Source organism: Mytilus galloprovincialis, chromosome 6 (assembly GCF_965363235.1).
Source record: "Mytilus galloprovincialis chromosome 6, xbMytGall1.hap1.1, whole genome shotgun sequence".
NCBI classification, from domain to species: Eukaryota; Metazoa; Mollusca; class Bivalvia; order Mytilida; family Mytilidae; genus Mytilus; species Mytilus galloprovincialis.
The window spans coordinates 71,500,172-71,644,350 of NC_134843.1; the positions used below are offsets into that span (position 1 = coordinate 71,500,172).

The following is a 144,179-nucleotide window of genomic DNA, read 5'->3' on the forward strand; positions in this document are numbered from 1 at the left end:
GTTCATGCTTTTCGAATTTTATTTTCATTTTTATTTACAAAACAAATATGAAAAAACAAATACGGTATATAGTAAGCAATCAACCGCATCCAACGTGAATTGGACCATGGACATTAAGAATATCGTGATTTTGGAGGCAGTTAAAATGCTAGAGGGAATAGCATACAAATGATACACCCAAGGACACGATAGCTAATTTATTAAGATAAACAAATATTGATAATGATTAAATTAAACCATGTTTGTTCTGCCATTGATGCAGGTCCTTGTCAACCTCTTATTGTATGTTATAATATACTAGACAATATGTGTTCAAATATACACTTAGAAAACGGAGATCTATACACGATTCAAATTTTGAAGACAATCAAACTCGTAATTCTCAAACACGGAGAAAAGAAAGCTGAATCTAGATCTTCTACAGTAGTGACACTCTTAGTGTTTCAAAACGTTTTTTAAGACAGATGACAGGGTTCGAATTTTATCAAAACGCAATAACTTAAGTTCTATCATTTTAAGTTTCATTATTTGATCCTTTGAGTGTATTTATTTTTAATCAATACTTAAAATTTTGCTTAAACAAAGAATACAAAAACTGTTATCATCCCAACAAATGCACAATTAAGAGTCGCCATACGTTATTGATTATGCTTTCGTGTAGAGGATAAATTTGAAAGAAAGGTGTACATGTGAAGATACATGGCGAGTTAGTTATGCACATTTATGATCCAGAAATGCTGAAAAGTCTCCCTAGAGACAAAACTGAACTATTCAGTGTAAAGTATATATCAGTAATAAAACTAAAAGAAGGTATGTATTAGTGCAAAATATGATATATTTAGCTCTATTTTATCTCTATTTTATAATAAATTTCATATAAACGAAACAATTACATATTATATGGTCACTGGAGAAAAGATATAGTAGATGTTAGACATATTTGTTGTTATGAAAATGCAATGAAGTATGAATTGGAAACAAATATCTGTTCTAGGCATGTTCTACTTTGTTACAAATCACAATGATTGAAAATATACAAAATGTCGAAGTAAAAAAAAAAGCTGCTAGTATTGATTGAAGCCGGGTTTTTTTTTCAGATTCCAATTGCTCCTTGATGTTTTATCTGTTTGTTTGGTTTTTTTTTTGCATTATTCACAGATAAAATATTCGTTCTATTTCTCAATAGATATGTCGTCAAATTCTTCTTGAAGATCAGACAAGAACACGTTAGTTGTCGATTGAATTATTATTATTCATTTATGTCGGGGTCTTTTAAAGCTGAATGTTTTTCATTGTTAGAGGCCGTATGTTGATCCATAATCTCTAACTTCCATGTCACTTTAACTCTGGTGTATAGTTGCTTCATTAACAATCATACCACATGTCCTGGTTTATAGATTTAGCGGTTCATTTTGATTTCAATGTAAGTTAACACCCATCCCTATCTCGTACATTTCCGTTTGAGCTTGTTGATTTGTTCAAGGATACAACAAGAAAAATCATATTAAGATCTTTAAAATTTACACTGATTGACTCAGTTGATAAGAGTTTATGATAAAAACAATTATCTTAATATTCCTATTGTCATCTTTTATTTCGTAAATATTAACCCATTCTACCACAGATTGTGCTTACCCTTTCGATGACATACATATATATTTTATCTCCGAGATGTTTTACTTTTAATATTTTTTTTCATTCCAAGACTTATGCAAAAGATAAATGAGCATGCTTTTTTCATTTATGAGTCATTTTACTGTAATCTTTTAATGAGAAGTTTCTCCAGTTTAAAAAAAAAGTATCCGGTTTCAATATGGATTTTTTTAAAACCTTTTCTTTTTTTACAGATTAATCGGCTTCCGTTTCTTCCTTTTGATATTTACCACAATCTACTTTACAATGGTTTTTGACGATAATTCAATATATCAGCACGATTTCAAAGAAAACTTTATTGTTACGTAATCACTTGTTTGCGTTTTGATGTTAATGATCTTGTAGTTGCGCTGCACAAACGAAGAGTTTAATAGTTAAATATTTTTATAGTTTAACTGAATCAGAAATAAGCAGGATCGGATTCTAGACAGGGAAAACTACTGCCATGCATGCATAATCCGCCAGGCGAATTTACATATAGTAAAAATGCACACCTCCAATAGAACACAACCTGCAAAATTATAAATATGACGAGTACTAAGTTCTTCAAAAATTAAACTCTGTGAAAATATTTCGCTATTCAAATGGAACACTATTTAATTTATGTGTCAACCGACTTGTGAAACCGACCGATAAAAATCGTATGTGTCGACTTAAAGAGTTCTTCGTCATAACACTGACTGATTCCATATAGTATGAACATGTACAAGAGTATGAATTTATATATATATATATATATATATATATATATATATATATATATATATATATATATATATATATATATATATATATGATGGTCACATAGATGAGGATACAATTGGTAATTTAAAACCAGAGAATGCCAAGCCTGGTCGATTGTATCTTCTTTCCAAAATACACAAGGTTAACAACCCTGGTAGACCCATTGTATCCGCAAACGGCCATCCGACTGAGAAATCTCGGAATTCGTCGATTTTCATTTAAGATCTCATGTAGAAAATCTTCCTTCCCACATTCAAGACACTACAGATTATCTTCGTAAAATGGAATCCATGAAACCTCATCCTCCTGAAACCCTTCTTGTCACTTTAGATGTCACCTCATTGTATACCAACATACCTCATGATGACGGCATACAATCTTGTAGGGAAATATGGGACTCGCGCAACATTTTAGAACCAGCTACTGAATGTTTAGTCCAGCTGCTTACTCTGGTCCTGAAATGCAACAATTTCACCTTTAATGGTGATCATTACCTTCAAATAAACGGGACAGCGATGGGGACGAAAATGGCACCGTCTTACGCCAATATTTTCATGGGCAAATTAGAAAAACAAATTATTGCAGCATCTTTATCCAAACCTTTGTCTTGGTTCCGTTTCATTGATGATGTTGACATGAAATGGATTGAATCTCAACAAAAACTGGATGATTTCATCAGACATGCAAACAACGCCCACCATTCAATTAAATTTACGTATGAAATTTCCGACTCTAAGATATCTTTCTTAGACACAACCACATCTATAAAGGACGGTGTCATATCAACAGACCTCTACTGTAAACCCACAGATAAACATCAGTACCTTTCTCCCCAAAGCTGTCACCCCAAACGCTGTACAAAAAGTATCCCGTACAGTCAAGCTCTCAGAGTCAAGCGGATTTGCTCTTCTGAGGAGGCTGTCACGAAACGGTTACAGGAACTTCGCGGATTTTTGACAAAACGAGGTTATAAGAAATTGGACATAGATAAGGGGTTTGCGCGCGCTAACAATATCAGCCGCAATGACCTCTTACAGTACAAACGGAAGAGGCGCAGCAAAATAGTCCCGTTTGTTCTTACATACAATCCAGCCTTTACTAACCTTTCACGATTGATCCGTGCCAGTTGGCAAACTATTGCCAAACACCCTAAATTATCCAAGATCTTTCCCAATCCTCCTGTCTTAGCTTTTTGGAGACCAGCAAGTCTGAAAGACTTATTTGTTAGAGCTGACGTCTCCTCAAATAAAAGCTGTTCAATTGCAGGATGGTGCAAGTCATGTGGTAACAGACGTTGTTTGACTTGTCAACAAATACTGAATACTCAAACATTTACTTGCCCCTCGACTGGGTCTGTGTACACTATATATTGCAATGTAACTTGCAAAACCCAGAAAGTTGCATACCTCCTTCAGTGTCGATGTTGCATGCAGTATGTTTGCGAGACAGAGCAGCCATTCAACAAACGCATGAATGGTCATCGAAGTGACTACATTTGCAAGCCCGACCTACCCGTAAGTCGCCATTTGAGATCACCTGGGCACACACAAGCTGATCTCAAAAACCTTACCATCACAATCATAGACCACAACGAGGGTTGGTCGAAGGTCGACAGAGTCGCTCGGGAAAGATTTTGGATAAGAAAGTTACGAACAGTTTCCCCAGAGGGCATAAATGAAAAAACATAGAATGAGTCCCTCATTTTCCTGTCATCACCTGTTTCCAATAACTCCGGCTTTAGTACTGGCTTTACAGTTCGAAATTATTTTTAGAAATAACAGTTTAAATTGCAGGGCTCCATTCATTCGGGATGGATGTATAAGTACGTAGCCACGTTCAATTATTTTACCTCATTAGATAAAACATTATTTTTCTTATCATTATTAGACTGTTATTCATTTGGGAGGCTTAAATATGTAGTTTCTGTTGCAATTGCCCTACCGTTGTCAAATTTGAAATATTATACCAACTTGGATCGGTTAGGACATTTTTGATTTTTTCGTTTGAGGACTGCCCTCAATGCAGTTATAACATCTAAACTGTCACAACCTTTGGAAATTTAGAGTTGTGCCAGTTCACATCGATAATAACTATTTTCATTTGGCATATCTTTGTAATCTTTGCGCCGTGTTTGGAAATTTTAAAATTTTATCAGCGTCTGGTGTTCGCTTAAATTGTATAAATTCAAGATTTTGAAAAAGTTTCTCAGTTTGAATATATTGACATGATTCATTTAACATCGTGCTATTATTGAAGAAGGATATCTGTTATCCGAAATATCTAATATTTGTTCATTTTATAGTTATTTAATGGTGATGTTGTACCCTTTTTGACTTGTTATATATTATATTTTGTAGTGTACAGAATCATATTACATGATCCATCGCCCTGTAAGATTGATCGTTGACTATTTATTCAGTCATTTTATATAATATATAATCGCCATATAATTGGGCGCTCTGCTTGTTACAACGTACTACTCAGAAAGGAAAATTACACAGTTAAACAGTTGAACTTATCATCGTATATTCTATTTTGAAGACATCCATCTGTGCCAATACCAAGAATAGATCGAGATAAGAAGCAGAGAAATGAGAAAAAAGCTGGGTTTGTAATGAAACATTTCAGCCATGTTTCTGTAGTTAGTTGAATGTAGACTTGTGGCCCTTTCTGTTCTTGTCAATCAATTTATTATTAAATTGGTAAACAAGATGTTTAATGTATAACCACTTTCGTGAAGCTCTAGAAATGATTTTTAAGAGACAGAGGAATATGGCGTGAGGCTGAATATTGTCTGAATATTCCTATTTTTAATCGCAATTAACATGATTAATGAACTTAAAGAGCAATAAAGCATTCAATAAATGTCTACATTGTATATTATATACGACACTTTTTGAAAACCGGTTCTTAGTACATGGTTATTCTATATTATCAACTATAACTTTAAAACATTTTTTTTATTTAAGCTGGACTGTTAAGTTGCTGAGACATTGACTATTATTCTATTTAGTTATTCATATTAACACGTGACCTATATCAAAATTATACCGACAAAATACTGCACTTTTGTTCAAAACAACGATAAAGATAAATATGATAGAAAACATGATAAATATATGTTGCTCACTGAGGAAATAAATATCCAAGAATTCCTCTTCAGTGTTGAAATTATTCCAAAATGATTTTTGTAATTGTTTATTTTATTTTCAGTTAATGACCTTAAAATCTATGTTTTTAACGTTTTATTCCCTGGTTACACTTATTATTAGCACAGAAAGAAATAGGGAATTTGATTTATTTTTTCAAAGGATTCTAACTTTTTTAATGTAAAATTAACACTTTATAGAAACAAGAGGTTCAACGAACTTACATAGTTTGTACATGTGAATTGTATATTGTTGCGCCATTCACATACTTAGAAATTGTATGCGTTATAAATCACATCTAGTATGTTAAAATATTTTGAGAAGAGTATTAACTTTGATTTTATACATTCTGTTTCAAAGGTTTTTTTTAGATTATAGCTGTTTTATGCTAGAAAACAGAATATCACCGTAAATAGCTTTCAGAAAAAAATATTTTCCTGGAAATTACAAACGCACTCCATTTTTTTTGTGACTTAGTACATGAATTTTCCGTGGAGGGTTAGACCTGATTTAATAGCTAGATAAACCTCCTACTTGTGCGAGAATTATTCATAGTTGTATACAAATAATTGTTGAGTAATCCAAACAGACATAATAGGTTAAGGTGGCAATAACAGGGATTCGGCAGTCAAAAATGTGTTAACATTCATCCAGGACAAACAACACACCTGGCTTACAAATTCAATCAAACATACAAATTTTAAAATCAACAAAAACGCCAACAAATAAGGTGTATTTTATTGCTAAATTGACAATAACATCAACACAAAAAGGTTTTGTCGTTGAAATTATATACCATATAAAGTTATTATATATCAACACACATATGAAATGAGTGAAGGTGCAAAATCCGCAAATCAAATCTATCAAACACTGGCTTTGTTCACTCCCTCTTGAATGGAAAGCAGCAAATGCTACATAAGTGGAACCCGTAGTGCACCTACAATATTTGCTTGTTTTGTACAGATCGAGTTATTACTATAAATTCAGTTTTTAAATATACTTATTCAATCATCAGCTTTCTTGTATGTAAAACATAATTTTGTTCTATACTTATCATTCTGTTTGGATAAAATAAAGATTACGAAAAAGTGTAATTATACTAATAACAAAAGCACATTTCAGAGTCGCCATACATTATCTATATTAATTTCCTGTATATTATAATTTTGCACGAAAGGGGGACCAATGATGACTAAGTAATGTACATTTACGACCAAGAATAGCTGACTAGAATGATTCAATCTCTCGATAGACAAAAAAAACTATTTATATGTAATATATATTTATCCGTATTAACGCTCAAAAGAAGGTATGTATGAGTGAAAAATAATGTATAATAGATATGACATATTTGGTTGTAATAAAGACGATATAACTGTAATGCCCAATGCCTTTGATGTGTATAAAACAATCATATATTTAAAAATGTTAACTGGAGAAAAGATACATTACATGTTGGATTTATAACTGATGTATTATTGTTCTACTTTGTTTAGGGACAAGACTGATTCAAATTATTATAATACACTAAAGATAGAACGATTAAAAAGCTGCTTATATTGATCGAATATTTCTTTATTTCAGGTCCTAGTAGTATTTCAGTGGGTAGTAATAGGGCGTTTCTGACAGTTGAGCTGTTCATATATACCTTTATGCATCAGAATATAACAATATATACAAAATCTTCCAAAAGACTCTCTCACTAGACGAAAAAATCGTTAGTTTTCTCGAATGAATTGTTATGTATTTGTAAATGTCAGGCCATTTTATATCTGAATACATGGTATGAATATTTTTCAGTGTTGAAGGCCGTATGGTGACCCATGTCCCGAATATCCACGTCATCTGAACTCTTGAAATAGTTGGTTATCTAATAATCTCACCACAAGTACTTATTTTTATTTATAGCTGTTCATTTAATTTCAATGTTAGATAGAGGCATGGATTCCTTTCTTTCAAACAACCATGTGTTTATTTTTAAAGTAGTTCTTGCATCTCGAATATGTCCGTTTAAGCACTGACAAACTTGAATTGAGGATATGACAAGAATAATTCATATCTTTAAAATTAACACTGACGTTCTACTTCTATCTAGGTTTTTAATCCTGGTATCTATGATGAGTCTTATTATGACAAAATGTATGGTTTTAGTGTTCCTATTGTTAAAGAAACTTTCATTTCTAAAATAGTATTCCAATCTTTGATAGACGATAGTTTTCACTTCTATCTATTAATTTGTATTCCCAGGACCCCTGCAATAGATAAAGGTTTTTTTCTTTCAGAAATTAGTACTTTTCAGATAAACTTTCGACTAGATTTTGTTATGTTGAAAAGAGTGTCCAGATAAAAATTGATTTTTACATCTTTTCTCATTCTACAGATCAAACGGTTTCTTTATTTTCTTTTGATATTTACCACAATTATTTTTTTTTTAGATTTCAATACATCAGCACGATTTCAAAGTAAACTTCAACATAATATAATCATTACGTAGCATTTTAATGTTTTATGATCCTTCCTTTAAGCCGCACAAACGAAGAAGTGTAATAACTCGATAGTTTGATATCTTAACTGAACTCTAAAAATTCACATTTGGGGATAAGAAACAAATGGTAAATTTACAGAGTATTCTCGTAAATAAAGATGATACAGCTGTATTCTCCTCTGTGATAAGGGTTTTGTCTCTTTGGCCAATAACTGGATTCAACTCTGTATTTTATCAAAGACTGCAAAACATGTTTCTAGTGAGTTGAAAAACATATATATCATTAAGGTTAGCCCATAAGTGTGAATATGCATGAACCTAGCATTCCAATTGATATATGTTAACGCCATATTATAGAGCAGAACATATGTTATATTTGTTATTCTCATCGGATTTTGTCTAATGCTTAGTTCGTTTCTCTGTGTGTCGTCATTCTCCTCTTATATTTAATGCGTTTCCTCGGTTTTGGTTTGTGACACGGATTTTTTTCTATCGATTTATAAGTTTTGAACATCGGTATACTACTGTTGCCTTTATTTACTGCATAGACATTTCAAAGTTAGAAAATCCTGATGTGTCTGTGCCATGGATTCTAATTTGAAGTCATCCGGCTGAGTCAATACCAGGAAAAGATCAGGATATGAAGGAGAAGAATGAAAATACGCTGGGATTGTAATAAAACACTTGCAGGCGTTGATGATAATGTTATATTATATGACAGACATACAGGTGAGAGGTTTAGCTACCTATAAAACAGGTTTAATCCACCATGTTCCACATAAGAAAATGTCAGGAGTATGACAGTTGTTGTCAATTTGTTTGATGTGTTTGTACTTTTAATTTTGCCATTTGATGTTGAACTTTCCTTAATGAATTATCCTCGGAGTTCAGTATTTTATGATTTTACTTTTTTCTGACATGTTTCTGTAGTATATGGTATGTAAACTGTACAACCTTTTCCGTTCTTGTCAATCAATTTGTGCAGAAGTTTGTAAACAAGATGCTTCATGAATAACCAATTGAGTGAAACTCCAGAAATATATTTACCAAAACGACAGCGAAATCAGTGTTACAAAACTCAAACATACCACCTCGCCACGGGAGTGTGACATAAATAAAAGTTCCTGGCTTATAATTTCCAATTGATTCTTAATTTTATAACTACAAATTATTTTAAACAAAACTACTCCGATTTTATCTTCACCTGTGAGTTTTATCAATTACAATCTAATATGCATTGTTTATTATCAGTTAACTTGAGCAAAAGTTGGTAAACAAGATGCATAATGTGTAACCTCTTTGGTGAAGCTAAACGATTTTGTTGACTAATACCAAAGATAAATTGACTTTGAAGAATTGATACATCCAACCCTCTCAAAAAATCAGATCCTTTAAACAGTGAAAACTGCTTAATAAGCCACTAAACTAATCTGTACAGGTGAAAATACTATACTGTTAAGGAGTTCTCACTATTAATGAGTTCTCACTATTAATGAGTTCTCACTATTAATGAGTTCTCACTATTAATGAGTTCTCACTATTAATGAGTTCTCACTATAACATTTAACAACGGAAATATAAAGAAATTATTTCAAGCTCTCAATATACTGCTACTGTGAGTTTATCTCATATGACGAAAGTGCTGGATAAAAACGGCAGCATGCACCGCTTTGGCTTTCTAAAGGTTATTCTTAAAATAAAAAAAATGGAAAAACAAAGTTAGTGATTGTAAAAGTACAAATAACTAATGAGGTTATTAACATTGAAAAGTAAAACTATTTCATGATGTAACATCAACATAAATTGAATCTTAAATAATTCTTCCAGTAACATAATCACGATCCTAATCTAATTGAAATACTAGTATTGAAATTTATTTGACAAACAATTATCTGTATAGTAATATGAGTCAGTACAGATCTTTTAAAAGAGTTTGATAAATCAAAAGACATATTTTGACATTTTTTCTGACGGTTTAACTGTTTTAACTGTTAAACAAGTGGTTAACAAATGCCAATAGTAAAGTGTTTTCAATTTTTAGTGGCAACTATTCTATGGCTTTTTACGACAACAATCTTGCATTATTTACAACAATAGAAGGTTATTATATATAGGATTAAAACATAATCATAAGGTTAATTGTTACCTTAAATACCAACTAACCTATTCTGCAAGCTCAATATTGTACATACTCCAAACCAGTATGTTTGTTTACTCATACCGATCAAATGCTTTTTTTACAAAGAGGGATATCTTGTCCAAGTACAAACTTCCCTGACAAACAGATAGTGTGGTTGGTGTCCTTGTTTACTTACTTTTCAGTAGATTTGCAAAGAGCGATGTTTCACTACAAGACATTGGTTAAAAATTGACGTAGAAAGGTGAAACACATGCAATCAGGATATAACATCAAGGAGCATGTACCACGATATAACAAAATACGATTTTTCTTGGTTTAATCATGAATGAAGTGAAATAGGGAAATAGTGAAATAATAAATCTGTTTTAGCTGCTAGTTTGCTTCGAGTTTGTCAAAATAAAAAAAAAATCGCTGATAGATTGTACACTTGCAAATAAATAGTTCGACCTCATTGAATCCGTTTTCATGTCACCTTCAGTTTGACCCCATAGTTATGAATGGATTACGCTTGATTTGTGCGTGGTCAGTACGAAAAAAATGTCAACATTGAAAGTGAAACAAGGATAAACCATTTGATTGACTGATTCGATCCACAAAAACTCATTTTATAGTGTAAAAACAAGGATTAATATATATAAAATTGAGAATGGAAATGGGGAATTGTCAAAGAGACAACAACTCGACCATGGAACAGACAACAGCAGAAGGTCACCAATATGTCTTCAATGCAGCGAGAAACTCCCGCACCCGAGGCGTCCTTCAGCTGGCCCCTAAACAAATATATATATATATATATATATATATATATATATACTAGTTCAGTGATAATGAACGTCATACTACACTCCAAATTATACACAAGAAATTTAACTTAAAAATAATACAAGACTAACAAAGGTCAGAGGCCCTGGCTTGTGACAGGCGCAAAAATGCTGCGGGGGTTAAACATGTTTTTGATATCTCGAACCCTTCCCTATACCTCTAGCCAATGTGGAAAAGTAAACGCTTAACAATACGCATAGTAAAATTCTGTTCAAGATAAGTCCGAGTATGATGTCAGAAGAGGTAACAAAACAAAATAAACAAAACGACAATAATACATAAATAACAACAGACTACTAGCACTTACTGACATGCCAGCTCCAGACCTCAATTAAACTGATTGAAAGATTATGTCCTCATCATATGAATATCAGGCACAATCCCCCCGATAGGGGTTTAGTATAATACCATTTTAAAATATATGAGAAGAACATAACCCGTGTCATGCCAACAACTGGTCTTTAAATAAATGTGTTCAATTCAGATGCATTGACCCTATAAGTGAATCAATATTAAAGCCAAAATATGTAATCTTTAATGATAAATTTAATTGTACCAATTTTCTTGCACCAGATGAGCATTTCGACAATACATGTCTCTTCAGTGATGCTCGTGGCCAAAATATTTGAAATCCAAAGCTTATATAAAAGATGAAGAGCTATAATTCAAAAGGTCCAAAAAGTATAGCCAAATCCGTGAAAGGAATCAGAGCTGTACATGAGGGAGATACATTCCTTAATTTATAATAATTTTTATCATTTTGTAACAGCAAATTTTAATAACACAAAAAATCCGTATTTTCATGCCAGTACCGAAGTACTGGTTACTGGGCTGGTGATACCCTCGGGGACTAATAGTCCACCATCAGAGGTATCGACCCAGTGGTAGTAATAAAATTAACGGTACCAATTTTCTTGCACCAGATGCGCATTTCGACAATACATGTCTCTTCAGTGATGCTCGTGGCCAAAATATTTGCCTGACAACAGTATCGTAGTTATATCCCTTCTTAATTAGTCTGTTTAAGGGTTTTGTTAGCTTCGGAGGTGAGTACTGACATGTTTGTGCTTTGTTTATATGTTTATCTCTATCATAAAATCAAATAGACCCAGAAAAATCCAATTACACAAGATCACTATCTGTTTATATCTGTATTTATTTCTATTTCGGGTTATATAACCGAATATTGAGTCAAATTGGTGAACATTTATTTGACAGCTAAAGTCACTTTAACCTTTGTAATCTTTGGCAATTATCTTATTTCTCTTGATTAATGTTATGCGAAGCTTTGATCATTAGTGTTGGCATCTTTCAATTGCAAAAGACAGTTCTTGACTTTATGACAATTTCTTCGCTCAATCCACAGATAATGAGGTCGATAACGACACCAAATTATAAATCTCTGTCTTTTTAAACAGATTGTTCAAATTTGACACCGCCACATATAAAAGTGATTGAACCGCAGCCTCCACTTAGATTGCCCCTAAAATTTTTGTTCTTGTTTACTTTCGTAATATCTGAATCAAATATCATCGTAACTTTGAATGAACATCCTGCTCCTAGCGATCTATATTTCAGCAAACATATGTGCTATGGAACAGTCAAACATCTAAATCATTTGTTATCTTGTTCTCCAATTTCGACAAAGCATGGTAAGAGGTAGCAACCCTCTAGTTAAGTTTTATTAATATTACGTTTTTATTTTCTTCAATATGTACTAATAAAAGCAACAACCGAATTATAGAATAAACAAGTAATGAGGCGTTGGATCGATAATATGCTTCATCGTTTAGTGTGTATTAAAGTCTAGACGCCAGCAAATTTATCATCGAGGTGACCTTTGAAGACCGCCGACAATCATATAAGCGATATAAACATAAGTATGGATATATATAGATAGCGAACTTGTGCAATTTGATTTTCTATGTCTGTTTATTTTCATAGTATAGTTAAAAAGATATGTTGATAATCGTGTTTACTTGTATAAGAATGAGTTTTTGTTGATCAAATCAGTCAATCAAATTATTTCCCTTTGTTTCACTTTCAATGTTGACATTGTTTTCATTTAGATAAATGATCACGCATAATTCGTGCGTATTCCATCTTCAGCTAAAGGGTTAAATTGAAGGTCACATGAATATGGATTCAATAAAGTGAATAATTCATCTTTGATCTTTACCAGGTTATTTCGACAAAATTTAACTATAATGGCTGCTAAAAGCGAATCATTATTTTATTTCACTTTCATTAATAATTAAAAAAACAATCATATTTCATTTTTTAATAATTAACTCGAAGCTAGTGCCCTTAAACATGTTAAAGCATATTCCGTATTTGTGTTCGTTTAGAAACGTATGTGGACAATATCAAGTTATCTTTTAATTAATCAATTTCGTAAATGTGATGACGCAGATTATTATGATGATGATGTTGCTCAGTCTTAAGTGTTCTATGTTGTGTCTGTTTGTCTTTTTTCCCCTTTTTAGCCATTGCGTTGTCAATTTATTTTCTATCTATGAGTTTGAATGTCCCTCTGCTATCTTTCTCCCCTCTTTTATTATGTAGCTAAATACGGGACGAATAATTCCAATATTCTAATTAAATTAGAATTGGTATTCTGTTAGTTAACCTAATTTGTTATTTTTCAAAAATATGTAACATCATAAAAAAAATACAATTATATATATATTTGTTAATAACGTCATTATTTATTCACACTTTAAAAATCATTATCTCTGTTTTCCATCTTTACTTTTTAGGAAAAAAAGGCTTGAAAACAAAAGTGGTTGATGATGCCATCTATTTTGTTTTACTATCTATCTTATTAGATAAATTAAATAAACACAAACACTATATTGAAAGTTTTAAATACGTTTTCTCTCGTCATTTATTATAATGAGAAACACTCCTAAAAATTATAGTGTGTTTGCTTGTTAGGTTAAGTTAAGTGGCTAATTAAGTAGAAAGTAAAATAGCAAAAATACCGACATTCAAGGAAAAATTTAAAACGGAAAGATCTTTATCAAAATACAAATCAAAAGATCAAACTCATCAAACAAATGGAAAACAACTGTCATATTCCTGTCTCGGTACATGCATTTCCTTATGTAGAAAATTGTGGATCCGTTATATTGACAACAATGTGAGAGCAAAACAAACAGACATAACATACAATAAACTGTTATCACAGAGATATGTCTCGCTTTTATGTAATGTCGATCATGCAAATGTGGAAATTAGAATAGCAACACTTTTATATGTAAGTTTTGCAAATATTTAAGGTCAATGTACCATGACTGAAGGTACATGGCTAAACAGTATCCATGGAAATAAGATGTACCAATGCTAATACAACTGCATATAAAATACTATTGAATTATCATAAGTAGTTCCCTTCATACAAACCTAAAGACAAACTAATACATGTAAACTAAGCAAAATTTCAAAGTCAATAAACCATGACTGAGAGGCGGCATAAAATATTTTCCATGGTAATGAGATGTGCCAATGCTTATACAACTGCATACCAAATATCACTGACCTACAACTAATGGTTCCTCATAAACCTACCTAACCAGAAACTAATACATGAAAAAAAAGCAAAAGTTTCAAAGCCAATAGACTATAATTGAGGGGGCGGGGCTTAATAATCTGCATGGTAATGAGATGTGCCAATACTAATACAACTGCATACCAAATATCTTTGACTTATCACTAGTGGTTCACCATAAAATAGACCTAATCAGAAACATTGTTGACGCAGCGGACGCCGGAAACATCATTCCTTTGTCTCGCGGTTTGACACTATCAAGCGAGAAACTAGAGGCTCTCAAGAGCCTGTGTCGCTCACCTGTTACTGTATTTACTGATGTCGGCCATCTTGGTTTTAAATAGATACCCTAGTAATGATTATGACCAAGTTTGGTTAAATTTGGCCCATACTTTTAGAAAAGAAGATTTTTGTACAAGTTTCAAAAAATGACGAAAAGTTGTTCAATATTGACTATAATGGGCAATAACTCCTTAAGGGATCTGACAATTTTGGTCATGTTGACTTATTTGTAGATCTTACTTTGCTGAACATTATAGCTGTTTACACTTTATCTCTATCTATAATAGTATTCAAGATAATAACCAAAAACTTTCCTTAAAATTACCAATTCAGGGGCAGCAACCAAACAACAGGTTGTCTGATTCGTCTGAAAATTTCAGGGCAGATAGAAATTGACCTGATCAACAATTTTACCCCATGTCAGATTAGCTCTAAATGCTTTGGTTTCAAAGATATAAGCCAAAATATACATTTTACCCCTGTGTTCTATTTTAAGCCACGGTGGCCATCTTGGTTGGATGGCCAAGTCATCGGACACATTTTTTAAACTAGATATTGTGATGTTTATGGCTAAGTTTTGTTAAATTTGGTCAAGTAGTTTCAGAGGAGAATATTTTTGTAAAATTTACGGACGACGGACGATGGACGTAGGAAGCCGGACGACGGACGACGGACACCAAGTGATGATAAAAGCTCATTTGACCTTTCAGGTCAGGTGAGCTAAAAATGAAAGAAGAGACCATAACAAATTACCAAAGGGCGTGATGTATAAATGCTGAGCAACGTCAAATAAAATGGACTAAACAGCAAAGGTTGTAGATATACGAAAACAAATTAAAAGAACGCCATAACACGCAATTAAGATTATAAACAACAGCAATCCCTAGAATCTATACTTCAAGACCATCGTTTATTATTTGTGAAGTTGATTAGGAATATTTATCAACAAGGTCTTGGTATCTTTTGGTGAACCTTTGTATAAGTTAGTTATCAAATGTACCAGGATTATCATTTAATATGCCAGACGCGCGTTTCGTCTTCATAAGACTCATCAATGACGCTGAGTTCATAATATGTAACGCAAAACAAGTACAAAGTTGAAGAAGAGCATTGATGACCAAAATTTCCAGAAAGTTGTGTCAAATACGGCTAAGGTAATCTATTTCTGGAAGAAGAAAATCCTTAGTTTTCGAAAAAAATCAAAGTTTTGTAACAGGAAATTTAGAAAGAGAACAAGACGTTCTTTGACATATTTATGCTTCATCACTTTCGAGCACAAACACTGTTGACTTTTATCTATCTTTTTTTTTCAATTGGATTTTAAATTGGAAGACTTGATCCGTTTTTCTTCAAACAAAGTATGTTCAGAAAACTTTACTTAAATACCGGATACTTCGAAGAAAAAATCTTAAAGTCATAAGAAACGAGTGACCGGTGAAAAATAATGTTCTTCCAATTCTTGAACCAATGCAAACAAACATCATTAACTTAGTCTTCTGTGCACGAATTTATCTTTTTTCGTGTAAATTTCGTATGATCGTCAATTTTTTTTTTTCAATCGGTCAGTGTTGTTGTGAAAATATGGCAGGTAATTAAAGTTCGTGTTTTAAAGCTGAAGTTTAACGATTGTCACCTGTTTGTCAACAATCGACAAAAAATCAACAAAAAAGCATGGAAATTGAGCACGTGTTTAACATGTAAATTCAGATAATAGTTGATTTTAATGCGTATTGTGATCACCGGACTTTTACGAGATGGGTCACACTGAGGTCACTTTTCATACGGAAAATATGTCGGGGGAATTGCTTCCTGGAAGCAATTAAAATAAAGTAAAGTTCTTCTAAATATGAATAAGTTAAAGAATTTTCTTCAGAAAAGAGTATATGTACATAAGTTTTATAATGAAAACTATCCATTGAGTTATAAAAAAAACATATGCATTATTTTTTTTGATTTGAGGTTTCTTATGACTTAAACCTGTTTTTTCAAGTATCTGCACCTTTCCTTTTGATTTTATACTACAAAAGGTATTAGAAACATTTACCATTAAGGGAGTAATATCCAATATTCCTAATCGCTCCTGTTCATCGTTCTTATGGAAATATGGTCACGCTGGTCCTGCTACTACGGTATAGTTGACAATAAAAAAAAAAAAAACCTCGGAAGTTGACAACAAAAATCCGGAAATATCGAATTCCGAAACTAATTAACAATAAGAAGATTTTCAGATTACTGATGGATATAGTTGTGTACTATTTCAGAAAATGGGTAAAGCATGCGCACAAGCTAGATAAACCTAACATAGAAACTCTATCAAAAGGAAACAAGACAGTTTGTTCATGCATTCAGAAGCGTTTTTAATATCTACAAATTACAATGACCAGACTTTTTTTATCCCTACAAGAAAACAGAGGTTGTTGATGCCTTCTCGTCTTTCCAAGACAAATATGGTGTTGTTCCAGGAACGAATCTTCTAACATAATTGTTATAAAACCAACCTAAAGACCTTTGAATTTAAAGCAAAACTGATATCTGAATTATACTCTTACAACATTCATAAAAAGGATGTTGAAGAAAAAAACAAATCCGTCCTCCTCACCTTTGAAAATCATCGTCTTTATACTTAATACATAAACTCCTTATGAAGAACGATATATAAAGGGCTCTTGATTTATTAAACATCTTTTTAAAAAAAAAATGCCTCGGGAATTATTGCGATCGAGTATATATATTCAACAAGCGTTGTCAGTCAGAAGTGGATTCTTAAAAATATAATAGATCTTCTACAAAATCTTCAAAAATTTGCTGTAAAGTAATTTTGAGATCTACCTTATACACTCCCCGCGACAGATCGAATACATTGTCCCAGTAAAAAGAGAATTGTATACAAAAACGGGATTCGTAGATACAAATTCGCTGTTTTAGGCCTTGAAAATCTTATTTTGTGAAAAACTGTGCTCATTCCAAAAACAAATACACATATTTCAACAGAAAAAAAAACTATGTTATCATTTTCAACTGCATATATTCAAGCGCAATTGTAACGTTTTGCAGTTTTAAATTATAATCTTTGATACGTTTGTCTTGCCTTTTTGTGTACCTATATGGCAACCTAATAATGAAACAGGGGCAATCATAAGTTGTTATGAATGTCATATTCACATCTATTTTGGAAAAAAAAGCAACACGTAATATATTTCAGGCGCTAAAAGCGTTTTTCTGAATTCCTCTTCATGCACCGAGTATAACAAAATGTTTGAAAGCCAGGGATGTATAAAAACCGAGACAGTCGAAGACCTCTCTTATAGTAGTCTCAGCGAAGACGTATATGACCTAAACGGCCTTAGAAATAGACAAATTTATCTAAGATCAACTTAAAAGAGGGAGCTCAAACCTTAGTTGCTAAATGAACTCAAAATGTATGATTGGACAACTTTAGAAATCGCTAAGCTGAACTTCACCAGACGGCTGCAATACTCCAGTTCCAGGATTAATAAAGAGACAGCATAATGCTGAACGAGACTTAATTACTATGATAATCTTTTCTAAAAAAAAATGCAATATATATCCCCTTCTCTGCTATGATTTTAAAGGCAGATTTTTTTTTTTGTGGTTTTGCATGCTAGGTGTTTAACAGATTAAAGAAGAGAATTGTGTAGCTTCAAACACAATGTTTAGCTGTGGTTCATGTGCGGCTAATTAGAAAAGCCATAAAATTTCGGATGTATAGGTACATATGTGCTTAAAATATGTCAGAACAAGAATCAGTGAAAAAAGCATTTGAAGTGAAAAATAAATAAATAGAATGAACCCATGATGCAGAGCTCAGATAGTCCAGACAACACAATATGATGACCTCTTTTATGTCCTATGGTCTAACGCCAATATGTTCTTATACATATACTCATGTTCAGTTTTCTTGAAACAATTTAGTTATAAAGGGATCCTATTTTGAATTAAAATGCATTTCTCAGCTTCGAGTAGGACTTTCATATATCAAATTTTCATTAGTATGCCTAAAGTGAGAATTGTCTTTGCCATAAAAAAAAATCCGAGGTTGATACATGTTGTTCTAAGGAAAGAAAATCACATTGAAAATACTTCATCTTACAAATTTGATAAATTCATCATCATTATGTGGAAATCAACCATAAAAAACACAAATACGTTTAATGAATTTACCGAACGAAATGCAAAGACCGGGTCCAAAAGTTCAATATTCCGATGTGTAAGCACAGCCCAAAAATCCCATCACTCCAATCAAACCAGGTTTAGTCCACCATTTTTTCCAGAAAAGAAAATGCCTGTACCAAGTCAGGAATATGACAGTTTTTATGAATTCGTTTGTTCTGTTTTAGCTTTTAATTTTGTCGTTTATTAGTGACTTTCCTCTTTGAAATTTCCTCTGAGTTTAATATTTTTGTGATTTTACTTTTCTCACCTCAAGTATTTATTTTTATCATAAAGAGGTTTATTTATTTCCCTGGAGTTTTTAACAGCAAATCATTTCTAAGATTTCTACAGAACAAAAGCTGTAGGCATCTAGTAGTTTAATTGTTTTCCAAAATTATTTTCAAGAATTTCAATGATTCTTTCGTAGGATTTTTTACATGAAATCCCTGTTCACTTTTCAGGGTCATGTTTTGTTGAAAATGATTAAGATTTCAATTGCCAACATTTTAAAATGTCTATACAAATGTTGCATGTGTGCATCTCTCCTCTAGATTTTGATACAGCGGACTTAAATCACCGAAGCAGCCTATTTTTGTTATTTTTAGAATATTTTTCAACAGAGTTAGATTGTCTATATTCCTGAAACTCACAGTGCAAACTCTTTCACATTCTGTCTGAAAAGTCATAGATTCATAGAATTCTGTAAGTCATGTTTTTAATTCTTTAATTCATAAATTTTGGTTTTTGGTCTCATATTTCTAACATGGCTCATCAATATTGCTTTCTTGGAAATTGTCTATTGTTTTGTAATTGCTGAATCTATTGGCAATGTGTGCTTGCAAACTGTCAACGCAAAAACCTGATCATATCAAGGGAGATAAGTCAAAAACAAAATTAAATTATTGCAGTTTTATTATACAACAGAAGTAGATCCTCTGAGCTTCTAACAAAGCACATTTCAACAAGATAACAAAAGCTACTATTTCTGATATGGAATATGCACAACCTTTCGTTGTACATCTTATCGTTGACTGTACATTCTCCTATTAAAAATATATAGTTGTACATTCATAAACTCCTTCACTTGTGTTCTTCTATGTTAAAAAATTAAACCATATTTTTTTACAATTTATATGTTTAAATTAACAAGAATGAAAATAAAAGAAATATTGTTACCAAGGCTCCTATATTTAGTTTTGAATCACTGGGATAGGTACATTTTGATCATTATTAATAATAGATACTGTAACAAACACACAAACATGAAAGAATGTACATTTAGGGAACTCTTTAATATTCCTGAGCTGTTACAATTGAAGCGTCTAAAACATCTAAAACAATATCTAAAATACATATATTTTTTTTTTATGGTTTGATAAATTTTCTATTATTTCCATTTGATAAAATTCTTGAATTTGTACACGATGTCATACACTGTGCCTTAAAAACTGAACTTTTTTCTTGAGTTCCATTTTATGAATTACTAAGAAGTGTTAAAGAAATATCTTAGTGTTAATAATAAATCAAAATTGATTACTGCAGAAAAAAAGGTAATTACAAATATGTTTCCTTTTTATGAACTTATATCTTTCTATTCTTCTTTTTAAATGATCAACCATTCTAAATTTTCTTTTTTTCATTTCTCTTCTCATATTAACATAAAGAAACAAGCCTCTTAGCTTAGAACAATTAAGCTTTAAATGCTAAATTCAAAAATAAGAAGATAACCTAGGCAGAAAAGACAGCAAACAATTATTATCAAGAAACCTTTATTTTTAAATCTACTCGGGAAATCAGCAAATATCTTTGTAGTTTTTTTTTTCTTTCTTTCTGTTTTGCTATGGTTTCTAAGTAGATATTTATTACAGTGTAGGGAGTATTTCGAATATGCTTTTCTAACTTAGGCAAGATTTACATATTTTTCACAATTTGAATGAACAGAACAGCCAATTACAGACGACAAGCTGCCCTTTCACTCTATGACCCTATTTACATATACAATACAATCTTAATGGTATACATTAATACAAAATCCCACTTCAGTTTTGTTTTAAAATACACACTATATATGGAATTAAAATTACAAACATAAATAAATGAATATTAAATAATTAGCACTAATTGTGTTATATGACTGTCTATTGTGTTCCACTACAGATAAAAACCTGAGGTAGAGTATGTTTGAGGTATACCTATAAAGTGGAAACATTCTTTAATATCATTAAAATAAAATCCTCATATTAGCTACTTTAAATCAAAAGGTAGCATAACCTACAAATAATCAAAAGAACTGGAGTTACTGTGGTCCTTCCAGGGCTTGATAGTGCCATTGTCATGGGGTGCTTTATGAAGAGATTTTACGATATAATGTTATAAATGTGGAGCTATAATATTTAGGGAAATATTAATAATTCAATTCTCATTGGGCTTTATCAATAGTTTTATTGAATAATATATGATTATCATAAATAAGGTGCTATAATTAAAGGAAAACACTACTATTTCAAATCAAATTGAGTTATTTGAAAATAGTAAGGAAAACATATGAGTCTCAAGTATGACTGTATGTGCAATATCTAAAATAATGATTTTATACAATTGTCAACTCTTTTGGCAGAATTTAGTATTGCAATGATATACCTGACAATGTCACTTTTATTTTAATCTCTATGGTAAATTACAAGTATTTTCATATTTTAAAAAGGCCTAAATGCTAAATCCCAGAAAATGCAGACCCACCCAACCCAACCCCCCAACCCCTTTTCCAATACATACCTTTGTTAAATAATAATATAATAATGAGAATGCAAAATCAAATATTGTAAAAGTTGGAACAAGGGATGATTTTACCTCCTAATATGAACAAACAATTTGCTCTGACTTTGATGTTTATAGATTTTCAAATAGTTTACCCTAATGACAACCTCAACAAACATTACAAAACTTAAGGATTACAAAATGCCATGTGCAAGGTTTTTTTTGAGATGATGGAATCATCTTGAATTTTATTACAGTTCAGATGTCATTTTTAATAAAACATCTTAAGAAAAGTTAAAAACATATTCATACATTCTGAAGACAAATAAAAAGATTTCATTTTCCCCTGAAATTAACATAAGTTTGACTTCTGGGCAAACATGTTAAAAGTAATCTTTGATATTCAAAGAGCATTGAAATCTCTTGAACCACTGGGCATGATATTTTCTTGTTTCAATTCAGTCATTACTTGTATTGGCACATTTGATTCTGACTTGTTGTTGTGACCAATTTATAATATTGTGGATACTGGACTAGATTCCTCATCTTAGTAACAACACTTTTTTTATACAAATATTCATTAATTTTATGGTGTGTTTCTCCTTTTTGAACAATCTTCCTCTCATTGTATGGGATTTATATGCAGTAAAAATACCAAATAAATATATCATCCATTAGCTTAAAGTGTTTGTGGAATTGATGTTTTCTAAAAACAATAAAGCCAAACTCAATAAAAGTTATGTTTTGAGTTTTAATTGCTATTGCAGTAAAAATTACATTCAGCAATGAACAATAACATTTTCAAAATAAGCTATTAACATTCAAAATATCAATTTTGCATTGCAATAAAAATACATGATACTTTTAATTGGACAGGGAAATACTGAGAGTGCTAATCAAGAGTTTATTGAACCCAGATAAAATCAAAACAAAAATATATTAATTCACTTGTAGTTCTGAAAGCTGTTAATACCAATAATCAAAGGGACATTGATTGAAAGTGACAAAATCAACGAATTCTTCTTTTTAGGCTGTGAAAGAACAACCTTGGACACAAATTGTAAATAATTGAAAATGTTTTCATTTCAAATTAAAAAATTACAAGTTGAAATTCCCAAAAGCAAAACATTCTTTTACTGAATAAAATTCTTGAATCTTTGCTCATTGAGTTCACATACTTCAAAACTGTCATTGAGTGTATGTTTCTTATACAGTGCAAATAACTTTATATTAAAAAACATTTTAAAATAGTGTTTTAACATTTTTTGTGTCTGATTTGGCTGAGTATCATTTGTATACCTCAATTACATTTTTATAAATTCATTGCAGAAAATCATAATGTGCAGGACACAAATTGACAAGTATTAGAAAAGTTGTACCGTATACATGAATGGGTAGGTCAGGTCAATCTTCATATTTTCATAAAGGAACAAGGCTTCAAATCCTCACTATTGTAGTAAAGTTGGGGGTTTAACAGGGAGACCTTGGTTCAGGAAAATAACTCTTTAAATCATTCAGGAGTATGTCAAAGACAAATTTCATACATATATTTTAAGCTTTTACCTGAAACAGATTGGAAAAAATCTATGTAAACTAGAGGCTTAGAATATATTTATGAAAATGGTTGACACAAAAGTACTGATGGAGTTATTTCCCTTAACCTAGGTCGCTCTCCTTAAAAACATGTGTTCATTGGCATACCCTCTAGACCATTCAAACCATGAGGTCAATTGATTATTTTACCCTGTTTCAATTCTAATTAAACTAGCCATTTACAATAAAAAAAAAATTGTCTACATTGTAATAACATTAAAATTGAAAGACAGTATTAAAAGCAATTGTTTAAATCTTAAAATGAAGTCAATATATACATAATAATTTGATTCCACCGGTAATAAGGAACATTGAGCAAATGTGGTTACTGTAAAAGTACTTTTATTCAAGTGGTTCAAATTTTCAATGGGTTTTTTTTTTTTCAAGGAGTAAACCTAGTTGATTCTGTATCATGAGAAAAACCATGAATTTCATTACCAAAATATGTTTTTCACCTTTCTTTTAACATGTGTCAAGTCTAAGACAAAAATTAAATGATTTTATTGAAAACTTGAACTTGATAAATGTACTGCCACAGTATAATATCTACAATGAAACTACTACAGTATTATCTTGTACAAATTAAATTACACCAAGTCAATGTTATAGAAAAACAAAGTAAGATTATTGTGGAAAAAAATACCTGTAGCTTTCAGCAAATAACTTAATGTCTAATTAAAAATATATGCTTTAAAGAATTGTACAAAAAAATGAATTACTTATCATAATAAACCAAAAAAAAAAAAGGAACACCACCTTTAGATAAAATTTTCTTGTTTTGATAATAATATATAAAATGTTGGTTTTCAAACTCTTATATATGTAGCTTACAGCTAATGTCATGAACATGTTTAATAAAATAACAAATTTTGGGAGAGAAGGGCAAGAGGTTCAGTCAGCCAATCTCAGGAAAAGTCACTAACAACATAATGCTCTGTATAATTTCAAAAACGTATAACAGTTGTAATGTTAGAGGGATATTGTGTAATAGTGCACGATCTAAATATTGGAATCTGTCTTAAAATTTTCATTCTCTTTTCCATGCAAATAAAATTGGTCATTAACAGTTTTTGTGTAATTATATATTTTTAGATATATGTAGCATTCTGCAGAGACTGTGGAATCTCCTAGTGGCTTCTTCCAATTACCAGCGATATTATATCACCAACAGAAGAATATATGACCTGAAGTTATACAAATAAACAATCCTATTTTGTCCTATTTATAACCGGCCAGTGGCATTATGGCTGCGTTAAATATTGAAATCAAATTCTCTCTAATTACGACACAAAAAAAAGTTCCAAGCTAAAATCAATATGTAAGAACTCGGTTCTTCTGACACAAGTAGGTGTAAAAAATGATTTTTACAAGAAAAAAACATCTTCTTGATCATAAAAATTCAAATTAGTAAATTTTATGGTCAAAATCTAAAATAAATTTGCCACGTTGTTCATGGTATGAAGGTATTAGACATTAAACTAACGGAAAATCGGATAAAAATAGAATCAAAGAAACTTAGCTGATTTTCATGTCTTCTATTTTCTTCTTGACTAAAAGATTTTAGTTATAGCAAGTTAGACAAGTTTTGAAGTATTATAGTCAGTGAAAAATGTCAATGGCTTACAGCAACTACATTTTTTCTCAAATGGGGACACTTTTTTTATGAATAAATCATTATAAACACTTATGTACACCCATTCAAATTTATTAAAAAATGATTTTAATAGAAAATGTTTTACTTTGTTTATCTATGTTTTTACCTAGTTCACAAAAAAGTTAATTTAAGGGCAAAATTTGTTCCCTGGAGAGAATTATAGGTTGTCAATTTTGCATTTCAGCTAAATCTAAAAAAAAAATTCAGTGGGCTTTAAGACTGATTTGTTTATTGCCTTGTCCTTTTTCACAACCTCCGTTAGAAGGATTCAAATAACAATTTTCATCAATATTGGTTATAAAAAGCGAGATTATGTAATTCGTATTTTATGACATCAAAGTAGTGAGTCTGCACAATCTGCAGAATTTCATTAGATTTTTTTGCGGAAAATATGTAAATTAACAGTGCAACAGTGCAGTCATTAACTTTTATTTCTATTCAGATTGTAATAAAGATTTAATTAACCAGAAGGAAATGTATGAATTAACAAGATCTTGTTCTTCCTTCTTTTCCTCATATAATCTTATAATCAATCTAACATTGGCCTTTTCCCCATCTGTTGACATGACTATTTATAAGGAATTGATGATATATAAAATAAATTTACATCTTGAGACTTTTATTCAGATCACTAATATGACTTGAACTTCAATTGTACTTTTATAAGATGTGTTGTTATTTCAGACAATTAGCATTCACTTTTTTTAATAGCAAGCAAGGATATAAAAGTACACTATGACAGCATAAAGTATTTTTAAAATGTTAGATTGCTCTATGTGCTCTGACCAATATTTCATTGTTGGAAAACTATAATTATCATTGATACCAGGCTTATAATTTTGAAAGGACAACAATTATTGGGGGGTAGTTGTTTTCAACTGAATAAGGACTTCTATTTCTTGTGATAAATGTGTATTATCAAAATACACAAGTAATTGCACCCCACCAATCTAGAATATTGAATTTATAGTTTTATAAGAATAAATGACAACTTAACAACACAAACAAAAATATACCTAAATAATAATAATTTTCATTTAAAACTAATTCAGCTTTACTTAAAACTTCCACCATAACCTTGTCAAAACAGACAACAAAAAAGAGTACAAGCTTATCACATGAAAAGGGAAAACAGCATTTTAATTGGCAGGAAGAAAATTTTAATTGGCAGGAAGAAAATTTTAATTGGCAGGGAGAAAATTTTAATTGACAGGGAGAAAATGTGACTGAACTATATGGTATTCAACTTTCCCTCTTGGCCCAGTTCTAGAAGAATTTCTTTCTTTTTCTTTTTTTTTTTTTTTTAAATTCTTTTAAAATATTTTACAGTACTTCATTCTTTTCTTCAAGAATACAAATGAATTACAGTGACTTGACTGTAAGTGTTGCTATTCACCAATTGCAACTCATTCAAAATTTTGACCCAATTGCAATTTGTTTTATTAAATCAAATTGTTCAACTGGTCAAAAAATTGAACAAACTGTTCAGCCAAAATGTGAAAGTGCAAAGTGATAAAATAAATCATACTTACAATCCGATAAGTCTGTAACTCCACTGTATTGATGTATTTCCTAAATCAGTCTATCAATCTGTATAGTTATATTATTGCCATTACCATACTAAAGGTGAACTGTTGTATTTTGAATTGCTATAAAAATGTCAAAACTAAGCTTTTATAGAGTTTTTCTTTCGAAAAGTATTCTATATTTATAAGAATCACACACTATGTGAATAAAAACATTTCATATTCAGTAAAATATTTGAAATTGCAATATGTTTGTAGGAAGGGGAGATAATCGCTTTTTGGTTTCAAAAAGTCTTTATTCAAAAGAATAGTATTTTAGGTTATCTCCCCAAGGAAGCATATTGTTATTTCATACATATTTTACTGAATATGAAATGTTTTTATTCACATAATGTGTGATACTTATAAATATAGAATACTTTTCGAAAGAAAAACTCTATAAAAGCTTAGTTTTGACATTTTTATAGCAATTCAAAATAAAACAGTTCACCTTTAGTATGGTAATGGCTGTAATATAACTATACAGATTGATCGACTGATTTAGGAATTACATCAATACAGTGGAGTTACAGACTTATAGGATTGTAAGTATGTTTTATTTTATCACTTTGCACTTTCACATTTTGGCTGAACAGTTTGTTCAAATTTTTGACCAGTTGAACAATTTGATTTAATAAAACAAATTGCAATTGGGTCAAAATTTTGAATGAGTTGCAATTGGTGAATAGCAACAATAACAGTCAAGTCACTGTAAATTTGAAAGATAACTTGACATTATCAATTTTTTTTAAATTTGCCAGTGTCCATTTTTAATTTCTAAAAATCTGTGTTTTAAGTATTGAATAAAACATTACTTAATTTTGGAATTTTATAACTAAATATCTGCAGACAGCAAATAATACCATAATAAAATGAAATCACAGTAAAATATTTCCTTCAAATAACTCCTCAAGGCATCTTCCATTTCTAAATATATTTCACATCTAACATTAGGCCTTATTGATTTTTATTGATATATGACAACTGGATAAAGCGATGATGTTTTACAGAAAATAATTTCCATAATGATACAATGACAAATAAAAGTTTTCATGATAAATCTTCCTGCAGGAACATCTGACAAATATCATAAGCTTTTGATAAGATATTATATTAAGTCTCAATTTACATAATAACACAATTGAGAGACATTTCGGAAAAAGTTGTTATAAATGGGCTGGTAATTGACGCTGACTGATCGGTATCACGCTTAGAATGTCATGAGTTATTTAAGATGAGAAAGATCAAGAAGCTTTTGAGCAACCTGGAACCATGGGTTTCCGATAATTTGACCAGACTTATATGACAAACAAATAAATTAACCAAGATGTTTCTTTTTTTCTTAAATATGCCAATGTGTTTGTCTGTCAACAACATAATTTAATTGATTTATATAGAATGACTTTCAAATTCATACCTATCAATATGGATTAAAATAAAACAAGAGTGCACACGCTGAAATGTCTCGCCTTCTATACTAATCATTGATATTATGTTGATAGTCCTAAGTATAAAGCTAAGCTTTATAACAACTGTACCATAAACTTAACATTAACCAAGATAACTAAACAAAGACCAATGAACCTTGAAAATGAGGTCAAGGTCAGATGAACCATGCCAGGCAGACATGTACAGCTAACAATGCTTCTATACAACATATATAGTTGACCTATTACTTATTGTTTAAGAAAAATAGACCAAAACACAAAAACTTAACACTGTGCAATGAACCGTGAAAATGAGGTCACGGTCAAATAAAACCTGCGCGACTGACATAAAGATCATAAAATATTTCCATACACCAAATATAGTTGACCTATGGCATATAGTATTAGATAAAAAGACCAAAACTCAAAAACTTAACTTTGACCACTGAACCATGAAAATGAGGTCAAGGTCACATGACATCTGCCCGCTAGACATGTACACCTTACAATCATTCCATACAACAAATATAGTAGACCTATTGCATATAGTATGAGAATAACAGACCAAAACACAAAAATCTAACTATAACCACTGAACCATGAAAATGAGGTCAAGGTCAGATGACACCTGCCAGTTGGACATGTACACCTTACAGTCCTTCCATACACCGAATATATTAGCCCTATTGCTTATAGTATCTGAGATATGGACTTGACCACCAAAACTTAACCTTGTTCACTGATCCATGAAATGAGGTCGAGGTCAAGTGAAAACTGTCTGACAGACATGAGGACCTTGCAAGGTACGCACATATCAAATATAGTTATCCTATTACTTATAATAAGAGAGAATTCAACATTACAAAAAATTTGAACTTTTTTTTCAAGTGGTCACTGAACCATGAAAATGAGGTCAAAGATGGACATGGGACTGACGGAAACTTCGTAACATGAGGCATCTATATACAAAGTATGAAGCATCCAGTTCTTCCACCTTCTAAAATATAAAGCTTTTAAGAAGTTAGCTAACACCGCCGCCGTAGCCGCCGCCGGATCACTATCCCTATGTCGAGCTTTCTGCAACAAAAGTTGCAGGCTCGACAAAAAAAATCATTACACTTTCTTCTTGCAATATTCGGTGACATTTCAAGAAGAAATTCATTAATCTTTACTTTTCATAAAGGCAGACTGCAATAAGATGTAAAGAGGAGCATAAAGGCAGACTGAAATAAGATGTAAAGAGGAGCATAAAAACAGACTATAGTGAATAAAAAAGGATACAAGTAACTCAATTAAACTGAAATTAATTTACTCTATGCCCTTTTCTGTTCCAGCTGTAATATATTTTCATCAGTTGACTTTTTATTAAATCAAATTTATGATAAATGACAATAAGTAATAAGACAATGGGGAATGGTTGCCAATGAGATATCTATCCACAAAAGATCACTTATGTATATAACTTCAGGTCACATGATGGTCTTAAAAATTAGAAAATCTTATTGTGAGTTTTAAGTGGCCCTTGGATACATAAAATGTGACACAATTCAAAAACAATAACTAATGGCCCTGAATTAAGGTATTAAGTTGTAATATCTCTGCTGACAGCTTTATATAGAATATTTCTGTCTAGCATAACCCATATGGCTCACTCACTTAGCTGTAACAAAAATCCATATGAGCAGGGAATCTAAGGGAAGCAGCTTGTTTGACAAACTGTAAAATATCTGAATAAACAGCTGTAACTGCAAGCTTGAGAGATTAAAATCAATTTTAGAGAACTTGACATGTAAAAATCACTGTTTTACCAAAGAAAATTACAAAAAGAGAAGAAAATATCAAGATTTATCATCCTATAATTAAAAAAAAACAAATGTTAATTTTAGAAGATCAGTAATCTTGAATAAACAAGATAGCTTACATTTGGCTGTTAGTTGTATGTTTTTAATTTCACATTTTATATCTTAATTTAAGGTGTTATAACTTTAACATTAATAAAAAGTTTCATAAAAATTTGTAAAAGCAATATTAAATTTTTATACTGTTTAACATCTTGAAGTTCAAATAATAATTTGTGTACAACTAAAGAATTCTCAATTAAAAATTATCAAAGAAAACAATGTTTCTGTAAACATGGTAAATGCAATCATCAATAAATGATAATACTCTAATGTCTTCAGAGAAACACTTTACAAGGAACCTAAACTACTCAAATGGCAGATTTTTTTTAAAGGACATTCAAGGGAAATAACCTCCTCCAACCATAAAATTGTTATCTCAATCTGAAAGGCTTTTAATAGTTTTAATAAGAGAATTATCTCAGCAAGAAAAAACTTGAAGTTTAGCAGTTATGAATGTTACATCTTTTGGCTTTTGGTTTGGCTTCACCTTTTTCAAATGTTTTCAAAATATTGCCATTTTTTAAATATAAAAAATAATAAAATGTTTCAATACAGATAAAATTCTCCCTAAATGATAGAAATCTCTAAATGAAAATAAACAGCTAGGCCCTGTTAATCATGTGAAATCATACAGTAAATGCTTATTATAACTTGAAAACATACGGAAACTGCACATTATGTGGTGTAATTATACTCCATAGTACTTTAAAATAAAAAGCTATCATTATTAAATAAAACCTTTAAGACTTACTAATTAAAATTATCAAATAACACTTGTTGACAATTACATGTACACATACATGTATATAATTCAAATAACAATAATACGGTATTCACAATATAACACAGAAATCACAGTCCCACATTTTACACCATTAACCATACATACATGTATATGGTTTCTAATACAAGATGTTATGATGCATCTAACAAATATTTAGTTCTATCCTTTTGAAATAAGTACCCAGAATGCAATAGATTCTAAAATGGTGGACCAGAGAAAATCAAAATACTCTCAAATCAAACATTTTTGTTCGAATGCTATGAGATGCCAAATATCTTTGAATGCTATGAACATAGTTTATTAGAAACAACATATATTTTGTAGTCAAACCGATTAAGGCAGCCCAAATTCAATAAAACAACAAATATTATATGGACACCTTTACAATAACATTAAGGCAAGAGATCAACTCTTTAAAAAACGATGTCAATCTAGTATGAACATTTTAATCGGAAGATTCTTAAAAATAATAGATATATTTCTGATATATGTCTACTTTGTGAAATTAAATTTTTACAATTTCCATAAAAAATATGTCTTGGGAGTAATCCCCATACCTCTTTTTTGTTCTACCATAAATGTTGCCATATGCCCTTTGACCCAAAATAACCATGTAATGTCAAGTTAGTCCTCTTTTGGATTCTATGTTATAAAAACAATTTTTTTTTTAAACATTTGCTTTTACGGTACTACACACTGTGTTAAAATGAACACTATTATACTTTTTATTAATTATGTAGGCTTTATATAAATCTACAAATTAATGGCAAGATTTTTAAGTATGCATTAACCTAATACATATTGATTTTAAAACATAAATGATCAGCAATAGAGATAAATATCTCCAGTGTGACAAACTAGGTTAATATGTAATTTTATATGCCCTAAATTACTGCCTCATTTGAGTATTTTGTTGGGAAAATGCAATTAACTATACATAAATTTTTATTAATGAACCTTGGGGATGTTATATATACATTATGCAAAAATCAGCTTTTCATTTAAAGAGTTCTGACATGCTAATCTTGTATACATGTCATTAAAATTTTATTTAACTCTGTTTTACTTGTCATTAATTTTTTCTGTTCTTTTTAATTTATTCCATTTCAAACAAAAACATATAAACCAATGCTAACCGAAATAAATAATTTAATATGTTCAGCAGAAAAAAAATCATGCATATTTAGGCTAACAATACAGTAACAACAAATCTCATGGGTAGGCTCATCAAATAAATGTATTGATCCTAAAGACAATAAAGTATTTGATCAACGAATCAATGTTTGGAAAACACCAAAGTAAGAACTAATGGTATTAAGCAGGTAATCTGATATCTATCGCTTACATTGACAACCTAACAAATAGTTAGACAATAAGAGAAGTTTGATATGAAAAAAGTGATTTGGTAAATTAATTCATGACATAAAGTCTTCATTTGATAACACAATTCAAAATAATAGTCCTTTTAATGCTGTTCTGTATATTTTTCTTCATCAATTTAAATTTAGGAATCAACCAACTTTCCTGGTTTTATTCAAACCCCTGAGATCAATCAAAAGGTTTTACCTGCAGTGTTTTGAGATTCTTGTTTTTTATCACATGGCAGCAAAAATGTGATAAATCATCAATGCCAAAAATTTCCCTGGATATTCCCTGGATATTCAAAATAGCTACATTAATAAACAAAGGTATAATAGTCAACAGTCAGACAAATAGTTGGACACTGTCCCACACTATGAAGGTCTTTCATAGTATAGGTTTTCTATAGATATAAAAGTATCACAACCTTAACCAAAATTCATTATAGTCCTACCCATAATGCATCACAATATGTCCCTTATTTTAGTTTAGCTATAATTGGTGGTTGTTGGCAAGTACAATACAGCACCTCTTACATGTAAATAAATTTAAAAACATGTTATTTATTAACTATTAAAGAAAGATCACTCTGTCATCTCCCGGCTTATTTCTGTTTTATCATGTCTTATGACTAAAAAATATTGTTTTCCCATCTATCATTTTTTTAATCTAGTTAATCCTAATTTATTTCATTTTGGTATATCTAAATTCAATCTAATATTAAAATCTTTTTTCTCTAGCCAAATGTTGTTTTTAATACTTTGCAAGTTTGTTACCCTTTTTAATCTATTTTGTTTCATTTTGTTATCTAAATCTATCCATGCTATCTCTAAAGTTTGTTAACTTAGTAATCAAATATCTGTCTTTTCTATTGTTTCAAGTAATTATCTGAATTCATCATTATTTCATCATGTTATTGGATTTTTATCTTTTATTTCACTTTGTAATAATAATAGAATTCCTTTTATTTTGCTTTTTTACTTTTTTATAGGAATTTTATCATCATGGATTTTCAACCAAAATCAGATATTGCAGAAAAACTAAATATCTAGTAAAGGAATGTAACAAAATGTCAAAATCTGTTAATCTGTCAAATTTCAGAAAACGTTCATGCATGTAACAAAGAGAAGCTTTTGAAGCCTTAGAATCCGTAACTTTCCCCTTATTAATTAGGTACCTACACATGTACTTAGTATCATGCATGCCATGACAGACCCATTAAACAAATCAATACATTTTTACTGTAAATTGACCCAATATTTTTCCTTCTCATTAATTAATCATAGGAAAACTATCTATTTATATATCCAATTATCAGCAGAGTTCCTCTGAGCAAGTAAACAAGTTTTGTTGTTATTATGCAAAAGGTTATTCCGAGTGTCTACGTACAATTTTCTATTGTGAGATCTTTAATATTTTAGAGCAGACTTTTTGTATAGAAAGACGTCAATGGGTTGAATCAGTGAATTGTAAAATTAATAGAGATTTTATCATTTGTTAAAATAAATAGTTGTATTCAGTTTCAATGTCAAAAAGAAGTATGGTGGAAAAATAATAAAAAGTTTAGCTATATATCGTCACCAAGACAGACTATTTTCAGTACATTTGAATGGGCAATAATTCACTAACTTATTTATGCTATAACTATTATGCAATATATCAATGGCTTATTGATGTTTGTTGTTGTGTATTCACAGTAGATATGACGCAGACCCAAGTATAACGTGAAGTAATATTTAAAAATCAAGGTCAAAATTGAACTTATTAAAAATCAAGGTCAAAATTGAACTTACTATATTCAAAATTCAAAGTCAAATCTAAATTCTTTTTCCCAACTTTAAATAAATGTAGGCTTTCTTAAACAAAACTTTTGGTATTCTTTATAGAACAAGAATGTTATCAATGAAAAAAGTTAGCACATAAACAATGTAAAATAATAACAATAAAAATAAACCCCTTCATCCTATCCCGACATTTGTGAAAAACCGCAATCACATTGAGCAAATGTTCTTTTAACTTGGCAAGTCAAATATCTCTATCAATAATGGTTCTATAGAATCTAGTTTCATCTTCAGTAACATTTTAGTATGAACTTCATTTATGTTCCTAAGGTCCGTCAGCTTCATAATAATCTTGGCAAACAATGTACTATCCTCTGGAAACCTATCTTTAACATATCTTTGAAGAATTTTAGCGTAACATTCCTGTATTTCTTGAATCTTATCCTGCTGTTGTAAACCTGGTCTGTCAGCAGAAAATAAAGATAACATAATTAACAGTTTCAGAACTAACAAATCTCCATGTATAACTCTCATCAGAGACTTCACAAATTTGGAATATGTCAAAAACATGCTCTGCGCTTCAGGGTTTCCCATTTTGAGTATATTGGCACTTATTTTCGATTCTTCTTTTTCTACATTTCCAGATTTTCTGGAGAGATCAATTCCGACAGTTTGAGCAGGTGCATCAGCACTCCTTGAGAATTCAGAAACTCCCATTCCAGCCATTTTTGATACATCAAATCCAAAACTAGCAGCACGTTCCCTTAGACTTTCTATGTCATAACCCATTCTCTGGGCATGCTCTCTCATAGAATTGATCATACCCATATCAACACCTCCTCCGCTGTTTCCTGGGAAAAAAGAATTTTTAGTTTCAGAAACTGAAGAAGAGGCAGAATCAGGAGAGACAGGGGAGTTAATCTCAGAACTCATTGTGGATGTTGATGTGGATGTGGATGATTTCCTGTCATTCATAGGCGTACTCAAAATATTTTTTGTATTCAAAGACCAAGTTTCTGTCTGAACATCAAAGTTGACCGCTGATCGTAACATCAAAATTTCTACAACACTACCTTTTAATAATCCGATCTGATCCTCTTTATTTATCATCTTAAAAAATTCTATATATTTGGACAACTTGATAATTCTACGAACAAAGCCTTCAGCAACATTAACAAAATCAGTAGTATTCTTTGGGGAGTTTTTCAAAACTGTCTGTGTATTTCCCAAGAATTCTGTTTGTTCATGAGCTCGTCTCAATTCAATAATAATTCCCTTTTCCATATCGGGAAACTGTGATATAATATCGCCAACAAGCTCCTGACTTTCATTCCAAGCTGGATACTTATTAGAAATGTCAGCACTGACGGAACACGATACATTTTCATTTTCAGTTTTCAGTTTCATGAGCATTAACAAATCACTGTCTGATAACCTTGGGAATGTGGAACGAAGATCCTCGAACGACTGATTTTTAATTTGGTCCTGAAATGTATCAGCGAAGTCCTGAGGAGAAGCAGCGTAAGTGTCTTCTGGAGGTAGTTGACCATGTTTACGTAATTTATTGATAATTATCTTTTGTTTTCTTTGTTTCTTTTGTTCCTCATCTGAAAAGATAAAACAAACAAAATTTTAAAAGCTATATTTTTTTGTATTTCTCTGGGTTTTTTTTGTAATCCTCATCTGTAAAATAAAAAAAATAAAATAATAAAAAATAAAATTTGTATTTTCCAGAAATGAGATTAGAATAAAATGGAATTAGCTAACAAGTATGTGACTCTTACTTAGATCTATGTGCAAAATCACAAGTAGCCACTCTAAAACATTATAGACCAATACAACCCGAAATATGAATATAATTTATAAACATATATAATATGAAAGAGGAAATAAAGTTATATAGTAGTCTAATTATAAGTTGGCGGTAATTTTAACTTGCACAAAACGTTAGTTAGTTAGTATTCTAATGATTTAAAGTAAGTTTTGTTTATCATGATGTTCTTTTTGTTTAAGAAGATTGTGATTATTTAATAGACCTCTTTCGAGTTCATCCGTTACCGGAAAAAACTCGTCAATTATGCGTGCCTTTATGACGTCATTCACCAGATTGAGGGGATCGCCTGTGTGTACTAAGTTTCAACCAAAAAGTTCCCTAAATCAAAACTTTAACATTATAATTTTAACCTTATACTCTAAACCAAAACTTTAACCTTATACATATAACCAAAACATTTACCTTATACTTTAAACTGAACATGTAACCTTATACTTTAAACCAAACATTTAAACTTATACTTTAAACCAAGACTTAGACCTTAAACCTTAAACCAAGACTTATACCTTAAACCAAAATTTTAACCTTATATACTAATTAAACAAAATTTTAAAATTATACTTTAAACCAAAACTTTTACCTGAAATGGGACGGACAGACACCCACAAGGATCGAAAAAACCTAATGCATCCCCATTATTATATATAGGCGGGGCATACAAAACACTATTTTAAAATAACAAACAAGCATTAACCTTGAGCAATAATTGCCAAGACCATTTTATCAAACTTGACCTGTATTTCCTAGTATACAACAGCTTGTCAAATTCTTAAAACATTTTATATCATGGTTCATTACATAGTGTTAAAATAAAAAAAAAGATTTAGTCAAAAGGTACTTGAGTTATCGACCATTATTATGGTAACAATGGTTAATGTGTTTTTAACGGATACATGTTTATCAAATCATTCGAATTATAACTTGACATATTTCATGACATTGAGCTTGAAAATTTCAATAATTCCAGCCAAGAGGTACTTAAGTTATCATTGTGAGAAAAGAAATCTCAGTGTAATGTCTGTTACACAGTCCATACGTTTTATTTTTATGTAAGTCAAATGGGCCATGACTCTTAGAACATCCCTATCAATACCATCCAAAAACAACTTGACCTGTGTTTAATGGTCCATACTATAGTGTTTAAATTTAGTGGAAACTAAAATGGTGATCATATCCATCTATATACAAATATACTCAATGCTCTTTAATTTCATACTTTATTTGGCATTTTAATTTTTTTTAGATTTGAGAATCACTGATGATCAGTCTTTTGTAGACAAAGCATGTGTCTGGCACAAATGCAAAATTTCAATCTTGGTATCTATCATTTTTATTTACACCAAACTGGGAGTCTTCATGTTTTTCTACCTGATTTGTGACATAGTTATACAAAAAATTGACAACATTACATATCTAGAGTTCATTGGCCTTCAATGTCATTTTGTTTTTGTCATCTTTTTTTTGCATTTACCATCTACTTCCTGGTTGTTGTTTTTTTTTTTTATTATTATCAACAAGAAAGAATAAAAACCCATAATTTTCAAAATTTAAGCTGACTTACTTTTAAGTCAGGTGTATAAATCAGATTTATAACAGCTGCATGTGAAATATCATAGGCATGCATATTAGCAAAATAATTGATTTTTTTTTAAAAACTTATATGGTCTTTGAAAATAATGAGTTTGTGCTGTGTAACATGTCAATAAAGTTCTGATTTTATTCACCTCATTATCGTTAAATGTTTCAAGGCAATACAAACAAAATGTTAGATCAAAATCACTATAGAAAAGAGGCTGAAACAAGTCTGCATCAATCACCTGACCTGGCAGAAACTTTTTCTTCAAAGGCTTCCTTCAACAAAGTAAAATCAAAGAAAGTGACAGAGGACATAAATAAATAAATGCCCCCCCCCCCCCCCCCCCCAACTCAAGCTTTAAATAAATGAAAATGGGATGCAAAGACAGTGAAAGAGACGGAAGGAAAAGGATGGAAAAACAGGACAATAAAAGGAGGAACAGTCAAGCATATCACTCAATGCCCCTGTTGTCTAAAATATCTGGTTTACCGGTAATTAACTTTGACAAGAGTGAATTTAAATATGAAAACAACTTCATTATAGTTTTGCTTTTAAATATTTTTGATAGTTGTCTCATTGGCACTTATTTTTATATTTATGACATTAATATTAATATCATCAATGTAAACAAAGGAATATTAATTTCAGTTTACATTTTTATCATATGAAACTATTATTCAATACAAATTCTTAGAAATTGTAATTGAAAACCATGTATGTAATAAATTTGAATAATCAATTATGTTAATTTTCTATGAAGACACATCTTGTAGCTTCCTTATAAAACTGCATATATCGAATGAACATTTTAAATTCATTTTATTGTGTAAATAAACAGATGAAATGCAACATATTTAAATAATGTGTACAAAATGCACATTTCATAAGTCAACAGACAGAAAAAAATTTTCAAGTCACTTTCAAAATCAGATAGGTATCAATTGTAAAATTTGAAAAAGCATCATACAAAAAAAGATAATAAATTTCATTTACTTATACTACTTGCTGAAGTACCAAAGGTTAATGTTTTGGCCAAAACAAAATATAATCTAGATTTAAGCAAATATAAGTTTTCTTTATATGAATCTCTTTCTCAATTACAAAAATGTATGATTATTCACAAGCAGGAAGTATTTCGAAAGCAGATGTCGTTCAGTTCAGAAATAGACATCAGCTGGTCTATGACATGACGTAGGTCAGTAACAGATGCTGTGATTTATTTCCAATATTAAAATGTACCGAATATAGAGTTCACTACAGCATTTTCTTCAAATATGTCATTTGAATACAACCATAACGTGTTGTTGATGATTTTCCCTTTTTTTTTAAAATAGGAAACCACCCTAATAAAAGGGATTTCTGTATACATCATAAGAAAATAAACCTATTTTAATGTTGAATTGTTTTATTTTTTCCCCTTGTAGGGACCTATAGATAATATACAATGATTTTTTTTCCCCAGTCAAGACAGTAAGTTATCAAGATTTAAACAAGAAGCTTATGGAGTACATGTTTAAATCCAACTATTGAGAGTGGGAAAATGTATTGCAAGAGATGCAGAGATGGAATCTCTATTCATTAGACAATATGCAGACAAACTTTCTTTATCTTTTTTTAATATCAAGTAAATTGTCTATGTGAAGTCATGTCAGAGGCATACTCACTCGCATAGTTTTCTTTTTTTGTAACATCAGGATAGGAAGTTTATAAAATTTTATGTCATAATTGAATTTTCACCAATGAAAAACTGAGATGATATAAAACTTTCACCAATTAAGAACTTAAATGAGATCAAACTATTAACAAATTCATAACTGGTCAGGAAAAGTTTAAATTGACTAAAAATCAGACCAATTTACAGAGCTGACTTAAATCCAGGCTCAATCTTATTTGAAGATAATGGACAATGGTTTTACATAGAATTTTTTATAGCATCAAGTTTAAATCTAAATAATAATGAAATTTTCAATGTTTTTCTTCATATTCAATTTCAAGATCACTCCAGAATAATTCATTATAGAACAAAGATCAGAATTATCATTATACCGTTGAGAATACACTACTAATAGTCTGTCTAAAATTTATCTTAAAAACTGAGATAAAATGGCTTTTAATTATGAATAAACCAGAATAACCACAGTATTACTTAATTGAAGAATTCAAATAAAGAAAAAAAAAATTCAACCATTGACTGAACAACTGGACACATTAATTCTGTATAAGTTGAATTCTTATTTTTTTTCTTGATTCATTGGTGACACATTGATAATGAACAAAGTAGATTCTTAAAGTAAATTAATCTTAAAAACAGAGATAATTAAAATTTAAAAACAAACAGAGTAATTATAGTATTTATTGGAGAATTTAAATATAGAAAAAAACATGGAACAAATGACCTATTAACATATTAGTTCACAAATGTCTGTATCCCTTAAGTCTCATATATTTTTTTAGATAAATTGCTGACATCAGACTTGTTTAACCAGCCACATTCTATATTTGTCTGTCTCAAGTCAAGAGCCTCTATGTGAGTCAGGTTATTTTTTAATTTTTTTTGTTGTTTCTCATATTTTTTTAAATTTATTATACATTTAGCATAATTTGTTTCTTGTGTTGCACCATTGTCCCAGGTTAGAGAGTGGGTGGTTGTCTTCAAATATGATTAACTCCGCAACATTCTGACCTGTTAGTGCTTTTCCCAAGTCAGAAGTCTTAAAGCTGAGTTTAAAGTAGTGATCGGTTCATGTCTGTCATGTTTGTTTTCTGTAAAAGATTTTGATTTTGTGATATGGAACCTTGTGGTACAATGTCAGAGAGATCCATTCACTCATACACAAGTAATTGTCCAGAAACTACAAAAATGCTTGTTTTGACCCCTTTTTGGGCCTTAATTCCTAAACTGTTGGCACCATAACCCCAAAATAAATCCAAACCATTCTACATTTGGTATTAAACATTGTGGTATGATTGTAGAGCAATCAAAATACTTATAAACAAGTTATTATCCTGAAACTATAAAAATACTTGTTTTTGGCCCCTATTGGGCCCCTATTTCCTAAACGGTTGGGACCATCATCCCTAACCTGTCTCTTGTGGTATTGAACCTTCTTAAAAAATTCACAGAAATCCATTCACTTAATCTTAAGTTATTGTCCGGAAACCAAATGCGTCTTCGGACGACGACGCAGACAACACAGGTGACATCCTACCATTATACAATCCCAATTTTTTTTTGCGGTTGTATAATAATGCCACTGGCACTTGGTTAGGATCGCTATGGTTAGAACTCCCATTCTGAAACTGATATTTATATTTTTATGCAGGTTTTCCGGAAATCGAAATAATAAATCTCGCATTTTTATCCATTCTTAAAAAATCGCAATAATAAATGCATGCAATAATTCGAAATTACAGTATATAATAAAGTGTATGTGATATGGGTATTTCAATATCGCACACTGTATCAACCTGCTTTGGATTATATTGGTGTCTAGTAGGTTGATAGAACTTGATAAGGATGTCTGACAGATATTGAAACAGAAATATGATATTCTCTACTTTTTTCACGTGCAGTATAATCCTATTCAAAAGTACTATGAAATCATGTTATTTCATTGCAACCAATATATTAATAGTTTTTTTAATCCTAATTTTAATCTGATACTTACTTAATATCATATCTTTTCTCATCCCAACAGTAAAACATTTGTTGAGACGACATTTCTTACAGAATGACCTTGAGTCTACTGTGACCTCACATGTTCCTTCACAGCGCCCTCGTATTGTCTACGGAAAAAGAAAATCACAAAACATATATTAGCACATGTGTATATTTATATGATTACATTAAATGTATGTTTCATAAGAATCTGTACGTTTGATTGGCTGATGATGATCATGAGGCTTTCCTAAACGATATTTCATTTCTCAATAAAATGCAAATTTCATGACTGCATGTGCTTCCCATGACAACATCACAACAAAGCACAGAGAAAAATGGTAAAAGCTTTCAAGATAACAATTGTTTTTTCATGGTTGTAGCATAAACAATGTAATTAGAACCAGGTGCTCTGCAGGGCGCAGCTTTATACGACCGCAGAGGTCGATCCCTGAACAGTTGGGGCAGGTATGGACAAAACATTTAAGCGTGATACAGCTCTGAATTTGGATTGTGATAAAGTTTTTGACATTATATGGGTTTTTTACACAAAACAAATGTCAAGATTTTACAAATCAATTAAAGATTTCTTCTTCAAACTTATTTAAATCTAAAATTAAATAGTTGACACAGCATAGGTTTCTGACACAGAATCAATGTGGTCTAATGAACTTAAAAATTGTTTTGCCTTTGAGCAATTCACTATGCTGTTGAATATTAATCCTGTCAAAAAAATGTTTGAAGAAATTTTCTTTTTATTTATGAAATCTGAAATGAGAACAAGTATGGACACAACTTTTAAGCTAAAAATATTTTAGATAAGATAAGGAAAAAAAAACTTCATCAGCAACATTTTATATTGGCAAATTTCCAATGAAGTTATTTACATAAAGTTATTGGCAAATAAAAATAGAAAATGACATCATAGTCATGTCTGGCAAATGTCCAACATACATTATCTAAAAACATTTTAGATAAGATAAGGAAAAAAAGCTTCATCAGCAACATTTTATATTGGCAAATTTCCAATGAAGTTATTTACATAAAGTTATTGGCAAATAAAAATAGAAAATGACATCATAGTCATGTCTGGCAAATTTCCAACATATATTATCAACTACTATTCTATACAAAGAAAGATAACTCCAATTGAAAATTAATTGCTATTGCACAATATTGTGCAATTAGATATTTCTTGCTATTGTGCAATACTGTGCAATTGAAAATTTCTTGCTATTGCACAATACTTGATATGGAATCCTGATTTGGACCAACTTGAAAACTGGGCCCATAATCAAAAATCAAAGTACATGTTTAGATAAAGCATATCAAATAAGCCCAATAATTTAATTTTTGTTAAAATCAAACTTAGTTTAATTTTGGACCCTTTGGACCTTAATGTAGACCAATTTGAAAACTGGACCAAAAATTAAGAATCTACATACACAGTTAGATTTGGCATATCAAAGAACCCATTTATTCAATTTTTGATGAAATCAAACAAAGTTTAATTTTGGACCCCCATTTGGACCAACTTGAAAACTAGGCCAATAATTAAAAATCTAAGTACATTTTTCAATTCAGCATATCAAAGAACCCCAAGGATTCAATTTTTGTTAAAATCAAACTAAGTTTAATTTTGGACCCTTTGGACCTTAATGTAGACCAATTTGAAAACGGGACCAAAAATTAAGAATCTACATACATAGTTAGATTTGGCATATCAAAGAACCCCAATTATTCAATTTTTGATGAAATCATACAAAGTTCAATTTTGGACCCTTTGGGCCCCTTATTCCTAAACTGTTGGGACCAAAACTCCCAAAATCAAACCCAACCTTCCTTTTATGGTCATAAACCTTGTGTTTAAATTTCATAGATTTCTATTTACTTATACTAAAGTTATGGTGCAAAAACCAAGAATAATGCTTATTTGGGCCCTTTTTTGGCCCTTAATTCCTAAACTGTTGGAACCAAAACTCCAAAATCAATCCCAACCGTCCTTTTGTGGTCATAAACCTTGTGTCAAAATTTCATAGATTTTTATTCACTTAAACTAAAGTTATAGTGCGAAAACCAAGAAAATGCTTAATTGGGCCCTTTTTGGCCCCTAATTCCTAAAATGTTTGGACCAAAACTCCCAAAATCAATCCCAACCTTCCTTTTGTGGTCATAAACCTTGTGTTAAAATTTCATTGATTTCTATTCACTTTTACTAAAGTTAGAATGCGAAAACTAAAAGTATTCGGACGACGACGACGACGCAAGACAATGACGCATGACGACGACGACGCCAACGTGATAGCAATATACAACCAAAAAATTAAAATTTTTGCGGTCGTATAAAAATTGAAGGTTTGTCTTTTGTAATTGTGTAGGGTTGAGAAAGTTCTGATTGGCACATATTTTAGAATGAAGTGTTTCTACACAAAATGAGCTTTGGTCCGCTTTTAATGCACATCTCAATAAAAGAAGCATTCATCTTTTAAATACAAATGCAGGAGGATGGTTGCAACTTATCAAAATTTCTGAGTGGCAAAAAGAAAACCACAATAAATTATTTCCTTGCCTTATATAAAACCGAATGACCGAAACGTCTCAAAAATTGGTTTATTGTTACAATAAAATAAAGTATGTTCCCTATTGGAATTTTGAAAACAAGGATTATATAAACCCAGGATGTTGTCCTTTTATATTTTTGGATTTATGATATTTTTTAAATAACTGGAGCATACTTTGGTATCCATCCTGATAACTTAACCAGCTTGTACCGCTAGAAGGTGTTGTTGGTTCATTTGACATTATTTATTCAAAGTTTCTATTGGCAAATTTTGTAATTGACATTTACTGTAAATACCTCGTTCAAGTGAGTTAGAATGACATTTAGCCAGCCAATACAATATGGCTTCTACTGAAAACATACAATTTATGTATGTCTCCATATATTACAGTAATACATATATCGGTCAATATCTCAAGTCTCCATATATTAACAAATATGGGTCAATATCCCTTATTGTGCCTCAAAGTGAGAAACTCACCTATAAATGGAACTTTAAAAAAAAACTGTAGCAATGATATTGAACATGGTGGTTTTTTTTTTACTAATTGACTGAGCTATTAATACCATTTGTGCTTTTGAGAAGAGCAGAAGGCTGTATAATAAACATGTTAAAAGTTTGAAGTTATCAATTGTTTGAAAAGAACTAGGCTTATAAGAATTTAAATGTATGTGAATCAGGGAATTTTTATGTAGAAGCAGAATCATGTGATGATTGGGTTTGCTTAATTTGTGAAAAATTTTAATCTCACTTTGTACCACGAAAATCAAAAACACTGAATTTACAAGAAAACAAGACTAGAGGCTCTAAAGAGCCTGTGTCGCTCACCTTGGTCTATGTGAATATTAAACAAAGCAAAAGATGGATTCATGACAAAAATGTGTTTTGGTGATGGTGATGTGTTTGTAGATCTTACTTTACAAAGCATTCTTGCTGCTTACAATTATCTCTATCTATAATAAACTTGGCCCAGTAGTTTCAGTGGAAAATGTTAGTGAAAATTAACAAATTTTATGAAAATTGTTAACCAGATGCTCCGCAGGGTGCAGCTTTATACGACCGCAGAGGTTGAACCCTGAACGGTTGGGGAAGGATGGACACAACATTCAAGCTGGATTCAGCTCTAAATTTGGATTGTGATTAAATAGTTGACACAGCATAGGTTTCTGACACAGAATGAATGTGGTCTAATGAACTTAAAATACTTTTTTTTTCCTTTGAGCAATTCATTATGCTGTTGAATATTAATCCTCTCCAAAAAATGTTTGAAGAAATTTTCTTTTTATTTATGAAATCTGAAATGAGAAAAATTTAACCACCGCCCCCCCCCCCCCCCCCATTTTTTTTTTTTCACATCCCCCTTTCCCTTTTTCCAAAACTGATCTCAATTCAAATTTCTAATGGAGTTTGCAACAATAACTACTCATTTTAATACATCATAAAATATTAAAATGTAACAAAAGGTGCTTGTTATCACTGAATGGTAAAGATTGTTTTAATTTATCAGTTGGTAGTAAAAGTGAATATACATTGTATATTGTATAAAACAATGATTTAAGTTGATTCAACTACTATTCTGGACAAAGAAAGATAATTCCAATCAATTGAAAATTTCTTGCTATTGAACAATATTGTGCAATTAGATATTTCTTGCTATTGTGCAATACTGTGCAATTGAAAATATTTGCTATTGCACAATACTGTGCAATTGAAGATTTCTTGCTATTGCGCAATACTGTGCAATTAAAAATTTCTTGCTATTGCACAATACTGTGTAATTGAAGATTTCTTGCTATTGCTGAATACTGTGCAATTGAAAATTACTTGCTATTGCACAATACTTAATATAATAATTTTGGATCCTGATTTGAACCAACTTGAAAACTGGGCCCATAATCAAAAATCTAAGTACATGTTTAGATTCAGCATATCAAAAAAGCTCAAGAATTCAATTTTTGTTAAAATCAAACTTAGTTTAATTTTGGACCCTTCGGACTTTAATGTAGACCAATTTGAAAACGGGACTAAAAATTAAGAATCTACATACACAGTAAGATTTGGCATATCAAAGAACCCCAATTATTCAATTTTTGATAAAATCAAACAAAGTTTAATTTGGACCAGATTTGGACCAACTTGAAAACTGGGCCAATAATCAAAAATCTAAGTACATTTTTAGATTCAGCATATCAAAGAACCCCAAGGATTCAATTTTTGTCAAAATCAAACTAAGTTTAATTTTGGACCCTTTGGACCTTAATGTAGACCAATTTGAAAACCGGACCAAAATTAAGAATCTACATACACAGTTAGATTCGGCATATCAAAGAACCCCAATTATTCAATTTTTGATGAAATCAAATTAAGTTCAATTTTGGACCCTTTGGGCCCCTTATTCAAAACTCCCAAAATCAATCCCAACCTTCCTTTTGTGGTCATAAACCTTGTGTTAAAATTTCATAGATTTCTATTCACTTTTACTAAAGTTAGAGTGCTAAAAACTAAAAGTATTCGGACGATGACGACGACGCAGACGACAGCGCCAACATGATAGCAATATACAACGAAAAATTAAAATTTTTGCGGTCGTATAAAAATTGACTATAAAGGGCAATGAATCCTTAGGGGGTCGGTCAATTGACCATTTCTGTCATGTTGACTTATTTGTAAATCTTACTTTGCTGAACATTATTGCTGTTTACAGTTTATCTCTTTCTATAATAATCTTTGATAATAACCAAAAACGGCAAAATTTCCTTAAAATTACCAAATCAGGGGCAGCAAACTAACAAAGGGTTGTCCGATTCATCTGATAATTTCAGGGCAGATAGATCTTGACCTGATTAACAATTTTATCCCATGTCAGATTTGCTCTAAATGCTTTGGTTTTTGAGTTAAGCCAAAAACTGCATTTTACCCCTATGTTCTATTTTTAGCCGTGGCGGCCATCTTGGTTGGATGGCCGGGTCTCAGGACATATTTTTTAAACTAGATACCCCAAAGATGATTTTGACCAAGTTTGGATTAATTTGGCCCAGCAGTTTCAGAGGAGACGATTTTTGTAAAAGATTACTAAGATTTACGAAAAATGGTTAAAAATTGACTATAAAGGGCAATAACTCCTAAAGGGGTCAACTGACCATTTGGGTCATGTTGACTTATTTGTAAATATAACTTTGATAAACATTATTGCTGTTTACAGTTTATCTCTATCTATAATAATATTCAAGATAATAACCAAAAACAGTAAAATTTCCTTAAAATTACCAATTTCGGGGCAGCAACCCACAACGGGTTGTCCAATTCATCTGAAAATTTCAGGGCAGATAGATCTTGACCTGATAACCAATTTTACCCATGTCAGATTTGCTCTAAATGCTTTGGTTTTTGAGTTATAAGCCAACAAGAGTGCACACACTGAAATGTCTCGCCTTCTTTACTAATCATTGATATTATGTTGATACTCCTAAATATAAAGCTTTATTACGACTGTCACATAAACTTAACATGAACCATGAAAATGAGTTCAAGGTCAGTTGAACCAAATGCCAGGCAGACATGTACAGCTAACAATGCTTCCATACAACAAATATAGTTGACCTATTGCTTATAGTTTAAGAAAATAGACCAAAAAGCAAAACTTAACACTGAGCAATGAACCGTGAAAACCAGGTCAAGGTCAAATAAAACCTGCACGACTGACATATAGATCATAAAATATTTCCCTACACCAAATACAGTTGACCTATGACATGTAGTATTAGATAAAAAGACCAAAACTCAAAAACTTAACTTTGACCACTGAACCATGAAAATGAGGTCAAGGTCAGATGACATCTGCCCGGTAGACATGTACACCTTACAATCATTCCATACAACAAATATAGTAAACCTATTGCATAAAGTATGAGAAAAACAGACCAAAACACAAAAACTTAGCTATAACCACTGAACCATGAAAATGAGGCCAAGGTCAGATGACATCTGCCGGCTAGACATGTACACCTTACAATCATTCCATACAACAAATATAGTAAACCTATTGCATAAAGTATGAGAAAAACAGACCAAAACACAAAAACTTAACTATAACCTTTGAACCATGAAAATGAGGTCAAGGTCAGATGATACCTGCCAGTTGGACATGTACACCTTACAGTCCTTCCATACACCAAATATACTAGACCTATTGCTTATAGTATCTGAGATATGGACTTGACCACCAAAACTTAACCTTGTTCACTGATCCATGAAATGAGGTCGAGGTCAAGTGAAAACTGTCTGACGGGCATGAGGACCTTGCAAGGTATGCACATACTAAATATAGTTATCCTATTATTTACAGTAAGAGAGAATTTAACATTACAAAAAATCTGAACTATTTTTTCAAGTGGTCACTGAACCATGAAAATGAGGTCAAGGACAATGGACATGTGACTGACGGAAACTTCGTAACATGAGGCATCTATATACAAAGAATGAAGCATCCAGGTCTTCCACCTTCTAAAATAAATAGCTTTTAAGAAGTGAGCTAACACCGCCGCCACCGCCGCCGGATCACTATCCCTATGTCGAGCTTTCTGCAACAAAAGTTGCAGGCTCGACAAAAACTGCATTTTACCCCTACGTTCTATTTTTAGCCATGGCGGCCATCTTGGTTAGTTGACCAGGTCACCGGACACATTTTTTAAACTACATACCCAAATGATGATTGTGGCCAAGTTTGGTTTAATTTGGCCCAGTAGTTTCAGAGGTGAAGATTTTTGTAAAAGTTAACGCAGGACGATGACGGACGATGACGGACGCCGGACACCAAGTGATGAGAAAAGCTCACTTGGCCCTTTGGGCCAGGTGAGCTAAAAACAGAAAATACCTTTGCTAAATTTTACATTGCTTATAATATATGTTGTGAGCATCAAATCTTCTCCAACAGCCTTGAAAATTTTATGAAAATTTAATGATTTAACCAAACCTTCAATCAAATTGTAAAAACTTTATTAGGTATGTTTACAAAAATGTGTCTTTACAAACTTTATTGGGCTTGTTGAAAAAATTGTTAATTTTAGAAAAAAATGGTTTAGCTTCAGCCAAATAAAATCAATAAAAAATGGAAATAGATTTTATGACGCTATTTAACTGTTATTTGTTTTGTAAAATAACACCTTAACAAGAGCTGACATGGACAGAAATAAGAACATCTATCTCTTGCTTTCAGGACTTTTATCACGCAAAACAATAAAAAAAAAGATCTTGTGAGTGTTATTAGTTTGAAGCTTCTTGCTGATGTGTTGATCAAAACAAAAATAAATACATGTATAATGTGACAACGTAGCATACTGTTTGTATTACATGCATAAAGTTTGCTTGCAGAAAGTACAACAACCTTTTCAAATCATGCAGCAGGTATCTTGCAAAAAAAAGGTTATGATGTTTGCATGCAATAGGTAAACAGCAAGTCTTTGATGAAGATTCTGCAATTATCCCAGTTTAGTTTGGGTGGTCTGTCAGTAGTAACAACCAGTTTAACATTTCCAGCAATTACAGTTATAAGGAGCTCAATTTATTTTCAAAATAAAGTAGCTTGGGTGGAGAGTAGTCACATTGGCACTCATAACACATCTTCTAATTTATTTATCTTTGTTGTACATGATGTATAATCAATTACCATATCCAAGCCAAAATCTCCCTAATTTGGGATTGTCAATGAATAATTTAAAGTCCTCGATCAAATGCCATATTGAATGCAAAACAGCATAAGACTTGGAATTTCTTGAACTTATAACTTTTTTCACAACTTTTAATCAATAAATTTATTCCTATTTGCTTCCATGCTAAAAACTAGACATCTTAATTATATTTAATTTGTGATACATTTGTGTACATATTAAATCATGTGAATTAACTTTCATTTCTTGGTTTCCGAAACCATTTTGTCATTTTGTCAATACTAAATGTGTCAAAATGACACAAATCCACCCACCTCCAATGTAATATTCCACTGGTAAGTCAGTAAGTCACTATGTAAATTAGTATAAATGAAGTATGTGATCTAATAAAAAACAGTTTAACAGTGGTATCAATGAATCTTCATTAATGTTTCAGCTATCTTTTAACTCTTACAGTTAAGCATCTGTTCTTTCAAACCCCTAGAGAAATTGTGAGCTCTCAATTTCACTGACTCTTATGGTGACATTTCAATTTTTACATTCTAAAATTGTTTGCAATTAATTTGCATCAGCTGTGCAGAGGAGATGAACTTATCAATGAAATTTGCTGTGATGAGATTGCAGTACAATTTTATTCATAAGTTTTATTATGAACAAATGAGTTGTAGGTTGTATTGAAGACAGCATATCAACCTCTAGGGGCCTTTTCATTTATTGTGGCAGGGGCTTGCTTTCTCGTAATATATACCCACATCTTTCTGGGTTTTTTAATACTTATATCATTTCGACACAGAAAGGATATATGTCTTTAAAGCAAAATTTTTAAATTGATTAATTTTTGTATAAAGTACATACATGATATTACTGTACAACTCATCTGATTTTTAACTTAGTATTTTATATACTTCAGTCAAAAACTTTAAAATATAAAAATTTGCTTACCCAAATAAATTTTGAAAAAAAAAATATAGATGTCTAAAAACTATCCCAGTCGAAAATCTAATTTGTAAATGTGTCATTATGTGAGTTTAAATTTTGAAAGTACACTTTTTGAAATTTGATCATGTTCCTGTCAGATCAGTTTGCAAAGATACAATTTGAAGTATGCATGGAAGTTGCATGGTGTATTCTGTCAGCTTTAACATGAATGGAGAGGAATGGAACTTAAGTCTAAATAATAAAGACGTCTAGAAAGGCTATTTTTTTTTTTATTTTTCTATGACACCTTCCTATGAAAGAAAATAATTAACACACTTATCACTACATGAGAAAACTAAGATACATGTCAGCCCAATTACAATAACAATGTCAACAACAAAACAAGAAATAGACTGTCAAAGACAGGAATGCAAACTTTTTTTTAGTTTTTTTTTTAGTATTTTGAGGAGAACCATTGTTTAAAATATGAGGCAACTGAAGCAGAATGAAATAGATGTATTCAAATGAACAGCACTTTTCAACTGGTTTAACCTGCCACGTTCTGTGCCTATCTATTATTTAACAATCTATCAATAATCAAGTATCATAATTCTTGAACAAAAAAAGTGAAAATTTTAATATGAAACTTTGACCCCCATTTTTCATCAGTAATTTTAATGACATATTAAACTTTTTTAAAAGAATTGGTTGAACAGTTTATGAGATATTGCATGGAAATAATGTAAAGCACCACATTTCAATCAGTCAAGGACCATAACTCCTGAACCGTAAAAGAGAAAATCATCCCTATCAATCTTCTACCTCCAAATTTGACAAGCATTGGTTGGATGGACTATGGTTCATAATTAATTGCAAAGAAAATGTTGCCCTGCACACCATACTTCACCATTTATTTGTACTTCTACTTTGGAAAACTCAGTTTATAACTGCTTCTGGCTTATAGACAGTCACAGCTCATATATTTATATACTGCATGTTAATGTTGTTGATATTTTGGTCAAATTTTCTTCAAAACATTTTAATGGACAATTTATCAAAAGGACTTAAGTAATTTAAAAGATTTAATAGGTTGAAAAATTTTATAAGATGTTTTTTACATTTCTTACATTTATGGGATATAAGAAAAGTCACATCTCAATCTTTATATACATTATAATTTCTTCAAATCTATGTTAAACTTAAGAAAGTAAGGTAAAGTCAAATTTTTATCAACATTTTTATCCTTTATTTCTAAAAACTCAAGAAATTAAGGTACAGTCATAATATAAAATTTTTGTGTGCATAAATTTTTTAAGACATCATCAATACTTTCAGGATACTGCATCCTAACTTAACATTTGTCTACAGTTGATTTAGCTCAGAAAATTAAAGAGTAAACCAGAATTATTCATGCATAAAGCTTTTGAGGTACTGGTATTGTTTTTGCTCATTGCTGAAGTGCAAAAGTGACCTATAGTTGTTAACTTCAACATCCCGTCACTTGGTCTCTTGTGGAGGGTAAAGTATGCCAGATCTAATTTTTTGAGACCCTTTATAGCTTGCTTTTTAATGTGAGCCAATGCTCCATGTTGCAGGCTGAACTTTGACCTATAATTGTTTACTTATAAATACAAATTGTGACTTGGATGGAGAGTTGTCTCATTGGCACTCATACCACATCTTCTATAGATATATATATGAGTGTCACTCTATCTCTGGCTGTATATTTTATTAAGCCAAAGTCCTCTTTTTTTAATTGTTATTAGAAAGACACAAAAAAAAATAATTTATAACTATAAACATGAGGTGATTAATCTTATAAGTTATTATTATTTCAGATAAGTATTTATACTCATAAATTATAGAAACCTTGACTTCATAAGCCTTGACATTACTATTTATATCATATCATGTATATAATTATCTTGTTTCAGATTTAACAAAAGCACAGTTAAAATGAACTCTTTAAAGATATTTAAATATCATCAATTTAATATGTCCTTTATTAATATTCATAATTCTAGTCTGATTTTCAAGTTCTTTTTGCATCAAGGCATTTATAGATTTTCAATAAAATTTTAATTCTAAAATAATAACCAAATTATCTATGTAACATTCATGTATTCCATGTGGGTCTATCTCCCACCTTGCCATGCAGCACCATCCCTTGGTGGCTTTTAGTTTTACAGTTACTCTAAAGATCCAACACATTGCCAATTTATTTTAGAAAAATTTTCATGTTTGGGTGTGCCTGAAAAGGAGGAAATATATATGGACCATAATTTGGTATTCGGCCTTTGGTTTCTTTTTGTATCCTTTTTTATAAGTTCTAAAACTTTAACTTTTATTCTGTGGGTTGTGTTGATGTTAGAATAGTATTAATGGAACAATTGAGTTTTTCGAGAAAAAATTAATACATTTTGATTCACTGTTTACGTGACAGGAAACAAAACAGGAAACCAATCTTTATTTTCTTTATTTTGCACAATATGTTTCAAAAGACATAAATGAACACCATTACTAGTGTTACTTGCTTCATGTTAATATTTAAAATCTATTTTCAATGTTAAATTAAAGTTTTTTTTAAACGCGACAGGAAACCATAAGAAACCGAAAGCATTTTTTTAGTTTTATTTTATTGCAAAATCTGCTTAAAATGATCTGAACAGTATACTTTTTCTTAAAATCCATCTTAAATGTAACAGTATTATAAAACTCCTAAATATGTGCTTCTTTTGAAAACAATTAGTACAATTTATTCAGGAATTTCCGTATTTTCTTCATTGATACAGGATACCATAATCGTTGTATCTTGATGTTTTAGCCAAAAAAATGTATTTATATTTGGTTTTGAAATTCCAGTTATATACAATTTATTCCAAATCATTGGTAATGTAAAATTCTTTAAATCCAGTAAAGAAAACAACTTTTAACTTGGAATTAGCATCTTTAAAATAGGCACCATGTGATATTTGTGACCTGTACACCATCTACATGGTTTCCACATTTTAACCTACTTCAGTGGGCTAAAATCAATAAAGTACTTCCTTTCAAGTCATGCATGGTAAAGGTTTACTTTTCCTTTGACAAGTTTATTGCGTTTCTGATAAGTGTTTGCAGAACATGAATAAAAAAAAATAATTAAAAATTGTGACAAAGATACCAACTTTGTACATTCCAAGTGTAACGGTACATTAACATGTATTTTTTATTAAATTATCTTTATTCACTTAAAATATCCAGTAATATTTACTGCTGAAGCTAAATCAATCCAACGAACATCGGCACCATGATAGGAGACGTAATTTCGATTGAATTTTCCAAGGACCCTTTACATCGTTATTGGGAAACGAAGTGTGTTAAAACGTCGGTCAAATCTGAAATCGATTTTGTCAAGTCATTGGGCATTTATTTTCACACAAGATCGTATGTAACATTATGCACATAGGAAAAATAATAGACCCCCAACGCAATCTCTTTGAAAATTGTATTTTCCTTTTTTAAACAAGACGAAACAAGCCTACAGATTATGTTTGCTTACATCCCGTTGGAAACAAATACAATGTTTAGACCTAGTATTTCGTATATCCGGCTGTATGGGCGTGATCACATGTTAGTCACATGTTTCACGTATGACCAGAAATGATTAGAACTTAACGACAAAAACAATTTTAATAAATAAATGGACTTCTGTTTCATGTGAAATGTAACGCATAACGATAACGTCATTTTCTAACTTAATTATTACGAAGAACAAAACAAGATTGTAAATCATCTCTGATTTACCTGTTTGAACATCTCGCGAGAGTTCGTATTTGCATATTGTTGCAAAGAATTCTTTTACAACAAAGCAGATTAAACCATCTAAAATGTGCGTTACGAAATGGGAAACCAAAATAACGACAGTGTTCTTACACCTGCTACAGAAATACTTATAGTTCTCGGCATTTTCTTCTCACTATTCTTATTGGTCGATGTTCTTTGTTATCTTAAAGCAAAAATTACGAATTTGCCGGTGACGATTATCTATAAATTAGTCAGCGTTATGCACTTCGGACGCGAAAAGTAACGCGAGAAACGACACACAAATACGGTCGTATAATCTTTGAAATTTGTTAATTTCAATTTTTTTTCTAGGGAAGAGTAGCACACACTTGTATGTTGATAAAAATAATGGCATCTTTAGATGTAGTTACAACTTTTCTTACAGTAATTCACATTTTATCACTTTTCTATAGTTATAGGAAACGGAGCCCAATAGCAAATTATGGTCCATATATATTTATGTATTGTGTAGTTCATGATGTTCAAACTGTGTGTACATGTATACTAGACTATTGTTGTTTCTTTTTGTTATTGTCTTATTTATGTCTTGTATTGTACTATGCTCCTTGTGAGCCCATTTAATGGAAATAAACATTCTTAAAATCATGTGACTAAAAATAGTATCTCTGGTGCATCTTTAACCAGTGGTTCAGATTTAAGGTAGATGAATATTAATCCTCAGTGTTAAAAGGTTTTCAACACCTAAAGTTTGTAACTTAGCTATTACATATATACATCAATTTCAGGTAATCGCTAGGCTTACGCTTAGAGCTCCTATGTCAGTGAAAAATCAATAGGCAATATAGGAAAGGAGTACTGACATATGTGGTCTCTAAACACATTAACTCCAAATGGAGCTTTCCTTAGTAGAAGCCATATTAACTATGTGTATCAGTGAGATGTACAGTCCGTTTCAGTAAATTATCAACATTGTATGCCTGTTTTTCTCTCAAATTCCTTTTTAAAACCTTTTTTTCTTCCCTTACATTGTTTTCTGATCCTGAAAAAGTAACCAATGGTAAAAAAAACCAAAAAAAAAACTACAAGGCATTGTTCAGCAGCATTATACCAAGAATGTTTTAACGGTGACTTATAGCTGTCAATTTATGTGTCATTGTTTTCTCTTGAGGAGAGTTGTCTCATTGGCAATCATACCACATCTTTTTTTTTATATGTAAGAGTTTATTGGAACTATTGTAATATTATAAATCATAATAGTCCCTAAGCCTAATATAGCTATTTCATGGTCAGACGACTGGCTTTATTCTAAAACTTATATGGTATTTCCAAGCTTCTAACACTTTGCCATAAAAATACCATCCCTTGCATTAATGTCAAAACGTCGGACATTTTAATGTATTTTTCTTTCATCAAACTGTTCGTGGAAGGATTCACTAGGTCATTGACCTTTTATCTTGTGTTTAAAAAAACAAACTTATTTATGGACAATGTCAACATATCATTCTAAAAAAAATAACACTTATCCTTGTAATTTTTCACTTACTAAAAACAAACTTGGTTTTTTTCCTGTTTGAATGGTTTAACACTAGAAATTTTGAGGCCTTTTATAGCTTGTTGTTCGGTGTGAGCCGAGGCTCCATGTTGAAGGTCGTACATTGACCTATAATGGTTTACTTTTATAAATTGTTATTTGGATGAAGGGTTGTCTCCTTGGCACTCACACCACATCTTCCTACATCTATTGTTTATGGACAATATAAACAATTCATTTTAAAATACAAACATGCATACTGAGGCTAGCTAACTTCCTGTTGTCTTTATTCCCAAATATAGTAACAAAGTTTAATTCCGTGCAATGACCATTTCATGTCACCTCACTTTTCTTCACAATATAGGGCTTGTATAGTGTAGAAAATAAGGTTTTATTTCTATGTTAAAATAACTAAAATTGAGCTTTAAGTTATTATAAAAACAATATAAGATGGATGTCTGAAAAATGTCTTGCCTTAATATTCTCGAGTTTCTGAACCTCATACGAAAAAAAAAATTCTGGCCTTTGCTTTTAAATTGTATTGTATTAATTAGGTTGTTAGTTTCACATTTTGTGTTTGGGACGTTATTTATGTTTTTTTCTCATTGTTGTCATGTATGGCCGTATGGTGACCTATAATTGTTTTCTCCTTTATTTGAACTCTGTTTGATAGTTCTCATTGGCAACCATACCACATACATCTCCGTATTTTAATATTCATACATTTTGAAATTAGTCACTAGTGGCAACAGTATTGTATTTTAAATTGTAATATCTTTAAGAACCTTACAAGCATAAAAAGCAACAGTACTGTATTTTGAATAGTAATATCTTAAGTACCTTATAAGCATATTAAAAGTGACAGTACTGTATTTTAAATTGTTATTTAACAATCTTGAGAACCTTACGAGCATAAAAAGCAACAGTACTGTATTTTGAATAGTACTTTCTTAAGTATTTTATGAGCATTTCTACGGAAGAATGCTTTACATAATAAATTAAGTACCTTATGAGCATTTCTACGGAAGAATGCTTTACATGATTCACAGGACACAGCATTGAAGTTATAGCCAAGGGCCTTGTCCCCGCACACTAGGCATATCTTGTCCTTCTTCTGTAAGGACAGGGACATAACAGAGTCAGCTGTTTCTGCCTCAACATCCTGAAATTGAAAAAGAAAGAAATTTAATAAAATTGCAACAATTAGTCATTCTCGTTTTCTTTCATCAAGTTGTGTAAGTTTGTGAAGCTCGTATAAATTCAATGACCATGTGTATTAAAAATGCAGTCATCCTAAATTATTACTTTAAGGTGATATGAATGGATATTTATGATAAATTCACAATACGAGGGGGCCTCGTTGGCTGAGTGGTCTAAGTAGTTTCTTCTGTAATTACTAGCCAATCAGCACTAAGGTTGTGAGTTCGAACCCCACTCGTGCAGGTGCACTCAACTCAAATCTTAATTGACTAGGATTATCAGTTTTCCTATAGAAGGTCTGTGGTTTTCTCTGGGCACTCCTGCTTCCTCCACCAAAAAATAACTGGCCACTGCACCAAATAACTGAATAGGGGTGTTAAACAGTGGTGTCGATAACACATAAATAAAATTAAATTCAAAATTTGAAATAATACCTTAGACATCATATAGGCAGCATAATAAAAGGCAATCTTCCTTCTAGACATTTTTTAGTTGAACACTTGCTACATAAGTGCACAGAATATTATCTTACTTTTTGTAATGTTCATAAAACAGGAATTGCCATAGGAAATAAAAGTCAAATCAATCAATTTTTTCAACAGGGTACAAATGTCCCAGAAACCAATTTATATGTCTACGATTATAAATTAAATGTTCTAAAAAAGACTAAAGGGTTAGTGACATATATTTCATGTCTTGGTACAAAAACATACATCAAGATTTTCTTTCTCAATATAAGAAAAAAATATGAGAGCCGATTCTCTTCAACCCATTAAAAAAGAAATCCAGTCTTCAAACTGCTAGTTATTTAAAAGCACACAATACTTTAATACTTTCTATAACTGGAACAAAAAAATATCAGTGAGACAGCAACCCAACTATAAAATATAGTCTTCAAAAATAGACAAGTATATTCTGTATATGACTGTCCCAAGTCAGGAGCTTGTAATTCAATTGTTGTTTGTTGCTGTATGTCACATTGTATTTTTTGTTTGTTCATTGTTTTATATAGAACTGAGTCAGGCCATTAGGTTTTATTGTTTCAATTGTTTTATATTTTAAGGCCTCTTAAAGTTAACTAGACAGTTTTAGTTTTGCTCATGGTTGAAATTAAGGCTGTATAGTGACCTATATTTGTAAATTTCTATGTCATTTATGGTCACTTGTGGAGAGTTGCCTAATTGGCAATCATACCACATCATCTTATTTTTATATTTAAAATTACCTTTGCAATGTGCCATTTCTCCCAACTTTTTTGTTGTCTTTTTTTTTAAAATAATCTGCTCTATGTAGATTGCAAACATATACAAGAATGTGTTCATAGTACATGGATGCCCAACTATAACACTATCCTTTTCTATGTACAGGGGACCATGAAATTAGAGTCAATTTGGTATTCAACAGAAATTATAAAGAATATATCATAGGGAACATGTGTACTAAGTTTCAAGTTGATTGGACTTCAACTTCATCAAAAACTACCTTGACCAAAAACTTAAACCTGAAGTGGGACAGACAAACAGACGAACAAATGGATGAACGAAAGGATGAACAAACCACACACTGACCAGAAAACATAATGCCCATAAATGGGGCATATAAACTAGACCTTTGTAATCTTTCTTTCATTTTCCTTTATAAGTCCTTATAAAAAAGTGTATACACTATAAATTGTTCCTGTTTGATAGGGAAAAGGCTTCTTTTAATGAAAAACATTTTAAAACATTAAATATCATATCATGTAATATTATTCAATATTGTATTTTCAATTAAGATATTTGTAGGTTCAATAGAGCTGTGATCTGGTATATATTAGCATTCTCTATACCTCTTAGAGATCTTATAATTCTGTATTAAGGCGAAGTGTACGTAATTAAACTACACAATGGATTTTTTTTAAATTTTACATGTAGATTCTGCTTGTAAAAATAAATCGGAAAATAAAATAAAAAAAGGGGGTAACCGTTTTCGTTTTTGATATATGAGGTGTTGAAGTTAACAGCATCATACATCAAAATTACAAAGGATATATAGGCAAAATCGTGAAATTCAGCAGGAATTGTTACATATCCAAGATTTTCTATCATATTAGACAATCGATTTTTTTTAAAATTTATGAGACGATTCTAAAATGTCTGAGGAATCGATTGGTGCAAAGAAAGTCCTTAGCAACCGTGCTACTTTTCAAGCTATACCCTGTTAAAGTTGAATCTTGAGTGTAAAAAAAACCAAAAAACAACGACAACGTTATTGACGTCGCCGCAACAGTTACGACGCTTCATATAGTTCTATACTTGTATGAAATATATACTGTTTTGTTGGAGTTTGTGTTGCTCGGTCTTTAGTTCTTTGTTACGTTTTGTGTACTATTGTATTGTATTGTATTTGTCTATTATATTCGGGTGCGTGCGGAGATCGCCAAGCTAGAAAACGGTTAACATTTTCTTCATTATGAACTAGAACTATTTTCGACCTTGGTGCCTTATTTTTGTTAAAATCTAAACACTGCGACGTGTTTTCAAAATCTTTGTTCCCATAAAACTTCATTTCATCAAGGTCTTTTCTCAGAATATCAGCCATCTGTCTGGCACAGGATAACAAATCAATATTTAAGTAAATTTAAGTTGTGTGGTAATTCTTAGTACATTTGGGTAAATTAATCTTATCTTTGTGCCGCATAAGCATCTCTATAATTCAACACATCCCTGAGCCTCGACATTATATATTTTATGCATTGCATGCGCTTCTTTTTATCACAATCCAGACCGGCTAGTAACCGTTGTATAAATTTATACGTCTGAAGATGAATATTTGCGTGAAACATTTTTGTATGATTTCTATTTCTGGAAATCAATCTGAAATCTACAACAGTCCTTTTCCGAAAGTCGGGCTGGACCTTTACTTTTATGTGCATTCGGGGTTTATACAAATTGTAACCCGAATAATTCAGTTGTATTATTCAGCTAATGTACGAATGCTACATTTCTCGTGTGGGAGAAAATCGGACATGGAAAGGGCTTGAATTATTCGAGTTACTCAAATTGAAACTCAGGAATATATTTCTAGCTGTTCGGAATTCGCGGAAACAAATGATTGTTTTTCGGCATTACGGTATTGAATTAATATGACAGATACCAATTTTTTCTTTTAACAAATTCGAATACCAGTCAGTTTATAGGACTTTAGTTTGAAATAGGGGCGGTATCCATTCATTTTATCCAATCAATTTGGGGCCGGGGAGGGGGGGGGGTCAACATTGATAGTAAAAAAGCCTTGAAATATTCGATAAATAACATTGAATGTAAATTATATGAACTCCAAAGTCTCATATTATAAGTCGAGTAAACCACAGGCTTCTCAATTCTTGTATGATCATGAACTAGGTGAAAACCTAGAGCTGACAGAGTGCGAGATCCTCATGGATAATTATCGAGGTTGTTAAAACACCCCTTGCAGTAAACTTGGGTTGAATTTAAAAAAAAAATCGAAATGTAATAGTCTGAACACATTTCACCTCTCATTCCACTAAATATCAAATTGCAGTTACAAGTATCACAGAACTTCCCTGACCTCTTTTCTTTAACCATAATAGAGGGAGGAGGAAAGGAGGGATCCTCATCCGGAAATCCTGGGCTTAAAAACACGAAATCCCGAGGTCCTGAATTTAAAAAAATTAAATCCCGACTACCCGAAATTCGGAAATAGAATTCCCGGATCCCGGAAGGGTCAATCCCGAAATCTCGAGCTTATAAACACCCGATCCCGGAGTTCCGATAAAGGTCCTACCCCCCCCCCCCCCCCCCCCCACGTAATTTTATATTCTCTTCATTCATAATCTTGAATTGAGACTTGAGACTTCAAAATTACATTCTCTAATTTTGAATGATGCACACAGGCAAAATAAAAGAAAACAGATTTCGCTATATATCTCTTCAAATTGGGATTTGTGAAAGAAGAAATGACATGTTATATTTTATCTTACATGTGTACTTTCAATTTCAATATGGTTCTAAATTTAGATTTAGTTTTCCCATAAATTGCGGACGGAATAGAAGACACCTGTTTATTTTCTGCAAATGTAGAAAAAGTTGAAAACTGGAAGTTGAATGACATAATTTTTACTTATTTTAGGATAAATGTTAGAGTGAGACAACTTTTAAGTTACTGAATAATTTCTGGGGCCTAATTTGTTTATTTTTGTTTGTTTTCTGTCTTTGTTCTTCCGACCTGTAAGTGTTGCACTAGTGGTCAAATTATTCTCTTGGTATCGTCTGATTTCTTATATGAATATAAATCATGTCCTTAAATTTTCAATTGCACAAAATTCGAACATTTCAACGTCTTTTTAATTAAACAATTAAATTCACATGTCTTTCATTAATTATTTGTAACCTATTATAAAACTTTACGTTGAGTACTGTGTTTTTCGTTCAAGACTACGGCTTTTTAAAACGATATTGTTGGGTCAATTCAGGTTTCATTTTAATTAATTTGATATCAATAGAAGAAAAATTGTTACATGTTTATTTGTTTATTTGTTTATAAATTTGTTGTGAGGCGTTTTTTCTTTCTGTTGATATCATAAACACGAAATGCCTTCTCCTACGCGTCTAAAACAAAAAAAAAACAGTGTTTTTAAGTCAGGCTGCACACAGAACAATGTACAGAATGCTGTGAATTCTAATTGGAGTTATTTAGATAATTTCTATGGGGTTAAAGACAGCACAGGAGTGCTTGTTGGATTCATAATAGACCGCAGAAAGTAGTTTCTCTTTGGTGTGTCCTTTCTTGGAGTAAGGGAGATAACTTGTGTAACTAACGACGAACGTTTTTAATCCCGTATTCCACTAGGGGCGTGCAATTACGTACACTTCGCCTTAAATAAAATTTCTAGACACAAAATAGAATAAGATATATACATTTAAAAAGTCTAGTACATATGTACTAAGTGATATTTATCCTTTACTTTCAATCATTTAAAACACCCACTTTTTTCTTTCCAGACTGCTGGCAAAACATGTAAAAAGATTTTATTTTTTTACAATCCTCAATATTTATCACCTTATAAAGCCAAAGGGAGATAATTGTTTTAATAGGCTATAATTCTTTTAATCATATTCCTTCAGAAAATCTTCATCCCCATTATTTGTCTTATGATTTTTTAGATGGTTCTATTATATTTGAGTAGAGTCATAATTCTTCTATATAAATTATATCAAATAATCCTGATAATTGCAAAGCGATATCCTGATATTAAGATCACTGAGTGAAGGAGATACCTGAATGATTTCATGGAAATTGCATGCCAAATAACCAACACAACCAAAACATTCATATACTCATAATCAGGGCTCAAATCCATAAAGGAATATTTTTGCAACTATTGCCTTTTCCATCCTTGAGTGTAGAAGGAGATTGAGGGTTTAAGTAAAACCTTTAAAAATCGACTGTTTGTGTCTTTTTGTCAAGTACTGCATGATGTACACAACATTTAGAAGTTATATATAAAGCGAAAAGACAGGTCAGAATGTCCAAAGAGTACTCTGTCATATCTTCTTTCATTCAATTGGTCATGATCTTATAAGCTAGCACATTAAATTTTACCTAGGTTTTTGTCAACCCATGGTCACAAAGGTCGAAAACCATAGCTGACCATGGTGTTGAGCACAACTAACTATGGTTTGACAATGGCCAACCACTTAAGATTTGATCTTGATGGTATAAACCATGGCCACAATGGTGGAGAACCATAGTTGACCATGGTGTAAAGCACATCCAGCCAATATTAATCGTAAGCAATGATAACATGATGGTCAACCATGGTTGCATTTTGATAGGGGAGAGAACTCTATCAACACAATGACAATGTAACTTTTGCTAAAGCAGTAAACCAAAAATTAATCAATCAGGCCAAGAAACTAAATTTGTACAGAACAGATGTTTACTATACAAAATATATACAAATACCATTAAAACTTTGCCAAATAGTCATTTTTACAACAACTTGTTTGTCGATTTTATACTTGCTAAAAATGCAATCCTTTAGTTGACTTTAATTGCCTAATTCCTTAACAGCAACAACTATTCATACGGCATTGACTTTAATCTTTCATTGGTTTTTGGATTGCTGTCCCATTGACATACATTTAGTTTATACATCATGTATATTTTTTAATAAGTAAACTATCTATGCCAGAAACCATAATAAAAAAATAATATATATATAGTGTGATTGTCATAGACCAAATGACATAGATTGGAAAATGTAATGTGATTGCTAATTTGACAATTCCCCAGAAACCAAGGGACATAGGCAACTATATGCATTGATTATACACTTATAACAGATTATTCTATGAAGGACAATTGATTGCTGATGTACAGACATTTAAATGTGAAAAAAAGGAGCTCAGACCATCTTTTCTTTCCTTAGGGAGCTACCATTTGATTTTTAGGGGGGGGGGGGGGGGGGGTGGGGCTAGGATGAAATTTGAAAAAAATAGGCAGGACAGGAGTTTTGAGTAAAAAAAAAAGGCAGGATGAGACAATTGCAAAAAAAAAAAGTCAGGATGACAATTTATGTAAAAAAAGGCAGGATAAACTAAAAAAAAAAGGCAGGACCGATTGGAGTGAAAAATAAAAATGCAGGACAAAATTTTTCATCCTAGCCCCCCCCCCATAAAAATCAAATGGTAGCTCCCTTAATCTCTAAAAAAAGAAATTCAGTTGACTGCAAGTAAACACAATTTTATCTCTTTTTCACTACAAAAGACAAACAAATATATATATTCCCATCCTACATGCAACATAACTGTCGCGCACAGCTAGATTATTTAATAAACAGTTATTCTATTCAATAAATTCAATATGTCTTTTCCTCCAAAATAACATCCTTTTCAAATTAGCTAAATAACAAATATGTCTTCTTAAATCTGATGTCAATATGTCATTGCAAACTGTTAGAAGTTTTACAATTCATCACAATCTAGCAATCTCAACCAATATTCATGCTACCATGCTTGTCAGATATATTCAATAAAGATATAGCTTGATACCTCCATTATCTTGTACACATTACCAGTCGGTTGTTGGTCTGTATATATCATAGAAAAACATGCACATTTGTGCAGAATGCAAAAAGTCATTTATGAAAAAAAACAAAGTTTAACATTATCAATCACAAGTCGGTCGTTGGTCTGTATATATCATAGAAAACATGCACATTTGTGCAGTATGCAGAAAGTCATTTATGAAAAAAAAAACAAAGTTTATCATTATTAATCACAATTTAATAAATGATCTGTTATTCTTAATAATCGGCGGCACATTATATTTACACTACAATTGAATAACAGTAAACTATAAATAAATATGCCATTACTCTCCCATATATGATTGAAAACAGATAAGGACTGTTAACTAACTAACGTCTGCATTATAAACATACATGTCAAGGTAAACTTCGAAGTCTTCACAAATCCGTTAAAATCATTTTTAATAATTCTACCTTCGTGATTTACCACAAGCCCTACGGCCAAGGCCGGTTAAAATGTTGTTGAGTCAGTGAAATTATCATGCAATCTTGAGTCTTCACAAGCCATATATATTCAAAATGTTTTGCCACAGACTGATATATGTATATTGGTCTGTTATTAAAAAAAATATCACAAGGACAATCATATATCTTTGTGATTTTGATAGTCAATAATTTCTAGACAATTTTATGCAATACTGCAAATAAATGATCAACATGCTGTTTAAAACAATAGGCAAGAGACCTCATAATAAATCTCAAGTTCTTGAACATCATATAGTGTCTAACTCTAAACTAGTTCTGACTCAGACAAGTTTCAGAAATATTTTCTTTTTAAAATGTTGAAAAAGTACTAAAAGTCATAATCTTTCAAAAGATATTTTTTTTTTTATCAACTTTTTTTAAAATGATTTTGTGTAAAATTCAACTATTTTGCAAAGCTTGTATAAAGCAGAAAATGGAATCTAAGAACTTACAAAGCCTTTGATACTTCTATCTACAAATTATCATCTATACCTTTTTCCAAGCTTTTAATCCAAGTTCAATCATGTATGCAATTCTTCTGCAAATGCAATTTCTTGAAAGATTTTTCACATGTACGTTTATAATCCGTGTGTTATTATTGTAAATATTTCTTCAAACACAAAATAACAATAAATTAGTTAATGCATTTTCCTTTCCGTCATGTAGGTATTATACATAACACAAACACAACAGGTATCTTTATAACAGAGAATAAATATTACATCTCTTAAAATGTACTACACAGTCAGCAATGCAATAAACTTATCATTTAATTCTATGTCATGAATTTGTTTTTTTACTTTTCGTGGATTTTGTGGGTGCAAATGAACCACGAAATTAAATGTTCAACGAATGACATATTTTATATAGGCTTGTACGCCGACTTCGACAAAACCACGAAATTAAATATCTACGAACATGGTAGTTCTCCTTAATCCACGAAAATTGGTACCCACGAAAATAAATGAATCCACAGTAAGTCAGAAAAGGGATAAAAGGAGATATAAGTTAATGTAAGACAATGTACTGTAGAGTTATTATCATTCCTGTGATATAGATATCAGGACAGCTAGGTGTTTAATAGATATCAGGACAGCTAGGTGTTTAAATATTCAACTTATGTACACATTTTCTATAGGCCTTTCAGACTGTGTGCAGACTTTTGTAAAACAATATTTAATCAAATATCCCACCAGATAATTAGTAACAATTTTCTCTTAATATGGTGCACACATCCATAGCAAATACAATGTGGAATGACAACTATCAATGCATTATGATCTATCCATCTGGGAGAATAAAGGATGGAGATGTTAACAACTATAGGCTACTGTACAACCTTCAACAATAAACAAATCACATACCATAAAGTGAGCTGTTAAAAAAGCACTGGCAAACATTTCAAAAGAGAAAACCAACCGTCTGATTTATGCTAAAAAAAAAATTTAAAAACTAAATTGGCAGAGACAGCAAACACCAATACACACAATTGACTTGGGACAGAAACATAAAGATGTCGGGGGTGTTTGTCAGCAGATAAAAGTAAAAGGATAAGCTAATTATTAGATCAACCAAAAGCACAAAAAACATCTTACAAAAAGACAAAAGACACAAAGTACAATCAATACCCATTGGTGGCCTTTGGCTGTTATATCTGTTCTATGTTCAGGTTGTTGTCTCTTTAACACATTCCCCATATCAATTCTCAACTTTATTAGACAAGTTGCAACTGTTACTACTGAAAATTTGTTCAAAGACAATTTCAGTTTTTATCGTAAACAAGTCATGTTTTTTCTCAATGCAAAAATATCGGTCAGCACATATTAGACATACTTAATATATAGATTCAAGACAGATTCAGTGTTAAATTGAAAACAAATTTAAGTTCATTGAAAATGTCAATAAGTCTATGTGAATTATTAATAAAAATTAATAGGCTCTTTTGAAAAAAGTCAGCTACATCAAAATTATAATGTGATATCTTGTTTGTAATAGGGTTTCTACAGGTAAAAACTTCGAAAATAATTCTTTGTATTTTTGAACAAATTAAGTAGATTTTAAACTTAAATGGAAAAAATGGAACCCCAACTTGAAAATTAAATGGTAACACTTAAGATTAAGTTCATTGAAGTCTAAAATGTCAAAGAGACAACAACCCAACCAAAGAGCAGAAAACTGACAAGGATCACCAATGGATCTTCAGAAAAACTCAAACCCAGTGGTGAACTTCAGTTGCCCCGTAAATAATTGTACTAGTTTAGCAAAACTGGACTACTCATTAGACACTGAAAAGTATAATTGAACTCAAATTAAAAAAAAATACAAGACTAATTATTATTTTTAGGTCACTCAGGTGCTTGACTTGGGACTTGTGCAAAACATGTTTTGACAAATTTGTGAAATCTATCCCCTCCCCCTATACCTCTAGCCAATGTAGATTAAAAAACATATGCACAGTAAAATTCATTTTGAAAGAAGTCTTAGTTGTCTGATGTTAGAATAGATAACAGAAGAAACTAAGCAAAAATATGACAATGATAAACATAAATCTAAGGACTTCAATAGCAGTTACTAACATGCAAGCTCCAGAACTCCAAGTCTGCTATTAAAGGGGCACAATTGGTGCCCATAGAAACACCAACAACCTGTTGATAAATTAAGTTTAACTTTATCAGAAAACATACATAGATGTTGTCAAGTTGAAAATTTACAGCTTTAATCATCCATCAGAGAGTCAGTCAGTATATCTAGCATATTTACCATTTTTCATAACAGATGAAGGCTTATTATGAGTGGCAGCAAATAAATGTGCAATCAGCTTTTAATAGGACCATTCAATAAAACAAGAAAATGTCTGTTTGATACTTATAAAGTTTGTGTAGAAGAAAAGAGCAGACATTTAAAAAGACATACTATATAATTGAAACGACAATCAAAAGCACATGATTTATCTAAATCACTCCAAAAGTAATTTATTTTATTATTTTCTTATGATTCATTACAAAATTGAATAAGTAGCTTAAGATAATGCTTCAATTAATTGTAGAGAAAGAGAACTAATTAAAACAGAAAGATAAGTTGTTACAGACAACAATACATGGAACCAAAAAATACTGATTCAAACTGCCCAAACTAAACCAATAGCGGACAGACTGCTGTTATAAATAGGGAAACTGGGCATAGATATCTTAATTCAGGAGAACATAACTTGGCAAATCCAAACTTTATTTTTTATTCTAATCCTTGTTTGAAATCATGCAGTGTGTAAAGAAAATGACTTTCATGTGTACCTACAAGTACATGAAACATGTCTTCCATGTACTCTAGACTTTATTATCATGTTAAACTTCACTTGATCAAAGAAATTAATGAGACATTTTATTAAATAACTTATTCTTCAGTTATTTTAAGGAAGTAGCTGTCAGGAAATTTTCTATTCAAATTTGAGGTGATTGACATTTCAGACTTTTTTAAATCAATATTATTTCAGCAAACCTGATTATCATAAGGATTACTAGTATACAATACAAAACTGGAAACACAGTACCTCATACATCACTTTAAGCAGAAGAAATTGAGGAGAAAAATTTAACAATGATATAATGAGAGTTTACTGTGTTCAAAATCAAAATAATTCATGTCCAGACATGCAGTTAATTTAAATCATCACACAGCTTGTGTTAAGAAAAAAATGTTTTTTGTGTTCTTGGGTTGTTGTCTAATTGTGGTGTACAACATTCATACTTTAATTCTTGTTACATTGAAAAACACAACTGACAAAAACCTAAATCATTAATTATTATTGATTCATTATAATTTATTGGATACTTATTTTTCGTGAATTTCTTGGATACAGGTGAATGATAAATTTAAACTCTCTTTTTTAAACCCCAATGGATTACAAGATTTCTATTGGCTTGTATAAGCAGAATGTGGCATTACTCCAAGAAATCAATTATCCAAGAAAATGTGAGTTTTCTTCAATCCACAAAAATTGGTATCCACATATAATGTATCCACAATAGCAAGAATACCTAAGATCAACCTGTAAAAATTGAATCCAATGAAAAAACCTCTCATCAAGAAATTCTTGTAAAAAAATCATTATAAACAATTTTAATTTGTCTTCATAGGCACATCCTGGGGGAAAAATTTGGTTGCTTATATAGGGAAAAACAAATGCATGCCCCTTAAGTCAGTCAGCCCCCCCTTTATGAAAAGTTCTGGATCGACCACTGTGGTCTTTTGATGTTAAATGCCACTTAGAGCACTTTTTGCTATTTTTTAGCTATAAAAGTAGAATGAGTCTGATGAAAAATGTTTAATAAGCATTGAATTATGTTCATTTCCCCCCTTTTTATGTCCTGAGTCCACCGCACATCACAGTGGTCAAGTTCAATGTCATTCTTACTCAGTTAACTAATCAAGTTTGGGGTTACAATAGGCTTATCTATAACTAAGGTAACCTACCAAGATAGCTGTGTGCTAAAGAACATCAAGACAATTTAATTTCACCTCTACCTGTTCACCTTATATTTTAGAACATGCATACATTTTTGTTGATAATAAATAAACAATAACATGGAAAAGTTTTGTCACTTTTCATCAATGTACTCTTACAAACCTGTTTCCCAATTACAAAATCTGGCCAATGGCCATATACGCCATAGTTCATAACAATGAATATGCTGGTTAACCTTTCTGCACTGAAACTGTATACGTAATGCAAAATACATATGCTAGACTTGATAGCAATCATTCATCCATAAAAAACATTTTACAAAATTCCTTATGTTACAATTACAACATTACATGATGTACCAATTTCCATAAAGGTATATGTATATGAATACATGTATAGGCCATGCTATAATAAACATCAACCAAATATTGTTAAAATGAACTTCTAGGTTTAGTATCTTTTGACATTCACAGTTCCTGAACATTATAAATATTCAATTGATTGCATTATATATTAATTTATTCCCTCAGTTGTTTTTTTTTTCTATGGCATAAAAAGTCGTAATTTGAATCTTAGCTTGATTGAACTGTTCTGAGAGAATATACAATATTCCTGATTTCTTACTTATATATGTAGGACTCTAAAGTGCAATGGGGTTGCTAAAGTACAAGGGACATGCTAATGTGTGATGTTCTGCGCTAAAGTGTGATATGCCGCCATACGCTAAATAGTTATCAAAAGTACCAGGATTATAATTTTATACGCCACACACGCGTTTCGTCTACATAAGACTCATCAGTGAGGCTCAGATCAAAATAGTTTAAAAGCCAAACAAATACAAAGTTGAAGAGCTTTGAGGACCCAAAATTGCAAAAAGTTGTGCCAAATACGGCTAAGGTAATCTACTCCTGGGGTAAGAAAATCCTTAGTTTTCGAAAAATTCAAAGTTTTGTAAACAGAAAACGTACATACAAATGACCATATAATTGATATTCATGTCAACAACGAAGTGCTGACTACTGGGCTGGTGATACCCAGTCTGATGGTCTGAGAATGTATAGACGTAAGAAAGGTAGTTGGATTATGACGTAAACAGCCATGTATACTGCAGTCGACCATTTAACTATATACTAGTATCCTGTATCCTGCTTTCTATTGGCGAACAAATTAGTCAAATACATTTTAAAAACAATCATTGTTTATGTTACAGTTTACTTTGCTGTCCTTGTTAAAATATTGTCGATTTAAGAAAGAAAAAAAAAATAATGTTGGTAAAATAAAGGTACATGTTTTCAAGCGTAAATTATAAATTGTTGACTAAAACATTCAGTTTGTACACTGTAGGAAAAATACAACATGTATTTGTACTCACTACGAAAAATGAGAAAGCTCGGCGAACATCCCCTTTCTCTTTCATTTAAATATACAAAAAAATGTAAAATACACATTCCAACAATAAACTAACTTTGTATTTGTAATTTACGATGATGACTGTTAGGAGGTGTTCACATTAGTCTTTAGCAAACAAACAACCATCACAATTTAGCGCAAGACACCATCGTACTTTAGCGAAGACAATCCCACTTTAGCAGGACCATCACACTTCAAAGTCTTCATATATACTCTGATATGTACAACATTAATTTACTTGAGATATCAATACCAAAATATACTTTTTATATTAAACATTTAATAATAGTTTTAAGGATATGTACAATTTTTCCCTTAGCATTATTAAAAGTGAGTTCTGCATGAACAGAAGATCAACCTCCTTTTTTACTTTTCATCATGGAAGCCAATTTTAAAAAAGGTATAATAACATCAGTCTCATACCTGAGTCATGTTGGAGTATTTACTTATATTAACTTGTAGAAATTTCAAGGTCATCTGAAAAGATTTGACTAAAACTAATGATAATGTGTTCTTCAATTGGATGATAAAAGTTTGTTCACCCTTAATTTAAGTATCAATGTTTACAGGTATATTTAAAATGAAATTTTGGGTCAAATAATATAGGAGGGACCTGATGGGGGGTCTCATCATGATTCACAAGTTTTTTTGGTCAATCACGATTCACAGAAAATAAATTTCCATGATCACGTCTCACGAAAATATAAAAAAAAAATCTGTAGAAAAACGATCACGATAGCGAACATGCGCCGATCACGAAGAACAAAAATAACCCATCAAAGCCCCTCATATAGAGCATATTACTCTCACCAAAAAGATATTCATCAGTCAGTGTACGTGTTTAATATTTATCCATTTAAGGAATGTACATGTATAGTCAAACTAAAACTGAATCTGCAAATTTTGGCTAAATAACAGGAAAATCTCCTTCCAAAGTGTTTCCTGAAAATTTTTAAGTTTTGAAGTTTAAATACAAAATATTTAATCTTGAGTTATCTTTTTTTATGTTTGAAATTGAAATGGTTTGGTATTCTCACTTTTATTTTTCTTCAGTAGCAATATCAAGTTCATTTTAAACCCCAAACTGTGAAATTATTTAATTTCAGAATTTCAGTCAGTACAATACAATATAAACTTAACTGATGTTTTACAAATGAATATATTCAATACAAGTTACATTACATGTTGATCTTAGAGGCCACTTTGTCTGAAAGGCCCACATAAAACATTAAAAAATAAACTTACAGTTACTAGAATGAAGGAATATACTATATTTCAATCTAGAAAACTTTACTTTAAAAGGAATAATGGCAGTTCTTGAACGGCTATTTCAGAAAATCGAATTAAAAGTTTTAATTTCAGATTTATAAAATAAATATGTGATACTGTTACAGTCAGCCATTACATGATAAAAGTAGAAAATTATGTTAAATCCGTTAACATACAATAATTCTGCATATGGTAATAAAGCCAGATGCCACCAAGGCCTTTCAAATTTTGATAGCTAATCCCAAGGTTGTGACTAATCTTAGTAAGGCCAGTGACAATCAAATGCTAAAATGTTTCCTCTAACACAATTTAAAAAAAAAATCAGTTAGACAGGAAATACTTTTTATTTGAATTACATATATTTTTTTCGTGACAAATTTAACAAAAGCACATACAGTTTTGCTGTACAGAAATCAAAGCCTTAACGGCTGTAAAAGCAATTGCTGCCATGTTAATGTTTGGGGACTTTTATTTTTCATCCACATATATACAAGAATTAAACCTGACATGAGTGTTGTCTAGTTAAAAGTAAGAAGGTTTTAACTTTATATGAATAAAAGACTTTAGCAGAAAGTCATTTTTAATATGTTTTATATTTCACAAGGAGACAACACGTTTACCAGGCTAAAGTTGGGGTCAAATATACATGTGCTGAAACATATAACTCAAAAAGAAATCATCATGGATTATCCCCTGGTAGTGTTTGTAACTTCCTTGGCAATAATTTCCTTTATTGATTTAATTTTAACAATTTTCATTATTAATTTATATTTAACCATTAACACAAATGATTAAGATCGATTAAGTTAAAACATTTCAACTTTCCAGACGCAAATGTTAAAAAACGGAAAAGAAATAAAATATCTTACAAGACATAAACATGTAAAGAATAAATGTATATTTCAGCTTAATAAAAATATTTTCATAATGTTACTTTGTCATCATTTTTAAAACTAAGTTCCAAACATTATTGCTCAGTTGATATGTGTCCTTCTGATGCGGTACGAGCACAGGCACTTGTTTCTATCCATAGGAAGGTCGATTATCCATATAAATAGTTTTATATGGATAGTCGACCTTCCTATGGATAGAAACAAGTGCATGTGGGTACGAGATAACTACAATTCTCATGCAATCCCGAAAAGGGGGGTCATCACAGACAAACATGACATTAAATCGTTATCACTGAACTAGTATATATATTGTATAGGGGCCAGCTGAAGGACGCCTCCGGGTGCGGGAATTTTTCGCTGCATTGAAGACCTGTTGGTGACCTTAATTCTGCTGTTGTATGTTTTTCTATGGTCGGGTTGTTGTCTCTTTGACAAATTCCCCATTTCCATTCTCAATTTTATTATACGAACAAGAACAAACAGCTCTACGTTGCTTTGATATTTATCAATTTTCAGGAAACATTGCGAAAAATGATCTTCAATATTTCGAAAACATGTGAAATAAAATTGCTAACACGGTGGACCGTCGAGTGTCAACAAACGTAGTAGACTTGTTCACTGAAAAGACGAGGATAATGGTTTCATCTGACATTTGTTATGCAAACCCAGTTTTGATCATGATATTTAAAAAGACGTACTTTTTTTCAATCTATGTATTAATAAACTAGAAAATTCCAAATTGTAAATATCTCTTCATCTGGACCGACTTGGCATCTACTACGTTTGGACGGGTCCATTTCATTAGTAAGGTGATCGGTAAATATTACGGAGTTTTGACAGAAAAGGAAAACGAACTTATTGTTATGTGTTTTCAAAAAGGGTTTCGTTCCGCTAAATTATTTGCGCAAATAAAGTTTGTCTATTTTTAGATTACAGGTAATAATTTGACACTACGCATTAACCTGTGTAGTGATTTTGATTTTACGATAAATGTATGAATGAACGATAATTTTATGAATGAACAAGAGCACCTGACCTCTTAAAGAAACACAAATTAAACATAAAAAACCGTATTTATTAGGAGATAATTCAGTTAAATTTTCAATACTAAATCAACAACTGAAATGAATCCATATTTTGTTGAAACATCGTACGAACGGCGGAAAACGGAATCGCATTTATAAAAATGTACTTTTTTTCACTCGGACTTCTATGTTATTTGATAGTCAAACGGTTGACCCTTTAAATACAAAAATACATCTACAAGAACATATTCTGAAACTTCTTAAATCCACTAACGTTTTTTTAAAGTTTCAAGCTATGTATTGCATTAGAAAACATACATAGGTGTTAAAGAATGACTGACCAGGAGCCTGTTTAACAAAATACTATGGCTTGATCTGGGCGGAGTCTCTGATCTGGGTCACAAAGATGGCCATACGCGACGGCATAAAAGCAATTGCTTTAAAAAATCATGAACCCCTGACAGGAAATTTTAGAAAAAAACTTCTGTCTGTACGTGACATGATTGATCTTGATAAATATCTGATGTAAGCTAATCTTAACTTATAAGAATCATACACGAAACCTTTTTTTTAGAAATTGTCAGACAATGAAAGCATCATTTATAATAGTCTTTCAGAAAGATCATCTATTAAAAAAATATATTGATCGACTCACCAGGATAATCAGAGACAATTTAGGCAGGGTTCAGAGGAGAGCAAAGATCTTTTTGCATGGCCTTATTTACTACCATGAAATCAATAATCATTGCCTTCATTTTTTTCATAATGGTCTAGTAACTTTTGTATCATTAAATTTCACTCCATAAATTTTAAATACTACAAATTTCCTTCAACATGTTAAAGATGAAGGTTTTAAAACCATTTAACTAATATAATCTTCCTATGTGTGAGGTATCTTCTATATTATGAATAGTGTTGGCGTTCATAAGTTCTCATTAACAGTTTTCCACCAGCCCTCACCCTAATGTGTGATTTGGTATGATTGTCAATGAGACAACTATTTAAATGAAGGTGATTGAACCAATTAAAAGTCATGGTACAACACCCTCTTTAAGCTATAATTTAGTTTTTATGAAAATAATGCAGAAGTGACGACTATAATCAAACTAAATTCTTTTAAATCAGATTTATGAATATTCATGTTCATTCAAGTGTAATGTTTTGTCAATCTGACATGATATTGATAACATAAGCCTGATATCTCTAATTATATCTTACACGACACTCAAGATTCAAGTCTGCAATCTCTGAAACAGTACTCATAAAAAAGCCTGATAACACTCATAACATAAGTAAGAGACCTTTTTATATGACATATAGTAACATTCATGACAAAAGTCAAGGATCTGTTTATATGACATAACACTCATGACATAAGTCAGAGATCTGTTTATATGACATAACACTCATGACATAAGTCAGAGATCTGTTTATATGACATAACACTCATGAACTAAGTCAGAGATATGTTTATATGACATAACACTCATGAACTAAGTCAGAGATATGTTTATATGACATAACACTCATGACATAAGTCAGAGATCTGTTTATATGACATAACACTCATGACGTAAGTCAGAGACCTGTTTATATGACATAGCATTCATGACATAACTCAGAGATCTGTTTGTATGACATACCACTCATAACATTAGTCAGAGATCTGTTTATAGGACATAACACTCATGACATAAGTTGGAGATCTTTTTATATGACATAACACTCATGACATAAGTCGGAGATATGTTTATATGACATAACACTCATGACATAAGTCAGAGATCTGTTTATAGGACATAACACTCATGATCTAAGTCAGAGATCTGTTTATATGACATAACACTCATGACATAAGTCAGAGATATGTTTATATGACATAACACTCATGATCTAAGTCAGAGATATGTTTATATGACATAACACTCATGACATAAGTCAGAGATATGTTTATATGACATAACACTCATGACATAAGTCAGAGATCTGTTTATATGACATAACACTCATGAACTAAGTCAGAGATATGTTTATATGACATAACACTCATGACGTAAGTCAGAGACCTGTTTATATGACATAGCATTCATGACATAACTCAGAGATCTGTTTGTATGACATACCACTCATAACATTAGTCAGAGATCTGTTTATAGGACATAACACTCATGACATAAGTTGGAGATCTTTTTATATGACATAACACTCATGACATAAGTCGGAGATATGTTTATATGACATAACACTCATGACATAAGTCAGAGATCTGTTTATAGGACATAACACTCATGATCTAAGTCAGAGATCTGTTTATATGACATAACACTCATGACATAAGTCAGAGATATGTTTATATGACATAACACTCATGATCTAAGTCAGAGATCTGTTTATATGACATAACACTCATGACATAAGTCAGAGATATGTTTATATGACATAACACTCATGACATAAGTCAGAGATCTGTTTATATGACATAACACTCATGAACTAAGTCAGAGATATGTTTATATGACATAACACTCATGACATAAGTCAGAGATCTGTTTATATGACATAACACTCATGAACTAAGTCAGAGATCTGTTTATATGACATAAAACTCATGACATAAGTCAGAGATCTGTTTATATGACATAACACTCATGACATAAGTCAGAGATCTGTTTATATGACATAACACTCATGAACTAAGTCAGAGATATGTTTATATGACATAACACTCATGAACTAAGTCAGAGATGTTTGTATGACATAACACTCATGACATAAGTCGGAGATCTGTTTATATGACATAACACTCATGACATATTAAGTCAAAGATCTGTTTATAACACTCATGACCTAAGTTAGAGATCTGTTTATATGACATAAAACTCATGACATAATCAGAGATCTGTTTATATGACATAACTCATGACATAATACTTGAGATATATATCGCAGGGGGAGGGGGTTCCTCACTCACTCAGATCCTGAAATCCCTGGCTTAAAAATATGAAATCCCGAGGACTTGAATTTAAAGAAATCTAAATCCTGACATCTTAAAATTCGAAAAAAGAATTCACGGATCTTGAAAGGATCAATATAAAAATCCCGAGCTTAAAATTACCCGGTCCTGTCGTCCCATAAAAGGTCCTGCCCCCTTCATATCTGGCATAACACTCTGTCACACAAGTCTGAGATCTCGATCTTTATCCAAAATGATACTCAGAGATATTTATATCTGGCATAATTCTCATGACACAATTCTGACATTCTATTTATAACTGATATGACACTGAGTTACACACAAGACATAAGCCTGATAGCTCTGCTTATATCTGACATTAAGTCAAATTTCTCTGTTCCAATCTGAAGACACACATAACACAAGTTTTAGCTTTCTTAAAAGCTGTGGACTGCTTTGCTCTATCCTAATTTAATGTAATTGGTGTGCATATGGTATTTTTAGAGAGTTGATTGATATAAAATGGATTTACTTTAAGGGTGTGCGTTATGAGTCTGCCTCTCTGGAGAATCATACTTACGTCCTTTCAAAATTATGGATTTTTTTACAGTTAAATTTTTAAGATTACATGTATTTTGTGAAATATTAAGTGTTTGGAACAGTAAATAATAACTATCCAATGGACCAATCTCCTGTGACCATCTGACACCTTAGTCTGCAGCTGTGTCTCAGAGATAGTGAAAGTCCTTTGGCAATAATAGGGTCACCGATTTGACACTTCACATGGTCCTTGTGAAAAAAACATATTACAGCTATATATATACATTAGGGACATTAGCTGTCCTTGATGTTAATGTATGGAATGAAACTTCAAACAAACTATTTACTTTTTACACTGATATACTTAATCAAAGTTTTCCTTCAAAATCTTTGACAAATTAATTTTTTTCTTATTGTGTAAACTTGCATCTAGAGGTAACAGTCTTAAATAGACAACCTTTAATGGAATAGAACTTAGCCTCACTTAAACTGACCAACCATTAAATGAGTTGTCAAAATTTACAAGGTATAAACAAAAGCGCAAGGAAATTATGCAAGAGATCAGAAGTTGAACAAGTTTATAAACAGAATAAAAAGTAACAATCTAATGAACTCACTCATACAAAAGTTTACAAAAATTTGGAATTAAAGAAGAGTCATATTCCATCATGAGAAGAACCAAGAATTTTTGTTGTCAAAGATATTTTCAGCACAAACAAAAAACAGAAGTAAAAAGTGCTGCCACAAAATTAAAGCATGTTAACCATATTTTGTTTTAATTAGGCAACAACCATTTTCTTATCTGGGGGGGGGGGGGGGGGGCTGGGATATTTTTGAAAAAAATATTTTGATGGCCTAGCTGACCGAAAAAAAAATTATATTTTGCACTGAAGCTGAAAAAAAATTTATGCTGTCACCTGCTTGAAAATTTTATTTTGCACTGCTGAATTTGAGAATGGTGAAACTAACAACAGACGAGACAGTGAAACAGCAGATTATAAACATCTGTCCAGTATACAGATTAAGCTAAGATTTCTATTTATAGATCTTTATACCTTATCACTTTTTGTATGTTCCTATAATAGTGTTTGATCCAGAAATATTTATAAGAATTCCAAATCTCCCGCATATATATGTTACTACTGTAAGACCATACTTAAAACTGCAACTATTATAAACATGAAATGGTCATTTTATAACAGGAATAGATATGGTATCATAAGCAGTCTTTTAAGATAGCCCTGATTGTGTATGACACAGACTTGTATACTGGTAGTATTTTCCGTTTGTATCATTCTTTATACCACTTTTTTAAATGGAATGTCAATTATCATAGTTGGAAACAGTGGATTTTATAAGTTGGAGCTACTCACTATTTGCCATTACATAGGGCAATGGTGGCCACTTCAATTGCAGTATTAAAATTTAAGGATACCTGTATGACGGACTCCGAGAATATCATAATGTAGAAAGTGGGCTAAAAAAACCAACTGAGACAACAGCCAATGCCAGGATATAGACAGAGCCATGCACTTTACATTTTACATCAATTAAAAAATTAAAATGAATTTTATGTTAATTTTATGGTTTTGTGAAAAAAAATTGTATTTCTGTTCCACATTATAGGAAAAAATATTTTGTCGGAGGAAGGTTCTGAAAAAAAAATTATGAACACAATAAAAATCCCAGCCCCCCCCCCCCCCCCCCCCCCCCCCCCAGATAACAAATGGTTGTTGCCTTACCATGCATTTCCTACAAAATGTAATTTATATAAAATTTGCTATTGTTGGCATGATAATTTGGTATTTTTATCAAAACCTGTAATTCAATATTTTTGATGCACACATTTTGATTTTATGATAAACCTGCCTTTAGAAACATGTACAAGATTAAATAATATGTCAAGTTTGGAAAATAGATGTTTACATGTGCGACATTTTCTGATTTCATGTCTACAAGTTGTAGTCTTAATAATGACAAATTACATGTGAGCTATTTTTGTTTTCTTTCTGCAACGAATGCACATAAAATTAGGTGAGATTTATATAATAATGTTTGTGTGGGTTTTTTCTTAGAAAGAGTGCATTTCCTTAATAAATCTCAGATGAAAAACAGTTATTAAGAAACATCTAATCAAAATTAACATGATTAAAGTTTAAACATTGGTTTGTTTTTGCTTGATGTAACCATTCAACTTTTCAACCAGTCAGACAAGCAAACATGTAAGTATGTATAAGCAATTCATTTATAAACATTAACTTAAAGCCTGGATTATCTATTTTCTCAGGTGAATTAAATGTAGGCAAAAAATGACCAGTGATGAATTGATTTTTAGGGAAAAACAACAGAACCAAATTTTAACACCTGAATGTAAAAATACATCTGAAGAATTCATTTACTGGAAACATTATAGTTTATCTATATATAGCATCATTTAGCTTTAAAAGATCACCCAAGACAATTCTGGACATGTGCATTTGCTGAAACTGGCTTAAGTTCCTTAATTTGGAATAATGCAAAAATTACCTGAAAATTTACAGAAAATGAACTGTAAAATGATATTTCATGTCAACAAGCCTATCAAAAATACCAGGATTATAAGTTTATACCCCAGAAACAAAAGGTATTGAGTGAGACCTACAACAAAACAGGTACACCCTTTTCCCCTACCTGCCTACATATATCTGTCCCCCCCCCCCCCCGAAATTGTCATACTATATGCAGGGAATAAGATGAACATTTTCTGTTAGTAGCATTTGCTAATCTTTTCTCCTGTACTATATGTAAGTTTTTTCACTTCAAATTTCTGATGCATACACAACAACTAGCAGTACTCATATCCTTCTGTAAGTAACAAATGTATTTATGTAACAAATGCTGTAACAAATGTATTTATGTAACAAATGCTGTAACAAATGTACTGTCTGACATCTTGTAATCATATGAAGTTATTACAATACAGTAATAAACCCATTCCAATTACAAATTCTACTTTATGCTATTATTGTAACCAAAGTTATATCTTAACTGTTCATTTAACTTCACCAAGATAATAAATTATTCTTATCATTTTTATCTTTTAGCATTATATATATATATACATCTATTAAAAGAAACGCATGAGTAAAAGTACTTCTGATGTGTAACATTTTAGCAAGCGTTAATAAAAATAACATACCTCAATTTACACCACAGAATACAATTAACACCTTAATATCACACTATAAATAACTTTACAGTAAATAACCCTTCTGTATGTCTTATTATTTCCCATCAGACACAGTTGACAAAATTATTTACCTTAGATCTAATATAAGAGGAATATGATGTCGATTGCGAAGGAAAAATTCCCCACATCTTTTACATTGCTATATCTCCGTGACCTGGTAAATAACAACACCACAGAATATTTCACTATTGATTGTTACTATTTTCCTCATCAGCTGTGTATGTCTCCGTTAGTATTAGCTGAATTCCTTAGCTTAAAGATGGTGTCCTGATGCAATCATACATAATTTAGTTCACTCAGCCATTGAGGACATTGACCTTAATAATATGGATCCATTTATATGTATTTTAACATCTATATCAGGATATTGTGAATATATATCCATGACGATATATAATTTATTACTGAATCTGTGAATTCTAGAAAAAAAGTGATAAAAGATTAAAAAAAAATCATTATTCGTTATGACTGATCTGAGTTCGAGAAATTGTAAATGCTAATTTAATCCTAGCGCTATATTTAATTTTCCCCTAACAAATTTGTATATAAACTCTATATAAGGGAGCAACCATTTAACTTCAAGGGAGAGGGGGATATGGTTTTTGTATGAGTCAGGATTTTTTTAAAGCTTTTATATAATAGCACTTTTTTTTTTTCCAAGCTTAATATCAATAAAAAAAAATTCTTCAAAATCTAATACTATAAGGTATGGGGGGACATCTGGAATGGATTAAGATAAATTTTTTTTGTCATTAGTGCTTGACCAAAACATTTTTTACTTCATCAAATTGGGGATCAGAATATAATTTTTTTTTTGGAAAAAAAACATACACATTCAGAGACACCTGGTGACATTGAAAAAATAATTGATTGTAACAAAATGTCACCTCGTCTTGAGAAACCATTGAATAGAGACTGCTAAATACAACAGCCACACAGATTAATTTTGTCATAGATGTCGCAAGGTGTCTCACAGGGTATGATCCATTAGGTAGCCATGAACCCAAGCTATAATGTAAGATCATAATAAAATGCATTGCAATAAATTATAACTAAAAAAATTACATGTTATTATGGTAAAAAACAACAAGACCAAAACAACCTTGAGAAAAAAAGATGCACAGATGAAAAGGAAAGGTGATTAATAATGCTATATATAGCTAATCATGATTAATGTCCTAACACCTAAGAATAAGTCAAAAGAGAAGGTGATATGCATTACTAGACAGATATTTAGTTAAAACCTTTCATCATGCATTATTATGCATTCAAATGATTTGAGAAAAAAAATCAGCCCAGATATTTTCTAAATCAACAAGTTTACCATAAAACACAAGAGATTTTTTTATTAAAAGATATATCCATTCTTAAAATAGATGATCTTTAAAATTTTCATATTTTTACAAATTTTCAAACCTTTGTACCAGAAACTTATACAAGAAAAACTGTTATTTAAGGCCATAAAAAGAATATAAATGTTTGCCCTAACTCTTAACCTACCCAGAAAAAAGCTGCCTACTCAAAATATTTTATTGCCTTGATTTGAAAAAGTTTTTTTTAATCAGATCGTCATGACTAAACATCTGACACTTAAATTTCTCTTTGTTGAAATAAAAAAGAGAAAATGCCTACCTTCCTACCGACTGTCTTCACCTTCTCAGGCTTCTGGTAGGGTTTGGGCAAACCAAAATATTTTTAAAGTTTGGCCTAAACTATATGAAAGTTCATTGACATCTTAAAATAGCTACTAAAGTATATTCAAACTCTTACATACTGACCGACTACTAGACTGATTAAATCAATAAATAGTGTAGGAAAGTATTTAATCCCTGCAACATTGAACACTGCATCAACCTGCCTTTTATAGTAGAAATTAAGTCCCTACAAACTTACCAAAAGGGCAAAATTAATATAAATAACTGGTAAGTAGACTTTCTGTTTCTGACAAACAAATAAATGTGGAAAGGGATTAATATAAGTTGTGATACATTAATATTGTTTCCCAATCTACTGTAAATAAATATGTTTATAATATTGTTTCCCAATCTACTGTAAATAAATATGTTTATAATATTGTTTCCCAATCTACTGTAAATAAATATGTTTAAACTAAATGAATTACTAGATAGACAAGCAAAGGCTGCTATAATATGATGTCTTAAGTTTTTTTAAATTTTTTTTATTTATTTTTTTTTGGTTGGAATGTACTGTGTTTTCATTTATTTTCTTGGGTACCAATTTTCGTGGATTGTGGAAAATTGATATATAATTTTGTGGTTTTGCATACAAACTGATAGAAAATTTGTACTTCTTTCAACATTTAAATTTGTTGTTCACCTGTACACTTGAAAATTTGTTGTTCACCTGTACACTTGAAAACCATGAAAATTGGTATCCAATGAATAATAATGACTCCACAGTAATTTTCCCAGGTATTGCCACAAGAAAATATTGCTTTGGGTACACAATCGGCCAACGAACCTTATAAAGCCATAAAAATGTAATGCTACATTTTTTTAGCATCAAGTCATACAGTTTCAAAGAAAGCAGCTGGTCCATTTGAACTAATTACACCCACTAAATTAGTTATAAGTGCAACCTTATGCTTTCACTAACAAAGACATTAATATTTATGCATTTATTCCCTATAATATGACCTTTATATAATATATATAGCTATAAAAAATTCCCTACAAATTCACCAAAATAGCAAGATTATTAATAATTGGTAACAAGACTTTTTGATTTTGACAGACAAATGAATGAATTGATAGGATAGATAGACAAGAAAAAGATGTGTCACTAAAGCTTTCTAATTTCTATTTTTATTTTTTGAAAGGGAGGTAATATTAATTTTGAGGAAAATATGTCCATGTTTCAAAATTCATATTGCAAATATCACAAGACATTTATTCATCTCTTCAAACAGTCTTCACGATGAACTGTTAAATCTAAAGAACCGGAGCTCAATTTTTGAAAATTTTTAGTTAGATTTTGTTGGCCTGTAGATATGATTTTTGCAGGCCCGAGAGTAATTTCACAAGTCTGGGCTGCCATTCAGCGTGAAGACTGTATAAATGAATTAACCAAAAAAAAATTCACAGCACTGTAAAATTGACTTCCTTCACCTGCTTCAGGTACACAAAAGGCCAAAAAACCTAAAGCCAGCTGGAAATGTATTTCTACTTTTTTTAATAATATAGGTCAAACATTATTTCAAGGTAAAAAAAAAAAGAAAGCAGCTGGTCCATTTCAACTTTAATACACCCACTAAAATAGTTATTAGTGCAACCAGGTTTCCCTAACAAAGAAATTAATATGCATTTTTTTTTCAATACATAGGACTTATTTATAAAAGCTATATAAAAAAAAAAAAAAAAAAAAAAAAAATTACAAATGTATCACAATTGCAGCTTCTATGATTTATTACAAAAAAAAATGTTTCCAACCATGACACTTTAAATTGCATTCATATTTCAATCAGTTTTTCACGTAAATTTAGTCAGATTATCTATAAATGAGTTCAGACAGCAAAAAATACCTTTAAAATATAAAATTAGATGTTAGATTAAACTTTTATAAAAATAGCTGTAAATTATAGTCTTTGGAATTGGGAATTAGACAAATTATTTGATTATGGAAGCATGAGTATATAATAGTGAATTATTTTGTAAAAAGGTAAAATTGTACTAAAAAATAGTTCCCAGGAAACTAACTATGCATTCAACTTGTAAGTTGAATATCACTTTGGTACAAGACTGGCTTCACTTTTATATTTAACTACCACAAACAGGACATAACTTTTCACTACAATTGAATTATTACAATTTAAGTATTATTTCAACATATGTTTGTTTTAAAATCGATATAATGCATAAATTAAAACTGCATGACGTCAGCATACATGCATTTGTAACATCTGAGAACAAAAATTAACTCCAAACAGATGATTTCAATCTTAAGAGAGAGATTTTATATACAAATTACTAAGGCAGCAATCTGTAAATTCAGAAACTATTGCGTGCATTTATCATTGCGATTTTAAGTCATTTTAGACTTAAATTTGCGATTTTAATATTTATGATTTTGAGGAAAATCCTTTTTAAATCAAATAAAATACATGTATTTCAAAATGCGATTTTAAATTATTGTGTTTACAACTCTGTGGCTTTTTTCGCAACAATAACAAGAATGTGTCCATAGTACACGAATGCCCCACTCGCACAATCATTTTCTATGTTCAGTGGACCGTGAAATTGGGGTCAAAACTTTAATTTGGAATTAAAATAAGAAAGATCATATCATAGGGAACATGTGTACTAAGTTTCAAGTTGATGTAACTTTAACTTCATCAAAAACTACCTTGACCAAAAACTTTAACCTGAACTTCGCACTATCATTTTCTATGTTCAGTGGACCATGAAATTGGGGTCAAAACTATAATTTGGCATTAAAATTAGGAAGATCATATCATGGGGAACAAGTGTACTAAGTTTCAAGTTGATTGGACTTCAACTTCTTCAAAAACTACCTTGACCAAAAACTTTAACCTGAAGCGGACGGACAAACGGAGGCACAGACGGACGGACGGATGGACGGACGAACGAACGGAGGCACAGACCAGAAAACATAATGCCCCTCTACTATAATAGGTGGGGCATAAAAATCTCGCAATAATTTCTGAATTTACAGTATATTGAACGTGACAAATCTTTCAGCATTAACATAATGTATGAAGTGTCACTAAATCTCAATTTTTTTCAATTCTTATTTTTATTCAAGGTACCAATATCTGACTTGTATTATCTAGATTACCACAGTATGTTCCGTTGTTGTGTATTTCTTTACTCTGCACCTAGGTTTTGAAATAGAAACAAGTGCCATTGGCAGTCATTCAGGGGTGTTTAGAATCACACATCTTTTTTAATATTTTTTTATTATAATTATCTGAGTGTTATGTGGTGTTCTTGGGAAAAGGAGCCCACCCTTTTCAAAATAGCTTGATCTTCGCTGGAGTGTTACTACAATGTTTCTGACATAAGACAGGAAAGTACATTAGGAAAATTTAAAAATAACTCATTTGTCATAGTTAAGTTCCATTACTGGCTAAAACAACCCTAACTGAGTTGTTTTTCATAACCGACAAGTATGATTGGCTTTGACTAAAATAAAGATCTTTATATTTATAACATTTACATGTCTTTTGGCAATCCTTCTTTTTTATGAAAAATAGTTGGATCCATTCTTTCAACCGTTATAAGTTTTAATGTCTAGCTAGAATGAGAACTATCTCCTTTGAATCAACTGCCTCAATCCCTGATCTCACTCAAAAGTAAATTAACAACAAAAATACAGAAAGAACACTGAGAAAAACCAACCAGGTGCTCCGCAGGGCGCAGCTTTATACGACCACAGAGGTCGAACCCTGAACAGTTGGGGCAAGTATGGACAAAACATTCAAGCGTGATACAGCTCTGAATTTGGATTGTGATCAAATTTTTGACATTACATGTTTTTTTTTTACACAAAACAAATGTCAAGATTTTACAAATCAATTAAAGATTTCTTCTTCAAACTTTTTAAATCTAAAATTAAATAGTTGACACAGCATAGGTTTCTGACACAGAATGAATGTGGTCTAATGAACTTAAAAGTTTGTTTTTTTTTTGCCTTTGAGCAATTCACTATGCTGTTGAATATTAATCCTCTCAAAAAAATGTTTGAAGAAATTTTCTTTTTATTTATGAAATCTGAACTGAGAAAAATTTAACCCCCCCACCCTTTTTTTTCACATCCCCGCTTCCCTTTTTCCAAAACTGATATTAATTCAAATTTCTAATGGAGTTTGCAACAATAACTACTCTTTTAAATACATCATAAAATATTAAAATGTAAAATAAAGTGCTTGTTATCACTGAATGGTAAAGATTGGTTGGTAGTAAAAGTGAATATACATTGTTTATTGTATAAAACAAAAAAAACTTCATCAGCAACATTTTATATTGGCAAATTTCCAATGAAGTTAGTTACATAAAGTTATTGGCAAATAAAAATAGAAAATGACATCATAGTCATGTCTGGCAAATGTCCAACATACATTATCTAAAAACATTTTAGATAAGATAAGGAAAAAAAGCTTCATCAGCAACATTTTATATTGGCAAATTTCCAATGAAGTTATTTACATAAAGTTATTGGCAAATAAAAATAGAAAATGACATCATAGTCATGTCTGGCAAATTTCCAACATATATTATCAACTACTATTCTATACAAAGAAAGATAACTCCAATTGAAAATTAATTGCTATTGCACAATATTGTGCAATTAGATATTTCTTGCTATTGTGCAATACTGTGCAATTGAAAATTTCTTGCTATTGCACAATACTTGATATGGAATCCTGATTTGGACCAACTTGAAAACTGGGCCCATAATCAAAAATCAAAATACATATTTAGATAAAGCATATCAAATAAGCCCAAGAATTTAATTTTTGTTAAAATCAAACTTAGTTTAATTTTGGACCCTTTGGACCTTAATGTAGACCAATTTGAAAACTGGACCAAAAATTAAGAATCTACATACACAGTTAGATTTGGCATATCAAAGAACCCCAATTATTCAATTTTTGATGAAAACAAACAAAGTTTAATTTTGGACCCCAATTTGGACTAACTTGAAAACTAGGCCAATAATTAAAAATCTAAGTACATTTTTAGATTCAGCATATCAAAGAACCCCAAGGATTTAATTTTTGTTAAAATCAAACTAAGTTTAATTTTGGACCCTGTGGACCTTAATGTAGACCAATTTGAAAACGGGACCAAAAATTAAGAATCTACATACATAGTTAGATTCGGCATATCAAAGAACCCCAATTATTCAATTTTTGATGAAATCACACAAAGTTCAATTTTGGACCCTTTGGGCCCCTTATTCCTAAACTGTTAGGACCAAAACTCCCAAAATCAAACCTAACCTTCCTTTTATGGTCATAAACCTTGTGTTTAAATTTCATAGATTTCTATTTACTTATACTAAAGTTATGGTGCAAAAACCAAGAATAATGCTTATTTGGGCCCTTTTTTGGCCCTTAATTCCTAAACTGTTGGAACCAAAACTCCCAAAATCAATCCCAACCTTCCTTTTGTGGTCATAAACCTTGTGTCAAAATTTCATAGATTTCTATTCACTTTTACTAAAGTTAGAGTGTGAAAACTAAAAGTATTCGGACGACGACGACGACGACAATTAAAATTTTTGCGGTCGTATAAAAACTGAAAGTCCCCAATCAAATGGCAAAATCAAAGCTCAAACACATCAAAGGAAAGGAAACCAAATTTCATTTATAAAAGAGAATCTTCTTTTAATAATTTACTCATTGTATGTATGTTCCTCCCTAAGATCCATGGGTATTTTTAACTGATGCAGAGGACAAAACCAACAACAAACTAAGACTCATGGCTTAAAATATCTCCATTCTTTACCTTCCCTTTTTCTGAAATCAACAATTGTCTTTGTTTGTTTTTGCCTAAGAACTAACTGTTGTTAGATAAACAATATTTGCAGAAAAGAATGCTCCTCCAGGAAGTCTGGTATCTACTATACATTTTTCTTTAACAATCTAAATGATTATAAAGCTTGAAGAGAGTGACAATTTGAAGTGGTTGCATATGGAATAATTATGAAATTCTAGTATTGATAATAGTACCGTACTGTTTGACATCCCTGTTTTCAAATGTTGTATTAAGTTTAATGTACTGCTACAATGAGGCCTAAGAAATGACTCTTAAAGTGCACTCATTTTTATCCCCAAGCAATGAGTTACAAATATAAAAATATAAAATTTTACAATATTAGAAAGTAACATCAGTTTTGTTGATGAACTTAAGAAAGCAACATCAGTTTTGTTGATGAACTTAAGAAAGCAACATCAGTTTTGTTGATGAACTTAAGAAAGCAACATCAGTTTTGTTGATGAACTTAAGAAAGCGACATCAGTTTTGTTGATGAACTTTAGAAAGCAACATCAGTTTAGTTGATGAACTTTAGAAAGCAACATCAGTTTTGTTGATGAACTTAAGAAAGCGACATCAGTTTTGTTGATGAACTTTAGAAAGCAACATCAGTTTTGTTGATGAACTTTAGAAAGCAACATCAGTTTTGGTGATGAACTTTAAAAAGCAACATCAGTTTTGTTGACGAACTTAAGAAAGCAACATCAGTTTTGTTGATGAACTTTAGAAAGAAACATCAGTTTTGTTGATGAACTCAAGAAAGCAACATCAGTTTTGTTGATGAACTTAAGAAAGCAACATCAGTTTTGTTGATGAACTTTAGAAAGCAACATCAGTTTTGTTGATGAACTTTAGAAAGCAACATCAGTTTTGTTGATGAGTTGATGAACTTTAGAAAGCAACATCAGTTTTGTTGACGAACTTAAGAAAGCAACTACATCAGTTTTGTTAATGAACTTTAGAAAGCAACATCAGTTTTGTTGAACTTTAGAAAGCAATATCAGTTTTGTCGATGAACTTAAGAAAGCAACATCAGTTCTGTTGATGAACTTAAGAAAGCAACATCAGTTTTGTTGATGAACTTAAGAAAGCAACATCAGTTTTGTTGATGAACTTAAGAAAGCAACATCAGTTTTGTTGATGAACTTAAGAAAGCGACATCAGTTTTGTTGATGAACTTTAGAAAGCAACATCAGTTTAGTTGATGAACTTTAGAAAGCAACATCAGTTTTGTTGATGAACTTAAGAAAGCGACATCAGTTTTGTTGATGAACTTTAGAAAGCAACATCAGTTTTGTTGATGAACTTTAGAAAGCAACATCAGTTTTGGTGATGAACTTTAAAAAGCAACATCAGTTTTGTTGACGAACTTAAGAAAGCAACATCAGTTTTGTTGATGAACTTTAGAAAGAAACATCAGTTTTGTTGATGAACTCAAGAAAGCAACATCAGTTTTGTTGATGAACTTAAGAAAGCAACATCAGTTTTGTTGATGAACTTTAGAAAGCAACATCAGTTTTGTTGATGAACTTTAGAAAGCAACATCAGTTTTGTTGATGAGTTGATGAACTTTAGAAAGCAACATCAGTTTTGTTGACGAACTTAAGAAAGCAACTACATCAGTTTTGTTAATGAACTTTAGAAAGCAACATCAGTTTTGTTGAACTTTAGAAAGCAATATCAGTTTTGTCGATGAACTTAAGAAAGCAACATCAGTTCTGTTGATGAACTTTAGAAAGCAACATCAGTTTTGTTGATGAACTTTAGAAAGCAACATCAGTTTTGTTGATGAACTTTAGAAAGCAACATCAGTTTTGTTGATGAACTTTAGAAAGCAACATCAGTTTTGGTGATGAACTTTAAAAAGCAACATCAGTTTTGTTGACGAACTTAAGAAAGCAACATCAGTTTTGTTGATGAACTTTAGAAAGAAACATCAGTTTTGTTGATGAACTCAAGAAAGCAACATCAGTTTTGTTGATGAACTTAAGAAAGCAACATCAGTTTTGTTGATGAACTTTAGAAAGCAACATCAGTTTTGTTGATGAACTTTAGAAAGCAACATCAGTTTTGTTGATGAGTTGATGAACTTTAGAAAGCAACATCAGTTTTGTTGACGAACTTAAGAAAGCATCAGTTTTGTTGATGAACTTAAGAAAGCAACATCAGTTTTGTTGATGAACTTTAGAAAGCAACATCAGTTTTGTTGATGAACTTTAGAAAGCAACATCAGTTTTGTTGATGAACTTAAGAAAGCAACATCAGTTTTGTTGATGAACTTTTGAAAGCAACATCAGTTTTGTTGATGAGTTGATGAACTTTAGAAAGCAACATCAGTTTTGTTAATGAACTTTAGAAAGCAACATCAGTTTTGTTGATGAACTTAAGAAAGCAACATCAGTTTTGTTGATGAACTTTAGAAAGCATCAGTTTTGTTGATGAACTTAAGAAAGCGACATCAGTTTTGTTGATGAACTTTAGAAAACAACATCAGTTTTGTTGATGAACTTAAGAAAGCAACATCAGTTTTGTTGATGAACTTAAGAAAGCAACATCAGTTTTGTTGATGAACTTTAGAAAGCAACATCAGTTTTGTTGATGAACTTAAGAAAGCAACATCAGTTTTGTTGATGAGTTGATGATCTTCAGAAAGCAACAGCAGTTTTGTTGATGAACTTTAGAAAGCAACATCAGTTTTGTTTATGAGCTAGAAAGCAACAGCAATCTTTGTTGATGAGCAAAAAACAAACAGCATTTTTTTTTGTTGATGAGTTACAAACCAACAGCAGTTTTTTTTATGAGCTAGAAACCTTAAACAACAATTTTTGTTGATGAGCTAGAAACGTTAAACAGCAATTGTTTGTTGATGAATCTAAGAAACCAATAGCAATTTTAATTAGATGAGCTAGAAACCAACAGCATTTTTTGTTGATGAGAAGCATAGAAACAAACAACAATTTTTTGTTGATGAATCTAAGGGACGACATCAAAAGATCGATGTAGGATAAAAAACTTAAATCGAATAGTTTGGGGGTGGGGGGGTCAACATTGCTGCAAGTTTTGTTAATCTAAAATCGATTTTACATATATCAATATAGGTAAATCAATTTTTCCCAAATTAAGTTAAGAAGGGGGGTAGGGGGTCAGCGAAAAAAACTATGTGAATTAAGTTTTTTATCCTACATTGAACTTTTGATGTCGTCCCTAAGAAACCAATAGCTTCTTTTGTTGCTGAACTTGAAACCAACAGCATTTTTGTTGATGAGCTAGAAACCAAAAGCAATTTTAATTTGATGAGCTAGAAACCAACAGCAATTTTTGTTGCTGAGCTAGAAACCAACAGCAATTTTTGTTGATGAGCTAGAAACCAACAGCAATTTTTGTTGCTGAGCTAGAAACCAACAGCAATTTTAATTTGATGAGCTAGAAACCAACAGCAATTTTAATTAGATGAGCTAGAAACCAACAGCAATTTTTGTTGATGAGCTTAAGTAACCAACAGCAGGTTTTTGGGGAAATATTAAAATGTTTCTTTTAATCTAATAATAAACTGAAATTGTACATGATCTAACCAATTTCCTTGCAGTTGGTAAATTTTTTTTTTTTTATTTACTAAACCTGTTTTTAAAGAGCAGATGCTGAAGCCATAGTTAGTCACACAGAATTCAGGATTATAGTCAACTGGAGACAAAGCCATCTCTCATTCATGATTGATATCAAAAGTAATTGGTTCTAGACAAAATTAAACACAAATTGGCAAGGTACAAGCATTTTGGTTGAGACATGTCTAATTTCAATTATGAGGCCCCTCATGGGGGGGTCCTAGTAATCACATAATCACCATTTTTTTGCCAATATAATCACATAATCATTAAATATTTGCTTATCTTTAGTAATCAAATAATCATAAACTAAAAATACAGTCCTAGGTAATCAAATAATCATGAAATATTTGGCTTAATAATCAAATAATCATTAAAAAAACGGCCAAGTAATCACATAATCAAAAACCCCATGAGGGCCCTCAATTATAGTACACTAATATTCTCTACAGGCAGAATGTTACAGAAGTTTTAATGAAATTTACATTTAATCTAAATTATGCAATTTAGATTTAAACTGTCATTTTTTTTTTTTTATAATCATACTAAATTATTATAATCACAAAGAATGAATGCTCAAAAAAGGAATAAGAGCTTTTTACACTTGATTGGTTATATGCTGCACCATGATTAGAATTCACCTGGAAATCTGCACCTAATACAAGCTTCTGCTGCAGTTCTGTTGCATAAATTTGCAAGCATTGAGAACAAACACATCAAACCCATTTCTAAAGTAGAACTAAAATAAGAAGTACATTAGAACCTATAAAGACATCATCAATTTTCCACTTTTCTGACAATCAAAAATAGCACATAGCTTCAGTGGTTTATAATATTCATTCAAGGTATTGAAGTACACTTTGCCTTAATTGGATTATTGGTCACTATGGTAACATGACAATGTCTGAAAGTAAAAGTTTCAATCTTGTCCATATATAAATAGACAAGTTAATGATTGGAGAACAAGGAAGTAACAGAGATTTGAATTAGTTGATGAATGGTACACAGTTTAACAACATAATTTACTTTAAGGATGTCTGCTTGTCATGATTTGAAATTTTTGTCAGATTTTCGGGATCCTCTGGTTTTATCCATTTAAATGCTTTAAAAAAAATTTCCCCATGAACCCCTATTTTTCATTTGACACATTTTTTACTTGTATAACTATAAGCCATTTGTAAAAGTCTTATAAAATTTTATTTATTTTTTAATAGTATTTGAGACCTTTAACTGGTCAATGATAAAGCTATCGAAAAGCAAGAGAGAACATTTTCCCGCCAAAATTCCAATGGATGATATCTCGAAAACAAGCACATGAACCCCTATATTTTTTTTGCTTTTTTTATTCCTCAATTTATTCCCTTTCAATACATACTAGTTTTATGAAAAGTTATTTATTTTGAAACTGAGCAGCGAACATCCTTAATCAGGGGAAAACAAAAATTTACATTAGAATGTAATTTGCAAAGATGTAAGTAGTGTTGAGAAACACTAATGTTAAAATCTCAGGGCATTGATCACCATTGTCAATAAGAAGGCCAATGAGAAAAAAAACAAAAATTTACATTAGAACGTAATTTTCAGAGATATAAGTAGTGTTGAGAGGCACTAATGTTAAAATCTCAGGCAAAGCATTGATCAAAATTGTCAATAAGAAGGCCAATCACCTATTATTCTAACTGTCATGATGACATTGTAAGGCTTCCTGATAATTAGAGATGTTTACCACTCACATTTCCTATTATGGTTCTTACTGAATTTAAACTGCCTTGTTTAGCAACATAACAGTCGGATCGTGTTCACTACATCTATGGCTATCTTATTGTGAACATTTATATATATATGTTCAGCATAACAATAGTCCCAGGAAACTTTGTTATAAACAATTCCATTATAACTGTCTTCTCCTGTGGGAACAAATATCCTTTACCATTTATTCCGTAATGATCAAAACTGTAATATTTGTTCCAGCATGAACAGATACAGTAATATACAGAAAAGAGAGGCAAAGATACCAAAAACACAATCAAATCAATTATAATTTTGGTAAGCAAGAGGTATTAATGACTGATTAATTTTTGGTGTTTAACTTACTATGAGAACTATTGACATTGGTCTATATAGCTATAGTACATCTATACTATCTTCATATTAATGCTCTAATTCTATATTTCTTACAGTTGCAAAACATTTTATGAGGATCTAGATTTTAGTAAAATATTTTGGTAAAATCTGACAGAGACCAGAATATTTTTTAGTACTAATATATGCAAAGAAGGGGTAATAAAGTTATGCAATGAAAAGAAGGATTACAAGGTTTACCTGTCTTCCATTTGTTGAAATCTTTTACTTTATTTATGTATTCATTAAATCTTTCTTTCTGAATGCCAACTCTTATAATATACAAATATATAAATGAATAAAAGAATAGAGATCAAATACCGACCCCCCTCATTGCACATATTTCATCTGTTCAAGGGCAATTATTCACTCAGCTTTGTTTTTCAAAATTTTAGAAATATCTTAGAGAAATGAAGGCTTGACAGAAAATGCAATGCAACTTTACGTATAATTAATATTTCCAAGGGGCATAACTCTTTTAAAAATATTTCATCAACCCTTTTACTGATATTCAAATTTGACATAAAGATTGACATCTTGTTTAAGAATATATAGAATTCTTATAGTTCTTGATTCAAAGGCAAAAAATGTTACATACATATATCTATAATACTAAAATTACGAGGTCCAATTTGTCAGCCGTCATCACGTAAAAACGACGAATCAAAGAATTCAACTTTATATACAACTTATATAGTACAAAGGTGTAGATTAAAAATTACACCACTCCAGGCCCTTTTGTTTTCCACGTAATTAATATTGCCAATAATTAGGAAGTTCCGGGTCGAGTTCGATACCGATACCAATAGTATAATCACCTGTTACCTATTACCTTATCTGTACGTTCCGCATCTGACAGGCGCACCCCCAAACGGTGTATTCAGGATTAATATGCTATATACACGGGTCATAATCACAGGGTTGACACTACTAAATTGTCAAATTGTTACCTATTGTAGTATTTTAATCCGTAAGACTTTCTAAGATAACAATACGAATACTAAAAATCTGGACTAAAAATAAGTTTCAGCTTGTTAGCGGGCATGACGTAAAACAGCGAATCAAAGAATTCAACTTTATTTATAACTAATATAGGACAATGCTGTTGATTAAAAAATACTCCATTCCAGGACCTTTTGTTTTCCAAATAATTAATATTACCAATAATTGATAAGTTCCAGTTCGACGGGTTCAAACAGAAAGATTTGAAAGCAGAGAAAATTGTGTATCTTATAATCGGCATGACTTTATCAGATGACAGTACTAATACTAAAATAAGGCTTGCGCATAGTTATATACTTTAATTCAGTCACGGACCCGCGATATCACGGGTGTGTTCTAGTATATATATATATATATGTTAATATGTTACATGTAGCTTCTAGCGTTACATGTCTAATACAGAAAAAAAAGTAAACCAATGTCATTGACTTTACTGAAAGCCTTCATGTCACAAAGATATTTTAAGATATCTGATTAAATGCTAATCCCCTCAACAGAGATTGGAAAAAAATCTGATAAGACTGTAAGTTTTTACTGACACAAAGCTGATCAAAAATCAATATTTAATGAGGAATCCTATGATCTGCCTTAATTCATCAGCCATTAATATAATCAGCTACTGACTTAGGAAAATTACTTACAAGGTAATTTAATGCAGCTAATAGAAATAAGTTTAAAGTCAAAATCAGTTTTAATTTTAATCCTTCGGTTGCACTGATTAGATTTACAGAAGACTTATCAATATTCGACATCCTTGTTAGAAGAAGAGCTTACTCAATAACCTTGCATAGTTTGACTGATTTTTAAAACCAGACATTGACAGCAAAAATCTGGTACATTTATTCGTTTTGTACATATGTACTTCCTATTGATTTATAAGAAAGAAATGAAGCATTTCATTTACATTGATTTTGATTAATCAATGGATAATATGATATTGAAATGTAAAGCATTGCCTTATCATATAATGAATATGCTGAGCTGGCTGGTAGTAATTCAATATATATGCAAATTCAACAAAAAAAAACAACATTTTTCATTTAAAAAAGAACTTTGTGTTTAATCATTTAAAAATTTGTTTCGTACTACTCAAAAATACAGAATCACTTGAGTGCAGCATTGATGTACCAGTATATGTATATAAGTTTAAAGTACATATACATAGGCGGATCCAGGGGGGGCCTGGGGGGCCCGGGCCCCCCCTTTTGTGGGAAAAATTTGGTTGATTATATAGGGAATCATTGAAGCATGACTGGAGTGGGCCCCCTCTTAGGTCAGTCAGCGGGCCCCCCCTTAGGAAAAGTTCTGGATCCGCCACTGATATTATTAAAGCACCTTAGATCTACTTATTTTTCATATTCAAAACAAATGATGCACTATTAATATTCAAGTACAGGAGCACTTACATCATTGTACATTACAAGCATTATAATTTATTGCCTTCACAGGTGGGCTTCGCCTTGTGGAAGTGTGTCTTCTCAGAAAGTGCGGGAGGACTTGGGTTACCCTAACAAAGTCGAACTAAAGATTTAAAAGTTTTTTGACATATGCTGCTTTTCTGCTAAGCATGCAGCAATTATAAGTTAGAGCAAATATTGGTAGGCTACTAATATATATTAAAGTTTTTAGAAAGGTTACTATTAATATTTACTGCTTTTCTGCTAAGCATGCAGAAATTATAAGTAAGAGCAAATATTGGAAGGCTCCTAGTCAGAATTACTAATGTATGAAAGTATTTTGAAAGGTATTTGTTGCTTTTCTGCTAAGCATGCAGCAATTATAAGTTCAAGCAAATATTGGAAGGCTCCGAGTCAGAATAACTGGTCATTAAGTAGCCATCAATCACTATCATCATGTAAATTTACACTCCCTTTTTACCACTTACTCTGTTTAACTCAGTGGTGTCAGGGTTGCGTGCTTGTCTTGAGTGCAGGATGTTGTGGGTCCATACCCCAACTAGGTCAAACCAAAGACTTCTAAGTCAGTGGCTTAATATTGTTGGCATTTTTTAAAACTACCTCTACCCTTTTTATTATGAAAATATGTGTCATTTTCATCAAATTGGGAAATTTAAAATGAACCACAAATTTGACTGAAACTTCAATTTAAAGACCCCTTTCATGAGTCAACCCCTGCTTTGAAATAAGACCCCTTTTTATCAGTGATTACACATAAAAAGACCCTCAAATCTGCACAAATAGTCATTTTAGGCATGAAAAATGTTTAAATGAGTGTTTTTCAGTTTAAATTAATACACATTTACTACTGAGACTGCACTGTTCAGAGGCGGATTTAGGGGGGGGGGGCCAGGCCCCCCCTTTTTGGGAAAAAATTTGGTTGCTTTTATAGGGAATCATTGAAGCGTGACTGGAGCGGGCCCCCTCTTAGGTCAGTCAGTGGGCCCCCACTTATGAAAATTTCTGGATCCGCCACTGCTGTTTGGGAAAAAAGTTGTCTTTTTGAGAATAATATTAAGCCATTTTTTTTTCAAATTGGGATTCTTCTCTAGGGGGAAAAGCCTTTATTCTCCACTAATTCAAGGCAAACAATATCACTGTAAGTGCATACAGCATCAGAATGTTAGTTCTTAATATTGCATTACATGTACTCCCTCAGTCGCATTGTTCACATTAGTACAAACCTTGCAATAATTTATGAATTTATAGTACCAATAACAATTGCTTGTCTCATAAATTATAAATAAAAGGAGAAAGAAAGAGACAACAACTAATTGACCAAAATATAAACCAGAAGACATCTAGAGGGCAGCATACAGTCCATATGATATATACCTTAAGATCTATTTCTTACTTTTTAACATATCTGTTTTATTATCGTCCCCCAACAGCCTTTTTTTCTCTTTAAACATCAGGGTTGATAATATAAACAAAGGTCCAGTACCCCATAAATTCTGTTTGTAGAAGCAATGTGGATATCAGAAAATCTTCACTTACTATCAAGTACTGGCCAGGGCTACTGGATTCAGTTTTTCCCAGAGTCCAACTGTCTAATTATTTATGATAAAAGGAGCTATTTGCTTCCCTATAAATGATAATACTGTAAATCATTATCAAGACAACAACTTTCACCTAAGAAGATAAAATGTGGCAACCAAACAAAAGTTTGAGTTGCAAACGACCAGAACTGACTAAATATGGCACTATAAAGTATAAACGGAAATCTTGAAAATCAGAAGCAATCTATCTTGATTAAGTTAAGTCATTCATGATGCATTTTAAATCACTCGTTACAAGGGATAATTAACAAAATAACAAAGATCGATTTCACAGAGGTTGATAATATATGGAACTCTATTCTATTGCAAAAATACAACATGAAATATGGTAGAATTTTCAAACGAAACAGCAAAAAAATTGCATTTTGAAAAATTCTAGTTTTCTGAATTTTCCACTGACAAATATCATTAGATTCATTTAATACTCCCCCATGATTCCTCCAAATTGACACAGAAAGTTACCAAATTAACAGGAATAACTGATAAAATGAATGATAAAATTTTAAAAGATTTTTCATTAAGAACTTGGTGTATAAGATGAAAAATTGATTTTTAAGACCACTAACTATAAACAGTAACTGTTAAATATGGGTTGTACGACCATTTTACGACACATGATCAAACTGTGTCTAACCATGGAAATGATGTAATTAGAAAAAAGATGATATAATATAAAACTATATTTAGTAAATATATATTTGTTACAGTGAATTTGTATAATCGGGGATTATGTAGAATCACTAAAAACATTAGTGATTATATAGATTCCCTGAAAATGACCAGTGATTCTATATAATCACTGATAATTTTAATTATTATTCTACAACTTCCCTAATATGATTTCAGGGATTATCAATAATTAAAAGCTTCAAAGATGATATCTCAAACCAATTACACAAGTGGTTCCAGCAAGGATTTTTATAGTCTTACTATACAAATCCTTGGTTCCAGGAAAGGGAGATCCCAAAAAACTAATGGTCAATATTCACGATAAGGCTGAAGAAGGATATCACCTTGCTATATAGCATGGAATCCTGCTGGGATCTTTAATACAGGAAATCAGTTTGAGGTTGCTGATTACCCTTCATTGGTACAATTTGTACCTTCAGATGTTTGTGCTGAAAACTCTATTTCTCTGAGACGTGCCGTAAAATCTGATTTGATGTGGAGGACAAGGTTTTTTTAATGTTGATATCATTATGCAATTTAATATTTTCATACTGACTTCATCAACCCGCCCGTATGGGCTCGCTTGATATTATTAATACTAATACAGTCAATATCAAAAAGGGCTCGCTTGATATTATTACTGATAAAGTCAGTATTAAAAACAAAACATCAATTATTCCATATATATTTTGCTTATCATTTAATCATCTTGTGCTTATCATTTGATTATTTTGTGTATAACATTTCAATATTTTTGTGTCTTTCATATTAATAAATTATGCCTAACGTTTTACAATATTAAGGTTATTATTATGATATATTAAGGTTATATATATATAACTTAAGATATTTCAATATGTTATATGTTTTAGTATTATTTCAGTTATTCTGTATAATCCCTGACGTTTTTTCTAGTGATTATACATAATCCCTGAAAGTTTTAGGGATTCTACATAATCCCTGATTATACAAATTCACTGTAACATATATACAAATGGAAGGGTTACATATTCAGTTTAACCAAGTGTATCTACAGAATTTTAATTCATTTCATACTCATGTACAAGTATATATATAGATTATTGACTTTTCAAATTGTTTCACAATATGACACATTTAATATATGCATAAATTAACTCAACTTGTTGTTTTCCTAAATAAAAATCTTGTACTTATATTCTCAAATAATCATTAAATTTACAAGTACTTCAGAACGTCACTAAGGGTTTATTTCAATTTAAACTAAGGAAGTCAAAAAATTAATACAGCATTAACTCTTTAATGGGGAACAAGATAAAAACAAGACACTTCAAAAGACTTTTGAAATTACAAATTTGTGAACCCATTTGAGGAAAAAATCTTTCTGATAGTTGCTGATATCAATAATCATTATTTATTTTTTCATTGTTTTTTTAAAGTCATGGTTATAGACCTTAATAAATATTTAAAGACTATTTTTTGGGGCTGCAGAATTTAATTAATTCTGTGGTATACATGTACATATATTTTATGTAGATTAATCAAGTAATTCATCACCTGTTTTTTCATAGGCTTTATTTAGAAACAAAATATCTTTAGGGACATATGACCTGCCGCATAGGTTATAGGTTATCAATGTTTTATCATCATCCACAGAATTATACAATCAGTCTGCACCAAAAACTTTTTCAACTACTAGTCGAAGACCAATATTCTGAAATTTTTCTTATTGGTCAAATCAAAGTTTTTCAAAATCTTACTAGTCCGAATGAATTTTTACTAGTCTGGGGCATCGGACTAGTTGCTAACCGTGCAGACTGTACAATTAGAAAAAGTACAAGAAATACATTGTAGGTTCAGTAACAAAACTTTAACAGAATTTTTCTACTAAACTGAAAACCCAAAACATCAGAAAAATAGTATGGTCACATACTGATCAAAAGTTAGCATGGTTAAGACTATTCAGTTTTATAGTATACAGGTGCAACATCAAGAGCAGAATCTGCTATCACTCTGGATCACCTGCGATGACCTCAAATTTTTGGTGGGGTTCTTGTTGTGCAGTCTTTAGTTTTCTATGTTGTGGTTTCTAAAGCCATGTGATTACCTTATATCATTTCCATATGTCAATTAGTGGACAACAAGTCACAAACTTATTCATTAGTCTTAGAGTCTAGTGTCAATTGTACAGTTTGATACATAAGCTTCTCAAGAGGAAAGAAAGCTACCACTCACTACCCACTGATGTTTTATGAACACTGACTAGAATAGATATAAGTAGATGTTGTATGAGTGCCAATGAGACAACTCTCCATCCAAGTCACAATTTATAACAGTAAACCATCATAGGTCAAGGTACGGCCTTCAAAACAGAGCTTTGGCTCACACCAAACAGCAAGCTATTTTAAAGGGACCCAAAAATTACTAGTGTAAAACCATTCAAACATGAAAACCAACGGTCTAATCTATATAAAAACGAGAAATGAGAAACACTAATGAACCACATAAAAAGATGACAACCACTGAACATCAGATTCCTGACTGAGGACAGGTGCAAACAATTGCAGCGGGATTAAACGTTTTAATGGTACCAAAAGGCCTTATAATATAAAACTTGAACACTAGAATGGAAAAATGAGGTCATCATTTTATGACAAAGATTAGGTGCTCTGGGTGTGATGAAAACTGCTTAGATGAGTTAGATCTCTCCAGTCAGAAACCAGTGGAATGGAAAAATGAGGTCATTAACACAGCTAAGATGCTCCAGGTGAGATGAAAACTGTTTCTCTGTAGTCATTAATGAGTGTTTCTCTCAAGTATTTCACATGACAGTGATAGCAAGCCAAGTATATTTGTGTATATTAGTAATGCCATTAAAGAGTACAGGCTTGACCTAAGACATGTCATTATAGTTTACCAGAGTGACCTTAGATGTGTCATTATAGTTTACAAGAATCATTGACATAAGACCTGTGATTAGAGTTTACAAGAATGACTTAAGACATGTCATTATAGTTTACAAGAATGACCTAAGACATGTCATTATAGTTTACAAGAGTGACCTAAGACATGTCATTATAGTTTACAAGAATCATTGACATAAGACCTGTGATTAGAGTTTACAAGAATGACTTAAGACATGTCATTATAGTTTACAAGAATGACCTAAGACATGTCATTATAGTTTACAAGAGTGACCTAAGACATGTCATTATAGTTTACAAGAGTGACCTAAGACATGTCATTAGAGTTTACAAGAGTGACCTAAGACATGTCATTATAGTTTACAAGAATGACCTAAGACATGACATTATAGTTTACAAGAGTGACCTAAGACATGTCATTATAGTTTACAAGAGTGACCTAAGACCTGTCATTAGAGTTTATAAGAGTGACCTAAGACATGTCATTACAGTTTAGTGACACAGGACTTAGAGGATGTAAAAGGGGTGCTACAAGGAAAATTTGTACAATTCTTGATCAAAAATTGAAAATGTTCAACAAATAGTATATATACCTTTCTATACACTAATTAACAATTAAAAACATATTCTATGAGGTACTGCTCACTAGATTATATTCCTGCTCTTGCTTTTGAGTAAAAGAATGTGAAAAAAGAAAAACAGTTACGAGTAAGCAGAAATCAAGGACTAGCTTTGACTCCAATAAAAAAGCCACACAATTTCATTTTCTGATTTTGTTTTATATCCACAAAGGGAAGAAGATAAGTTACATTCACTTTTTATGATTTTTCATGCTTTATAAATGTTTCACGCATTATGGCTACTCGTTACATATTGTAATATGAGGCTTGGTACCAAATATAAAGAAGCTTTAATTTGCCCTGCAGTCACTGAGAAAAAAAATGTTTAATTCTGCTATTGAACTCAAATGTTATATAGGAATCATTTCAATCTTTCTGTTCATTGAATTAAAAATAGAGTCCATCACAATTTGAAGTTTTGATTTTTATGAGACGGGTAACGACAAGTGCAAAGAGGTTAACATTAGGTGGTTGGGGAAACCAGAACCACACAATACATCTTCATTTGGCCTAATTGCATTAATGTCAAAAGAATCAGCATACACATACATCATGTGCATGTATGCAGCAAACATTAAGTAGATAAGTGACAGATCTTAAACTGTTTCAATCAGTTATATATTAAACTTCACATTTAATTCTGAAATCTGCATGTCAAGGGCGTAGGGACATCATGTTAGATAATGCAACATAAATGCAAGTTAAATACATGTACATAATTATCATATCATAAACACATTGAAATATCAATCATACAACATTCTGAACATTAATATTGTAAAGTTTAAATCGGACATGACCCAAGGATAAGAACCAATACACTGCGTGTCTCAAAGTAATAGACCACTTTCGAGTTCATCCGTCACCGGAAAAAACTCGTCAATTATACACGCCTTTGTGAGATCATTTACCAGATGGCGGGGCTCGCCTGTATCCCTGCACTATAAACGTTCATCAAGCGTCTAAGTGATCGTCATTGACGGATTGTGTAGGATAAACTAGAAATAAAGTTTGTTCAGTAGGTACTAAATCAAAATTCCCTAATGACAGCTGTGCAGATTGTCAATTATGAGAATTTAATTTGCCGAAAAATTCGTGCAATATAGCTTTTATAGTTTTTCAACCACTCGCTCAACATGGAAAAAAGTAAAATCACAAAAATACTGAACTCAGAGGAAAATCAATTCGGAAAGTCCATAATCACATGGCAAAATCAAATAACAAAACGCATCAAAAACGAATGGACAAGAACTGTCATATTCCTGACTTGGTACAGGCATTTTCAAATGTAGAAAATGGTGGATTGAACCTGGTTTTATAGCTAGCTAAACCTCTCACTTGTATGACAGTCGCATCAAATTCCACTATATTGTCACCGATGCGTGAACAAAACAAACAGACATAATAGGTAAAAATGTCAAAAATAGGGGTACAGCAGTCAACATTGTGTTATCATCTTAATCACTATAAAAACAACAAATGTAACGAAGAAGCACAAAAAGGCATACATCAAATTAACATTCTAATTTTGATTATATTGGAAACGGAAGTGACGACGCACCTAAACGCACGAGTGATGTTCACTAAAACCAAAGGTTTTGACAGAAATGCATCGAACTCGAAAGTTGTCTATTGTGTTCTTCCTAACAGAATTAAGTTCCTCTGAAAACATTGAAAACAAATGCTATATCTGTTTCTGTCTGAACAAATAGTGTATACCCTTTATCCTGTAAGGACTTAATGCTATAATATTTTCTAAAGTTTACATAATATTCCAGAATAATTCTTCCCTTTGGAACTGATATTATATAAAAACTTCAATCCCATGACACATGCAAGTAGTATGGATATTTATAATGCAATGGTTTATCAAACATCAATGAGTCATGCATATCACAGCCTTCTCATTCTTAACCCTTTCCTCCATAATGACGCCTTTTGATGCCACCCCCTTTTCTCCATAATGACGCCTTTCGAAGCCTGTGTAGTCCCTAAGTCGAAACGTATTGCCTACGAAAAAACTTTATCAGACTTAGAAAAAAAAAATTATATCTTATATAAAAAGGATATTCATGAGTATAACTGACTGGAATTTCATTGATGAAATATTTGTTTTCACAATACATTAATACTTTGAACCTGATGATATTTTTTTTATTGAAAAAAAATCCTATGCAAATCAAGTGTTTTAAAAAATCCATGGAGGAAATCATTGAAATTTTGCATATTTTATAGAAAATTTATAACTGGGAAAAATGTTTTAACAATCCATATACACATGCAGCCAGAGGGGTCTGACTAACACCACCCTCTTTTCAAAAAAACAAGAGTGCACACGCTGAAATGTCTCGCCTTCTATACTAATCATTGATATTATGTTGATAGTCCTAAGTATAAAGCTAAGCTTTATTACAACTGTCACATAAACTTAACATTAACCAAGATAACTAAACAAAGACCAATGAACCTTGAAAATGAGGTCAAGGTCAGATGAACCATACCAGACAGACATGTACAGCTAACAATGCTTCTATACAACATATATAGTTGACCCATTACTTATAGTTTAAGAAAAATAGATCAAAACACAAAAACTTAACACTGTGCAATGAACCGTGAAATGAGGTCAAAGTCAAATAAAACCTGCGCGACTGACATAAAGATCATAAAATATTTCCATACACCAAATATAGTTGACCTATGGCATATAGTATTAGATAAAAAGACCAACTCAAAAACTTAACTTTGACCACTGAACCATGAAAAGAGGTCAAGGTCACATGACATCTGCCCGCTAGACATGTACACCTTACAATCATTCCATACAACAAATATAGTAGACCTATTGCATATAGTATGAGAAAAACAGACCAAAACACAAAAATTTAACTAAAACCACTGAACCATGAAAATGAGGTCAAGGTCAGATGACACCTGCCAGTTGGACATGTACACCTTACAGTCCTTCCATACACTGAATATACTAGCCCTATTGCTTATAGTATCTGAGATATGGACTTGACCACCAAAACTTAACCTTGTTCACTGATCCATGAAATGAGGTCGAGGTCAAGTGAAAACTATCTGACAGACATGAGGACCTTGCAAGGTACGCATATATCAAATATAGTTATCCTATTACCGGTACTTATAATAAGAGAGAATTCAACATTACAAAAAATTTGAACTTTTTTTCAAGTGGTCACTGAACCATGAAAATGAGGTCAAGGACATTGGACATATGACTGACAGAAACTTCGTAACATGAAGCATCTATATACAAAGTATGAAGCATCCAGGTCTTCCACCTTCTAAAATATAAAGCTTTTAAGAAGTGAGCTAACGCCGCCGCCGCCACTACCAGATCACTATCCCTATGTCAAGCTTTCTGCAACAAAAGTTGCAGGCTCGACAAAAATACTAGAAGACTATTAACATTGAGATTTAGACCGTTGTTTGATTGATTGATTGATTCTTCGTGTCTTACCACTACTTTTAAGCACCACTTTTGGGCTATTATGCGGCAGCCAGTTTTTACTGGTGGAGGAAGCCAGAGTACCTAGAGACAATGACCGACCTTCAATAGGGAAACTGACAACCCTAGTCAATAAAGATTGGAGTAGAGTGCACCCACAGAGCAGGGTTTATACTCACAACATCAGTGTTGACTGGCTTGTGATTACAGTAGTAACTAAATTGTACTTAGACATCTCAGACACCTAGGCCCAAACTGGTGTTTGACTCATAACAATAAATTACTGATAATAATTCTTTATCTAACACAATCAGCTACCACAACTAATCTTTCCTGTGTCCCTCATATATGAAATTTAAAAAAAAAAGGACTTCAACACATATTCAATCTTTTAGTTCAATTGTCAACTATCAAAGTCAGAAATTAAGACCCCTAATTCTCCTCTTGGAGACATCCTGACTATGGGACAGCAGTAATAGTCTGATTAATATCAAACCTCTCAGCTCGCTGTTTCTGATATATATATGGCATGGATAAATAATGATAGCAAGTTCAGAGATTTGATTTTTATCAGACTAGCAGCTACTAGGCAGGTAAAACACTTTACAAAAGTTCTGCGACTTCATTACTGCTTGAAAAGAGATATATACTATCACAGTATCAGTGGAAAATTCAGAAGAGTCGAAGTTTGTGTTTAATAGAATGGTCAAATGTGCATGCAGCTCATGTGGACAATGGGAGATAACTCCAAAATCACAATGATTTCAAATGGAAATAATTTGTAGCCTTGAAAAAAAACATGTATTTTAAACATAATCCTACTAAAAACAGATTATTTGGTATAAAAAAAAATGTTTTTAACTAATATGTGTATCAAAAGCAGTATTGTGAATTGATGCCAACTTTAGTTAATTCGTGCTTAATAAAGCCACATGTAAAAAATTTAAACACCTTAAAGTTACATTGCAAATGAAATTTTATAAACCTGTTATGAATAGTTTCTATGCTCAAAATTATACTATTGTCAACTTAATTGGTTTCCAAAGCCTTAAGTTAAGGTAGTGCACAAAAATACCTTATTTTCATTTATTTTTTTCAGTAAAATTTTGATCTTTGACCATAAAATTTTAATTGTCCACTGAGCGACGAATTAACCAGTGTCCAGTGATCCATCAAGCCCTTTTAAGTTTAATAAACTCTATGGTTGTTATTATAAATAATCTGGGTATTTAATTTCTTTATACCCTTCAACTTACTAAAGGTAATATATAAATGTATGTACTTCTAAAATGTCATGGCACATACACAAACTCTTCATTAAAAAGATATTTGTTACAACATACTACATGTAGCATACATATACATGTACTGACAGAATAGCAAAAATATAATTACTGTGAATTCATTAATACAGTCTGATTAGAATAAAACCTCTCAGTGCTCTGTTTCTGATATGTGGCATGGATAAGTAATGATAGCAAGTGAGAGGTTTGGTTTTTATCAGATTGGCAGGAGCAAGACAGCCAAACACTTTACAACACTTCTGTAATATCATTGCTACTGGAAAAGAGATGTTTAATATCAATATTCCTCTTTTGCAGAAAATTCATCACAGAAGAGACAAAAAATGTGTGTTTGCTGAAATGGTCAAATGTGCATTGCAGCAACATGTGGACAAAAGGAGATAACTCCAAAATCATGTTATTGATTTCAAATGGAAATATTTTTTACCCTTGAAGAAAACCATGCATTTTAAACATAATCCTACTATTATAAACAGATTATTTGGTATAAAATTGTTCGTTATTGTCCATATATGAATATATGTGTATCAAAAACAGTATTGTGAATGGATGTTAATTTCAGTTTAAAAATTCGTGCTTAATATAGCCACATTTAGAAAATGTAGTATTGAATTCTAAACACCTTAAAGTTACATTGCAAATGAAATTTTATAAACCTGTAATGAATAGTTTCTATGCTCAAATTATACACTTGTCAACATAATTGGTTTCCAAAGCCTTAAGGTACAGTTGTATTGCTGGGATGAAAACTAGCAGGGGCTCAGTAACCTAATTTTTTTCCCATGCTTTTAGTTAATCATTTTAAACAGCTAGAAGTTTACCAAAATTATGGACTAAGGTAGTACAAATGTACCTTATTTTCATTTTTTTTCACATTAAATTATTGATCTTTGATCATACAATTATATTAATTGTCCACTGAGCGACTAATTAACCAGTGTCCAGTGATCCATCCAGCCCTTTTAAGTTAAATAAACTCTGAGGTTGCTATTATAAATAATCTGGGTATTAAATTTCTTTATATCCTTCAACTTACTTCAGGATATTTATAAATGTATGTACCTCTAAAATGTCATGGTGCATAAACAAACTCTTCATTCAAAAGACATTTGTTACAACATACTACATGTACATGTACAAATGTAGCATACATGTACTGACAGAATAGCGAAAATATAATTACTGTGAATTCATTATTATTCGTTGGATACCAATTTTCATGGATTTCTTTGGTGCAGGTGAACCGAAAATTTAAATGTTCCACAAATCACTTATTTTCTATAAGGTTGTATACAGATTTTGGCAAAACCAAGAAATAACGTATAAGGTTTCCTCATTCCACGAATATTGGTTCCTACAAAATTAAATGACTCCTCAGTACTTCATTTTTATAAAATATTTCAAGTTCACAGAGAACTAAAGAAGAAATAAATTTAACTCTAAAAAAAATATAAATACATTCAAACAGACAACAAATCAAATACAAAGTAAACAAGAAAAATTACCACTGTCTTTTGACATGTGTTTTACAATGACTACTTTGTTTTATATAGAAGCAAACTCTTTTCAATTATTCCTAAGTTGCCATTACATACATGTATATATATTGGTTAAAATCAAAAACTGTACTTAGGATCGATATTGTCAGACATATAATCTGCAAATTCATCATTTTTTTTTAACAATTTATGATATTGACATATATATATATATCCAATCATCAGTGTTCTCCCCATAATAATGTGATGCTATATTTTTTGAATATGTGATGCTATCTGAATTGGTTTTCTTATAGATAATTGTTATGGATGTGATGCTATAGTTTTTAGAAACAAGATGGTATTTTAAATTTCCCTGTTTACCAGAATGGTATATGAAATGTCTAGGGATAACACTGTATCTCAATGCTTAAATGGCCAGCCAGCAACCAAGGTTTGTATAATAAATATCCAACCTTGTTAGGATTTCTTCTATAGACCAATAAAATGTATACAAAAAGTAAGTGTCAGCCCAGTCCAGAGATGTTTGCGTAAAAAAATATTTTCAATCAAAAAATAAACTACTTGACATGCTTGATGTAACAACAGGAAGGAAATAATAATAAGTAAAAGTTTAATATGTTCATCAATCTAGACTAAAAAAAATACACAGAAAAGGTGTATGTAAAAAATGTATCTGAAAATAAAATCAAAGAAACATCAATGTCAAATGATGCAGAATACAATCTGTCATTCTTAGAACCTAAATTACCATGGGCAGTGGCTGATCCAGAAATGGGGGCCCACTGACAGCGTAAGAGGGGGGGGGGAACTCTGCAGTAATTCTTCAGTGATTCCCTATATAAACAACCTTTTTTTCTGACAAAACCCTCTAAATCTGCCTTTGATTGGGGATTTTATATTTTTAAAAATAAAATAACATATCAATTCATTGCATAATGTTTAAAAACTTTACATTCCAAAATGAAAAAGGGAATAGCTGGATTTATTTATTTACATGTTGAATTATTTTGCAATTTGTATCTTTGATAATCATTTTTTTCAATATCTCTGCACAATTATTTTATATTCTACCCACTCATAGTCAAAATGATTGTCATATATAGAAAATTTGTAAAAGGTTGTATAAATTAAAATATTTAAATCCATAGTTCCCACTTACCCATGAAAATAGGTATTCAATAAATAATAATCATGATAGTCCATAGCACACATGTACAGAAAAAAATATGTTTTTGCTTCTAGACATGCTATACACACAGTGTATACACCAATACATGTTAAATAGCAATGCTATTGCATTATACACAATACATTGTATATATATATTTCCTTAAATTTATTCATGTTCTTCATTCAACCCCGATTAAAGCACAAAACACATATATCAGACACTGAAATTGTGTCTTAACCTAGATGACTGATCTTTTGTGGTGTAACCTGAATTTTTTTCCTCTCTTTTTTTTTTAAGTGCATAAGCACTTCATTCAGAGAGATATCTATTATAAATTAGGGTAAACACTGGTGAAATTTTTCAAGCAACAATTAATCCAGCCAAAATATAGACATGATAGAAGGACAGGAGGATGTTACATGTACATGTATGCATACTGAGCATTCATATTAATCTTTTACTACACATGCCAATTATTTTTCATGCAGCTTGTGATGCAGTAAAATCACTTTCATTTTGTCTTTTGCAAGATTATCTTTTTACCAGATCAGGATATTCATTTTAGAAGTCTACCCCACCACCCCCATGAAAATGGTCATCCTCTAAGTGGTATATGAAAGCAGAGACATATATAATTCATTTATATCATGTATTTGTCTCTTATGAACATAATGAAAGTTTGGGTAGTCTTTTTTTGTAGACAGTTTGAATTTTATGTACCTAATTAACATACTTAAAAGGATAATTTCTGGATATACACATTTCCTGCACAATATAAATACTTTTGCATAAAAGTGCATATAATCTGTAATAAATTTTAATATGTTTATTAGTTTGGTAACTGATTTAGGTTGATATTGTCGCCTTATATTTGTCTGACCTGTGGCATATATACATGTACATGTAGCAGACGGCAAGTAAGCTAGGTGTTGATCAATTTTAAATATTGTGTGATTGTCATTAAAATGGAGAAATTCGTTCATAGGTAGAATGGAAAAGTTAGTAATTAATACATTCATGGTTGGTTGATAAATTCTTGTGAATTTCATCTTTAGTTCTTGGTGTACTGAATTGTTATCCAGTCAACTGTAAAAATTCAACGGTTCTGCAGGCTGACAGGTGCCCGTCAAAGTAGGTCAATATTCTCCTTACCTCATACAGTCCTTCTACATCCTCCATACTCATCCTGAATGGTAAATCAATCAAGCTAGAATGTGTAGGTACAAGAATCACATCTTCAAACAAAATTTCCTCGTTGTTTACATGACCAAACTGTTGAAGAACGTAGTCAGGTGGTAGGCATTGCTCTGGAAAATTGTTGACTAGAACTCTTTCTACCTTTAATAAAAAGAGTTACAAAATATTTTTGTAGGGTAATGTTAAAAATTTAATGACACAATCGACGGCATAATTATTATTCTTATTTATACAAGGAGAAAATAGATTAAGAAGAGAATTTATAATAATAACAGGGACTTCTTTTACAGATAGGAATTTATGACAACTCGTCCCAAATCATATCACCACATTTTTTTCACAAAATCGCCCCACTTATGAAAACAGAATTAAATTGTCTACCAACTCGCCCATTTATCATGAAAGCATAATTTAATTTCAATGATCATGCATTACACTTTTTTTTAAGTTGTATGACAATTGTTGGTATTTTTTTCTATGAGCTGGTGGTGAAATAGTGTGGATTAGCCAATCTTTCATAGTTGGGGCGAGTCAGCAGACCTTTATTTACCTAGATTTTGCTCCTTTTCGTAGTTTGGGCGAGGTTGGTTAAAATGAGTGGTTAGAAAGAGGGACGAGTTAGTGGAAAACTTGGGTGATTTGGTCTTGGTTTGATTTAGCAGTTGTCTGTCTTCCCTCTGATATTAGTCTTTAACAATAACGATAATTATCATCCTCATCATCAGTGGTCGTCTCACTCAGTATCGTCACTATCCGGGCGTCAATTTTTCCCCCAATGAATTGGATGATGTGGGTAATCCTGATAATTATAAACTAATCACCTACACGGCCTTGAATTTCCGAAATCATTGAAAGAAACTACCACTCAGTGAGTGTTGACTGTTTGCTGATAATACTGAGTACTATTATCACCTACAGACTAATTAAATCTTACAATGACTGCGATGTTTTACATGCATCAGTTGTCTTGATGCATGGCTTTCAAACCAGATGATTTAAACGTGACAGCGAAAGGTGGCAGCGAGACTTGTTGATGGCTTTCAAACCAGATAATGACAAATACACACCTAGAAGCAACAAGACTGGTTGATGGCTTAAAGAACATATCACTACCAGGCCAAATATGCTTTCTAGATGCAACAAGAAGGTGGCGCCGAGTTCGGTTGATGAACCTCCAAACCAGACCATGCCAAATAGGCAAACATCTAGATGCAACAGGAAGGTAGCGACTAGTTGATTAGGCAGCAACCATTTGATTTTCTGGGGGTTATGGTTTTTTTTGGAAAAAAAAGTTTGTTTCCAGTTTTTTGTGAAAAAAAAATTTTGTTTTGGACTCTGAGAAAAAAAAATTGTTTGTTTCACCCTCAGCTGCCACTATATGTAATGCTAAAATTGAAAGAAAAAACTTGTTTTCGGTTTGTTGCTAAAAAAATAGATTGTTCTTCGCCGAAGGCGAAAAAAAAAGTTTGTACAGAAAAAAAAACCATAGCCCCCCCCCCCAGAAAATCAAATGGTTGCTGCCTTACTGGTTGATAGCTTTCAAACCATACCATGACTATTGGCGGATCCAGGGGGGTGGGGGGGTGGGGGGGTGGGGGGGTCCGGAGGTTGAAACCTTCTTTTTATAGCCGATCAATGCATATGAATGGGGGCATATATTTGGACCCCCCCCCTTTTGTCCTGGGTTGGGACACCCCTTTTTTTAAATGGCTGGATCCGCCTCTGATGCCAATTTACATCTGGATGCAGCAGGAAGGTAGCAGCGATACTGGTTGGTGGCTTTCAAGCCAGACCAAGCCAAATACACATCTAAATGCAGCAGAAAAGGGGCAGCGATACTGGTTGGTGGCTTTCAAGCCAGACCAAACCAAATACACATCTAGATGCCAGTGGCGGATTCAGAGGAGGGCCGTAGAGGGCGTACGCCCCCCCCTTTTTGCTTGGACTTTTTTTTTTTTTTTTTTGTAAAATAATTAACCAGACGGACTAGACTTCGTGAAATTTGCCATTTCTGTTTATTTCGTTTTTATGCGACAATTTGTTACTTGTAAAGATATCATTTTACTCGTATTTACTGTAATATATTATTGGCTATGTCAAAGTCATGTGATTCGATACGCTGGAGTTAACCTGTGCGTCATTTCTAAATTCAAACTACAGTAACACATTGCTTATGCTGCTCATCAAGGGTGACAAGCATGACTGACACCTTCAAAGCGACACAGAATTGAGCAGGAACCGGTATTGACTTCTATTTTACAATTCCACCAAGCAGAAAGTTATACTCTTTTTACACTCTCATGAAAAAAAAGCTTCACAGCAATATTATTTACCTACGAAAACATGTTAACCCCACACGCCCCAGCCTATTAATAACATAGCTGAATATTGATCCCCAGTCAGTAATCTTTAGATAGATTTAAAGTCTAAGGTACGGACCATTTAATTTGAGGGGGTAGTCTGAGATGTTTGAGAAAACAAATTCTTAGCCTGATTTATCTGGATTGAAAGCAAATAATTTTATCAACTTATTTGTTATTAGAAACAAAAATTTTCAACAGAATAATTTAGCATTAAATGAACATGATGAATAATAAACGTATTTTTTTTTTGGGGGGGGGGGGGGGCCGGGGGGGATTTGCATTTAAATCCCATATCTGACCGGAATGTCTCTTTCGCCGAACTGATATATTGAATACTTTTTTCAAGGCCCGACTGCAACCTGCCTGCTGGGTGTGGCCTTTATGTCTCCATTTGTCGACCGTCATTCATAAATTTGTTGTCATTTCAGACTCATTCGTAGCCTTTGGTTGATTTGGAACCCCTCACTTTCCTTGTTGGCTGAAACATTTGGATAGAAATTGCTTGTTTGTGTCTTGACTCGTGTCGGTCGTCCTATTGTAAATTTCATTGAACATATCGGCGTATATCTTGTTTACAACAAAATATCTGTGAGGTTATACTAACTTAACATACAACAAATGAGCATTTTCCATGTCATTTTTTTTGCTGACAAGTCCTCAACAAATATATTTGAACAGTTAGTACACAGCTTTGGATCTATCCTATACGAATCCTTGATCTATCCAAACGTTTTACAATAGACAAAAAAAATGTTTAACCCTTACAATTAACAGCAACTATAAAATAAAGTCAGGAACCGTTAACAAAATTCAAATTCCTGGATCCGCCCCTGGATGCAGCAGAAAGGTGAAAGCGAGACTGGTTGATGGCTTTCTAACCAGACTAAGCCAAATACACATCAAGATGCAGCAGGAGGGTGGCAGCGATACTGGTTGATGGCTTTCCAACCAGGGCATACAAAGTACACATCTTATTCTAGATACAATAGAAAGATGGCCGCGATACTGGTTGATAGCTTTCAACCCAGACCAAGCCAAATACACATCTAGATGCAGCAGAAAAGTGGCAGTGATACTGTTTGGTGGCTTTCAAACCAAACCAAGCTAAATACACATCTGCCATCTGGATGCTGCAGGAAGGTGACAGCGAGAATGGTTGATGGCTTTCAAACCACTTAACCAGACCAAGCCAAATTCATATCTAGATGCAACAGGAAAGTTGCAAACCAGACCAAGCCAAATACACATCTAGATGCAGCAGAAAGGTTGCAGTGTGACTGGCTAATGGCTTTCAAACCAAAGCAAGTCAAATACACATATAGACTGACACTGTACTCTAAAAATTGTGTTTAGAGCCTAAACACTTTCCTAAACACATTTATAAAACCGATTTTTAACATGTTTTAAATCTAAACATGTTTTATATTTAATGTGGTAACAGCCTAAACGTGTCTCAAGCTTTAAAATGCTTAGACTGTAAACATGTTTAACTGTAGAGTGTTTAGACCAGAAACACGTTAAGCTGAAAAGTGCTTAGACTATTAACATGTTTAGCTGTGAAGAGTTTTATCTGGAAACATGTTTATCTGTGAAGTGTTTTGTCTGGAAACATGTTAAGTTGTAAAGTGTTTTGTCTGGAAACACGTTCAGCTGTGAAGTGTTTTGAATGTAAACATGTTAAGACCACAAAGATCCATAGCGAAACATGCTTATCATTTAGTGTGGGAATACTTGATTCGGCCTAAATTTAATTAATTTTCGGATGGCTAGACTGTCAAACTCTTATGAAAGCTATCAATAGAACAGGTTTCCATACCTAGTTTTAAAACAAAATAACATGATGATTAACAAAGGAATTTATGTTATCATTTATTTCCAGTTAATCATAAAACACAATCAATTTGAACATAATATACATGTACAGAAAATTGTCAATGACCACTCCTAGTTTTTTGGTGGGGTTTGTGTTGCTTATTCTTTAGTTTTCTATGTTGTGTCATGTGTACCAATGTCCATTGTTTTTCTGTTTTTCTGTTTGTCTTTTTTCATTTTTAGCCATGGCGTTGTCAGTTTATTTTCGATTTATGAGTTTGACTGTCCCTCTCAATCTGGTATCTTTCGTCCCTCTCTTCTACTTCAACATCCCTTCCAACAAAACAATTTGTGATATTTTCATTTTACTGGACAATAACTCATGGAGCTTCTCCTTTCTTAGTACTCAACTGCTGGTCACTGGCCTGGAATATAGAAAAAAAAGATAAGCTACTAAGTAGAATACATTTTAAAATATAAGTATACGAACAACATCACCAAAAAGTAAAAGCAGGATTTACGATCCTGATAACAACGTTTTAGACCAAGGTGTCATAAAAGCAAACATTAACTGATGGTAATTGATATATACTCTTTAGTATAAAACCTATGGCCATTCTTAACACAATAAATTATTATACATTTGTTCAGATATATATTGGCTTCTAAAAAATCAAATCACCAATCTAGAATAAAACAAAACATGTATATAAAATTATAAGAAAAGCAAAACCTCATCTAACTATCGATTTAAACAAGTATCATCTATTTATTTTGAAGAAAAGTGTTTATTGTTCCTCTCGAGAGTACTTACGAAAACAATGAACTCAAAATGACGCTTGATATGCAAATGATGCACCTTATCCTGTTAAGATTCGGTAGGGTCCGCTACCCTTTATGTTACATAACTTACATGTAGTTATCTGACGAGGAGTACCGAAAAAAAAAAATATCCTAGCAAACCCCTTTTCCTAGCACATAAATTGAAAATAATCGAAAACTTGCAAGCATGATAGAACATTTGACAACTCTTAAAATATCTTTACACAAGATAGTTTGAGCATTAAAAGCTTCTACACGCACTTGTTTCGTGAGATGGTACCCCACCCCCTTTTTGTCTAACTGTTGAATTAACTACACGGTAGTGTACTTGTAAATGTAAATTTTCTTTTGTTCCGACGTTGGAATTTCAGAAAGTTCCGGGCGGAAAGAACTAGCTAGCAGAAAAGTTCCGGAGGAACTTATGAACTAGTTCCTCTGGTTTAAAAGTTCCACCGGAACAAGGTGACTAGTTGAAAAGTTCCAACGGAACATATCAACTAGTTAGAATTAAAAAGTACCTTTTTGCCAAATCAGTCAAAACCGGAACTATCAAACTAGCACAAAAGTTCAACCAGGGCAGGCAGAAAGTTCCATTTGGAGAATTGATGCAAAGACCCATATGAGGAAAGGAAGGGGGGAGGGGTATTCTTCCCTCTCTTGAGGGTACTATGAATACTAAATTTGCATGATAATGCAACTTATTCCGTTTTATGTGATCTATGAAATACCTTATATTTTGCTGGGGAGTTTGTTCTTCCCCCTCAGTACATTTCAATTTAAATTTAAATTTAAATCCATTTTTATTATGTCCCCAAAAATAAAGTTCCATGCCCTTTTTTACATATTTGTCCCCAAAGAAACCCCTTTCAGTGCGTTGGGTATTCTTGTAAATTAATGATTTGCTCTTATATATACTGATACTCATTCTTCCCTCTCTTTCTACAAAAAGGACGAAATATGGTATATTCGGAACGATGGCCATGCAACTAGTTGTTCTGTTCCGCCAGAACACTGAACAGTCAGGATTCTACTTCGTCAAAATTATCTCCCCATTACGCCAGTTCATTTTCACAATCGTATAAATGGAAGCCATTGTAAGGATGACGCGCTGCCAATTTTGCTCTCGGAAACCGATAAATTTATCCACATTGCACCATTACGATCCTATATGTCAGTTGTATTTTAAAAGACAAATATATCAACTAGCTAATGAGCATCAGTTAATAATCTTGTCTGCATTGATTCAACTTAAAACTATTGTCTGATCGGTTGTCAGGTGGAATTTTCGAAAATTCATAAACAGTTAAAAAAATTCTATTTAAATATTTCGTGGAAGGGCACACTAGATTTTTTTTAGTGGTTGAAGACTATAACCACTAGTTATCACACACAAACAAATTATAATTTTTCGAAGATATGCATTTTCATCATCCAACTTGAAAGACTGTCGTAAAGTACTTTCAGTAAAAATTAGCTATTCGAACACACCTACTCTGTTTTTGTGATTCATTAGATAGGTATTTCACTTGACCCATATATTTCATCTTTTAGTACTGTGATTGTTTTTTATGTTATAAAGTCAACCTGTAGCTTTCAACAGGAATGTGTCCAAAGTACACGGATGCCCCACTCGCACTATTATTTTCCATGTTCAATGGACCATGAAATTGGATAAAAAATATAATTAGGCATTAAAATTAGAAAGATAATATCATAGAGAACATGTGTACTAAGTTTCAAGTCGATTGGACTTCAACTTCATCAAAAACTACCTTGACCAAAAACTTTAACCTGAAACATGCACTGTCATTTTCTATGTTCAGTGGACCATGAAATTGGGGTCAAAAGTTTAATTTGGCTTTAAAATTAGAAAGATCATATCATAAGGAACATGTGTACTAAGTTTCCAGTTGATTGGACTTCAACTTCATCAAAAACTACCTTGACCAAAAACTTTAACCTGAAGCGGGACAGACGGACGAACGGACGCACAGACCAGAAAACATAATGCCCCTCTACTATCGTAGGTGGGGCATAAAAATGATAGAATCTGAAGCGAGACGATGTATGAAATATTCTTGCTTTGTACGATATCAAGACAAAATATTCAACTCAAACACGCCCTAACTTAAAAATGTGCACTCGATTTTCTCTTTTCGATACAATTGTAACCCATTTTTTGACATAATGGAAGGGCAGACACGAAAATTACTGAATTGATAGATTGATATGTTTTTCGTCCGTGGTAAATTAAAAAAAAATCGGAGGTTATGTATTTTCTACATCCAACTTGAAAGATATCATGTCGTCGACTTGATATATAATTGTTCTGCTTAACTATGTACAAGATAAATTGAAAACTTTTGCAAATAGTTTTTTTTTTTAAATAAAACACTTCTTAATTGAAAGGAAAATTGTAATTTTGTTTGTTTTTATTATCTTTTAAAATTTTTGTCACTATGGTAAACATTACAGTAAGCATTTTTCGCCTTCTCTAACAAAGAGCTTCGATTCTTTTGTTTTATTTCAACCGGGTTTCCGACTGAGAACTATTCAACTAGCTACATTGTTCCGGGACTTTTCAATTAGCTACTTTTTTCCGGAACTTTTTGACTGCACTCGGAATAAAACAACTAGTTGGAAAGTTCCATCGGAGAAAAATAACTAGTTGAAAAGTTCCGCCGGAACAAAGTAACTGACGGAACATAGGGGCCGTTACATAAATAATGCTTATATTTGTCAATAAATTGAATAATCATCATACAATTATCAGTACAAAATAAAAGATAGCATAATCATAACTCCTTACCTTTCTGATACAATCAAGTTACGGTCAGTTATTCTTCCCTCTCAAAATTATCACGTGATAAAAATGCTGTCTTTGATCTAAATGTGTTGTAATTCTAAACGTGTTTAGGAAAGTGTTAAAATATTGAAAGTGCTTAGAATTAAAACGCGTTAAGCTTTATATACTTGACGAAATGGCACGTTTAGCACAGCAACACGCCTAGTGCGAAAAGCTGAGAGCCAAAACATATTTCAATTTTTTATTAAACACTTTCCTATAAGCACATAAGTCTTGCAACACCTTTACATTCTAAGCACAATTTTTACAGTGTGGTTGGTGTCTTTCAAGCCAGACCAAGCCAAATACACATCTAGATGCAGAAAAAAGTCGACAGCGAGACGGGTTGATGGCTTTCAAGCCAGATTAAGCCAAATACACATTGATGGTACAGAAAGGTGACAGCAATATTGGTCGGTGGCTTTCAGACCAGACCATGTCAAACACACATCTATATGCAACAGGAAGGTGGCAGCGATACTGGTTGGTGGCTTTCAAGCCAGACTAAGCCAAATACACATCTAGATGCAGAAAAAAGTCGACAGCGAGACGGGTTGGTGGCTTTCAAGCCAGATTAAGCCAAATACACATTGATTGTACAGAATGGTGACCGCGATATTGGTTGGTGGCTTTCAGACCAGACCATGCCAAATACACATCTATATGCAACAGGAAGGTGGCAGCGATACTGGTTGGTGGCTTTCAAACCAGACCAGGCCAAATACACTAGATGCTGCAAGAAGGTGGCAGCATGAATAATTGATGGCTTAAAAGAGCAAACCATGCCAAATACACATCTAGATGCAGCAGAAGGGTGGCGACGAGACTGGTTGATGGCTTTCAAACCAGACCATCCAAATACACATCTATTTTTTTTTTTATAGATATAGCAGGAAAGTTGCAAACCAGATCAAGCCAAATACACATCTAGATGCAGCAAGAAGGTTGCTGCGACACTGGTTGATGGCTTTCAATCCAAAAACAAAAATAACAAAACCTTAGCAATAACAAATACACATATTTAAAAAAAAAAACAGACATTGGTCTCCTTTCCTCATGATCGGTTCTTATGGCTCTCTGACAAATCAAAAAAGAAACAAGTGCTTTTACATCAGTGGGTGTTGATGGATTTATGGATTTAGTACAATCACGAATTTATCAATTAAGTTTTAAAATTAACATATATTATTAAATCTCACCTTAAAATATTTGAAAATAAAGTTTAATAAATTGAAATTGAGAATAATGCACGAGACCTCAGTGGCGCAGGAGTAGACAGAAAGGAAGGAGTGCAAACTTCTGAAAGTGATATAAAACTTAAAAGTCTATCGGTCAAATAATGTTTTCACGTTTCATTCATGCACCATCATATCGTAGAAATTTTATCAATGAAAAGGTAATATTTGTAAACATAATTAAGTGCACTTCAAGCACAAGTCAATAAGGTCATTTAGGAGGACGTTGCAACTGTTAGAGAACGTCGGAGGTTGAATTTATGAAATGGTCCAATGGAATTTCTTCTGTTGTTCCAACTATACCAGACATTTCTATCTTTCACTGTGTTTAACAAATAAATGTGTGATCCGACTACTTTCAATCAAGAGAAAATACCTCTGAATAATTCATCAAGAAATCATTGCTCATATGACTGTCCATTTTATCAAATCTTCAGTTTCTCGCTGCTCACAGTGGCATGTTCCTGTTGACGGAAGTCTGTAATTAGTTTCAATTAACCAATGAAAAGCGACGTCATTTGAAAGACGTACAGTGACGTCAAAGGGGGTTTTCCCATAATTTAAAACGACGTATGATTAGTCAAACGTAAGTCACGTAATGCAAATAAATTTCCCATTTACATTACAACCTTACCAGTTTCCTTGAAATATTCATAAACATATTCAAGAACTTCATAAAAGTTAACCGAAAAACAAATGTTTGCAGTTTATTATTCCATGGTTAAATTGGGGAGCTAGTAATTTTTAGGATTTTAGGTGGGTGGGGGGGGGGGGGGTAAGTTGAAATTTTAAAACCGCAAGACTGGAGTTTTGATAATTTGCGTTTTAAAACAAAAATGCAGGATGAGCAACTTGACAAAAAATGCAAGATGTGAATTTAAAAAGTCAGGATAAACTAATAAAAAAGGCATGACCGAATACAAATAATTTTATTTTGCGAAAAGAATGAAAAATAAAAGAAAAAAACTGAACTGAGATTACAACTAAATAAAATGCAGGAAAAGAAGTCACGAAAAGACACCCCACCTACCCCTACGTCTAGCTGGATACGATCGCACAGGTCCTTCATAGAAGTCTTAAAATAGAAAATGACATACATAATCATTGCTTAACTTGATATACATAAGTACCTTAATCAACATTTTTAATAGTAACTTCTAAAATAAAATTGACAGCTTAATACCTCAAGACTATACAACGTTTCTTTGTACATAATTTAAAAGCAATGTAGGGGATGTAATTCAAATGTAATGTTTGAATTAGCTCCCTTACACTGCTTTTAAATTTTAAGTAATTGTCCATTAACCAGGAAACTCTTGTTTTCCCCCTTTTTTGCCCCTAATTCCTAAATGGTTTGAGCCATAACCCCAAAGCTAATCCTAACCATCCCTTAGTAACAAGCAAAGAACTTATGGTATAATTTCAGAGATCCATACGATACCCCGTTACACAAGGTATTGTCTGGAAACTAGAAATATGCTTATTTTGGACACTTATTCCTAAACTGTCGAGACCATAATGGCCATGACAAATAGTTTTAATCTTCTTAAAAAAGATATTGCCACAGAATGATGATTTTCGTTTCATATTTTGTTTTCTGGCTTAAGAAATAATTGATGCCAGCTATACTTTATTGTAGTTTTAACATGGGTAGGCATTATATTCGTGATTATTTTTGCCAGAGCGATAGCGAGGGCTAAAATAACACGAATATAATGCCTACCCATGTTAAAACTAAAATAAAGTATAGCTGGCATCAATTATTTCGATTCTGATTAGGACAATTACGGTAATTTCTATGTTCGCTGTGTATAAGTGTACGATCTTCGTGTAGGCTCTTCCATCAACCTCGCTGTCGATTTTTATCTAACTAGTTCAAACCAGTTTAATTTCGCAAAGTTGTAGGTTTCTAAAATTCAAAATTGAAACAGAAATTAACAAATTAATTTATCAGCCTAACTAAAACAATATTTGAGTCACAATATAACAGAAAATTTATATTACAACAGTCTTTTCCTTTGAGGTCAATTTCTGACACGCACATTTTCAAGTCAGTTGTCAATGGCGGTGGACGCACAAGGAGAATCGGGTAGGTCTTTATTTTACTAAATTAATCGTAAATATTTCGCCGGTTAATAGTGTAGCATTGGTAAATATGTTTATATTTGATAGAGGATTCCTTGATAAAGTTGTGCTGACATTTGAGACTTGGAAGGAGGGGCCCTTTGACAGAGATCCATTTATACTTGCGGTGGCTACACCTTGTAAAGTTGATCAAAGGGCACGCCTTTGTGCATCTGACGATTTCAAATGCTGTATTACATGATGATTAAAATTAATACTGGGTGACAATCTTGTTGCATTTGTAAAATGGATTGGAAACCTTGGTGGTATATTGGTAATTACGCCTATTTTTTTTTTATAGGAGAATGGGGTTCGATTCCCTGCTAGGGTCAATCCATTTTATCAGAAATATATGAAACAATTTTGTCATTTCAGTACAACAGTAATAATAACCTATACTTGATTTTATATTTTATCATCGGAACATATGTTTCAATGAAATTATTCTATACAATGACATGCCTTTTTAAAAGGAGAGATGAAACGTGTTTTTCAGAGGGAGGGGTTTTGAAGTTAGAACAGCCAACATGAACGATGCGGTATCTAGGTCAAATATGTCAATTACGAATTGTAACACATTGTTGTCATTGTAAAAGTATAAGGAACAAAATGTGTATCATTTTAGTGTTTGAAAGTGGTTTAATTTAAGGAAATACATTAAATGCATATCAATTTGACGAAATTCATTTTTCTGCCGTAGTCAATATACGCATGTGCAAACTAATTTTATTGGATAATAAAGTATGGTTTCTTTACAAAGCTTAAGAAGCACGTCATATTAGAATGAACGATAATAGTTCTTAGAGAGAAATTCAAATATTTTTTTTAAATGATACCTAATGCCAGCGTAAGACGCCGAAAGCACGGCCGATAATCGTCCGGTATGCCACGACTGGACGTTCAAGGGACGTATATTTGCTTCGTGGAGTGCATTAATATTTCATCTGCGTAAGAAAAACTCCAGACATATGCCATCATACGATACTTCAACGCCCGCATGATAAATGCTTGTACGCTTCTCGTGCGCACTCAACACGTTTAAAGCTTGTGCACACTAAGTCTTGTTGACTAGTTAACTGCGTCCAACATTACTAGTGTATTGGCAGCGTACATATTTATTTTACCACATACGCTGATGATGTGACGCCGGTATTAGTCATGAATTGTACATGTATTGCAGTCTTTAACATGAATGGGAGAGAAGCCACTGTTAAGAATACACATAGAAAAGGCGAGGATTATAGGATCAATTTGATTGGTTTTTGAATGTTAAAAATAAAGATTAGAAATCTTCGACAAAGGAATATAAGTGGGTTTCATCAAATTCACAGTATGCACAGGCTTTCTCCTGAATGATGTTTGCCCCGCCCCCTCTTTCCCCTTCCCTTGTAGCGGAGTTAACATTAAGTTTTTTGTTTTCGTTCTCTAACGTAAGTTTGCCTGAAACCAAACTCTTGTACACAATGCTTATTATGGCATAAAACTTTTATCGTATCCGACCATCATCATCATGCAAGCCGCTCGTTGGTAAACAAGGTCGTTTAAAAAAACTCGTCAAATTTAATTCGTATCTGACCGTACAAGATGCTCGTGGGTAACCAATGTCGTTAAAAACTGTCCGTTAAAAACCGCTTGTCGAACTTAGATCATCAAGTATACAAATTTGGATATATAGATATATATTTTTTTATTACATTGGTTGCAATGAATTACATTGATTTCCCAGTAAAATAAAAATCGATAATTTCACATGTGAAATAAATGTAGTTATTTCACTCTCTGACGTCATAAAACAATAGGCGTTGTCCAGAGCTCGATAACGGCGGATCAAAACAAGTTGTGAATGCGTAGAAAAAAAGATATAGTTCCTTACATGTTTTACATTAATTTCTTTTAAAAAAAAAGCCATTTGCCAATGTAATAAAAAGAATAACTAATTAAAGAATTCAAATATCGAAAAATATTCAACTCGTAACCGAACAACACTGATAATTAACTCATGCGCTACGCGCATTCGTGAATTAATGTGTTATTCGGTCACTCGTTGAATATTTTTCTCTATCTGAATTCTTCGATTAGTTATTCTATAAATATAGCGTCACTTTGACCGCACTTGTATAAATTATAACGTTATAATTGTTTATACAAGCGGGACAACATCTGTGTTCCATTTATTTAATTTGATTGTCTTTAAATATTTGTTTGCCTCAGTGGTATCCATTTACTATAGCCATACAACACATGAACATGTGAATACATGTAACTATATATATCGTATATGACCGATAGGGACCTCAACAAATAGCCAAATTCTAAAATAAGAAGATGTGGAATGCTTGCCATATAGGCACACTCCACAAGACACCACTGTCAGCTGTCGGTGCATCCATTTCATTAGTTGTCTAATGGTAGTCCTTTTTTTTTCACTGCAAAAAGAAGCAGTTATTATTAAAGAAAAGTTTTATCCTGTTACTTTGCTTAGAGTGACAGATTAGAGTTTATTAACAACATGGAACTGCTTCAAATAATGTAGAAATTTAGTATAATTTATACGCACAATGAAAATTTGATTTTTTTAACTGATTAAAAAAAAAACAAGGCGGAAGATACCACAATAAGTTCCCCATAAGTCGAAGGCGGAAGATACCACAATAAGTACCCCATAAGTCGAAGACGGAAGATACCACAATAAGTACCCCATAAGTCTAAGACGGAAAATACCACAATAAGTACCCCATAAGTCGAAGACGGAATATACCACAATAAGTACCCAATAAGTCGAAGACGGAAGATACCACAATAAGTACCCCATAAGTCGAAGACGGAAGATACCACAATAAGTACCCCATAAGTCGAAGACGGAAGATACCACAATAAGTACCCCATAAGTCGAAGACGGAAGATACCACAATAAGTACCCCATAAGTCGAAGACGGAATATACCACAATAAGTACCCCATAAGTCGAAGACGGAAGATACCACAATAAGTACCCCATAAGTCGAAGACGGTAGATACCACAATAAGTACCCCATAAGTCGGAGGCGGAAGCACAATAAGTACCCCATAAGTCGAAGACGGAAGATACCACAATAAGTACCCCATAAGTCGGAGGCGGAAGCACAATAAGTACCCCATAAGTCGAAGGCGGAAGATACCACAATAAGTACCACATAAGTCGAAGGCGGAAGGTACCACAATAGGTACCCCATAAGTCGGAGGCGGAAGATACCACAATAAATACTCCTATAAGTCGGAGGCGGAAGATACCACAATAAGTACCCCATAAGTCGGAGGCGGAAGATACCACAATTAGTACCCCATAAGTCAGAGGCGGAAGATACCACAATAAGTACTCCATAAGTCGGAGGCGGAAGATACCATAATAAGTACCCCATAAGTCAGAGGCGGAAGATACCACAATAAGTACCCCATGAGTCAGAGGCGGGATATACCACAATAAGTACCCCATAAGTCGGAGGCGGAAGATCCCACTATAAGTACCCCATAAGTCGGAGGCGGAAGATACCACAATAAGTACCCCATAAGTCAGAGATACCACAATAAGTACCCGATAAGTCAGAGGCGGAAAATACCACAATAAGTACCCCATAAGGCGAAGGCGGAAGATACCACAATAAGTACCCCATAAGTCGGAGGCGGAAGATACCACTATATGTACCCCATAAGTTGAAGGCGGAAGATACGGCTATAACGTGACAAGAAAAAACCCAAAGACAAACAATCGACTACAAAACACAACAAACAAAATAATGAAAGTAAACAATATTTGACCGAAGTTTTTGAAGTTGTGTTCATTGGAAAGAGAAAGTTTACAGTAATATGAAGAATAGATATACTAGTCACAAACGATTCATGCAAGGCAATGTCTTAACGCTTAAAAAAGTGTACACAACAACTCCAAATACAAACTAGAGGCTCTAAAGAGCCTGTGTCGCTCACCTTGGTATATGTGAATATTAAACAAAAGAAGCAGATAGATTCATGACAAAATTGTGTTTTGGTGATGGTGATGTGTTTGTACATCTTACTTTACTGAGCATTCTTGCTGCTTACAATTATCTCTATCTATAATGAACTTGGCCCAGTAGTTTTAGTGGAAAATGTTAGTTAAAATTTACAAATTTTATGAAAATTGTTAAAAATTTACTATAAAGGACAATAACTCCTTAAGGGGTCAATTGACCATTTCAGTCATGTTGACTTATTTGTAAATCTTACTTTTCTGAACATTATTGCTGTTTACAGGTTATCTCTATCTATAATAGTATTCAAGATAATAACCCAAAACAGTAAAATTTCCTTAAAATTACCAATTTAGGGGCAGCAACCCAACAACGGGTTGTCCGATTCATCTGAAAATTTCAGGGCAGATAGATTTTGACCTGATAAACAATTTTAGCCATGTCAGATTTGCTCTAAATGCTTTGGTTTTTGAGTTATAAGCCAAAAACTGCATTTCACCCCTATGTTCTATTTTTAGCCATGGCGGCCATCTTGGTTGGATGGCCGGGTCACCCGACACATTTTTTAAAACTAGATACCCCAAAGATGATTGTGGCCAAGTTTGGATTAATTTGGCCCAGTAGTTTCAGAGGAGAAAATTTTTGTAAAAGATTACCAAGATTTACGAAAAATGGTTAAAAATCAACTATAAAGGGCAATAACTCCTAAAGGGGTCAACTGACCATTTCGGTCATGTTGACTTATTTGTAAATCTAACTTTGCTGAACATTATTGCTGTTAACAGGTTATCTCTATCTATAATAATATTTAAGATAATAACCAAAAACAGTAAAATTTCCTTAAAATTACCAATTTAGGGGCAGTAACCCAACAACGGGTTGTCCGATTCATCTGAAAATTTCAGGGCAGATAGATCTTGACCTGATAAAAAATTTACTCATGTCAGATTTGCTCTAAATGCTTTGGTTTTTGAGTTATAAGCCAAAAACTGCATTTTACCCCTATGTTCTATTTTTAGCCATGGCGGCCATTTTGGTTGGTTGGCCGGGTCACGCCACACATTTTTTAAACTAGATACCCCAATGATGATTGTGGCCAAGTTTAGTTTAATTTGGCCCAGCAGTTTCAGAGGAGAAGATTTTTGTAAAAGTTAACGACGGACGACGGACGACGGACGACGGACGCCAAGTGATGAGAAAAGCTCACTTGGTCCTTTGGGCCAGGTGAGCTAAAAATGGTTAAAAATTGACTATAAAGGGCAATAACTCCTAAAGGGGTCAACTGACCATTTCGGTCATGTTGACTTATTTGTTGATGTTACTTTGCTGAACATTATTGCTGTTTACAGTTTCTCTCTATCTATAATAATGTTCAAGATAATAAACCACAACAGTAAAATTTCCTTAAAACAATTCAGGGACAGCAACCCAACAACGGGTTGTCCGATTCATCTTAAAATTTCAGGGCACATAGATCTTGACCTGATAAACAATTTTACCCATGTCAGATTTGCTCTAAATGCTTTGGTTTTTGAGTTATAAGCCAAAAACTGCATTTTACCCCTATGTTCTATTTTTAGCCATGGCGGCCATCTTGGTTGGTTGGCCGGGTCACGCCACACATTTTTTAAACTAGATACCCCAATGATGATTGTAGCCAAGTTTAGTTTAATTTGGCCCAGTAGTTTCAGAGGAGAAGATTTTTGTAAAAGTTAACGACGACGGACGACGACGGACGCAAAGTGATGGGAAAAGCTCACTTGGCCCTTAGTTTAATGTACTGGACATTGGTTTCACATTAAATTTGTTCACATCCATACACCTTGTTTAATTACCTGTACATAACATTTGTTCACATTTGTAAACTCTATGTCATTTAAATGTTCATTACGTAGAATCGAATGAAAAGTTTTCGGACAACTTTTCTAGCAGTAAATAGGGGGGATGGAAATATTCCGAACCCAATTGGATAAAGAAAACAATTCTGGTTCTACAGATGATAAAAAAATTCTGAATCAAGAGTTTCCCCATACATTATAGTGTTAAATGTTGAAGAAGAAAAAAATGATTACCAGCATCGAAAAAAAAACACCCGGAATAAAACGTTTGAGCGGAAAAAATTCTGACGCAGATAAATAAACAAAATACAACCCCTCTTTTTTTTGAAGTTAAGTGGTTGCTTCTTTATGAAAGCCATTTTGATGATTTGCAGTAGTTTAAAGATACTGAAGATGTCTCGATTAAGCATTAGAAAACGTAGGCTGCACCAGCGTGCTTACAGACGAAGGAGAAGGATTGCTTTATTAGGGATCACTATATTTCTATCTTTTCTGTTTTTTCAAATGGTATTTCTTCTCATGAACGTCAAGTTGGTTACCTATTCCCTATTCCCTATTCGTTACCTATTCGTTACCTATTCCCTATTCCCTATTCGTTACCTATTCGTTACCTATTCCCTATTCCCTATTCGTTACCTATTCGTTACCTATTCCCTATTCCCTATTCGTTACCTATTCGTTACCTATTCGTTACCTATTCCCTATTCCCTATTCGTTACCTATTCGTTACCTAATCGTTACCTATTCCCTATTCCCTATTCGTTACCTATTCGTTACTTATTCCCTATTCCCTATCGTTACCTATTCGTTACTTATTCGATTTTTAATATCCTTCCCCCTTTTTAATTAATTATTCTTCTTCTTCTTCCTCTTCTTCCTCTTCTTCTTCCGTCACTTTAAAAATGAACTTGTCCGCAGCATTTCTCCCAAACTACTTGTCAGATTTACTTAGGGTTTCATAAAATGTTAGACTAATATGTCTAGGTGAGCCATCAATCGCTCATTTATGCATTGGGGTCTATTAAAGGGTATTTTTTTTTGGGGGGGGGGGCAGAAAGAAGGGAGGGGTTTACTATAGAACCCTATGGGATTTTATTTTCTAAAATTTTCAAATGAATATAACTTGAAAACTGTAAGTGATAGATACATGCAGTCTTCAGAAATGATTAAAGGACAATAAAACAAATCACATGAAATATAGGGGAGTCCCTGGGGGTGTCATCCCTACCCCCTTCAATTCGAGAATATGCTTTTAACTTGTAAACGGTCCAGATCCCCACCCCTAAACCATATATATTCTTGTATGGGACAATAAAACTAATCAAATGAAATTAAATAAAAGTTCCTGGGGGTCACCCCACCCCGTTCAATTTGAGAATGTACTATTATCTTGTAAACGGTCCAGATCCCCACTCCTAAACCATATATGTTCTTGAATAGGACGATAAAACAAATCAAATGAAATTAAATGGAAGTCCCCGGGGGTCATTCCCACCCCGTTCAATTTTAGAATGTGCTATTATCTTGTAAACGGTCCAGATCCCCACCCCAAAACCATATATATTCTTGGAGGGGACAATAAAACTAATCAAATGCAATTAAATGGAAAATCCTGGGGGTCACCCCCATCCCGTTCAATTTGAGAATGTACTATTATCTTGTAAATGGTCCAGATCCCACCCCTAAACCATATATTTTCTTGTAGGGGACAATAAAACAAATGAAATGAAATAAAAGGAAAGTCCCTAGGGGGTCACCCCACTCCCTCTTGTTTGAAAACTTATAAACGGTCAACATCCCCACCTCGAAACTATATATATTCTTGTAAGGGACAATAAAACTAATCAAATGAAATTAAATGGAAGTTCCTGGGGGTCACCCCACCCCGTTCAATTTGAGAATGTACTATTATCTTGTAAATGGTCCAGATCCCCACCCCTAAACCATATATATTCTTTTAGGGGACAATAAAACAAATGAAATGAAATAAAAGGAAAGTCCCTAAGGGGTCAGCCCACCCCCTCTTGTTTGAAAACTTGTAAACGGTCAACATCCCCACCCCTAAACTATATATATTCTTGTAAGAGACAATAAAACTAATCAAATGAAATTAAATGAAGTTCCTTGGGGTCAACCCCACCCCGTTCAATTTGAGAATGTACTATTATCTTGTAAATGGTCCAGATCCCCACCCCTAAACCATATATGTTCTTGTAGGGGACAATAAAACAAATAAAATGAGATAAAAGGGAAGTCCTGAAGGGGTCATCCCACCCCTCTTGTTTGAAAACTTGTAAACGGTCAACATCCCCACCCCTAAACCATATATATTCTTGTAGGGGACAATAAAACAAATAAAATGAAATGTAGGTAAAGTCCCTGGGGGTCACCACCACCCTTCCTGTTTGAATACTTGTAAATGGTGGAGATCCCCACCAGTAAGCCATATATATTCTTGTATGGTACAAAAAATCAAATCAAATGAACATGGGACCATATGAATTGCGAGTTATGGGAGCTTTGTTTGGGAGACTTCGTAACAGCATCCTGTTACAATTACTTCTTGTTGTTTATACTCTTATATCTGGTACTAGTTCTAAATTTGTTGAGGTAAAATGATCTTTTTATGACCTATCTATATGTGTTTGTGCTCAACCGATTCTTTTACTTTATGTTCGATACTCATTTGTTCCTTATTTGATTTTTATACGTTCTACCTTTTAACTGCTTTATGTCCGTATGTTTGAAGATGGATCTTGGTTCGAAGGGATGAAATCACCGTGTTAGCGCTTGCATAAAAAAAAGATGTGGTATAATTGCCAATGAGACAACAACCCACAATAGACCAAAATGACACAGAAACTATCAACTATAGGTCAATGTACGGCCTTCAACAATGAGCATAGCCCAAACCGTGCAGTCACCTATAAAAGGCCCGGATATGACAATTTCAAACAATTCAAACAACAAAACTAACGGCCGTATTTCATATACAAAAAAATAACGGAAAACAAATATGTAACACAAAAACAAACGATAACTACTTAATTTCAGGCTCTTGTCTAGGTAGAGGCACATACTAACATAATGTGGTGGGGTTAAACATGTTAGCAGGGTGTACATCGTTTCGGAGCATGCTATTACCTTAAGCTTGTTTAATTCGTTCCATCACTCGTTATAATTCGCTTATAATACGTGTATCATACGTCGCACCTTTCATGTGGTAAAACATGATTTTCAATTGTTTTGTTGTCTCTGGTGGTAGATTTGGGTTCTTAGAGGTGATATAACTCTATAAGCGCATATGTACCCGTTCCAGCGCTCGGATAATACCCTGTTACTTATTCGTTCCTTATTCGCTTTTAATGCGCGGGGTAAGTATACGTTGAACCTTGAAATAAATCGTTTTTTAATTGTGTTCATGTCTTTGGTGGTAACAATGTGTTCTTAGAGAAGAAATGACCCTATTAGAGCGCATGTACCCGTTCCAGCGCTCGGTTAATACCCTGTTACCTATTCGTTACCTATTCACTTATAATACGTTTGTTGTACGTTGCACCTTTTAGAAAAGGATTTTCACTTGTGTTCATGTCTCTGGTGGTAACAATGTGTAATTAGAGATGAAATGACCCTATTAGCATGCATGTACCCGTTCCAGTGCTCGGATAATACCCTGTTACTTCTTCGTTCCTTATTCGCTTTTAATACGCGGGGTAAGTATACGTTGCACCTTGAAATAAATCGTTTTTTAATTGTGTTCATGTCTCTGGTGGTAACAATGTGTTCTTAGAGAAGAAATGACCCTATTAGAGCGCATGTACCCGTTCCAGCGCTCGGTTAATACCCTGTTACCTATTCGTTACATATTCGTTACCTATTCGTTACCTATTAACTTATAATACGTTTGTTGTACGTTGCACCTTTGAGAAAAGGATTTTCACTTGTGTTCATGTCTCTGGTGGTAACAATGTGTTCTTCGAGAAGAAATGACCCCATTTGAGCGCATGTACCCGTTCCAGCGCTCGGTTAATACCCTGTTACCTATTCGTTACCTATTCACCTATAATACGTTTGTTGTACGTTGCACCTTTTAGAAAAGGATTTTCACTTGTGTTCATGTCTCTGGTGGTAACAATGTGTAATTAGAGATGAAATGACCCTATTAGCATGCATGTACCTGTTCCAGCGCTCGGATAATACCCTGTTACTTATTCGTTCCTTATTCGCTTTTAATACGCGGGGTAAGTATACGTTGCACCTTGAAATAAATCGTTTTTTAATTGTGTTCATGTCTCTGGTGGTAACAATGTGTTCTTAGAGAAGAAATGACCCTATAAGAGCGCATGTACCCGTTCCAGCGCTCGGTTAATACCCTGTTACCTATTCGTTACCTATTCGTTACCTATTCACTTATAATACGTTTGTTGTACGTTGCACCTTTGAGAAAAGGATTTTCACTTGTATTCATGTCTCTGGTGGTAACAATGTGTAATTAGAGATGAAATGACCCTATAAGCATGCATGTACCCGTTCCAGCGCTCGGTTAATACCCTGTTACCTATTCGTTACCTATTCGTTACCTATTCACTTATAATACATTTGTTGTACGTTGCACCTTTTAGAAAAGGATTTTCACTTGTGTTCATGTCTCTGGTGGTAACAATGTGTAATTAGAGATGAAATAACCCTATTAGCGTGCATTTACCCGTTCCAGCGCTCGGTTATTACCCTGTTACCTATTCACTTATAATACGTTTATTGTACGTTGCACCTTTTAGAAAAGGATTTTCAATTGTGTCCATGTCTCTGGTGGTAACAATGTGTTCTTATAGATAAAATACCCCTATTAGCGCGTGTGTACCCGTTCCAGCGCTCGGATAATACCCGGTTACTTATTCGTTACTTATTCGCTTAAATGCGCAGGGTATATATACGTTGCACCTTGAAATAAATTGTTTTTTTAATTGTGTTCATGTCTCTGGTGGTAACAATGTGTTCTTAGAGATGAAACGACCCTATTAGCGCGCATGTACCCGTTCCAGCGCTCAGTTAATACCCTGTTACCTATTCGTCACCTATTCGTTACTTATTCGCTTATAATACGTTTGTTGTACGTTGCATCTTTTAGAAAAAGATTTTCATTTGTGTTCATGTCTCTGGTGGTAACAATGTGTTCTTAGAGGCAGCACTCGCACCCGAAAAGTGGAAAGGGGTAAATATAAGTTGCAAAACTTGTTTCTTAATCCACTATAAATAAATATATTTAAATTAAAGAATAAAACGTGTGTTATGCGTTTGCTCTTGAAAAAAAGAAATATGTTTGTGTCTTTGGTGGTAACTGTCGGTTTTTAGAGGTGAAATAACCCTAATAGAACATATGTACCCGTTTCAGCGCTCGACTGATACCCTGTAACTTATTCGTTCCTTATTCGCTTTAAATACGCGTGGTATACGTTGCACCTTGAAATAAATCGATTATCGATTGCTTTCACGTCTCTGGTGGTAATTATGTGTTCTGTGATCTGAGTTGAAAAAACCCTATTAGCGTATATAAACCCATTTCACCGCTCAGTGATACCCTGTTACTTATTCGTTCCTTATTCGCTTTTAAAACGTGTGTAATGCGTTGCACTTTAAAAAGAAATATTTTTGTGTCTCTGGTGGTAACTGTCGGTTCTTAGAGGAGAAATAACCTTAATCGAACATATGTACCCGTTTCAGCGCTTGACTAATACCCTGTTACTTATTCGTTCCTTATTCGCTTTAAATACGCGTGCTATGCGTTGCACCTTGAAATAAGAAGTAACAAATAGGTAACAAGGTATAAGCCGAACGCTGGAACGGGTACATAGGCGCTAAAAGGGTTATTTCATCTCTAAGAACACATTGTTACCACCAGAGACATGAACCCAAATGAAAATCTTTTTCTAAAAGGTGCAACGTACAACAAACGTATTATAAGTGAATAGGTAACGAATAGGTAACGAATAGGTAACAGGGTATTAACCGAGCGCTGGAACGGGTACATGCGCGCTAATAAGGTCATTTCATCTCTAAGAACACATTGTTACCACCAGAGACGTGGACACAATTGAAAATCCTTTTCTAAAAGGTGCAACGTACATCAAACGTATTATAAGTGAATAGGTAACGAATAGGTAACAGGGTATTAACCGAGCAGTGGAACGGGTACATGCGCGCTAATAGGGTTATTTCATCTCTAAGAACACATTGTTACCACCAGAGACATGGACACAATTGAAAATCCTTTTCTAAAAGGTGCAACGTACATCAAACGTATTATAAGTGAATAGGTAACAAATAGGTAACAGGGTATTAACCGAGCGCTGGAACGGGTACATGCACGCTAATAGGGTCATTTCATCTCTAATTACACATTGTTACCACCAGAGAAATGAACACAAGTAAAAATCCTTTTCTAAAAGGTGCAACGTACAACAAACGTATTATAAGTGAATAGGTAACGAATAGGTAACAGGGTATTAACCGAGCGCTGGAACGGGTACATGCGCGCTAATAGGGTCGTTTCATCTCTAAGAACACATTGTTACCACCAGAGACATGAACACAATTAAAAAACAATTTATTTCAAGGTGCAACGTATATATACCCTGCGCATTTAAGCGAATAAGTAACGAATAAGTAACCGGGTATTATCCGAGCGCTGGAACGGGTACACACGCGCTAATAGGGTTATTTCATCTCTAAGAACACATTGTTACCACCAGAGACATGAACCCAAATGAAAATCTTTTTCTAAAAGGTGCAACGTACAACAAACGTATTATAAGCAAATAAGTAACGAATAGGTAACGAATAGGTAATAGGGTATCAACCGAGCGCTGGAACGGGTACATGCGCACTAATAGGGTCATTTCATCTCTAAGAACACATTGTTACCACCAGAGACATGAACACAATTGAAAATTCTTTTCTAAAAGGTGCAACGTACAACAAACGTATTATAAGTGAATAGGTAACGAATAGGTAACGAATAGGTAACAGGGTATTAACCGAGCGCTGGAACGGGTACATGCGCGCTAATAAGGTCATTTCATCTCTAAGAACACATTGTTACCACCAGAGACGTGGACACAATTGAAAATCCTTTTCTAAAAGGTGCAACGTACATCAAACGTATTATAAGTGAATAGGTAACGAATAGGTAACAGGGTATTAACCGAGCAGTGGAACGGGTACATGCGCGCTAATAGGGTTATTTCATCTCTAAGAACACATTGTTACCACCAGAGACATGGACACAATTGAAAATCCTTTTCTAAAAGGTGCAACGTACATCAAACGTATTATAAGTGAATAGGTAACAAATAGGTAACAGGGTATTAACCGAGCGCTGGAACGGGTACATGCACGCTAATAGGGTCATTTCATCTCTAATTACACATTGTTACCACCAGAGAAATGAACACAAGTAAAAATCCTTTTCTAAAAGGTGCAACGTACAACAAACGTATTATAAGTGAATAGGTAACGAATAGGTAACAGGGTATTAACCGAGCGCTGGAACGGGTACATGCGCGCTAATAGGGTCGTTTCATCTCTAAGAACACATTGTTACCACCAGAGACATGAACACAATTAAAAAACAATTTATTTCAAGGTGCAACGTATATATACCCTGCGCATTTAAGCGAATAAGTAACGAATAAGTAACCGGGTATTATCCGAGCGCTGGAACGGGTACACACGCGCTAATAGAGGTATTTTATCTATAAGAACAAATTATTACCACCGGAGACATGAAAACAATTGAAAATTCTTTTCTGAAAGGTGCAACGTACAACAAACGTATTATAAGTGAATAGGTAACGAATAGGTTACAGGGTATTAACTGTGCGCTGGAGCGGGTACATGCACGCTAATAGTGTCATTTCATCTCTAATTACACACAAGTGAAAATCCTTTTCTAAAAGGTGCAAAGTACAACAAACGTATTTAAAGCGAATAAGTAACGAATAGGTAACGAATAGGTAACAAGATATTAACCGAGCGCTGGAACGGGTACATATGCGCTTATAGGGTCATTTCATCTCTAAGAACACATTGTTACCACCAGAGACATGAACACAAGTGAAAATCCTTTTCTAAAAGGTGCAACGTACAACAAACGTATTTAAAGCGAATAAGTAACGAATAGGTAACGAATAGGTAACAGGGTATTAACCGAGCGCTGGAACGGGTACATATGCGCTAATAGGGTCATTTCATCTCTTATAACACATTGTTACCACCAGAGACATGGACACAATTAAAAATCCTTTTCTAAAAGGTGCAACGTACAACAAACGTATTATAAGTGAATAGGTAACGAATAGGTAACAGGGTAATAACCGAGCGCTGGAACGGGTAAATGCACGCTAATAGGGTCATTTCATCTCTAATTACACATTGTTACCACCAGAGACATGAACACAAGTGAAAATCCTTTTCTAAAAGGTGCAACGTACAACAAACGTATTTAAAGCGAATAAGTAACGAATAGGTAACAGGGTATTAACCGAGCGCTGGAACGGGTACATGCACTCTAATAGGGTCATTTCGTCTCTAAGAACACATTGTTACCACCAGAAACATGAACACAATTAAAAAACGATTTATTTCAAGGTGCAATGTATACTTACCCCGCGCATTAAAAGCGAATAAGGAACGAATAAGTAACAGGGTATTATCCGAGCGCTGGAACGGGTACATGCACGCTAATAGGGTCTTTTCATCTCTAATTACACATTGTTACCTCCAGAGACATGAACACAAGTGGAAATCCTTTTCTAAAAGGTGCAACGTACAAAAAATGTATTATAAGTGAATAGGTAACGAATAGGTAACAGGGTATTAACCGAGCGCTGGAACGGGTACATGCGCGCTAATAGTGTCAATTCATCTCTAAAAACACATTGTTACCACCAGAGACATGAACACAATTGAAAATCCTTTTCCAAAAGGTGCAACGTACAAAAAACGTATTATAAATGAATAGGTAACGAATAGGTAACGAATAGGTAACAGGGTATTAACCGAGCGGTGGAACGGGTACATGCGCGCTAATAGGGTCATTTCATCTCTAAGAACACATTGTTACCACCAGAGACATGGACACAATTGAAAATCCTTTTCTAAAAGGTGCAACGTACATCAAACGTATTATAAGTGAATAGGTAACGAATAGGTAACGAATAGGTAACAGGGTATTAACCGAGCGCTGGAACGGGTACATGCACGCTAATAGGGTCATTTCATCTCTAATTACACATTGTTACCACCAGAGACATGGACACAAGTAAAAATCCTTTTCTAAAAAGTGCAACGTACAACAAACGTATATAAAGCGAATAAGTAACGAATAGGTAACGAATAGGTAACGAATAGGTAACAGGGTATTAACCGAGCGCTGGAACGGGTACATGCACTCTAATAGGGTCATTTCGTCTCTAAGAACACATTGTTACCACCAGAAACATGAACACAATAAAAAAACGATTTATTTCAAGGTGTAATGTATACTTACCCCGCGCATTAAAAGCGAATAAGGAACGAATAAGTAACAGGGTATTATCCGAGCGCTGGAACGGGTACATGCACGCTAATAGGGTCTTTTCATCTGTAATTACACATTGTTACCTCCAGAGACATGAACACAAGTGGAAATTCTTTTCTAAAAGGTGCAACGTACAAAAATGTATTATAAGTGAATAGGTAACGAATAGGTAACAGGGTATTAACCGAGCGCTGGAACGGGTACAAGCGCGCTAATAGTGTCAATTCATCTCTAAAAACACATTGTTACCACCAGAGACATGAACACAATTGAAAATCCTTTTCCAAAAGGTGCAACGTACAAAAAACGTATTATAAATGAATAGGTAACGAATAGGTAACAGGGTATTAACCGAGCGGTGGAACGGGTACATGCGCGCTAATAGGGTCATTTCATCTCTAAGAACACATTGTTACCACCAGAGACATGGACACAATTGAAAATCCTTTTCTAAAAGGTGCAACGTACATCAAACGTATTATAAGTGAATAGGTAACGAATAGGTAACGAATAGGTAACAGGGTATTAACCGAGCGCTGGAACGGGTACATGCACGCTAATAGGGTCATTTCATCTCTAATTACACATTGTTACCACCAGAGACATGAACACAAGTAAAAATCTTTTTCTAAAAAGTGCAACGTACAACAAACGTATATAAAGCGAATAAGTAACGAATAGGTAACGAATAGGTAACAGGGTATTAACCGAGCGTTGGAACGGGTACATATGCGCTAATAGGGTCATTTCATCTCTTAGAACACATTGTTACCACCAGAGACATGAACACAATTAAAAAACGATTTATTTCAAGGTGCAACGTAGACTTACCCCGCGCATTAAAAGCGAATAAGGAACGAATAAGTAACAGGGTATTATCCGAGCGCTGGAACAGGTACATGCACGCTAATAGGGTCATTTCATCTTTAAGAACACATTGTTACCACCAGAGACATGAACACAAGTAAAAATCCTTTTCTAAAAGTGCAACGTACAACAACGTATATAAAGCGAATAAGTAACGAATAGGTAACGAATAGGTAACAGGGTATTAACCGAGCGCTGGAACGGGTACATATGCGCTAATAGGGTCATTTCATCTCTAAGAACACATTGTTACCACCAGAGACATGAACACAAGTGAAAATCCTTTTCTAAAAGGTGCAACGTACAACAAACGTATTTAAAGCGAATAAGTAACGAATAGGTAACGAATAGGTAACAGGGTATTAACCGAGCGCTGGAACGGGTACATATGCGCTAATAGGGTCATTTCATCTCTTATAACACATTGTTACCACCAGAGACATGGACACAATTAAAAATCCTTTTCTAAAAGGTGCAACGTACAACAAACGTATTATAAGTGAATAGGTAACGAATAGGTAACAGGGTAATAACCGAGCGCTGGAACGGGTAAATGCACGCTAATAGGGTCATTTCATCTCTAATTACACATTGTTACCACCAGAGACATGAACACAAGTGAAAATCCTTTTCTAAAAGGTGCAACGTACAACAAACGTATTTAAAGCGAATAAGTAACGAATAGGTAACAGGGTATTAACCGAGCGCTGGAACGGGTACATGCACTCTAATAGGGTCATTTCGTCTCTAAGAACACATTGTTACCACCAGAATCATGAACACAATTAAAAAACGATTTATTTCAAGGTGTAATGTATACTTACCCCGCGCATTAAAAGCGAATAAGGAACGAATAAGTAACAGGGTATTATCCGAGCGCTGGAACGGGTACATGCACGCTAATAGGGTCTTTTCATCTCTAATTACACATTGTTACCTCCAGAGACATGAACACAAGTGGAAATCCTTTTCTAAAAGGTGCAACGTACAAAAAATGTATTATAAGTGAATAGGTAACAGGGTATTAACCGAGCGCTGGAACGGGTACATGCGCGCTAATAGTGTCAATTCATCTCTAAAAACACATTGTTACCACCAGAGACATGAACACAATTGAAAATCCTTTTCCAAAAGGTGCAACGTACAAAAAACGTATTATAAATGAATAGGTAACGAATAGGTAACGAATAGGTAACAGGGTATTAACCGAGCGGTGGAACGGGTACCTGCGCGCTAATAGGGTCATTTCATCTCTAAGAACACATTGTTACCACCAGAGACATGGACACAATTGAAAATCCTTTTCTAAAAGGTGCAACGTACATCAAACGTATTATAAGTGAATAGGTAACGAATAGGTAACGAATAGGTAACAGGGTATTAACCGAGCGCTGGAACGGGTACATGCACGCTAATAGGGTCATTTCATCTCTAATTACACATTGTTACCACCAGAGACATGGACACAAGTAAAAATCCTTTTCTAAAAAGTGCAACGTACAACAAACGTATATAAAGCGAATAAGTAACGAATAGGTAACGAATAGGTAACGAATAGGTAACAGGGTATTAACCGAGCGCTGGAACGGGTACATGCACTCTAATAGGGTCATTTCGTCTCTAAGAACACATTGTTACCACCAGAAACATGAACACAATAAAAAAACGATTTATTTCAAGGTGTAATGTATACTTACCCCGCGCATTAAAAGCGAATAAGGAACGAATAAGTAACAGGGTATTATCCGAGCGCTGGAACGGGTACATGCACGCTAATAGGGTCTTTTCATCTCTAATTACACATTGTTACCTCCAGAGACATGAACACAAGTGGAAATTCTTTTCTAAAAGGTGCAACGTACAAAAATGTATTATAAGTGAATAGGTAACGAATAGGTAACAGGGTATTAACCGAGCGCTGGAACGGGTACAAGCGCGCTAATAGTGTCAATTCATCTCTAAAAACACATTGTTACCACCAGAGACATGAACACAATTGAAAATCCTTTTCCAAAAGGTGCAACGTACAAAAAACGTATTATAAATGAATAGGTAACGAATAGGTAACGAATAGGTAACAGGGTATTAACCGAGCGGTGGAACGGGTACATGCACGCTAATAGGGTCTTTTCATCTGTAATTACACATTGTTACCTCCAGAGACATGAACACAAGTGGAAATTCTTTTCTAAAAGGTGCAACGTACAAAAATGTATTATAAGTGAATAGGTAACGAATAGGTAACAGGGTATTAACCGAGCGCTGGAACGGGTACAAGCGCGCTAATAGTGTCAATTCATCTCTAAAAACACATTGTTACCACCAGAGACATGAACACAATTGAAAATCCTTTTCCAAAAGGTGCAACGTACAAAAAACGTATTATAAATGAATAGGTAACGAATAGGTAACAGGGTATTAACCGAGCGGTGGAACGGGTACATGCGCGCTAATAGGGTCATTTCATCTCTAAGAACACATTGTTACCACCAGAGACATGGACACAATTGAAAATCCTTTTCTAAAAGGTGCAACGTACATCAAACGTATTATAAGTGAATAGGTAACGAATAGGTAACGAATAGGTAACAGGGTATTAACCGAGCGCTGGAACGGGTACATGCACGCTAATAGGGTCATTTCATCTCTAATTACACATTGTTACCACCAGAGACATGAACACAAGTAAAAATCCTTTTCTAAAAAGTGCAACGTACAACAAACGTATATAAAGCGAATAAGTAACGAATAGGTAACAGGGTATTAACCGAGCGTTGGAACGGGTACATATGCGCTAATAGGGTCATTTCATCTCTTAGAACACATTGTTACCACCAGAGACATGAACACAATTAAAAAACGATTTATTTCAAGGTGCAACGTAGACTTACCCCGCGCATTAAAAGCGAATAAGGAACGAATAAGTAACAGGGTATTATCCGAGCGCTGGAACGGGTACATGCACGCTAATAGGGTCATTTCATCTTTAAGAACACATTGTTACCACCAGAGACATGAACACAAGTAAAAATCCTTTTCTAAAAGTGCAACGTACAACAACGTATATAAAGCGAATAAGTAACGAATAGGTAACAGGGTATTAACCGAGCGCTGGAACGGGTACATATGCGCTAATAGGGTCATTTCATCTCTAAGAACACATTGTTACCACCAGAGACATGAACACAAGTGAAAATCCTTTTCTAAAAGGTGCAACGTACAACAAACGTATTTAAAGCGAATAAGTAACGAATAGGTAACGAATAGGTAACAGGGTATTAACCGAGCGCTGGAACGGGTACATATGCGCTAATAGGGTCATTTCATCTCTTATAACACATTGTTACCACCAGAGACATGGACACAATTAAAAATCCTTTTCTAAAAGGTGCAACGTACAACAAACGTATTATAAGTGAATAGGTAACGAATAGGTAACAGGGTAATAACCGAGCGCTGGAACGGGTAAATGCACGCTAATAGGGTCATTTCATCTCTAATTACACATTGTTACCACCAGAGACATGAACACAAGTGAAAATCCTTTTCTAAAAGGTGCAACGTACAACAAATGATTTAAAGCGAATAAGTAACGAATAGGTAACAGGGTATTAACCGAGCGCTGGAACGGGTACATGCACTCTAATAGGGTCATTTCGTCTCTAAGAACACATTGTTACCACCAGAAACATGAACACAATTAAAAAACGATTTATTTCAAGGTGTAATGTATACTTACCCCGCGCATTAAAAGCGAATAAGGAACGAATAAGTAACAGGGTATTATCCGAGCGCTGGAACGGGTACATGCACGCTAATAGGGTCTTTTCATCTCTAATTACACATTGTTACCTCCAGAGACATGAACACAAGTGGAAATCCTTTTCTAAAAGGTGCAACGTACAAAAAATGTATTATAAGTGAATAGGTAACGAATAGGTAACAGGGTATTAACCGAGCGCTGGAACGGGTACATGCGCGCTAATAGTGTCAATTCATCTCTAAAAACACATTGTTACCACCAGAGACATGAACACAATTGAAAATCCTTTTCCAAAAGGTGCAACGTACAAAAAACGTATTATAAATGAATAGGTAACGAATAGGTAACAGGGTATTAACCGAGCGGTGGAACGGGTACATGCGCGCTAATAGGGTCATTTCATCTCTAAGAACACATTGTTACCACCAGAGACATGGACACAATTGAAAATCCTTTTCTAAAAGGTGCAACGTACATCAAACGTATTATAAGTGAATAGGTAACGAATAGGTAACGAATAGGTAACAGGGTATTAACCGAGCGCTGGAACGGGTACATGCACGCTAATAGGGTCATTTCATCTCTAATTACACATTGTTACCACCAGAGACATGGACACAAGTAAAAATCCTTTTCTAAAAAGTGCAACGTACAACAAACGTATATAAAGCGAATAAGTAACGAATAGGTAACGAATAGGTAACGAATAGGTAACAGGGTATTAACCGAGCGCTGGAACGGGTACATGCACTCTAATAGGGTCATTTCGTCTCTAAGAACACATTGTTACCACCAGAAACATGAACACAATAAAAAAACGATTTATTTCAAGGTGTAATGTATACTTACCCCGCGCATTAAAAGCGAATAAGGAACGAATAAGTAACAGGGTATTATCCGATCGCTGGAACGGGTACATGCACGCTAATAGGGTCTTTTCATCTCTAATTACACATTGTTACCTCCAGAGACATGAACACAAGTGGAAATTCTTTTCTAAAAGGTGCAACGTACAAAAATGTATTATAAGTGAATAGGTAACGAATAGGTAACAGGGTATTAACCGAGCGCTGGAACGGGTACAAGCGCGCTAATAGTGTCAATTCATCTCTAAAAACACATTGTTACCACCAGAGACATGAACACAATTGAAAATCCTTTTCCAAAAGGTGCAACGTACAAAAAACGTATTATAAATGAATAGGTAACGAATAGGTAACGAATAGGTAACAGGGTATTAACCGAGCGGTGGAACGGGTACATGCGCGCTAATAGGGTCATTTCATCTCTAAGAACACATTGTTACCACCAGAGACATGGACACAATTGAAAATCCTTTTCTAAAAGGTGCAACGTACATCAAACGTATTATAAGTGAATAGGTAACGAATAGGTAACGAATAGGTAACAGGGTATTAACCGAGCGCTGGAACGGGTACATGCACGCTAATAGGGTCATTTCATCTCTAATTACACATTGTTACCACCAGAGACATGAACACAAGTAAAAATCCTTTTCTAAAAAGTGCAACGTACAACAAACGTATATAAAGCGAATAAGTAACGAATAGGTAACGAATAGGTAACAGGGTATTAACCGAGCGCTGGAACGGGTACATATGCGCTAATAGGGTCATTTCATCTCTTAGAACACATTGTTACAACCAGAGACATGAACACAATTAAAAAACGATTTATTTCAAGGTGCAACGTATACTTACCCCGCGCATTAAAAGCGAATAAGGAACGAATAAGTAACAGGGTATTATCCGAGCGCTGGAACGGGTACATGCACGCTAATAGGGTCATTTCATCTTTAAGAACACATTGTTACCACCAGAGACATGAACACAAGTAAAAATCCTTTTCTAAAAGTGCAACGTACAACAACGTATATAAAGCGAATAAGTAACGAATAGGTAACAGGGTATTAACCGAGCGCTGGAACGGGTACATGCGCGCTAATAGTGTCATTTCATCTCTAAGAACACATTGTTACCACCACAGACATGGACACAATTGAAAATCCTTTTCTAAAAGGTACAACGTACAACAAACGTATTATAAGTGAATAGGTAACGAATAGGTAACAGGATAATAACCGAGCGCTGGAACGGGTAAATGCACGCTAATAGGGTCATTTCATCTCTAATTACACATTGTTACCACCAGAGACATGAACACAAGTGAAAATCCTTTTCTAAAAGGTGCAACGTACAACAAATGTATTATAAGTGAATAGGTAACGAATAGGTAACAGGGTATTAACCGAGCGCTGGAACGGGTACATGCATGCTAATAGGGTCATTTCATCTCTAATTACACATTGTTACCACCAGAGACATGAACACAAGTGAAAATCCTTTTCTCAAAGGTGCAACGTACAACAAACGTATTACAAGTGAATAGGTAACGAATAGGTAACGAATAGGTAACAGGGTATTAACCGAGCGCTGGAACGGGTACATGCGCTCTAATAGGGTCATATCTTCTCTAAGAACACATTGTTACCACCAGACATGAACACAATTAAAAAACAATTTATTTCAAGGTGCAACGTATACTTACCCCGCGCATTAAAAGCGAATAAGGAACGAATAAGTAACAGGGTATTATCCGAGCGCTGGAACGGGTACATATGCGCTTATAGAGTTATATCACCTCTAAGAACCCAAATCTACCACCAGAGACAACAAAACAATTGAAAATCATGTTTTAAAAGGTGCAACGTATGATACACGTATTATAAGCGAATTATAAGCGAGTGATGGAACGAACTAAACAAGGTAATAGCATGCTCCGAAACGATGTACACCCTGCTAACATGTTTAACCCCACCACATTATGTTAGTATGTGCCTCTCCCTAGACAAGAGCCTGAAATTAAGTAGTTATTGTTTGTTTTTGTGTTACATATTTGTTTTCCGTTATTTTTTTGTATATGAAATACGGCCGT

At 32.7% G+C, this 144,179-nt stretch overlaps 1 protein-coding gene across 2 annotated transcripts; it reads right to left on the reverse strand.

Annotated features, from left to right (window-relative positions):
* Positions 1-30,672: 30,672 nt before the first annotated feature.
* On the reverse strand, positions 30,673-119,539 carry LOC143080240 (vitamin D3 receptor B-like). Of its 2 annotated transcripts, XM_076255970.1 has the most exons (5): positions 119,447-119,539; positions 109,949-110,134; positions 56,359-56,514; positions 40,901-41,018; positions 30,673-35,429 (listed from the first exon to the last, which is right to left on the reverse strand). In XM_076255970.1, the coding sequence occupies exons 1-5, from the start codon at positions 119,489-119,491 to the stop codon at positions 34,054-34,056; spliced, it is 1,881 nt and encodes a 626-aa protein (XP_076112085.1). In that variant the 5' UTR covers positions 119,492-119,539; the 3' UTR covers positions 30,673-34,053. The 2 variants fall into 2 exon arrangements, with proteins under 2 accessions (XP_076112085.1, XP_076112086.1); XM_076255971.1 differs by lacking the exons at positions 109,949-110,134; positions 119,447-119,539 and adding an exon at positions 79,963-80,120.
* Positions 119,540-144,179: the final 24,640 nt, after the last annotated feature.

Excerpts from the sequence above, each read along its gene's own strand:
- LOC143080240 (XM_076255970.1), bottom strand. The coding sequence starts at position 119,491 with ATGGACAGTCATATGAGCAATGATTTCTTGATGAATTATTCAGAG. Across the intron at positions 56,515-109,948 it reads ATGTAGAAGGACTGTATGAG|GATGTTGAGGCAGAAACAGC; the intron begins GTAAGGAGAATA and ends TTTCAATTTCAG. Across the intron at positions 41,019-56,358 it reads TCCGTAGAAATGCTCATAAG|ACAATACGAGGGCGCTGTGA; the intron begins GTACTTAATTTA and ends CTTTTTCCGTAG.